The sequence below is a fragment of the Corvus hawaiiensis genome, chromosome 19 (genome assembly GCF_020740725.1).
Source record: "Corvus hawaiiensis isolate bCorHaw1 chromosome 19, bCorHaw1.pri.cur, whole genome shotgun sequence".
NCBI lineage: Eukaryota > Metazoa > Chordata > Aves > Passeriformes > Corvidae > Corvus > Corvus hawaiiensis.
The window spans coordinates 1185472-1309662 of NC_063231.1; the positions used below are offsets into that span (position 1 = coordinate 1185472).

The window sequence follows — 124191 nt, forward strand, 5'->3', positions numbered from 1 at the left end:
GGGGTCCCGGAGGGTCCCGTCACGGCTCGAGGGGTCTCGTGTCCCCGCGCCAGCGCCGTGTCCCGCAGGGCCGTGGTGGGACACGGAGGGCCCCGGGGGGTCTGGCTCGGGGGGCTGCGCAGGTGACACCCGCACCCCGCGGGTCCCGGGGGACATCCCGGCCGCACTCCCCGCCCGGACACAGCCCCGGGGCCGCCCCGCGTGGGCCGCCCCCACCCGTGACTCAGGGCGGGCAGGGCCGGGCAGGGAGGGGCAGGGGCGGGAGGACGAGAAGGAGGAGGAGGAAAAGGAGGAGGAAGAGGAGGAGGAGGAGGAGGAAGAGGAAGGCACCACCCCCGCCCCGCCCCGCCCCGCCGCCCGTCCGTCCATCCGTCCGTCCATCCCCGCTGCCCGTGCGCAGGGGAGGAGTGATGGGGTGGTGATGGGGGCTGGTCCCACCTCGCAGGTCCCCGATATCCCTCCTGATCCCCACCCCGACCCCCCGAGCCCCTGCCCTGACACTCCCAGGCTGCTGGGGCACGGTTGAGGCCCCCCCATCCCTCTGCCAGCCTCCTGCCAGGAATTGGGGCCCCCGGCTAGCCCAAGACTCCAATATTCCTCCCTGGATGGAAACCAGGAGGGGCTTCCACCACCCAGCACCCCGACACCACTCCTGACTCCGAGAACGACCCCCACCCCAAGACACTGCCTGACCCCCCAGGGGTGTGTGGCACAGTTGAGCTCCCCCCTCTTCCCGCCCCCCACCAGAGCTGTGGAATGCGGACCCCCCCGGGAGCCCAGGACCCCCATTTTCCGCCTGGGAAAGGTGTTGGGTGAAAATCGGGACCCACCTGGAGGGGTCACCCACCCCAGCCCCCTGCGATGCCCCGGCCGGAGGAGTTGTCACGAGCTTGTCCGGTCTCAGCAGCCCTCAGTGGGGAGGGGTCTCGCTGTCACCAGGCCGGGGGGACTCAGGGACACGATGTGGCTGTGGGACAGCGCCCAGGGCCCCCCCGAGGGGAACCTGACCCCGCCGGGGGGGCCGGGGGGTGCCGGGATGTATAAATGCCGCTCCCGGCTGCCTTGCCGGGCAGGTGCCGGCGGGCACCCACCGAGAGCCACGCGGCCACCCTGCCACCCGCGGCCCCCCCGGACCCCCCAGGACCCTGACCCACTTATTCGCCCCGCGCCGTGGCCCGAAAGCCGACCCGGCTCCGTTTCGGGGGTCAGTTACAGCGGCCGGGTGGCCGCGGCTCGGGTGTCGCGGCTCGGGGGGCCACGGCACCCCCCGGCGCGGGCAGAGCCAGCCCGGCATGAAAAAGTCATGAGCAACCAAAGCTGGGGCTGTTTGCGGGAACAATAACCGGGCACCGGGCTGACACCGGAGCCGCAGGGCCGGGGAAAGGCGGCGGGAGCCAGCGCGGCATCGCCACGGCACGGCCAGACGGCGGCACGGGGGATCGGGGCACTTTCGGGGGACCCAGGTGGTGGCAGAGCCCATCCCCGCCCGGCCCCAGGTGCCCCCAGCGGAGCGTGGCCGAGGCCGGGGGTCCCTGCGGCTGCGCCTGCTCCGGCCGGGGGGTCCCAGCAGGGCTGGGGGACGGCGCCTGCAGGGTTGGAGTGGGGACTGTCCCCTACTCCGCTGTCCCTCCCGTCCCCCACGCCCCCGTCCTGTCCTGTCCTCGCCGAGGGGCCGGGCCCTCATCTCTGGCATGAGTTTCAGGCGGTCTCAGCCCCGAAGGGACCCCACGCCCCGGGGGTTGGCTCTGGGGGGGGGGGGGGTTGGGGGTGTCCGTGACCCCGATCCACAGCTGCAGGAGGGATTTGGGGCCACAGGACAGATGGAGGCCAAGGGCCCCAAAGCAGGATAAAAGGTTTACACTAATCAAAATGCCTGGCTAATTGGAAAAGGCGCTTAGGGGCTGGCCGGGAGGCGGCGCGGCTGGAGGTGACCCGCTGCTGAATCAGAGGGGCCGGTAACCTTAACCCGCCGGGATCGGAACGGATACGCCGGCCCGGATCGAGTTCCCACCCAAGTTTTCCACCCGCGGCTCCGCCACAGCCGGACGGGGCCGCGGCGAGGGACGGTGGCGTGGCCGGGGGCTGCCGCGGTGCCCCCTCGCCCGGGCGCCCCCGGTGCCCATCGCAACCCGGCCGGTCTCTAATCCCACCTGCGGCTAATCGAACGGGTCGCAGCCCCCCGGGCCCCCGTCCCGCTCCGTGGGTCCGGGGCAGCGCAGCCGCCCCCGCCGCGGGCGCTCCGTCCGGCCCCGCCGCGACGCCCGGGCTCGGCAGCGCCGGGGAGCCCCCGCCGGCCCCCGGGGGCCGCCCCGCCTCGGCGGAAGATGCCAACGAATGGCATCCACCAGGTGCTGAAGATCCAGTTCGGGTTGATCAACTGCGAGAGCCGGTACCTGACGGCGGAGAGCTTCGGCTACAAGGTGAACGCCTCGGCGCCCAGCCTCAAGCGCAAGCAGATCTGGACGCTGGAGCAGGATGAAGCCGACAGCTCCATCGTCTTCCTCAAGAGCCACCTGGGCCGGTACCTGGGCGCCGACAAGGACGGGAAGGTGCGCTGCGAGGCGGAGCAGCCGGGCCGGGACGAAGGCTTCAGCATCATCACTCAGTCGGACGGGCGCTGGGCGCTGCAGTCGGCCCCGCACCGGCGCTTCTTCGGGGGCCGCGAGGACCGGCTGTCCTGCTTCGCCCCCAGCGTGACGGAGGGCGAGCTCTGGACCGTGCACCTGGCCATGCACCCCCAGGCCAACCTGCTGAGCGTCAGCCGCCGCCGCTACGCCCACCTGAGCGCCCACGAGGACGAGATCGCCACCGACAGCAACCTGCCCTGGGGGGTGGACGCGCTCATCACCCTCTGCTTCCAGGACAAGAAGTACAGCCTGCGCACGGCCGACGAGCGCTACCTGCGCTGCGATGGCACCTTGGTGCCCGAGCCCGGCGCCGGCACCGGCTACACCCTCGAGTTCAAGGCCGGCAAGTTGGCGTTCAAGGACTGCGACGGGAAATACCTGGCGCCCACCGGACCCACCGGCACCCTCAAATCCGGCCGCAGCTCCAAGCCGGGCAAAGATGAACTCTTTGACCTGGAGGAGAGTCACCCCCAGGTGGTGTTCACGGCGGCCAACGGCAGATACGTCTCCATCCGGCAGGGTAAGAGCTCCCCACACCCCCCTACCCGCTCCCTGCCCACCCAGGGACCCCCACACCGGGGGAGACCCCACAGTAACAACCCCAGAGCACTGTGCCTGCCTGGGGGGAACCCTACAGCCACATCCTGGGGACATGGGGGACCCCAGCCTGGCTGCTGGAGAGGGACATGGGAGGGTCCTGTCTGCCTGGGGGGGGGCTGGGGTCAGTGAGGATGGAGTGGGAGCAGCTGTGGGGTGGGAAGGGCTGCGGGGGGAATGCGTGGGTGTGTGTACACACGTGTGTGCACGTGCAGGGCTGTGTGTGAACACGTGTGTGCACTGGCAGGCTGTGGGAGTGCACAGGTGTGCACACACACACGCGCACAGGTGTGCAAGGCTTCGTGCAGCGTCCACAGCCTCACACGTTTGCCTGTGCACACTGCACACGATGCCCTGTGCACACGATGCCCTGTGCACACACGTGTGTAGAGCCACTGGACGGTAGGACAGGTGAACAGAGGCCCTCGAGACCTCCATGGGCTCTTTGAGTCCCAAGGGACCCTGCTCGCCCCCAGGTGCCCCCTGGGGACGGTGCCACCCCCGTGCCAAGCAGCTTAGTGCCGGGTGACGGGGGGGACCAGCTATAAATAGGGGGTTTGTGACCAGATGGACACAGTGGTGACAAGCTGATTAAGCAGCCCAATTAGCACAATTGTTCGCAGGAGGATTTGGGGGGGAAGGGGGAGGGTGGCCGTGGGGCAGCAGTGGTGATGGTTGGGGTGGGACAATGGCTGGAATGGGATTGGTCCTGATGGTCAGAGCAGGATCGCTGCCAATGGCCAGAGCGGGATCAGTGACCATGGACGGAGTGGGATTGGTGACAATAGCCAACAGAGTGGAACCGATACCCATGGCTGCAATAGGATGGGTGCCAATGGCTGTACTGGGACAGTGACAATGGCTGGACTGGGATTGGTCCTGATGGCCTGAGTGGGACTGGTGACAGCAGCTGGAATGTGATCAGTGCCCGTGGCTGGATTGGGATTGCTGACAATGGCCAGAGCGGGGTCACTGATGATGACTGGAGTGGGACTAGCGCCAACTAGTGCCAAAGTGGGATCGGTGACCATGGCCAGACTGAGAGTGGTTCCCAGGCCCAGGACAGGACCAGTGCAGGGAGTCAGAGAGGAACCAGTGCCAGTGTCTGGAGCAGGACCAGCACCAACATCCACTCTCCCCCCAGGTGTGAATGTCTCGGCAAACCAGGACGAGGAGCTGAACCACGAGACCTTCCAGATGCAGATCGACCGCGACACCAACAAGTGCAGCCTCCACACCAACACTGGCAACTACTGGACCCTGGTGGCCCATGGGGGCATCCAGGCCGTGGCCACCGAAATGTGAGTGTGGGGTGCAGTGTGGGCTGGAGAGACGGTCTGGGGGGACACACGCACCTCCAACTCACGCTGTCCCTCTGCCACCAGCGCTGCCAACACCATGTTCGACATCGAATGGCGCGGGCGGCGCGTGGCCCTGCGCGCCAGCAACGGCCGCTACGTCTGCACCAAGAGGAACGGGCAGCTGGCGGCCGTCAGTGAGGCCGTGGGTAAGTGCTGGGGGGGCAGGGGGGACGGGGGGTCCCTGGGGTGCTGAGGGCCGCGTGCTGCGCAGGGGAGGACGAGGAGTTCACTCTGAAGCTGATCAACCGCCCGATGCTGGTGCTGCGAGGGGAGCACGGCTTCGTCTGCTACCACCGGGGCTCCAACCTGCTCGACTCCAACCGCTCCGTCTACGACGTCTTCCACATCACCTTCAGCGACGGCGCCTACCAGATCCAAGGTGGGTGGCGGGCTATGGGGGGGTGGCCCTGGGGGTCTGTCCAGCCTGCACTGACAGCCCCCCCCGGGGCTCCCCGCAGGCCAGGGGGGCAAGTACTGGTACGTGGCGAGCAGCGGGTCGGTGTGCAGCGACGGGGACCTCTCCGAGGATTTCTTCTTCGAGTTCCGGGAGCGGGGCCGCGTGGCCATCAAAGGGAAGAACGGGCGGTACCTGCGCGGGGACCCCGCGGGGACACTGCGCGCCGACAGCGAGTCCGTGCTGCGGGCCACGCTGTGGGAGTACTGACCCCCGGAGCCCCCACCACGGCCACTCCTGCCCACGGGCACCAGCCTGTCCCTGGCAAAGGGGGGTGGTGGCAGCGGTGACACCGTTTGTGGCAGCTGTGCCCCCATGACTCATGGCATTAAAGTCACCTGGATCACACCGGGGCAGCGCTGCATCCTCCTTCTCATCGAGATCCAGCACTGTTTCCCTCCCAGGAGCGCCAGACCCCATGGAAAGGGCTGATCCGGGGACAGTGGGATGCAGGGACCCCCAGGGGTGCCACATGGGATGGGGGTGGTCAGCAAAGCAAAGCCACTGCAGGCAGGACCCCGAGGGGGTTGGGGAGCCGGTGGCCCCCCTGCCACGCTGGGGGAGCAGGGGAGTGGCAGTGGAACCCCCCACCCCGGGAGCTGCCAGGACCCGCCGGGAGGATGGAAAGGAACAGAGCCAGGCACGGGGTGAGCAACAGGATCGTTTTCATGGCAGACGACAGAGTTACAGACAGTGGAGAGGTGCGGGAGGGGCCGGGGCCGGACCACGCCGCACCAGCACGGAGATACGAGATCATTTATAGAAACAACGGGGGAGCGGAGACCCCCTCCCCTGCCCAGCAGAAAACGGGGCTCCCCCGGGCACAGCACCCTGTTTGTCCTGATCCTGAAGGCGGCTCGGGGGGCTCAGCCCGCGGCCGGCCCGGCTCGGCACGGCCACTACACTACCACGGATCCACAAGACAGCGCGGCCCCGGGGGGCTGCCCCGGCCTGGCCGGGCTGGGGGGCGGCGGGGCAGGGCTGGGCCAGCCCAGGAGCCCCCGCTCCGCCACCGGAGCCCCGAGACCCCCCGGTGCTGCCGACAACACGACCACGAAACACGCACAGACACACCCCCCGCCCAGACCGCCGCCGGCCCCACGCCTGCTCCGGGGGGTGGGGTGGGGGGCTCTCCCGCGGGCCCCGCCCCGGCCGGCGGGGTTTGGGGCGGGCTGGTCGCCCCCCGCTCACAGCAGGACCAGGCTGGGGTTCCGCAGCTGCCGGTAGATGTCCAGGAGCTTCTCGGCCGTGGCAGAGCCCTCAGCCCCCTCCTCACCCAGGGGCGGCTGGTCCCGGAGGGTCTGCGCCTCCTTCAGCAGCATCTGCGGGAGGGGGCCGGGGGGTGAGGCACGGGGGGGTGGCGGGGGTCCCACGGTGTGCTCCCCACGGGGAGGGATCGGGGGGCTCACCTCGTGGTTGGCTTGGATCTGACGCAGGTACTGCATGCGGAGGTCGGGGGGTCCTGAGCCCTGTGCCGCCTGCTCCAGCACCAGTGCCTGGGGGAGGGGAGGGAGGGTGCTGGGGGAGCTGGCAGCACCCAGCCCCAGCAGCCCCCAAATCCTGGGAGCCCCAACCCTGGGAACCTCCAATCTGAGGGAGTCTGAGCCCTGGGGAGTCCCAGCCACGGCGAACCCCCTGAGCCCTGGGGAGCCCCAATCTCAGGGCAACCCAAGCCCCAAACCTGGGATCCCCAGATCTGGGGACCCCCAGCTCCAGTGGTGCTGGTCTGTCACACCATGGTGCCACAGAAATGCCCCCCACTGCACCCCGGGCTCCATTCCGGGGGGTTTGGGGTCACTTTGGGATTCCCCCTGCCCCCGGGGGGTACCTGTATGCGCCGGATGATGGCGTGGTGTGTCTTGCTCATGTGGGCCAGGGACGGGCTCTCCATCAGGATCTCCACAGCCTGGATGGGACCCGCTGGGCTCACGTCATCCACGGTCACCTGGACAGCGAGAGCAGTGTCACTGCCACCCTCACTGGGCAGCAGGGGGCCAGAACCCCTCCCCACGGGCACCGGGCTCCCCAGAAGGCTCCACACACCCCCAAACCCTCCTGCCCCTCCCAGGAGCAGTTGCTCCCAGCCCGGTGCCACCAGATGAGCCCTGTCAGGATTGAATCCGGCAGAATTAACACTGTCACTCATCATCCCACGGACATCTGAGCTCTCAGGTGCAAATCCACCTGCATCAGGTACCTGGGGGCCCCTCAGGTGGAGAGCTGGGCAGAAATCCCCGTTTTCCCTGTGACTTTAGAGAGGAATTTTGTATGGGGTAGATTTACAACCTAAATCCAAGTACGTTTTCCCCTCGTTTTTTAGAGCCAGAGAAACGGGAATATCTGGAGAGGGAGGGAAATGACCACAGCCTTTGGGAAGCCCAGGGCTGGCAGAATGGACCGGGAATGCCGCCTGTCCAGCCAAGCACTTGAACCCCAGCCCCACAGGAGGGGGTCAGAACAGCACAGCCATGCATCCACTCGTCTCCCTGGCTCCAGGAAGGAGCTGGCTTTGTGGGACACGGAGCTTCCCTGCAGGCTGACCCATTCCTTGGCTCAGGGCTAACCCATTCCTTGCCTCTCGGACGAGCAGCTGGACGTGGCCACCATCGGGCGCCATGCCACGTGCCGATGCCACCTCCGTGCCGCTCAGTGCCTCAGCCCCGGGGTTCTCAGCCAGCAGCCAGCGCAGGGTGGCACAGCAAAGTGGGACATCTGGGGACCAAAGGACAAAGCAGAGATGTGACACTGCTGACAGCGCGTGCCCGAGGCAGCCCCTGAGGGGTGGCACGGGCTGGACCCCTCCCCGCTGGGACACGCTGAGCTCAGTCACGTTGTGCCAATGTTGTGGTGGGGGCAGTGGGGTCACACAGCCCAAGGGAGGGGCTGTGACAGTGCCAATCTGCCAGCGCCCCTGCCCCAGGAGACTCCCCGGTGCTCCTGGGATGCTCCTCTCCAGGGACCCACCTGTTTCCGACGTTTTGAGAGCATTTTTCAGCAGCTCTGAGGACACCCGGATGGACGCTGCCGAGGGGGGCAGGTTCTCCTCTCCTGGGGTTTTCCCCTCCTCGGGTTCAGTCTGTTCCCGGGACACTTTGAGGAAGGTCTCCACAGGGTCTGAGGGGGCAGGGGGGGCATCGGGCCCGGGGGGGCTGCTCCCGAAATGGAGGCACTGGAGCATGTCAATGGTGCATTGGCTGAGGGGCAGGCAGATCCCCTCTCTGTCCGGGGACAGCAGGGGCGAGTCGTCGGGCAGGAAGTCATCCAGGTCCTCGGAGGAGTCGGAGCCGCTGCCCAAAATATCCCGTAAACTGTAGTAGAGGGCACAGGAGATGGTCAGAGGCAGGTCCAGCTTGGTGTCCGCAGTGGGGCCGAGGGGCAGCGTCAGCTCCCGCTTGTTCCCAGGGAGCAGCTGGTCAATGGGGAACGTGAAGGTGGTGGCCGAATCCACAGATTCCTCCTCTAAGGCACAGGGGCTGGCCAGGAGCTGGACACAGAGGGTCCAGCCCTCCTCCAGGCTGTACTCGCTGCAGTTTTCCAGCAAGCAGGAGATGGTGACGGTGTCCTGGAGCAGGAGGCAGCTCCAGTTGGCAGTGACGGTGCAGGCGATGGGCTTGTGGCCCTCGTGGCTGGAGAGCAGCGCCGCGCTCACGTTCATCACCTGGTTCAGGCTGGCCAGGGCTCGGTTCCTCTGGTCCACGGCCTTCTTCAGGAAGGACACTCTGCAAGGACAACGTGACAGGGATGAAACAGCGGGAGGGACGCCGGGATGGCGCTGTGCTGCCCAGCTGAGCTGCTCCTGGCATGATTTCACCACAGGAAACCCCCAGCTTCTCTGCCATGGCAGCCACAGATCCACGTCCCCATCAGAGCTGACCCTGTGGAGCGGCTCCGGACAGCCAGACCTCAGGAATCCCCCTGTGGATGGAGGGGGGGCTCGGCTACAGCCCCTCCCCACACACAGCCAGCCATGGAGGATGGAGGCATGTGCCTGCCCTGCCTGTTACTGCTGGCTTGGCACGCGTGGCAGGCGCCTGGCACCCTGCCTGTGCCACCTTCTGCTGCCATGGCTGCCGCTGCCAGCCCGCCCACAGCGCTGGGGGTGGCTGTGCCATGGGAGGGGGCTGCCCTCAAACACTGCTTTTATATTATCGAGGGTGGGGGGGCTTCCCAGCCACAAAAGGTAAATGCTGGAGCAATTTCCCAAGAGAAAAGCTTGAGGAGAGATGGGGGTGTTCGGCCTGGAGAAAAGAAGGCTCCAGGGAGACATTAGGGCCCCTTCCAGTGCCTAAAGGGGCTCCGAGGGAGCTGGAGAGGTACTTTGGAGAAGGGCCTGGAGTGAAGGATAAAGAGGAATGGCTTCTCACTGACAGAGAAAAGGGCTAGATAGGATATTGGGAAGGAATTCTTCCCTGTGAGGGTGGTGAGGCCTTGGCACAGGGTGCCCAGAGAAGCTGTGGCTGCCCCATCCCTGGAAGTGTCCAAGGCCAGGTTGGACAGGTTTGGAAAGTGGAAGGTGTGGGTGGAATGGGATGAGCTTTAAGGTCTCTCTTACCCAAACCATTCTGGGATTCCATAATTAAGTACTGGCAAGGACCTGCACAACCCCCAGCTCGGTGCCACCTTTACCTCTCTGAGGTGTCCCCTATCCCCGACAGCAGCTCCTTGATCCTCCGGCCGATCTCAGCAGGGGTCAGCTCCACGTCCGGCTCCTCGGGGCTGCACAGGCCACAGGACACGAGGCGGCCCTTGGCCGACAGGGCCAACAGCTCCGACTCCCCTGCGGGCACAGACGAGGCAGGTAAGGGGCCAGGAAGGGAGCAGGGGCTTCCTGGATGGCTGAGGTGGATGAGACAGGGAGCAGGATGGCACTGCCTCCCCAAGGCAGTGGGATATGATGGAGGCAGACATGGATCACCACAGCACCCCCTACTCACACGCAGACCCCCAAGAAGGGACCCCACCCTGTGCCTGCCCAGCCACAGCCAGCAGCACCCAGCTGCCACACAGGGGTCCTGCTGGTGACACACGCAGCGCTGCAGGCAGCCAGTCCAGAGGCACACTGAACACCCCCTTTTCGGAGGGAGCCTTACTGGCTCGGGGCTGTCCCAGGCTGTCCCGTGCGGGGAGCCCACGGCTGTGAGGGCCAGCCCCTTCCTGCAATACCGAGCTGAGGGACTGGGAATGGGCAGGGAAGAGCAGGAACCACAATGGGCAGGAATGACTTATAGAACCAAGAGGAGCCAACAAGGATGAAAGATGGAGCCCCACCCAGCCCACATGGAGCTGCAGAGGGAGGAGAGGCGGGATCCCACCCCACTGCCCCCAGTACCTTCCGAGGCCCGAGAGGACAAGGAAAGAGCCACGACACTACAGATACTCAGGCTGGCAGGGGACAGCACGGGGGGCAGCACGCCGGTGCCATTCTCTGTGTCCTCGGGGTCCGAGGAGTCGCCCGCCCAGTCCAGGTCGACGGCGGAGATGTCCGAGTGGGTGCTGTAGTACATGCGGGAGCCGCTGCCGCAGGCCGCGCACAGGATGGGCCCCCGCAGGTAATATTCCCTGAGCTCCGGCACCGTGGCCTCCTCCTGCTGATCCGCCTTCACGGCCACCATCTTCCCGTAGTGGCCCACGGCCACCACGCAGTCACAGCCGGGCTCGCCTGCGGGCGGCTCGTCCTCGGCGTCGTCGGCCGCGCGCCGCTCCGTGCGCAGCGCCCCGATGAACACGATGGGCTCCTCCAGGTGGTGCAGGATCTTCACGGGCGGGGCCGGGTTGGACACATCGCGGCAGCCGTCGGCGGCGGCGGGCGAGGAGCTGAGGGCTTTGAGGGGCACGGAGCAGAGCTGCCCGTCCGGGAAGCCGCACAGGATCATGGGCGACTCCAGCATGGCCACGTCGATGCCGAAGAGGAGGCTGAACAGGGGCTCCTCCAGCACGAAGCCCCCAGAGCACCACAGCCCCTGGGTGCCGGGCGCGGCCGCGCAGCACAGCACGGGCAGGAAGCAGGAGGGCGGCGCGTCCCCCGCGTCCCCCGGCGCGGTCCCGGGGCAGAACTCCACCTGGCTGACCTGCCGGTACGGGGGCCCGTCCTGCTCCGGGCGCGGCAGCTCGTGCAGCCGCATCCACCACTTGCCCTCGTCCTGGGCCAGCGTGATGACGAAGGTGCTGAGCAGGGTGAACATGCTCAGGCTGGCGTCGGGGAAGATGCAGGCGTCCGCTTCCACCGGGAAGACGCCGGAAGGGCCGTTGCTTTCTTGGCCGTCGCCGTCCGTCTGCTCCATTAACCTTTGGGAAAACAGGGAAGAGCTGTGAGCCAAGCCGTGGGGAGAAGCCAGCGTGTCCCTTGGCCGCCTCTTTGCCTGGCCCTGGGAAATGAACTCCTGCAGGAGAGCTTTTAGCACCGGGAGACATGGATCCAGAGCCTCATGCTTCCCATGGCAGGAAGGGCAGCCCTGGGAGCTCAGGGACAGGGGGCCACCCCTGGCTCACCTGCTCTGCTGCTCCAGGGACACGCAGTAGATCCCGCTGTGGGCGCACAGGATGTAGAGCTGCCGGGGCTGGGGCAGCAGCTCCACGTGCCACACCTGGTCGGGGCAGCGGAACACGGCCTGGGAGTGGGGACAGAACCAAATGTCACCTCCCACGGCACCCGGAGGGGTGGCAGAGACAAGTCGGCTCCCTGCAGAGGGGGATCCAAAGCGATTTCTAGGGATAAATGGATCCCTGGGCAGCACCCAGCTGGGTGTTCCCGGGTGGGGGCTGGGAGAGGGGCTGTGGCAGCCTGTCATTCCCGCTCCCTGAGGGGAAGGAAAACAGGGAGCAGGGTACGTGCTCTACTTTGCCGAGCGGGAGCGCAGTGTGGGAGGCAGATCCCGCTCTTACAGCGGTGGATTTCTTAGAAATGATAATCAGAACAAATTAACAAAGGCAGCAGCGTGTCAGTCAGGGTGCTGTGACAGCGGGGACAGCGACCAGGCCTGGGGGAAGAGAAGCCCCTGTGCTAGGGGGAACGAGCCCGTGGAGTCTGATCCAATGTGTGTCCCACAGGATTGGGAGAGGGGCCAGCTGGCAGCACCCCGAAACCCCAAAGCAAGGGGTGCTGCTTGTAGGGTTTGTCTGTTGGATCCTGATGGAGGAAATCCAGCCACAGGGAGTGGGGACATGACTGGGGCGTGTCCCCACTGTGTCACGGGACACTGTCCCCATGGGATGGGGGACACAGGGTGAACCCCCACCCCGCCAAGCCCCTCACCTTGAGCACTTTGCCCTCCTGGTCGTACACATAGACGAACTCGGTGCCATTGGAGAGGTAGATCTCGTTCTCGTGGCACAGCACCCGCGGCTTGCCTGCCACCAGCCCCCCCACCGGGCAGCAGAATCCGGCCAGGTAATCCACCCTGTGCCCCACCTGTGCCATGGTGCCGGCCTGGGCACGTGGGGAGGGGGCGGGGGGACACCGAGGGTGTGAGGGGGCTGGGCCCGGACCCCCGAGCTGTGGCAGTGTGTGGTGACACAGCCCTGCAGACCCCCGCGCCCCTGTCGGAGCCCCCCAGCCCCCCACAGCACGTGTCCGGACCCCCAGTCCTCCGGGCCCTGAGCCCCACAGCCCCTTCCCCTCCGAGTGGGACACGCAGGCCCAGCCGCACAAACAGCCCCTTCCCAAGCACCAACCTCAGCCCCCCCATTCCCACCTCCACAGCCCCCAGACTCCCCCACATCACAGTCCTTGTACCCCAGACTCTCCAGAGCTATCCCAGAGCCCCCCACATCACAGGCCTTGTACCCCAAGCCCCCAAGGCCCTGCCCCACAGCCCCCCACACGCCTGACTGAGACCCCCACACCCCCCCAAGCCCAGCTCCACTGGCAGCCCACCACCCCAGTCGCCCGCCCTGCCCAGCCCACAGCTCCCGACCCAAGCCCCCGTCCCTCGCCCCCCCATCCCGCCCCCCCAAATCCCTCCCGGAGGGGCCGCGGGTACCGGGCGGGGGGCGCGGGCGGCTCCGCTTTACGGCTGCGCGGCGGCCGCCGCAATGGGCGGGGGGGAGTTTACGACAGGCCGTAAAGCGGCGACGGGCGGGGGGCGGCTCCCGGGGGTCGGTACCGGGGAGGGGAGGAACCCCCGCCCCGTCAGTGACCCCTCCCCTCCGCTCCCCATCCCGGCACGCGGGGAGAAAGGAGCGAGGCGGGGCTGGCGGCAGCGGCTTTATTGAGAGAGAGAAAGGGGCCGGGTGGGACCCCCCGGGGGGGCAGAGACCACCACCCCGCGAGCTGACCCTGACCCACGGAGATGGACCCCCGCCCCCCAAAAATCCCCCAAGTGATGGCCCTGAGCCCCTCCAGCTTGAGACCCCCCCCAAGTGACATCCCTACGCCCCCCAGCCTGTCTGAGCCCCCCTAGGTGGTCTCCCCCCGCTCTTTCTGACACCTCCCCAAGTGATGCCTGCGCCGCCCTCAGTCCGAGCCCCCCAGGCGCTGCCCCTGTCTCTCCCCCCCGCCTGGCTCAGCCCCGGCCGCCGCCCCCGCCCCGGTGCCGGGCGAGGGTCGCTCACTGCGGGGTCCCGGGGACCCTGCGGGGGCTCTGGAGGACCCCTCCCCGGCGCGGCGGGGCTGCAGCACTCCGAGCCCGGCTCAGCTGCTCCACGGAGGCTTCGAGGTGGGCGAAGCGATCCGAGAGCCGGCCCAGCTGCTCCTTCAGGGCGCGGAAATCCCGGTACAGCTCGTCCAGGGCTCCCGACAGCGCCGGGATCCTGCGGGCGCAGCGGCGTGAGGGCAGGGACCCCCAAATCCCATCCCCCCTCCCCCCCCCCAGGGACCCCCACATTCCCCCAAGGGACCCCCGGCCCCTCACCTGCCGTAGTCGGGCAGCACGGTCTGGTGGTCCGACAGCAGCAGGTTCCGCAGCTGGGACGTGATGGCGAACTTCCAGTTGTCCAGGACCAGCGTCAGGTTGGTGCAGCCCCTCGCCGAGGCTCTCTGGGCTGGAGGGGCCGCGGTGGGACGGCGAGCAGTCCCCAGGAGCAGGACCCTCACCCAGGGCAAGACCCTCGCCCAGCCCCTCACCTGGGACCCCTCCAGCCCCGGACAGGACCCACCCCCCACACCGGGGCTCCCTCCGGCCCCACACCCAGGGCAGCTGCCCGGTCAGGCCCTTGCCCGTGCCCACATCCCGGTGGGAAGGGGGTCCCGAGAGCGGGAATTACCGTCTGCTCCATCGCCCCCCGCCGCCGGCCGCCGGCCCGGCTTGGCTGCGCAGCCCAGAGCGGCGAGGAGCAGGAGCGGGAGCAGCCGGGCCATGGCGGGGCCGTGTCCCCGCGTCCCCGGGGCTGTCGCGTCCCCCAGCACCGAGCCGCCTCCCCGCTCCCTCTCCCGCGGCCGCTCGCCGGGCTGCGCTCCCCCGGCTCTGGCTCCTGCGGCTCCCGCTCCCCCTTTTCCAGGCTGGGGCTGGCACCGGGCCCGGCCGCACGCGGCTCCGGGGCTGATTGCAAACAGACCGCGGACAGCAGCCCGGACACAGGGGCCCGGCCGGAATGCGGAGCACCCCGGCCCGTCGCGGTGATGGAGTGCAGGCGGCACGGCCCTGGGGAGCAGCGTCCCCCAGTTCCCGCTGGGAACACGGAGCACTGCCTGGCCGCAGGTGACAAAGCACAGGAGGCACGGTGCTCCGTGCCCCTGTTCCAGTTGGGAACATGGAGCATCCCGGCCCCATCCCGGCACAGACTGGAGCACAAGTGGCACCACGCTGGGGCACGGTGTCTCCCCATTCCCGTCGGGAATGCAGAGCATCCCAGCCCCATCCCAGGTGACAGTGTTGGGACACAGGGTGGGCCAGATTCCACTGGGAACACAGAGCATCCCAGCCCCATCCAGGCCCAGGTGAGGGACCACAAGAGGCACGCACTGGGGTGCAACATTCGCCCATTCCCCTTGGGATCGCGGAGCACGCCGGGCCAGGTGACAGAGTGCAGGAGGCTCTGGTTTGAGGTGCTTTTATTCCACATTACTTGCAGCCCCCACGCCTGGGTCAGCCCAGCCCGGCCCGGGCGCTCCCAGCGCTGCACCCCCAAACCCCAGCACACCCAGGGGAAAAGCAACCGCAGCCCGGAGCCGGGCCTTGGGATGAAGCCTTTGGAAAGCCCCAGCGAGGGGCAGGGGGCTGGGCGTCCCTGCCCCACTAGGGTCTGGGCAGTGCTGTCCTGGAGCAGGACAGGGCCTCTGGACCCCTCCCATGAGGGGACACAGGGCAGCGCTGGAACCGGTGCCCCCGAGATTGAACCAGAGCCCGCAGAGCCAGGGCTGGGGAGCTCCAGGATGGGCCTGGGGGTCAGAGGCCCTGTGAGAGGAGGGCTGAGCCCCTCCAGCATCCTCCTGCCTCTGCCCTGCCCAGCGGTGCCCAGGGCAGCCCCAGCGGGGGGCTGAAGGGAGGCTGGGGGGCAAGACCCCTGAGCCTCAGCTCCGGCCAGGACACGCTCCGGAGGGACGTGGGAAGGCACCAACTGGCTCCCAGGGCACGATGGAGGTGAGGTGGGTGCCCGAGTTACGTGGCTGACCCGCACCCCTTCCCTGGGAGCCTAACCGTGTGCAGCGGGGGGACACAGCACCCGGAGGGGACACCCCTCCCGCAGCCCCCACGGGGTGCCAAAGCTCACCAAGCAGTACCAAGCCACGAACTGGCACGTGCCCACCCCATGCTCGGTGTCCAGGGGTGCCTGTCCTGCTCCGGGAATGTCACAGCCACCTGCTCGTGTCGCCGGGCCGGTCAGTGCCGGAGCTGTCGGGATCCAGGCACTCAGGCAGGCAGGGAATGAGAGCAAAGCTGTGGGCAGGGAGATGCCAAAGCCTCCCTCTCCCCTTGGGTAGAAAGCGGGCACAGGCAGCCCCCTAAGCCCCCCAACTCCCCCAGGGCAGGCTGGCAGCAGCTGAGGGTGGTGGGGGGCCAGCCCAGGCACGGGCTGAGGAAAGCGTTGGTTGTCTGGGCTGGGAGCCCCCAAAAGGGAGCGAGGAGTAAGTGGGGGGCTGGAGCCCCCCGTGCCCAGCTCCGCAGCCCGGGCTGGAAGCTGAAGGGAGGAGAGGGCAGGGACAGGCGCCGCGCCGGCCGCTCCGGGCAGGAGCGGGGCTAGGAACGGGGCAGGCTGCACATCTCGCAGTGGTCCGTGCCCGGCTGGTTCATGAAGGTGCAGTGCTGGCAGGGCCACATGGCCGCGGCCACGGCGTGCGACGAGCCCCCCATGGCGCCGTATTCCTGCAGTCCCGGGAGCGGGACCCCCACCGTGCCTGCGGGAGAGAGCCCGGGGCAGTGCTGGGATCCCGCTGCACATCCCACCCTGCAGCCCCCCCATCAGCCCTGCCCCATCCGTGGAAGTGCTCCAGGCCAGGCTGGATGGGGCTTGGAGCAACCTGGTCCAGTGGGAAGATGGCAGGGGGTGGGATGAGCTTCAAGATCCCTTCTAACCCAAACCATTCCAGGATCCCATGACCAAGGAATAGCTGCCTCCCCACGAGCCTCCAGAAGCCTCTGTGACAGCTTGAGAGCAGCTCCACACAACCCCCAGACAGCTCTGCCAAGGGACAAGGGACCCCTTCCCTGAGGGACGCCCTGCCCCAGGGACCCCCCTCTTACTGCAGAGCTGCTCGATGGTCGCCCACTGCTCCGATTTTTTCCAGGTCTGTGCAAGCTCCTCATTTTTGGTCCTCACGGCTTCCAGCAACAAGCTGATGCTGTCCTGGAAGTCACAGGTGGGAAATGAGCACTGGGGACCCCCTCCAGTGCAAGGCAGGACTCTGAGTCTGAGCTGTTCCCCCATGCCCGACATCCTTGGGGTGCCCCAGTTTATCCCTCTGCTCCCCCAGCATTCAGACAGACCCCAACACCCGAAAGCTTCCCTTCCTCTGCTTCCAGGAGGTATTCCCTACCACTGTGGGCCAATCCCAACTCTCAGAGGTGCAAACCCTCCATGCTGGAGCACTCCAGCCCCCATCCCTGCCCGCATCCCGATCTCCAGCTGCCCACGGTCATCCCGGCTGCCTCACACATGCGCAGCCTCTGGCAAACACGGCCCAGCTGGGGCTCCCTGGGAAGCTCCGGTGGTGCCGGGGCAGCCGCCAGGCCCCGGTGCCCGGCCAAGGGCAGCAGCAGAGCTGCAGAGCCAGGACCTTGCTGGCCTTGAGTTCTGGGGGCTCTGATCTCCTTACTGTTCCCACCAAATTCCTGATTCTGAGATAATTTTTAAAACATTTCCAGCTCTGGGAGCTGCAGCCAAGTTGGCTCTGGGATCATGTGGACAACCACCCCCCTCAGTGCTCCCAGCAGCTCAGGGGCTTTGTGCTTAGAGCTTGAAAAAGGTTTTAAAAGTCTTTAAACCTTCTCCCAAAAGCTTGGCCAGGAAGAGCCAGCACAAGGCCCTGCCCAGGGACATGGGATGGCAGAAATGGTCACCTCCACCCACTTGAAGGACCCCTAAGGGGCTGAGGGCCCTGGGATGGGGGGGATGGTGTGGGACAGGACCCTCCCTGCCCCGTTACGTACCCGCAGAGGCATGACCTCGTTTGTGACCAGGAAGAGGAGCAGATGAAAATCGGAAATGATGTCTAGGAAAATGGAGGAAGTATTTTGGGACAGGTACGTGGCCAAACTGTGGAAGTCCTGGAGAGAGGGGACAGTAATGAAGGGAAGTCAATTCCTATTTGGATCCACCAACAGATATTCCTGCCCCTCTGGCTATTGTCTGCAATGTGCAGGGACATTTCCAAAAACAGACCCCTGCCTGCCTGACTGAATCCCAGCTAACAACTTCCAGGAAAAAACACCTCTGGACCCACAGCAGCTCCCCTTGACCAACCCCAGCACCCACAGAGCCGATTTCAGATCCAAGAGGTGCTGAGGGGGAGCCAGGCAACTCCAGCCTCGTTCGTACAGAAAAGAGGGAGTAGAGGACAGAGCAGCCCCTTCCTCCCTGTCCTCTGCCCTGGCTTCTTGCAGGAACAGCTTTCTGTGCTTAAAGATTCCATCCAGGAAGAGAAGGCAGCACTCTGGGAGCAGGAACAGACCCCAGTCTCAGCAGGTTTGTGCTGTCAGCATGGGGCTGGAGCTGCCTGGCAGGCACAGGGAGCCCTGATCCCATCACGGATCCGGCGGGAGCTCGGCACCGGCCGGCAGTCGGCATTGGCATGCAGACAGTGCTCTGTGCAGGAAGGACCTTAGCAAGCTGAACTGGGAAGGGGTGACTTGAGGGCACAGCTGTCCCTCTGCAGATGTCAGTGAGCACGAGGGAGGCAGAGCCCATCCCTGTGGAACCCGGCTCCATCAGGAATCGCCCCTCACCTGAGTTTCTCCCAGCACATCGCGGTTCTCGATGGGGAATGGATTTTGAGAAATAGAAAAAGTGTAGACTGGATCCTTGGGGAAAGTTGTAGTAATCTAAAAAAAAAAAAAAATCCAAGGAAGGATGATCAGAGACCAGTGGGATATGGGAAGCAAGTCCAGATAGCCAAGAACAGCCACAGCTCTGATGCCAGCTCAGCCAAACAGTGAGGGACTCTGCAGGGATCTGATGGGTTTTAATTTAATTTCAAGTGATATTCCATCACCACACCCTTCGCTCCCTTTCTAAGGAAGCTGGAGGGACACGATGGGTTTGGTCCTGACAGACGCCATGGAGAGCATCCCTCTCTGCACAGGTCACTGGGATACGGCGATCCTGGCAGAGCTCTGCCCTCTGCCAGGCAGCTGCTGCTGGAGGGAGGTCCTGGGAGGGACCTCCTAATGCACATTCCACCCCTCTGTTTTCATCCCAGCGACATCCCAGGTATCCCAGGAACACGTGCCTTCACTCCTGCAGGAATTGCCGTGCTCTGGCACTGCCTGTGCCAGGGGCAGCTGGACCAGAGAGGCTGCTCCAGGTGGATCTAATGGCTGTTGGCACCACCTCCAACTCCAGCAATATCATCTGGCATCCCAATTACTTGCTTTCCTGCCTTCCACGCCGTAACTTTGCTTCCCAGCCCTGGGGCTGAGCCGTGCCGTGCCTGGCAGCAGCTCTGCTACGGCCAAGCCGTGCCAGAGCGCAAATTCCCTCCTCCAAGAAAAGGCATTTCTGGACAACCTGCTGAGTCACTTGAAGGAGATGGATCCCTAATTGCTGCTCTGGAGTTTCCTCATTAGGCAGTGCCCGGGACATGGGTCTGTGGGGCTGCTGCTTCCTGGCCACATGGCTCTGGGCCAGCTCAGAGCTGTGATAAGGCACCAGGCAGTGCTCTCCTGGAAAACAAATGTGTTCCCTGGCAGCACACCGACCCCAGGGAGCAGGGCAGCCACCTCCCTGCTAGGAATGCTTGGCAGCAGCAGGCAGAGGAGGATAATCTGTCTCAGGAATCACCTCCACTGGGAATTTCAGAGATGGGTTAGGAGTTTGCTCCACTCTGACCACATGTGCAGGGAATACTCACGTCTATGATGAGGTACTCGACCGGAAGCGGGCGAGCCAGCTGGGTGATCTCGTTCCCAAACTTGTCTATGTCCTGAAAGAAAAAGAGTTGGATTATTCCTCAGCATGGAAGTGGTGTGAAGCCCAAGGGATCCTGCCCTGGAGATGCTCATGCAGAGTCCTGAGCTCTGGCAGATCACGGAGGGTACGGAAAAGAACCTGGATGGGTGGTTCAGGGCTGCCCAATTCCCTGCTGCTCCCTGGGGCTGGAGATCTCTGTAATTCCAGCATCTCTGAGATCAGGATCTCTGTTTCCTTGTGAGCCAAGAGAGTGTGGGGTCATGAACCACCCTGGGATTGTCTCCCACTAGAGAGAGGCTTGGAATTATCCAGGGACTGTAAAGGTGGGATTCTACTCCATGATCCTTGTGGGTCCCTTCCAACTCCACATATCCTATGATTCCATGATTTTAAATGGCATTTAGGAAGCAGCTCCATCCTAAAGAGAGGGACAGGCCACCTCTGCCTCCTCAGCCGAGGCAAACCCGCCTTTCTGCAAATCCAGGAGACCCTCAGCCAACTCTTCATCTTGGAATTGGGAATCCGGGCACTTTCTCACACCCAGACCCTTGGAACCAGCACATCCCACGGCGTAAACTTGTTTTGCTTTGCCAGACGAAGGGAACATAAAGTTTAATTAGGGAGACAAACGGCCGGCATATGTTCATTAATCATAACCTGACAATTAGACGTGATTGATGTCAAACACGCTGGGTTCAAACACCGATTCGGAAATAAATCCCGGAGAACTGACACTTTTCATTAAGGATTCCGTACGAGGGGGCTGTGTTTTCTCCCTAAATCATCACTTAACGTGGTATAAATCATTCATGGAGCCCCACATAAATCACACGCCCGCAATTCCCGGTCAGGGACGTTGTACTGGACGTTCCATGGGCTCTCGGTGGCGGGAGCTGGACCCGGAGCTGCCACCCCCAAAGGCTGCGAGTCCCACTCTTCCCGCGTGGGATGGGAGCAGCGTTCCATGGGCTGAGCCGGGGAGCACCATGCAGGGACACGCTGCCCACGGCTGACTCCAGGACTCCCTCCCCTTTCTCCCAGCCATGTTTTCTCCCGGAGAACACCACTCCAGCACCACTCCCCCGCTCTCCCTGGTGTTTACACAGCACAGCTATGCGGAGCAGCAGCCAGCACCATCCCTCTGCCAGTCAGACCTCGCCCCAGCAGGCTCCGGCATGCTGCTCCCCTCCAGGCACAGCCCCCTTTCCTGACCCCCTCCACAAGCCCCCCCTGTCCCCAGGAACTGTTCCCTCTGTAAAAAAAATCTCCCTTCCAGTCTTTGAAGCTCCTTTGAAAGGCAATCCTGATTAGGATCTTTGCTCCTCGCACATGACAGGTTGTGGCCTCAGATCTCTCCGGCTCGACAGGAGCAGGAGGAGCCATGGAGCCTTTTTCGGGAGATCACAGGACCCCAGAGCCAACCTGCTTCTAGATCTCAGTGATACCACAAGAGGCAGGAATCAGATCCAATCAGCTTCCCAAACACAATCCTGCCCCTGCATGAAGGGACCTGCAACAACTCATGCATAATTAGCCCATCTGGAATTCATTTTCCAATCTAATTAAGTTCTAATATGCAGAAACATTTTTCCAGCACCTGTTGGCTTTAATCTCCCCCTCTGGGGATTTCCATGTTAAATGCCTGCTTTTTCATGGCATGCTGTTGAGGCCTCCACAGACTGGAACCTCGCTCCCCCGAGCCGAGGACATGCCCTGATCCTGCAAGGACAGCCCCCCCAAACCCCAGCATTCCTCTCCCACCACCATGGATCATTTAATTACTTTTTAAAGGCCTTAATGAACATCAAATTGAGATTGTTGGGATAAAGATCCTTATCCTGAGCTTGGCATCACCAGGACCCTCCCAGCGCCCTGCTATTGCTGCAGCCTGAGACCCCCAAAGCCCAGTAGCGCCTGCTCCAAAGGGAGGTCAGGAAGGGGTTAATGGAGCCACAAGCGTTTGGCTCCAGGACAAAAATCCAGCAGCAAGGCCTGGAGGGTCTGGACAATGCATCATCCCAGTGGAGATTGCATCAAGGCTGGGATTAGAGCCTTTCAGCCACTGTTTGGAGGCAGGAGCTGCACTGGGATGAGGGTGAACAGGGAAAAGGACGGGAACACAGACACCTTGGCAGGATGGAAAGACTCCTGGGTGGCTTCAGGATTATCCATGGAGGGTGAGGGGAGCAGCCAAGTGAGGAGCCCGGGGAGCTGCCAGCCAGGAGGGAGGCTCCGGATCTGTGTCCCAGGACAGCCGTGATCATCCCACGCTGTCACCATCCCACGCTGTCACCATCCCATGCTGTGAGCATCCCGCATCCCACGCCGATATTCCCGACCCGCTCCCTCTGCTGAAGGCACGGCGGAGCTCGGCAGCCATCTGTCCTTGCCATGTGTGAATAAATCCCATCTTTGCTCTTCCCTCTGCTGACTTCCAGGCGCTTTCCCGGGCAGTCCTGCCCCTCGCACGGGGAGTGCGGCTGAGGCACAGAAACGAAGCGACTTCTCCAAGAGCAAGTGACAGGTCAGGGAGAGTTGAAACCCTTCCCAGGAGACTCCTGCTGAGCTAATCCAGCATCCTCCTCCCCAGAGGAGGACATTTAAGGCTAAGGCGGCTCATGAGCTAGTGGGAGGGCAGCCAGGGAAGTCCTTCCCCATCAGTGAACACTCCCTGCAGCCTGGCTCCCCCTGGGAAGAGGATTTCCAGTGCCATGGTAGGACAGCCTGGCTCAGAGGTCCCGCTGGGCTCTAATGAAAGCAGGGCCCTGGCTCAGGGCTGTCCCAGGGAGGGATGGGACACGTGTCACTGGTGCCAGGCCAGGGCTCAGACACGGCTCAGCTGCAGTGAGAGCTCAGAGCTCGTGTGGGACTTGAGGGCAAAGGGCTCTTGCACAACGCTTGTAAAGGGCTTTTGTCTTACACCATCCCAAAGAAACTCTGGAGGGACATTAAACCACCCCAAAGAACCTCTGGGGGGATAAGGCAGCTGTAAAATACAATTCACTTCGAGGATGATGATGACATCGTGTTTGCGCTGAGCTGTCACAAATACCTGTGATAAGAGACAAAGCCAGCCAGCCCCCAAATCCAATTATCCAAGAGTTTTAAAGCATCTGTAAAACGTCAGAAATCTCTTCCCTCAGCCAATGAAGTGAATGGTGGAGCAGTTCAGCACCGAAGAGGTCCTGGGCCAGTGGACTGGGAGGAGGTGACAGCAGGGACAGGGTGCAGCAGCCCCAGGGAGGGATCCCTCAGCTGCACCCCGCCCAGTGTTGAATATCAACCCAAGGTACATTCTCAGTGAAATCCAAATCAATCCAGCTGTTTTCTAAAACCAGATGGACAGAGGAGGCTGCTCAAGGACAGAAGGCAGGATGGAAAATGCTCGTGTGGACTATTCAGCTGGGCTCACCCTCATCCAGCTCAGAAACTGGGTGAAGCGGCCATTGCAACATCATCATCTTCACTCACAGGGTCTTTACCCCGACCTGGGCCGTGTCTCCACGTCATGGACTCCTTCCCGAGCTCCATGTGCTGAGCTGGCCAAGCAGCACATGCCGGTTGTGCCCCGTTCCAGCTGGAACCAGTGCTGAGCCCTGATGCTTCCCAAACACCCCAGGAGGGATCTGTTCTTCCTCCTGGCTAATCTTACCTGGGGAGGCCCCTCAGAGCAAAGGAACTTGTTCTCACAGTCCCCAAACCCCTCAAGTTCCCCACTGGAGCACAGCTCTCCCTTCCCGGGCCAGGAGAGCAACAGCCACGAGTCCAAAGCCTACTCCACGGGGGTGGCTCCTCGGAGCAGCAGGCGAGGGGCCAACATAAAGGGAATGGTAAAGGAATACAGAAATCACACAGCTGCAGGCTCAGGAAAACCGCAGGACAATGCCAGTGCCATCAGTTTTCCCATTTCCATGGAAGAAAAGCAGCCCCTTTTCCCATTCGCAAGCCGGAGGTGAATCCACCGCGCTGCCCTCGGACAGATCCGAGTTCCACGGGTCCTGCCTCACATCTGGCTGTTCTATAAATACATCCACACTCCCCAAACATTGGCCTCCTGGTCCTCATTCAATTAGAATTAATTTGTAGAGCTCCTTTCATCCTAAAGGGCTTTTCAGATGAATACTTGGATATCGCATGGGAATGCACATGGACTTTTCTCTGCGCAGTCCCAGAGAAAACAGCAACTACTCCAAAGTGCAGCTTTCTCCCCAAAAACCGGCTGGGGGGTTGGCACAGAGGGGAACCCCCACATCACAGACTGGGGACAAAGAGAGAGCAAGGTGCTGGACCCCAAAGATTCCATGTCGGAATCCTGCTGGATTCCTGCTCTTCCTGGAGTTCATCGGGGCTCGGACACGGCTGTTGTTACCATCCCAGGATGAGGTAGTGTCTCTGACCTCAAGCCTTGCACATCTAATGGGACCCCAAAGGTTTCCCAAGCCAGGAGTGACTAAGCTTTCCATAGATTTAAGAACATTCAAAAATAATTGAGGGATCCTAGAGCCAAACCCGTTGAAGGCTGAGAGAGAATCCCACCCGGCAGGGCCATCCTCGAGCACTCCCTGAAAAGGGCAATTAGGGAGAGAAGCTCTAAAACATGAAATCAGCTGCAGCCCGATCCAGTGAATCAGTGGTTGATGGAAATTTCCACGGAAGGCTGGAGCCATCCGTTCCCATTTTGTTTATCTCCCTGCTTCAGATTAGGGATGGGAGTGAAGCCCTTCTTGGAACACCCACCAGCTTCCTGCTGCTCCCAGCACCCCGGGTGGGCCACATGTGGGCCACAGACCTGCAGGACCTCCTGCGAGGCTGCCCGAGTGTGGCACAGCCCGGGCTGCTCCGGAGCAGCATCAGGGCATGCCAGGAGATGATCTCATCCTGCTCACGTTCGGGGCCAACCTTTGCACACCCGGCTCTGCTGGATCGTAATCGGCCCTGGCTTATCAGCTCCTAGGAGGAAGCTGCCTGCCCAGAGAGAGCAGGATTCCATCTGCTCTCCCTCCCCAGCACTGGATTCAGCCCAGAGCTGTTCCTTGTTTCCAGGTGGGGTCAAGCCAAGCCAGCAGTCTCGCACTAAGGGGTGGAAACCAGCATGTCCCAGTCCCAGGTTCAGGGCATGCAGGAACACCCTGACCAGCTCCATTCCCGTTGCTGGAGCACAATCCACTCATTACACTCTTCCCAAGCGAAGGCAGCTTTCCTTATCCTGCGCTCCTTAAGGGACAGCTTTACCACAGGCAGCAGGAGCAGACAGGACAGGAAGGAGATAACTAATGGGGTGATGGATGGCTAATTAGCCAGTGAGCAGTGGCATTAATTAACTCCTCCATCCCTGCTCATGGGGCACCAGGAGCCCTGGGCTGGAGCGGCAGAGCTATGAGCATCCGCAGAGAGTCTGATCCTGAGCTCCCAACTCAGCCATGCAGGCATGGGAGGGGCTGAAGGGCTCCAGGAACAACTGGCAAGGGAATAACATTCCATCCATCACCAACAACCCCAAAGTGCAGCAGGCAGGGACAGCAGTGACACCTCATGTCCTTCCAAGACCCCTCCTGCAGAGCTGCCTCCAGCTCTGGGCTCCTCAGCAGTGGAAGGACATGGAGGTGCTGGAGCGAGTCCAGAGGAGGGGATATTCACCCAGAGATATTTACTTGGAGAAGGCTCCAGGGACACCTGAGAGTCCCTTCCAGTGCCTAAAGGGGCTCCAAGAAATCTGGAGAGAGACTTTAGACAAGGGATGGAGGGACAGGACAAGAGGGAATGGCTTCCCACTGCCAGAGGGCAGGGTTAGATGGGATATTGGGAAGGAATTCCTCCCTGTGAGCAGGGTGAGGCCCTGGCACAGTTTACTCAGAGAAGTGGCTGCCCCATCACTGGAAGTGTCCAAGGTCAGGCTGGGCAGGGCTTGGATCAACCTGGGTAGGGGAAGGTGTCCCTGCCCATGGCAGGGGGTGGAATGGGATGAGCTTTAAGGTCCTTCCAACCCAAACCACTCCACGACTCCATGAAATTGAGTATTTTGGACCCACTCTGGATGCACATTTTCCCTGCTGCTCCTCAGGATCAGAGCTTGGATCCAGGGGCACATCCCGGAGCTGCCCAGGCCCTCAGGCCTCACCTTGTAGAAGACATCAGGCACGTACTGCTCGCTGCTGGACTCCTTGGCGTAGCCCAGCTCGGGCGCGTCCCGGCAGGGCAGCAGGCACTCGTCCCGCACCAGGGCCATGCACTGGTTCGACACCTGGTACCCCTCAAAGTGCACCTGGTTGTCAGGACCACCTGCAAGAGGAGAGGATGGTTAAAGATCCCAGGATCACTGAGGCTGGCAAACAGCTCCAAGATCAACAAGTCCAAGCTGTGGCCTATCCCCACGGTGTCATCCTTGGACACCTCCAGGGGTGGGTACTCCATGTCACGACCCTTCCCATGGAGAAATTCTTCCTGAAAATCCTGCACAGGGGTGATTTCCCTGGTGTAACTCCAAGAGAAACGACTGGAAGAGCAGCACTAAGGTTGGACTCGATGATTTTGGAGCTCTTTTCCAACCTTAACAATTCCAAGACTCCATGATTAAACACAAGGCTAACAGTGATGAATGCCGAGGTGAAGCTGCTGGTGCTGCTGCATGGGAAGAATTTTAGGCAAGAATTCCCTCTAAACTCCACATTTTTGTAGTCACACACATTTCCACAACTATCCCAAGAGCACAGAGCCCAGGGAACATCAGGAATGCTCTGCCAGGAGCTCTAAGGAGGAGGAGCAGCTGCCCTTTTGGGGGCTCTGACAGCATCACCCTCCCACTACCCTGCAGGTATCTCCTCCTTTTCCAAACAAAAGCCAGGCCTGCAGCTCCTGTGGGCCTGTTTCACTCCCAAGGATCCCTGAGCTGCAGATCACCTGGTCATGTCAGGCTTGAACAGTGTTTTCTCAGCCTGTACTGGATGGTTTGGTGGAAATCTGACATGGAAAGTGGGAATTAAGAGCCTGGCTCATGGAAGGATCACATGCTTGGCGCTTCCATTTGGATAATGTAAGCAACATCAGGTCATGTGTCACTGGAATACAACTGGAAAGAGAGGAGGGAGGCAGATGGTAGGAAAACGTTACTACTTCCAAAGCTAGGAATTCAGGAGGGGATAGGAATTAATCCATGTGGAGGATTTAAAGGCAAAGTTGAGGCAAACTATCCAAATACATTTCTGCAGCACAAAAAGAGGGACTCAAGTGTTTAAATAGAACCTGCTGGGCTGATTGAACAGAGGAGAATGAAATTAGCTGGAACAGCAAAGAGGAAATATTCCTTTTCTACCCTTTGATCTGTAACCTCAATCACTCACTGCTCCAGAACAAACACTCTGAGAAATTAAACATAGACCAGGACGGGGGAAGGCCTGAACACAGTGTGTTTGCTCAGTAAAACACCTTGTTTAAAAAAAAATTAAATAAATATATATATAGAAAAAGAGAGATACAGATCTATATTTAATGAGAGATGGATGTGTTTAGCAGTCTGGAATGTACAGGCACGGGCCTGTTAACTGAAAAAAGAGCTTTTTCACTGAAAAAAGGCCCTGGGAACCCTTACAAAGCCAGGCTCAGGGCAGGCAATGTCCCATCCCACTTTCACTTTTCACTCTGGATGTTATTTGGAAGTCATGAGGGTTTTTTCATTGTGTTAAACAGAGCCAGAACCAGCGATTCTGCTCCAGGGAAGGTTTAAATGAAGACATGTGTCATCCCATGGAGAAGAACAGAGTGATCTGGGAGCACTCCAGCCCTCCCAGCACATGCCAGTGTCCCCCCTCCCAGCCCAGCCCATCCACGGTGCCTCTGGAGACTGCCTGAAAACGGCTCAGACCAGAGGGTTTAACCATAAGCACTTTGCAGGAGCTTCTGTTTTACTCAGCCAAAAAAATGTTTCCAAACATTTTTCCTTTTTTCCCTGACAGGTTTCCCTGACAGCAACATGAGGGAGGTAAAGATCCCTCCTGAACCTCCTGAAGGAGGAACTAATCAATAACTCTGAGGATCTGGAGTGTTGTGCTTCTGCACTGCTGCTTCCAGGTAACAGAATTTGGAGCTTAAGGATTTGAAACAAAAAGTGAGCAACAGTTGTTGCCCTGGCTGCAGGCAGAGAGTGATTTCTGGGTCTGAGAGGTGGGGCTGAGCCTCAAATAAGTCCCTTTAAACAGCTGTAGAGTGAAAAACAGGCAAATAAATAATGAGTGAATAATTGTAGAGAGGATAAGACAAAGAATGAGAAAGTATTTTAGCGTGACAGAGTAAAACCCTTGTTAAATAGGACAGATGGCAAGCAGGACCTGTGATTTTTGGCGTATTCTTCTACTAACAAGAGGTAATTCAGGTGAAGCCCAGAGGGCTGAGGCCAGTTAGTACCTGTAGCCACAACTGTGACAAACTTGGATCCAAAGTGCCCATCTGGAGAGAGGCGACAGATGTTGGGCTGCTGGTTCTGGAAGTTGCCAGCTGTGATGCACTCCTCTGCACTCAGGAAATACGTGTCCTGAGGGGAGAGCACGGACTCCAGTCAGCGAAAGGACAAGGTGACGTAGCCCAGACCTGTTTCCCTGGGCTGCAGCCAAGGAAAACGACCAACACCCCAGGAAAACACGCTTTCGTGGAAAGCTGCTGCGGAGCCCAGGACAAGAATGTGACCTGTCAGCTCCCCAGCCCTGGGCTGGCTCAGGACTGTCCCACAGAGAGTCCCACCCACCTCTACACACCTTTTTTCTGTTTGAAAAATCAAGTTTCACTTTCCAAATATGGGTATCACTGGGTTTACAAGGACAGGAAGCTGAGGAGGTCGAAGTTTGAGCCACGTATGTGTCACAAAGCCCAGCCCATGGGAACATCCTCTGAGTCACTCTGGCTCACTGGGTTTGTCCCCTCACATCCCCCTCCGCTCCCTGAAGTTTTCTTAACCCTAAAAAGGGCAGGGATAGATGGCATATTGGGGAGAAATTCTTCCCTGTGAGCAGGGTGAGGCCCTGGCACAGGTTCTCAGAGCAGCTGTAGCTGCCTCATGCCTGGCAGTGCCCAAGGCCAGGCTGGACAGGGCTTGGAGCAGCCTGGGACAGTGGAAGCTGTCCCTGCCTGTGGTGGCACTAGACGGGCTTTAAGGTCTCTTTCCACTCAAACTATCCCACAATTCTATGAGCACCATTTCCTCAAAGCAGGGGCGTGAGGGGCTCCAGCAGCTCTGCCTGCTCCCCAAACACTTCAATCCCTAACATTTCCAAGGGTTCCAGCTTGTTTTCCTTCAGAAGTGCCTGGAAAACCCCATCTCCCAGGAATTCCAGTGTCACCTGCAGCCCTGGTTCAGCTCTCTGCCTGGCACAGGAGCTGGAATTCATTGGGAATTCACTGGGTCCCACCTGGATCTCACCTTGTTCCTGCTGTATCGAACGGTCCCTTTCCGCGTGTCTTCCGAGACCAGGTCAGTAAATATCCAGCCGACCTACACAGGGGGATGGAGAACATTGCTTTAAGGAAAAAAAGGACAAAAAAAAAGAAGGAAAGAGGAAACCAGAAGAGCTCAGACATTTTCTGCTCACAGGACACGATGTTCTTGGCTCCTCTCGGCCCTGTGCACACTGCCTGCAGGGAATGGCTCTCCCAGCTGTGCTGGGCTCCTTGGAATCCCATTTCCAGGAGCAGCAGCATGCCAGCTGGCCAGCCAGGGCACCTGCAGCATTAGGTTTCACTATGGAATATTTTTTCATGGAAAGATCTGGAGGCTGCAAGAGGCCTCTGTGCCACCACCCGCTCCCACCCCCAGCATTTCCTACGGAGCATTTGGAGCGGGACCCAGCGCCCGTGGGTGACAGAGCAGCTCATGTGGCCCCAGCCTGAACCTCTCACACAATCCCAGTTTGAACCTCACACGCACTGGTTAAGGGAAAGCTCACACTGGAGTGTGATCCATTCCAAACTGGAGGCTGCAGCGACCCCAGAGAGCACATTCCTGCTTTCTGTGGTACCGACACACCTCGGAGCGAGTCCTGTGTGACATGTGTCCAAACCCCTGGCATCAATCCTTCCACAGAGCTGTGACATGGACACGCACCTTGGGATGATCCCCCTCCGCCCAGGGGCCAATCCCAGCTCCTACAGCATTAACCTTTCCAAGGCAGAACTGATCCCAGCTGCCCCGGAGCCCAGGCAGATCAAACCCTGCACCCAGCACTCGGTGACGTGTTAAGCCCCATGGATTAAAAATATCTGATGGGAGAACATGGAAATAAATAACACACGGAGAAGTTCTGCTCCAGCCTCTGGCGAGCGGTGGGATCTTATCTGGGAGAACAAAGCCCTCCCCAGATGTTTACAGTCTGCACTGAGCCTTCTCCCAGGCAGGTTTTCTCCAGCAAGTCAAATCTTGTTTGTGTACATCCCATTCCTGGCATTCCCACCATACCACCACTGCTCCCAAACCGGAAAACATCAGTGCAAGTTGGAGGGCTGTCAGGAAACCAGGGGATCCTGATGGGATCACTGGAAGGCTGGAACTGAGGGGGACCCGCACCCCTAAGCCCACACACCACTGACTCCCTGCAGCACCAAGGAGGGGACCACAACCCAAGGGGATTCCCTGCTCCTGGAAACAGAGCACAGAGGCAACTCCAGCTCCATCTGGGCACAATTAGCACTTGCCACGGAGATGCTCCCAGGAATGGCTCCTGTTGGAGGGGGAAGAAAGGGAAGATGGAGTTTGTGCTGTTTTGCTCCTGCTACTGCAGTCACACAGCCCTGTGAGGGGCCTGTGCTCAGGAAAACCCTCTGGATTTGGGTTTTAGACCTAAAAATGTAACAGCTGCTGACACTTTAGCAGGATTTAGGTAATCTAAAGGGACTTGGATAACCCCATGGAGCTGGAGAGAATTGCTGACCGCTTCCCTGCCACACAGACACACAAGATCTGACACATCCTGACCTTTCTGAGGCCGAGCTTTGCCGCAATCTCATCCACAACCTCGGCTTTGGGATCCTCCAGGATCTCCAGGCTGTTCTGGGTGCCGATCTGCAGCAAAGAGACACAGGTTAGTGACACAGAACTGGGGAAAAGCCAGTACAGCCACTGTGGGCAGTGAGGCAGGGGATGGGAGCAGAGGTCTGGGCTTCCCCTCAGCCATCACCATGGACTGGTGTCACCCCAGAGACCTCCCTGTGCCACTCTGCTCTCACACCGCACTCCCAAGGATCCATTTGTTCCTTTTCCACTGACAATCCGTTGGATTTCACTTGGCAGCCGTGCAGAAACCATGAGGAGGAAGGAAATACATGAGGAGCACTCGGCTGAGGAGTGGTGCCGTGCCCCACCTAGTGGGGATTCTGGCTGCTCCAGCCAAACCCATCCTCAGCCGCTCCATCATTTTGTCTTCAAATCATTTAGACTTCACTCTATCTAATTAAGCTGCTTAATTTTTCCCAGAGAGCTGGTAAGGAACTGAAGCAAGGGCTGCAACTGCTTTTTCCTAGCACAGAATCTGCTGGAAAGCCAGGAATCGAGGAAAGATTAAAAGCGAAATCCGCCGTTAAGAGTCACCCCGGATTCAAACCATCCGAGGGTAAAACACAACAAAAAAGCAGAACTGAGGTCTAAAATTCTTTCTGGGCAGCAACGGATGGTGACGTTCAGGACATAAATCATATCCTCTTTCACTCAGGACAGTTTTCCTTGTGGAGCTGCAGCTGGAAATACCCTGTGAGGTTTTCCAACCTAAAAAGGTGTTTGTGTGCTCCCCAATACTGAGCGGCCCCTGAGGGCCCGGGGTCTCACCTGGGGGGGTTCATAGATGGCCGCCACCTCCGCCCGGATTCCCAGCGGGATGTCTTTGTGCTCCGTGTACCGGCCGTACAGATATCCCAGATGTTGGTTCCCTGTCTTCCTCCAGAAGTCTAGGAAGCGATCTGCAATTGTGTGGTTCTCAAACATGATGTTGTCAACATGCCTGTATTTCTGTTTGACAAAGTTCAAGCGTCAGGCCGTCCTCTGCTGGCTCCGGTCCCTTCCCAGGACACACACCACCCTCCGGAGCTGGATCCTACACAGCAGGGATGGGGGAGGCTGGGGGCTCCCTCCCTCTTCCCCTGCTCAGCTCCCACCCCTCGGCACTGCTCCCTGCTCAGGCTGGAGCGTGGGATGTGCTCAGCACCCCCAGCACCTCGGGGGCTTTACTGGGACCTTTGCCCCAAGAGCCTCTGCAGGTAAAAGGACACTGAAATTTAGGAGGAAACAAGCAGAACCTGAGTGGCCTTTTAGATTCCGTGAGGAAAACCAGTAGGACTAATCACCAGGATTCACCACCAGGGCTGCCAGCGCAGTCCTCACGCTGGGAGGAAATTCTGACCCAGGACATTTTGGAGCCCATTTTGCAAGGCCTGAAGACCTGGACAGGATTTCCCTGACACCCAGAGGCTTTGTGCTCCTGGCTGGCTTTTTTCACCTTTCCCAAACTAAAAGCCAGGTCCCCTGGCAGGTCGCCGAGCTCCTCTCACCTGTCGGTTGAGGGTGATGGCGCTGGGCTGGCACTTGGTGCAGATCCCCTCGGGCCAGGGAGGGTGTCCCTCACACCCCGACTTGATCTTACAGCTGATGTTCTCCAGGGCTACAAACTTCCCCCTGGGAGAGGGGGGAAGAGGAAGGGGGAAGAGAAAGAGGAAGGTGGGAGAAGAAGAGGAAGAAGGATGAGAAGGGGGAGAAGAGAAGGAAGAGGGGAAGAGAAGGCTGCTGTTACCACAGTAGATGTTTTTGGAGCAATAATTTATGGAGCATGCAGGAAGTAAGAGATTGTAGCACCAAGGCAAATCATCCTTTCATGTGCACAAGACTTCCTGGAAAGGGAAATTCCCTTCAAATGGAAGTCTCATGGACCTGAGTTGCACCTCCCAAAGAGATTTTAAAAGTCTCAATGGTATTTAGGAATAGCAGGGAGAAGATTACACCTCTGTGTAACTTATGTCCACCAAGTCTGAGAACCAGGCTTGGAGCTTGGTGTAGTTAGGGAACCTCTTTCCTTCCATCTGGCTTTCCCCCCCATCAGGAATATTTCCTGGAAGGAATTATATTGCCATTGGAAAAGGAAAAACAGAAACAAAATGGGGACATAAACCAAAAAGACTTAACTTTTCTCCTCCATTTGCCACTCAATCCTCGTGTCCAACCCTGAGATCTGTCTGTACTTTCATTTGTGTTAAAAAAAACCAAAGCTCCAACCAGATTCCCTTAAACCCAGAGATTTCCTTACTTGTCTGCCCCTCCGGTCAGCTTCCTGATGTAGGCATGGAATGACATGTGCTTCACAGGAGGCTCCAGATGGTTCAAATAATCCTCATCGAAGGGCTGCCAAAAACACCACACAGAGCAGAGCCAGGTCACACACCTGTCTGATAACACCCTGATCCCTCGGCAAATGCATGTTCCACACTCAACCCCGCCAATGTGGAAGCAATCAAGGAAATTCAGGCTCATTTTCAAGGCAGCTACTACTGGGATGCAAACAGTGCAGCTTTACAACGGGGAGTTTTACGGTGGCCTCCCGCTCTGGGAACAGATTGGCCCCACAAATCAGAATCTCAACGGCAAAAAGCTTTTTCCTTTCAGTATCTGACAACAAACAACGGGCCCAGCTGTTCCAGCACGGCCAAGGACTCCCAGAGCACTTCCAGCAGCGGGGAACAGCCATCCTGGAGCAGCCAGGATTCCCTCTGGAGGGGGGGCTGCTGCTTCGTGCCGTAAATTACACAGCCCAGCACGTTTGGAGGCGTCACTAAAGCTGCTTCAACCTGGATAATCATGGAATAGTTGGGAGAGGCCTTAAAGCTCATCCCATCCCATCCCCTGCCATGGGCAGGGACACCTTCCACTGTCCCAGGCTGCTCCAAGCCCCGTCCAAGCTGGCCTTGGGCACTGCCAGGCACGGGGCAGCCACAGCTTCTCTGGGTACCCTGTGCCAGGTGGTTAAACTGGAAGTGCTGGGATCCAGGAGAGAGGGAACAAAATGAGAAAATCCAGGAAAAAGTGAAGACACAGGGAAAATGGAGCACTTTTGAAGCACTTTCTGTTCAACTCATTACTGCAGAAAACCAGCCTTAACCAGGATCAACCTGGGGGCCCCAAGGCCTCGAGCTTTAGTGATCCCAGAACCAGCAGCTCTGGCAGTGCACGGCAGGATTCCAGCCTGGAGCTGCCACCTCTTGGCAGGCAGCATTCCTGGGAAAAGTGTTCCTACTGGGAGGAACTGGGGTGTGTCTGTAGCACCTTCCTGGGGCTCTTACCTCCAGTGGGACACAGTGCACGCATTTGCCCAAGGGGCCGTGGCGACACCTGGGCAGAGAGAGAGAACTGGGGTTAAATCTCATTTCACCTGGAAACTGCAGGAGACCTTATCTAATCATGGAGAAATCAGCCTGAAAAAGTTTTTTGAAGTAAGTTTGGTGTGGAAGAGCTACACGAGCTCTGAGCAATCCTCCACCCCCCCCCGGAAATATTAGAGGGGGATCATGGAATCATGGAATGGTTTGGGTTGGAAGGGTCCTTAAAGCCCATCCCATCCCACTGTCTCAGGCTGCTCCAAGCCCCAGTGTCCAGCCTGGCCTTGGGCACTGCCAGGGATCCAGGGGCAGCCACAGCTTCTCTGGGCACCCTGTGCCAGGGCCTGCCCACCCTCACAGGGAAGGATTTCTTCCATAAATCCAACCTGAACTCCCCCTCTTTCAGTTTGAACCCATTCCCCCTTGTCCTATCACTTCAGCTCCTGTTGAATTGGACTTCAATTACTTTGGTCACCCCAAGATAATTTCACATAAAGAAATGGCAACAGCTTGAGGTTCAATCTGAGAGTCCCAGCCAGGATCAAACCCTCCCAGTGTCCCCGGGAAAGGGCTCAGCTGTCCCAAAAGCCACTGGAATCCAAGTCAGATCAGGTTTTACAGCCCTCCAAGATCGAAGAATTCAATCCCTTCAAATTCAAAGAATTTTCAGCCCACGTGGCGGGGTGATTTTAACAAAAAGCCACCCAAAATGTTCATCCTTTATCAGGCACTGGCAGGAACAGCCAGAGAAGTGTGTGTTTATCGAGCAGATAAAGTCCTGCTGGGTAGAATTACAGAGGGGAAAGCATCTCCTCTTGTGGTGATTGCTTTAAAAAAACCCCTAAACCAACAATAAAACATCCCCCAGCACCAGGTCAGTGCTGGTTTCCAAAGGAAGGGCCCAGGAGAGGCGCAGGGAGGTTGGGCTGTGGAAACAATGGATGGGATCCAGTTGCAGGAGTGCTTTTAAGGACGTTTTGTGGCAGATAATGTACAGAAAGGAGAGTTAAATGCTGCTAAAGCACTCAGCATCCTTCACTGGAGATTGATCCACAATCCCAAAGCCAGGAACCAGCCCAGACAGCTCCTTTTATCCTCAACACCCTCCCCTGGGCCTCGGCTTCCTGCTAGAACAGCTTCATTGATCCCTCTGAAAAATGTGGGCAAGTTCAAGGCAATGTCTGTGCCACAGAGTGGTGGGTTTGCCTTTATTGCTCCAGTGATGTGACATCCCATCATTTACGGTCAGCTGGGAAGGTCAGGGAGGATTTTCCACAAACTTCCTCATTGCTGCAGCACTGAAGATAAACCACATGGAGGACAACCCCACGGGGAAGGGCAAATCATTCTGTTTTAGCAGGAATTCCTACCTTTAAAATTTTCCCTCCAACCTTTTTGGGAGTCTTATTCCAGAGGGTTCCAGCCCCAAGGCTACAACCAATGCAGACATCAGGCCAGGGCCCAGCTGGGCCATTAACACTGAGCAATAAAAGCCCCTCCCAGCAGAGGATGTTTTAGCAGCACCAGGGTAGATTTTGGGTGGATTTCACTCATTGTTGTGTTATTTTTACACAAAGAGGAGCTGCTTTGTTTCCCTAAGCCTCTTGCATGGAAGAGCTTTGGGAAGTTGGACTTTGGTGCATTTTTGTGAGCAAAAGGGACTCCCTGGTTTCATGGAGAGGTCAGACGTGATGAAGGGAAGCCAGAAAGTGAGCAGGCAGAAACCCAAGTCCCACTTCCAAACCTCTGCCATTGGATACTTTCACTCCTTCCCTTCACTTCTGTGTTTTCCTTTAGGAGGAGTGGCTGGATCTGAAGGCACAGCGTGCTCCTGCTTGGGACAACAAATCCTGGAATGGTTTGGGTTGGGAGGGACCTTAAAGCTCATCCCATCCCACCCCTGCCATGGGCAGGGACACCTTCCACTGTCCCAGGCTGCTCCAAGCCCCCTCCAGCCTGGCCTTGGGCACTGCCAGGGATCCAGGGGCAGCCACAGCTGCTCTGGGCACCCTGTGCCAGGGCCTCCCCCCCCCTCACAGGGAAGAATTCCTTCCCAATATCCCATCTAACCCTGCCCAGGAAGAATGCACAGTGTTTATTGTAATCTAGAGAATTCCATGTGTTTTAGGAGCACAAAACCCAGGAGCACGAGCGCCAGGGCCTCCTCCATCAGCACAATGGCTGCCCTGAGTGAGTCCTTCCTGCCAAAAACCCTGGGATTTGGGCATCTGCTTCCTCCCTGGGCTCACCAGGGCCCCACTGAACCTCCCAGGACAATGGCAGGGGCTGCTTTCCCCTGTGGATGTCCCCAGGGCACTCAGGATGGAGCCAAGGGCAGTTCCCACAGTAATTTCCTGACTGCTGGGCTGAGCCATGGCATTCCAGGCTCCGGTGAGCCCCGGATCCGCGGGCAGGAACACAACCCACCCCCACTTACAGCTGCTGGTCTCGGTTCCGGTAAATCTTCCCATCCTGCTTGATCAGGTACTGGTCAATCTCATCTTCCACCACCTGGGGGGCACCCCCAGGCCGGGAATTTTGGGACACAGACGTGTCCATGGTCTCTGAGGAGGAGCCAGCTGGGCTGGAGGGATACAGGAACAGCATATCCCCATGCCTGCAGGGTGGGAAACAGCACACGGGTAGTGGGAAGTGTGGGAGACAACACCCAGGAAGCTGGAGGTGCTTCCCAGCAGGCAGCCAACCTCCTGGACCATGGAAGAGTGTGGAATGTGGCACAAATTCTAACCCAGACCAACACAGGTGGCAGCTGGAAGCTGCTCTGTGAGCCACCTCTTCCTGCTTTCATTTGCAATAAATGCAAATCCTTCCACCAGGAGACAAAACTGAGGGAAAAATATGGAGGAGGGAGTTGGGATGAAGGAGTGAAAACAAGGATGTGGGAGAAAAGAGGTAGGGAAAGGCGGGTGAGGGAGGGAGGGAAAGAAGGGATGTGGGAGGGAAGGCAGGGATGAAAGGGTGGAAACAGGGATCCAGGAGGGGAAGTGGGGGGATAAGGCAGGGAAAGCTGGGACAAAGAGGTGGAAAGCAGGAATTAGGGAGGGAAATCCAGGATGAAGCCTCCCCACAGCAGACACGCCCCAAGGAGTGACCCAAGGAACAGCCACCAGCTCTCACGTGTCACTGTGACCCCCCATTGCAGCACAGCCACCGAGGCCCCCCCTCCCCAGTCCCAGGAGGGACACTGCAAGCTGGGGACTCCTGGGATGTGATTCTTCCCATTCTGGAAGCTGGGAGCAGAGCCCCCCTCCCGGTGAGGACTCACTTGATCTTGAGCAGGTTGAGGGACTTGTTCTGCGCCGCCGTGATCTCGCCGGTCCTGTTGCGGTTGGTGTAGACGGAGAAGCCATTATTCCTGAACCCAAACTCCTTCGCCACCTGAAACACAGGGAGCAGCAACAAGCTGTGAGGTGCCTCACGAAAGGGGCTCTGAGCCAATTCCGGGGAACTTCTCCTGCAGCAATCCAGCTCAATTCACCCCCGTTCCTGAGCTCAGGATACCGGAGATGGAAACACCTGGAAAAACAAGCAATGGATTAAAACAGGAGCTCAAACAACTTAACCAGAACTGTCTCTGCCTCACACAACACAAATGCAGAGTTTCAGCTACAGCCAGGCAAGCACTGTGTGACCGGAGGGGGAAACTTCTCCATTATCCCAGTTTTCTTGCTCCCGCTGCACCAGCACACACCACCAGGAGCACCAAGCAGATCCTCACTCCATCCTCCTGTGTGGACCAGAATTCCACAATCCACACCTTCACCTGTGCAGATCTTTTGCCCTCAGCTCCACCTCCACCTCCCAGCTGCTTCACTCAACCCCTTCCTGCTGTTCTGTCTGGTTTTCCCCTGTTTTCTCCTCTGTCCCATGGAATTCACCCCTCAGTCCCCAGGCAGGTTTTCCCAGCTCAGATCTAGTCTGATTTACTTGGAATCACTCCAACACCTCTTCCCAGCAAAAATAATTTGCACATTTGGCCACTCGAGAACTTCATCAGTTTAAAAGTGGTGCTTAAAGTTTGTCTATTTGACAGGTTCTGCCCTAAATTCTGAAGTGAAAGGCCTTTATTAATAAAAGCAATCCCCATGGCTTTGGTTGGAGTCAGGGACAAGATCCTGTCCACAGGACAAATCTGATGAGCCACCAAGAGCTGTCACATGAGCAAAGCCATGAAAAGCAGTTTTTTCCCGTCAGCTCAGCTGTGATTTGCAGCACTGAGCGATCCCCGTGAATGGGACCCTTTCACAGGGATCAGCTCCTGCTCCTCAGGCCACAGAATTCCATTTTTGGGGGCAGACAAATCTCACAACACATTAACAGCAGCTTTGAGCTAATTCCTGACTCGACTCTACCCTGAGCACACCTAGAGTGACTTTTTCTGCTGCTTTTCCCCGGGATGTGCCACAGGAGACGGGGAAGATTCTCCAGCCCCTTATTCCTTGAACACTTCTGGAGCAGATCCAGGTTAATTCCTAGGATGGAAGCAGCAATCTGGTACCTCTCTAATTACAGCTGTCCCCCTAAACACCAAACCCAGCCCCTGGGTGAGCATTCCAGCGTTAAAATCCACAGCACAGGTAGGAGAGACCTGGATTTAGATAAAACACAGACTTCAGGTGGGAAAATTTGCCACTTTTCTCTTCCAAGCAAACCCTGCAGCAGGAAATAAACCCAAACACATCTTTGCTCCAGCTCAGCCAGAGGACAGAGCCTTCCCCAGATCAACAGGCAATTCCAGGTGCTTCTGTCCTGGCAGGAAGTGTTTTCCAGCCCAATTGTTCCCTGGGGTAACCTGAGCCCTGGAAAGCAGCAGCTCGTTCTGCACAGGCTCCAGAGATCCTGGAAGCTCCTCTTCCCTTGGCTGAGGCTGCTCAGAGGCTGCAGGGAGTGTCCCTGAGCCAGCCCTGAAAAACAACAGGATTTTTCCCGGCCAGGTGGGAATGCTGTCAGGGAATGCTGTGCCACAGCTCCAGCCAAAGCCAGTGACTCACAAAGGGAAGCTTTGCACCTGCTGCCATTCCCTCCCCTCTCACAGGGCCAGGGAACCTGCCTGGCCCTTCGGGAACACACGTCATGGAGCACAGAACCCCCAGGCCGAGGCTTCCAGAGGAACTCCAGGAGGGGAACAAATGGAGAACTGCTCACTCCTAATGAACACAGAGCAGCTGCACCACGGCAGCTGAGAGCTCCCACCCGGCGTGTTCCCCTCATCCCAGGGGCTCCTGAGATCTCACTCAGTCCCTCCCCCGCTCTCTCCAAACCCATCCTGGAAAACCAGGGGCACACACAGCACATCCAAACAATAATTCAAGCCCAAATCCAACAGCTGAGCCAGGCCTGGATCCCGCCTGGAGCAGGAGGTTTGACCATCCCATAGCTCCTTCTGCTTCCCTGCTGCCACTTCTTTGGGAGAAACCCAGAAAGGGCCCTTCCCAGGGAAGTTCCCACCCCAGGAAGCCCCAACAGAGAAGCTGAGGGAGTTTCTTCTTTAAATTTGTTATTTTCCCTTTGGAACAACACAAGCTACACCAATCAAAGCGTGTTTTTCCACACGGAATGCTGTCCCTTGCTGCTGCCAGGGAGGTTAAACACGGATCTCCCCCGGGACAGAGCCACGAGAGCCCTGCCCCATCCCATGGGAAGGCACTGTGGGTCCTGGGGTACCTTTTTGAGGAACGTTGCCACAGTTTCTCTCTTCGTGGCCGTGATTCTCTTCACTCCCTCCGGCGACTGCACGCGGATAATCTGGGAATGAGGGAACACCGAGTCGGGGAGGGGGGACAGAGCCTACCCTGAGCCCTCAGCCTCACATTCCCCCACTCCTCCCTCCTGTCTCCATCTTCCACAGGGCCTGGAAACACCCAGGAGAGCAGTTCTGGGGTGGCACTGGGTGATGTCTGCCAGCATGGGGGGAATCGTTCCAACGCTCCTGGCTCTTGGCAGGAGTTGGCTCCAAGGAAAACACCTTTGGCCAAAGCTCTGACCTCTGAGATGGAATTAGACCTTCAGGAGGGTGGATCAGAGCTTCCAAGGGGGAGTTATTCACACAGGCACCGGCCCAACTGGTGTTACTGGGCACTGCACTGGTCGTGGCTGAGCCCCAGCAGTGAGGGAGCAGGGACAGACACGGGGCTCCAGCTGCTCCCGGGAAACCTGAGCTCCTGGATGGCAACAACTGGCAGCTCTGGGGGGAAAGGCCAGGGGAATCCTCCGGGGACAGGCAGGGAAGGCAGAAATGTAAATATCGGTGTCCCCGGAGTGTTGAGGGGCAGCGGAGGGACTCGAGTTGTTCTAAAGGGGCCGCTCCCGTGTGACACGGGGACACGGGCAGGGGGCGGCGTGCGTGGGAAGGGGGACACGGGAGGGGACACGGGGAGCTGCCCGTGTGCCGCCGCCACCCCGCAGGAGCCCCTTTCCACTCTCCCAACTTCCCTCCCGGGCACAGGCCCGCCGGGACGGGGCCGGGAGCCGCTCACCGGAGCGAGCGGCCCCTTCTCCTCCCTGCCCCGAGCCCCCCGCCCGGGGCTCAGCGGCACCGCGGGGTCACGGCCCCGACCTCCGGGGCCAAAACCACGGGGGACCCGCCCGCGGCGCCGCTCGGGAGCCTGCCCGGCCCGGACACCGCCGGCCCCGGCTCCGGCCCCCCGGCCCGGTGCCCCGTCCCGGCCCCACAGGAATCTGCTGCCTCATCGCCCCTCCCCCGGCCGCACTCACAATCGTCTCGGCCATGGCGCTGCCCGCGGGCCCGGGGCTCGCCGCGCGGCACAGACACGGCCCGGTGCGGCCCGTCCCGCTCCGCTTCTCCCGGCCCTTCCCGGCCCTTCCCGGCCTTTCCCGGCTCCTCCCGGCCCGGCCCGCCGCCTCCCGGGACCGGCCCGCCCTCGCGCCCACCCCCCGGCCCCGCGCCTCGCGCCCGCGTTCCGCCGCACCAAGGTTCCTACCCCGGCGCCACCAACAGTCGTCCCCCCGCGCTGCCTCGGTGTTACCGCCTCAGTGGTCCCCCAAGCTGCCTCGGTGCTACAGATACAAGTGTCCCTCCCGGCCGCCGCGCTCGCTCTTTAGTTCCGCACGCAACCAGTCGTCGTCCCCCCCCCCCCCCCCCGGTGCTCTCGGAGGAGCTCCGCGGTGTTGGGGAGGGGGGGGATCGGGGCCAGCTGTGGAGCAGGGGGGGATCGGGGCCAGCTGTGGGGGTGGGTGGGTAGGGAGATCGTGCCCAGCTGTGGGGCGGCACACACAGCCCCATTTAAGCCCGCCCGCAGCCCCTCACATGATGGGAGTGTGACTGGGGTTCGGGCACGAGGTAGCGGTGATGGCCCTGAGCAGAGTCCGCCTGTTCCAGCCCCACGGGGAGGGCACCCGGCTGCTGCCCCAGGTAACGCCGGGACCCCCACTCCTCTCCCACGGGACCCCTTACCCGTGCACCCCACAGCCCCCGACCCCTGGGTACCAGCATGTATCTGTGCTGCATCCCGCATCCCTGGGGGTCTCCATAGGGTCAGGGTCTTTGGGGTGCTCCCCTGCAGACCTCCGTGATGAGCAGGGGTGGGGTTGGGGTTCCCTGTGCAGAGGGGCTCAGCAAAAGGCTGTAGGGTGGCTCCAGGAGCCCGTGACAGTGTCTGGCTGTGGGACGAGGTACGTGTGCTGGTGGAACATTTCTGGGGGGCTGTGATGGCTTCTCTGTCCGTACAGGCATCCAGGCTGGTGGAGCTGCCCTACTCCTCCTTTGATGACGATGATGCTGATGACGATGGCCACTCACTGCCCAGGCTCACGGCTGAGCAGGACTCTGGGGCGTGGTACCCCGGCCCCCCCAAAGTGAGCCCCTTCAGCCACTGCGTGCGCTACCTGGCCTTCCTCTGGAACCTCCTCTTCCTCCTGCTGGGGCTGCTGATCCTTGCTGTGGGGGTCTGGGGGCTGCTGGCCAAGAACCCCCTGCCCGGGGGGGAGCGTGGGGTGCCCCTGGGCTCGGACCCCATGCTGCTGTTTGTGCTGGCGGGGCTGGCGGCCAGCGCCGTGTCCCTGGCCGGCTGCCTGGGCACCTTCCGTGCCAGCCCCTGCCTGCTGCGCTTCTTCCTGGGTGCTGTGCTGGCTTTCGGGGGGCTGGAGCTGCTGGGGGGGCTCCTGCTGCTGCTGGCGCGGCGGCGGCTGCGGGACGCGCTGCGGGACCTCCTGCTCCTGTGCCTCCTGCGCTACCAGGAGGATCCCGACCTGCAGTTCCTGGTGGATGAGGTGCAGCGGAGCCTCCAGTGCTGCGGCCTCGAGTCCTACCGCGACTGGGAGAGCAACCTGTGAGTCGGGGTTGGGGGGTGTACTGGGGGACCCCATCCCCACCACGGGGCTGGAAACTCTGCTAGGTGGGGGACCTCACGCCCGCCATAGGGCTGTTCCTTGTGGGGTCTGTGCTGGGGATGCACATTTGGGGTGGTGTGAGCCCTGGGATGGTCCAGAAAAGAGAGAAATGAGCTGGAACCCATGGTTGGTGTCCAGCTCTGTGGCTGGGGGGAGTGGGAGCCCCCATCCCCGCACCCCAAATGTGCGTGACCCCACATCTGTGTCCATCCCGCAGGTACTTCAACTGCAGCGCCCCAGGGGCGCAGGCGTGCGGCGTCCCGGCCTCCTGCTGCCAGGACCCGCTGGAGAACGGCTCCGTGCCCAACGCCCAGTGCGGGTTCGGGGTGCTGGGGCTGGCGGCAGCGGCGGCCGGGGCCGTGGTGCACCTGGGGGGCTGCGGGGGCCGCGCTGGGCTCGTGGCTGCGGGGCCAGGCCGGGGCCATTGCCGCCGGTGCCACCGCCCTGGTGCTGGTGGAGGCCGTGGGAGCGCTCATGGCACTCAGGGTGCTCAGGGATATCACGGCTGTGAGGGTGTGGGAGTGAGGGCACCGGGAAATTGGGATATGCAGGAGGCTGGTCTGGTCCCAAATAAACCTTGTCAAAATCCTGAACCTGCCTGTGTCTTGCCCGTGTCACCATCGCCACCGGTGCAGCTGCTGAGGGTGTGCAGGGACATTGTGGGAGTGAGGGGTGGGGATTTGGGGACATCTGGGGTGCTGGTCCAGCCCCAAATAAACCTTGTCACAATCCTGAACCCATCCGCCTCCTGCCCACCCCAGTGCAGGCCATGGGGAGCCGCTTTCCCTCCCCCCTCAACCCGCAACACCGACTCCTGCCCTCGTTTGGGTTTAATGAATATTTTTCTAAGCTGAGCCCCCCAGCATGGGCAGGGGGGCCTCGACCTACACAGCACTACACAGTAAGCCTGCCCAAATCCTAAATGATTCCGTACTGAGCCAGCTCGTGCAGCTCCAGGTGGCTGAAGGCTTCCCAGGGACAGATGACGGTGATGTCTGAGGAGAGAGAGGACAGAGATTGTAGCAGCGTGACCCCCCAGCCCCTTACCCCACACTGCCAAGGTGGGTGGGATTCCCATACCTGTTCCCAACCCCTCCATGCCTGGGATGTCATCACCGAACCTGCAAGGAAAGAGGGGATGTCTGGCCTGACCCCCAGGAAGACCGCCCCCCCCCCCCCCCCCCATCCCAGGGCCCTTCCCCACTCACCCCTGCACCCCCTTTTTGGGGGGTTTGCTCTTGAACTGCCTCGTCTGCCTCTGCTTGAACTTGGGGGGTCCCTTGCGAGGGGTGGCGGGACCCCCGGTCACCCTCGTGGCTGATTTGACCTCCAGCTTGGGGGGCTCCAGGCTCATGGTGGTGGGGGGCCGGCAGCCCCGGCTCACGGCGTTCCCTGCGGCTCACGGCGTTCCCTGCGGCTCCTCACACCCGCTGGAGGGAAATGGGGGACACCAGCTTCGCCTCCCCCCTGTGGCCCCGTTCCCACCCAGTCCCTGATCGGCTTTGTGCAGCCCCCTCCCCACAACGCTGACTCAGGCCAGCTCAGCCATTAATCCCCAAAGGCAGGGAAGGACATCCTGGGCGGCCCCAGAGCTGCTGCTGCTCCTTCATCCCCTGTCCCCCATCATCCCACGTCCCAGTGTGGATGTGACACCTGGGGACCCCTCAGGGCACTGCCAGGACCCCCCATGGCTTGCCCTGGGGGCTGTACTGGGATGGGCAGGTGTGGGGTGGTGGGCACCCCGGGCTGGGCTGGAGGAGCAGAGGACAGCCCGTGGCACCGGGAGCGGGAATTCTGCAGCACAAGCCCAGCTCTGGCAGTGGTGTGAGGGATTTGGCCCTGCTGCAGAGCTGGGCATGGGCCTGGGAAGAAGGATCCAACCCAGGGAGCTGCTCCTGGATGCAGGAAAGAGCAACAAAGCAACCCCGTGTCCCATCCCAGCCTGGAGAGCCCTGACTCACACAGTCCCGCGGTTCCAGAGCTGCTCCCTCCGTCCGCTTCCCTCCGTCCCGCAGCTCTGGGGCGCTTTTCGGGGAGGGAGTTTTATCCTGCCCGGGGGTAATAGGATTATTGACCTCCCTTCTTCCCCAGGGGGTAATCTGGTGTCCTTCCCCTGCTCTGGGTGGGGAGGAGGCGTCAGGATTAGTCCTGACTGTGCCAGGTGGACAATGGATCCCACGTGAGGGGAATCCTCCCTCCTCTCCTGGGGGATCCCCATTCCCAAAGAGATTCCCCCAGTGTCCCCTGATCCCAGAGGGAGCGATGGGACCCCAATTCCAGTCTCCATTCTGGGTGGGGGTCCTGGCTGTGGCTGGAGAGGGCCTGGCAGCCCCTGCCCATGGCCGGAGTCGCTCCAAAGCTTCCCTAATCCAGCAGTAAAGCAATTAAAAACGGAATAATCTCGGCACACTTTAATTGAACTTCAGCCCCTGCCACTAATTGCAATTAGTTGGGCTCCAACAAATAGGATTAAAGGGATCCAGGAGCGTTGTCCATGGAGAACCACCTACTTCCCTGGCAGAGAGCAGAGCCTGGCTGTTAATTGGGGTTCATTAGTGAGTGACACTCAAGGGCTTGGTGGCTTCTTGGGGACCTTGTCCCGGGATGATGGGGGGGGGGTCTGTGTGGGTCTCACTGGCTGTGAGTCCCCCAGGATGGAGGGGGGGTTTTGGGACAAGTTTAAGGTGGAGGCAGAAGGAAGTGAGGAAGAAAAGGTGCCTTGGAGAGCAGCCAGGCAGGATGTGACACCAGGGACAGGGACAGTGTCCTGGACAGGAGGCTGCTGCTTCCCACGTGCTCGGGACCACACGCTGTCCCCCCGAGCCCTCCTCACCACCAGGGCACGGCCAAGGTGCTGAAAATCCCCTCAAGGTGCTTAAATTCCAGCTGGGAGCACAGGAGGAGGAGGGCTGGGCATGGGGGGCCACCCCAGCCTGCCCTTGGCAGGGATTTGCCACGCTGGGGAGAGCACAGCATCCAGCTCCCGGGAAATCCGGGGCTCAGGACGGGCCTGAGCCACTGCCTGTCCCCAAGGGCAGCTCCCTCCGAGCAGGAGGTGACCCGACCTCGCATGACACCCCCGGGATCCCGTGCTCAGCACACAATAAACACTATAAATAACCCAAGTCCGGATCCTGCCACCCCAGGGGTGTCCCCCACCAGTCTGGGGGGCCCGGGGGAGGCTCAGTCCTTCCTGGAGCGCAGCCTGATCTCCATCCTGAGGATCATTTTGATGTTCTCGTCCTCCACGTGCTGCTCCACGGCTGCCAAGGCCTGGGCTCCGCCGTCCCGGTGCCGCTCCAGCAGCTCCTCCACGTATCCCACCCAGACGCAGTTGGGGCAGCCGGTCCCGCAGCAGTGGGTGGGCGGGGGGGGCACCGGGGGGGCTGCAGGAGGGTCCCCCCTGTCGCCATCGGGGGTGTCTGGCCCACGGTCACTCCCCGGAGTGTCCGAGCGCTCCCGGAGGCCGCAGCTGGTGGCGGGGTGGGGGCGCGGGGTCGCCCCTCTGGGGCTGTTTGGGGGCTGCAGGGAACCAAGACCCCCGCGCTGATGCCAGTCTGGGGGGCCCGGGGGGACTGCTGCACCCCCAGCTCAGCCACAGGAACCCCCTGCTCCCAGTGTACCCCCACTCCCGCCACTGTCACCCCCTCTCCAGCACCCCCACGTCCCCCTTCCAGCACCCCCAACTCCTGCCCCCCACTCCATGCCCTACACCCCCTTGTACCCCCCTCAGCCCCCCATCCCCAACGCACCCTTGTCTCCCCCAACTCCCCTCAATCCCCGTCCCCTCCCTGTACCCTCCTCTCCCCCACATCCCCCAAGCCCCACCATGACCCCCCGGTACTCCCTTGTCCCCCCGGCCTCGCTCACATCTCACGCCCAGCACCTCTCCGCCCCTCCCGCGGGCTCCCCCGTGTCCCCGCCGTCCCCAGCACCCCGTGTCCCCGCCGGTGTCCCCCCGTGTCCCCCCGTGTCCCCGCGGACCCCGCTCACCCCCCGGCGCGCCCCCGCCAGCCCCCGCGCCCCCCCGCAGCAGCATCCGGCCGCAGCGCCCCGGCCCCGCCCCGAGTGACAGCTCTCTCGGCCAATAGCAGCTCGGCAGAGTGAGGAAAGCGGGATTTGCGGGGCAGGAGGGACCAATAAGGAGCAGGGGGCGGGGCCTGCAATCCGGGGCCTGCAATCCAAATCCTGGCTGCGGAACGGCCACGTGAGGAGTGGCGGAACCATGGCCCGGGGACCGGGACCGGGACGGGGGCAGGGACAGGGACAGAAACAGGCCCGGGGACCGCGACAGAAACCGGGATCGGGACCGAAACAGGGGCAGAGATCGGGACAGGGACAGAAACAGGGCCGAGGACCGGGACCGAGACCAGGACAGGGACAGAAAGCGGGGCCGGGACAGAAAGCGGGACCGAGATCGGAGCGCGGACCGGCCGTCCCTCTGCGCAGCAGGTCAGTGCCCGCGGGATCCAATCGGGATCGCTCCCGGTTTGGCACCTGGACCCACGCGGGGTCTCGGGGCGCGGGTGGGCTCTGGCGGGGGTCCCGTTCTCGGCGGCTGCGTCCTGATCTCCACCCGTGCCCGGGTCCCGGTGTCTCCCCGTGCTGACCCTGATGGCTCCCCATGCCTCGGTCCCGGTGCCCAGCCATGTCTGGGTTTCAGTTTCCCCCCCGTGCCCAAATCCCAGCATCCTTCAATCCCGGATCCCGGTGTCCCGTCGTGTCTGAGTCCCGGTGTCCCAGTGCCTGGCTCCAGGCATCCCTGGCTCCAGGTCCTGGCGCTTCCCTGGAGTGCTCTCGCTGTGCTCATTTCCCCAGGAAGGAGAAGAAGGACAACATGAAACCCAAACACCCCGACGAGCAGGAGATCCCGTTCCGCCTGCGGGAGCTCATGCGGAGCCGCGAGGCCATGAAGCGCCCAGATCCCGGGAAGAGGCAGGCGGCAGGTGGGACACAGAGGTGGCCTGAGCAGGTGGCCAAGGGCCTGGCCCAGGAGCCCATGGCATGGCTGGATCCTGCCACGCGACATCGTCCTCTCTCCAGTGATGTCCCACCCGTGCTCTGCCAGCCGGAGGGACGCCCAGGGTGTCACCGCTGCAGAAATGTCACCCGTCTCTCCTAGAGAAGAAGCAGCAGCAGAAGTCCAAGGGCCCCAAGGCCCCGGGGGACATCCCCACGCCCAGGTTCCGGAGGGGCAAGGGGGAGTCGGAGCGTTCCTACATCTGCCGCATGGAGCAGGAGGTGCAGCGCATCCTCTTCCTCGCGGAGAACCAGCTCCAGCGGGAGCCTGAGAAGGAGGCGACGGCTCCAGAGAAGTCCAGGAGGAAAAAACAGTGAGAGCAAAGCTTTGTGAGCTCGATGGGGCCAGCCCACACCTGTGGCCTGTCCCCTTGCCCAGTTCTGCAGGGCAGGTTTGGCGTTGGCAGCGGCTGGAGGTGCAGGTGGGGGGGCTGTGGGACCCTTTCCCGTGGGGCCATCCCCATGGATCCCATCCATGGATGTCTGGGAACAGAGCCACAGGCCTGCTTCACCCTCCTGGAGGAAAAGCTGTGGGATCTGGGGGCTCCCGTGGGGTAGGGACTCACTCCTTGTTCCCCATCCGCCCCTGAGCCCCAGCCATAACGTGGCTCTTCAGGTTTCAGAAAAAGAAGCTGGAAAAAGCTCGGAAGAAGAAGGAGGAGAAGAAGGAGGCCATGCTGGAGAAGAGCCTGTTCCAAGGTGGGCATGGAGCAGCGCTGAAGTGACCCCCAGCCCCGGGGGGCAGCACATGGAGGGGTGGGGGAGCTGGAGTGGTGCCTCCCAAGGGGCTCCCGCTGACCCTGGCTCTGGCTTCACCCGCAGACAAGGTGCCATTTGGAGAAGTGGTGACACAGCCACCCACCATCACCTCACAGCCCAGGGGACAGGGTCCTGCCAAGCAGGTGAGCTCTGGGGACAATGCTACCCACCCCTTGGGTACCTGGGAGGGCAGCGGTGGCCTCAGTGAGCCGGTGACAGCTCCTCAGAGCGCAGTCCTGGTGTCTCATCCTTCACCTCTCAGCTACCCCGTCTCTGCCCACAGGCTGGACGGAAGCAGCTCCTCCTGACGGCTCGCCTGGGCCAGAGCCAGGCGTCCCTCGCATCCCCCGCGTCCCCCGTGTCCCCGGTGATGTCGATGGCTCGCCGGCGCATCCTGGAGGAGGAGCGGGCGCGCGTCATCCGGGCCTACAGGGACATCCAGAGGCGCAAACAGCTGGAGCGGAAGCACACCCAGGGGGGGCACGGCGTCCCACGCTGAGGGCCCTGGGACTCGAGGGGGACATTGCCCTGATGCTCTTGTGTCACTGCTGAGCCCTGGGGCTTCCCACAGCCCCGCACTCCACGGCTCAGCGCTGCAGTGGGGTCCCTGCGGTGCCACGGACCTGCTTGGAGTAAAAAGTGCCAGTGGGAGCCAGTGGTGTGAGCGTGTTTGGGCTCCCGGTTCCTTAGGGATTACTTAGGGATGCTGCTGTGCTGGCAGGTGGCAGTCCCAGGCACATCGCTGTCCCCACGGGCTCTGGTGGGGGCAGGACCCTCATTCCTCAGCCGTGAGGAGACCCCGGTGCCTGGCCAGCTCAGTGCCCGGTGGGAGGAAAGTGAGGCAGTGCTGGGGACACGGAGCGTCCCACAGGACCCACCTGCACGGTGTCACTTGCCTTTGTTGTCACTATTGGTGACGCTGCTTGAGCCCCAGGGCTGCAGCCACACGCAGCCCTGCCCTTGGCATCACTGCCCGTGTCCCCGCCTGGCCCCGGTCACGGTGACCGCGGTGCCGGGTGTGCTGCCACGTCCCCCCGGTGCCACCGCCCTGCGCCCCCCCCCGGGCAGCCCCCGGCTCCGGGGAGGCTCCGGGGCTGCTCCCGGCGCGGCGCAGCCGTGTCCGCCTCACCTGGCCGGACAAAGGCCCCGCTGTTGGCGGCCCCGCGCCGGCACAAAGCGTTCCCTGTTGGAGCGGGGCCGCCCCGCGCTGCGGCCGGCGCTGGCGGGGCCGGGGGGATCCGCGTTTCCGGAGGGGCCGGGCACGGCGGCTGAGCCGCTCCGCTGTCCCCCGCCAGGCCTGAGCGGGACAGGCTTTGCGCCTTGTTTTCCGTCCCCAGGGTGCGACCGCCGTGTCCCCGGGAAGGTGGAGGTGCCTGGGGGGGGTCACGCTCTGTGCCATGCGCTGCCAGCAGCCGGTGGGAGGGCGCGCTGCGGTGACAGCGGCCCTGGGGACACCGAGTGCCTGGTGCTGCTGGGCGATGCCCTCGCTGCCACCCGGCACCAGGTGAACACAGGTGAGAGGTAAACACGGGTGACGCAGCATGGCCCGGGGGGCACGGCCACATCCTGCTGCAAACACCCGGCTCCCGCGGCCGTGTCCCCGGAGCCGGGAGTGCGGGCTTGTGCCAGCCAAGGGCATGGCAGGGACATGGCGAGTGCCACGCTCCCGCAGTGGGTCCCTTGTGCGGACACCGCGCAGGGCACGCGTGCCCACCGGCAGCCCCAGCGCCGCCATCCCGGCTCCGGCTCAAGGAGACCAGGTCACCCGCTGCCCCCACGGAGCCATTCCAGCCCTGAATAATTCATGGCACTGCTGGCCGCAGGCTTCCTGCCCGGAGGAGGAGGAATGGCTGCGGAGGGGAAGGCAATCCGGGCGGGAAAACCACCACGACCTTGGCACGTCCTCCGTGCTGTGCCACCTCCTGCCCGGCAGCCCATCTGCCCACGGGATCCCGGCCCAGCGGCCCCAGCTGGGGGGGAGGGGGTGCCGAGGACCCTGCTCGGAGCGCCCCCCCCCCATGCTCCCTGTCACTCCCCTAAAGGAGGGAATGGGGCTGAGCCGGTGGGAGCAGCCGGTGGCATTGGGAGCACCTGGGACTCCCACCACAGACCAGCTGTGACAGCACCATAGGAAAAACCACCTTTATTGGGGTGACCTGAAAAAAAGTGGGAAAAAGAATTTGACAGAGAAAGCAGCGAGGAGGGCGAGGGACCCAGCTCCCTCCCCACTCCCTGCAGGGGTCCCCGAGCCCCGAGGGGGAAGGCACCGGGAAGGCGGCCGGAGCTGTGGGGGGCCGGTCTCCAGCCCCAGCAAGGCACTGATCCCCTGGACCCCCAGCAGCCCCCCTTCCCCAGCAGTGGGGAAACAGAGGCACAGAAGGAGGCAGAGCTGGGGACAGCCTCGTGTCCCCTTGTGCCCTGCGGTGGGATGGGGCCAGCTCGGCTTGGGGTCCCCAGGGCTGGTGGGGGTCAGTGCAGAGCCAGGGGCTCGGTGCTGAGGGTGCCCTGGGCCGGGTCCCACTGGTTCCCCAGCTTCGGAGGGTCCATGGCCTGGGGGAGACGGGGTCTGTGCGTCACAAAGGCAGTGAGGTGACAGCTGGGGGTGTCCTCACGGGAGCCTGTCCTTGAGGCAGGGATGCGGGGTCCGGGCACAGCTGGTGGCTTGCGGGTGCCACGGCCAGGTGGGACGGGCAGGTGGGAGCGCTGGCTCTGGGACCGTGTCCAGGCATCCCACGGGTGGGATTCACATGTCAGGGTGGGATGAGGCCCGGTGAGCCCTCGGGAGCGGGACGGAGGGGCCGCGGCCGTGCCGGCGCTGTGGGAGCTGCGTCACGGGGGCTTCACCACCGGTTCCTGCTGTACGGGGACTGCACCTGCGGGCAGAGCGAGGTGGCACTGGGGTGGCAGCAGGACCACGGCACCCACACCAGGTGAGACGTGTACCCTGACCCACCGGGGGGAGCTCTGGGTGCTGGGCAGAGCCGTCGCCATGGCAGGGCCGGACTTTGCCCCCGCCGCAGGCACCGTTCACCCACCTGGCAGCTCCGGGTGTCCCTGGGGATGCTGGAGTGCCGGGCCTGTGCCGTGAAGGCGTCCTCGGCTCGGAGCGTGGAGCTGGCGCTGCCGGGCAAGGGGCTGGTGGAGGCGCGGGGCAGGATCACGTCATAGGGACCTTCGCTCTGAGGGACAGACACGGGGGTGTCACAGCACCGGGAGCACCCCGGCCCCACGGGGTCCCGGGGGTAGAAGGTTCGGAGGGTCCCCACCCCGTTAAAGCAGCCATTGGGACACAGGGGTCACAGGAGCCCCCCACCCACACCCTGTCCCCCACCCCAGTTGCTCCAGTCGGAAGCCTGGCAGGATGTGGCCACCCCTGGTGTCACACTCACCGTCCCCTTGTGCATCAGAGCCATCTCGGTGGGCTGGTACACGCTGGTCAGCAGCTGCCCGTTGTAGCCACTGTACGGGGACACCGGCTTCTTGGCTGCCAAGACATGGGGACAGTCACCACGGAGCCACTGCCACCCCACTGGGGCTCCCCGTACCTCGTTAGCAGCTTTAACGAGCTGACTCAGCAGCTCCGTGCCTTTCCCGCGGGACACTCCTGTCCCCAGCGTTGGCATCGCAGCTGCCTGGCCATGGTTTGTTATTGTAGGGTCTCTCGGGTGCAGGTGCTGCTCAGAGGGGACCCTCCCGCCCCCATGGGGCGCAGACACCTGGCGTGGCCGCCCACGATGCCCATTGGGACCGTCACCACCCCGTGTTATTGCAGGGGCTTGTGGGCCCGGGGCGGAGGGGCAGGAGCCGCGGGCACCCCACGCTGGGGAGGGAGCTCCCTGCGGCTGCGGGGCTCAGCCCAAACTGGTACGCCCAGCCCGGCCAGTTCTCGGGAGCCACAACAGCAGCAGGCGCCAGTGCCGGGCAGGTCACTGCCAGACATCTCGTCACCCACCCACCCCTGCCATACCCGGTAGAGACATCCCTCAGGGTCCCCAAGAGGGTCCTTAGAGCCCACTGGCAGCCCTGCCATGGGGTGAGAGGGTCCCTGGTGGGCCCTGGCGCCTACCGAAGGACGGCTCATCCATGGAGAAGGCCTTGTTCTCCACGAACATGCTCTGCGACTTCTGCTCCTTGAGGATGGTCTCGTAGCCCACCCCACGCGTGGGGTAGCCATCGTCCTCAAAGGCCTGCTCGGGGCTGCGCCGTGTCACGTGTGTCACCTCGGGGATGACGTAGAGCAGGAGGAAGGCGCTGGCGTTGCAGACCAGCGCGATGGCCAGCGTGGGGTCATCCCAGCCGGGCTTGTGGCCAGCACGCTGGTTCCCATACAGGTACATGATGGTCCACACCAGCCAGATGGCCATGGAGAGGCTGGTGGTGGCCAGGATGAAGGCGCTGTGCTTGCGCCAGCGGCCGTAGTGGCCGCAGAGGGCCGGCCAGGCCGTGCTGAAGGCGGCCACCAGCAGGGCCATGACATAGATGAGGGCCATGACGAAGTCAGCGTCCGCCAGCTGGCAGGGGTCCGGGGGGCCACCCTCGCGCCGCACCACCGTGATGATGAGCCACTCGGCGTTGATGATGACCTCAACCGAGGCGAGGGACAGGGCCACCGCCAGCGTCACCCAGCCCCGCGGGGCCCGGTTGCGCCGCGCCAGGAAGTTGAGGGCCACGGCGTGTGCCAGCAGGCAGGAGAAGCAGATGCCAAAGAGGACGCCGAAGAGGAAGCGGCGGGAGGTGCAGGTGGAGAAATCCGGCCCCACGATGAAGTCGAAGGTCAGGCAGAAGAGCCCGAAGGTGCCCAGAAGGAAGAAGACCTGAGTGGCCACCAGGCTCTTCTTCTGCTGGTCCTGCACGAAGGGCAGGCTGGCCACCAGGACGATGGTGAGCACGAAGGTGGTCACCACACCGAGGCTGGCCACTGCCTCCACCCCAATGCCCCAGCCCGCCGAGAGGTCACAGAGGTTGTAGTAGAGGGAGGAGAGGTCGTGGCCACAGCCCGAGGGCGGCGTGGGCTGCGCGGCGGCCGTGGGGAGCAGGGCCAGCAGCACGGCCGTGGAGCCCATCCTGCACCGTGGCATCCAGGGACCCTGCGGGACACAGCGGGGTCAGGGCACAGGGACTGGGGATGTGGATCAGCTCTCAGCTCAGAGCATCCCTGCCCGTGGTCCCCACTGTGCATCCCAGGGTGAGCAGTGGGGTCCTGGGGAGCTCTGCCCTGCTGGCACAGCTGAGCTCACCCAGCATGGCCAGGGAGCCCCCGGTGGGACCAGGCAGCCACGTGAACCCATCGGATGCTTGGCTGGAGGTTGGTGGCAGCTGAGGAGGGGCTCAGCCCCTCTGTGCCCCAAATGATCCCTCCCAACATGGGAATTCTCTGGGGCTGTCTCGATCCCTTCCTCCAGTGTCAGGAGCAGCACCGTGCCCGCCGGCTTCCCAGGAACATCAAATGTGGGCTCAGACCAGATGGCAGAGGTGATGCTGGGGGACAGGGCTGTCCCCTTGCCTTGTCCCTGTGTGCTACCACGTTCCTCTTTCCACTTCTCCCATCCCACTTCCCTCCGCTGGTTCTGGGCACCGGCCCAGTGCAGGTCGCGTGTCCAGCTCGCTGGCACGTAGGCAGCCGCAGCCTGGCACGGCACAGCACGGCACAGCATGGCATGGCACGGGGGTCCTAGTCCCTGTCCCCACCGCTGCCACCCCATTCCTGCCACCCATGGTGGGCACGGGGAAGAGGAGGCAGCGAGGAAGCTGCAGCCTCACTGCTGGGGGAGGAAGAGGAGATGCCGGGGCCGGGAACCCCGGTCCCCCGAGGGGCACCCCGAACCGGGCACCCCCCGGCCCCGGGATGGGGACCCGGACCCCCAGCACCACGCTGGGACGGAGTCCCCGTGCCCGCGGGTTCCAGCAGCTCCACCGCCTCCGGTTCCCACCGCGTCCCCCAGCCCGGTTTCCCCCCCACCTCCAGCCCGGTACCCCCGCACACTCCGCCCGGTTTCCCCCGCGCCCCCGGCCGCTGCACCCGCGTCCCCAGCCCTGCTCCTCCTGCACCCCCCGCCCGCTCCCTCGCACCGCCCGTTGGCTTATCCGCTCCCCCGGCCCGGTCCCGCCGCACTCCTGTCCCGCTCCCCCTGCCCCTCCCGCCGGTTCCCCCCGCCCGCTCCTCCCGCACCCCCATCCCGCACCGTTCCGGTGCTTCCCGGCGCTCCCGCCAGGTCCTGGCCCCGAAACTCCGCCGGAGCCGCCCCCAACCCTCCGGCCGGAGGAGCTGCGGAGGCGGACGGCTCTCGGTCCCGGTCCCGGTCTCTTCCTGTCGGCGTTGCTGGTGTCCCCCAGTCCCGCAGGGTTCGCCCCTCCGCCACCCAGCCCCGCTCACCGGCCGCAGCCCCGCTCACCGGCCGCAGCCCCCGGTGCCCGGCGCTCCGCTCCCCCCGTGCCGAGCCGAGCCAGCCCCGGTGCCGCCGCACCGTGCGCCTGCCCGTCCCGGCCCCTCCCCGAGGTGCGGCTCAGCCCCGAGAGCGCGATCGGGGCCGGCCGGGACCTGCCCCGCCGCACCGGGCGGGGACACCGCGGTCCCGCACCGGCGGGGGTCCCGCACCGGGGCACGGAGGGGGCTGGTGGGGGGCGGAGCAGGGGCCAGCCCACCTGGCCATCAGTGTGATGAGTCTGGGGGGTCTCAGCCACCAATGTGATGAGTCTGGGGGGACTTCAGCCTGGCTCTGCCGAGCGCTGCTCCCCGGGAAAGACTCTCCGGGGACAAGGGACGGAGCGGGGGGGCTGCCCCGGGGCATGGACGGGGCTGAGGGGAGCAGACCCTGCACTAGGGGGTTAAGCAGGGGGGGCCCACCTGGCCATCACTGTGATGAGTCTGGGGGTCTCAGCCTGGCCCTGCTGAGTGCTGCACATCAGGAAAGACCCTCAGGGGACAAGGGATGGAGCAGTGGGAGCTGCGTCGCGGGATCTTCCACCTCTGGTGGGCTCGGGGGGCCGGGAGTGGGGCTCCACAGGCGGCCCCACCGTGTAAGGATACACCGGCCTGGAGGGGCCTCCCGGAGGAATGTCAGCTGATGGATAAAGCCGGAGCCCTTGGCAGGGCAGCAGGACCCAGAAAACCCCAGAAAAGCCCCAGAAAAGCCCTTTCGGCAGAGGGCTGAAGGCCAGGGCAGCCCCAGCACAGGGCACTGACACGGCTCAGTGGTCCCTGTCCCAACGGGGGTGGCTGCGACCCTGGCGTTGGGATGGGCACCCCACAATCACCCCATTCATCCCTGGGGATGGGGAAAAGCCCTGGGAGAGTTGGGGCAGCCCGGGGGCCCCGCCAGCCCTGGGAGAGGTTTCCAGGCAGGCACTGCTATTTCGGGAGGGTGAAGCAAGAGGGTGAAGGATGCAGAGGAAAGTTCAACGTGCCTCCGGCGGGGCCTGCCCCAATCCAGGCCGGGATGAAAACAATCCGGGGAGAAAGGGCAGCAGAGCCGCCGGTGGAAGGACCGGCTCCCACCGGAACCGGCGGCACCCGTGGCACAAGGACCGGCACCCGCCAGAGCCCACGGGGACGGGACGGTGTGTCCAGCTCAGAGCTGCGCCACTGCCACCCTCCCGCCCTCTTCCTAAAGATCATTTGGCTTTGGGATGGTGTTCGGGATTGGATCATCCCTGCCCTCGCACGGGGCAGGGCAGTGCAGGCGAGGGGCTCTGCAGCGGCTCTCGTGCCTCAGTTTCCCCAGGGGTTTGGAGCGCAGGCTCCGGGAAAGGCTCAGCCTTGGATAAGCGGTGCCGGGAGCGGAGGCCGCTTGTCCTGCCGCCCCCACACCGCAGCCCGGCCTCTCCGCCGGCTGCTTCCTTCCGCCGGAGGGTTTCCCGGCTGCTGACTCAGCACGAGACCCCCGTGACCCCCCGTGGGGCCACCGGCAGGCGTCCGTCCCGCCGAGGCTGCCCCGTGGCCGCGCAGCGTTTGCCTTTGCGTCCCCCTCCTTGGCGGGTGAGCTCCTCATCCCCTTCCCCTGGGAACCCCCACATTCCCCACGGCCGGCGGTTTCAGCCCCCTTCCCATGGAGACCCTCACGTTCCACCCATTGTGGGCGTCTTCTGCTCCCCCCTCCCGCAGGGACCCTGCCCAGGTTTCCAGCCCCCACTGCTTGCTCCGGGGGTTTTTATAGGTCCTACAGAAAGACCCCAAGAGGCTGTGGGGTCACTGGGGGGTGATGCCCACCATGTGCTGCCCTCGGTTTCCTCTCGGGGCGGTGGATCCCCGACCCTGACCGTCCTGCACGGGCAGAGCCCGATCGCAGTTCCCGGTGCTCTGGGTGGGCTTGGAACCGCGATCCCAGTGGTGGAACTGGGCAGAACTGGTCCTTCCAGCATAGAGGCCACACTGAGGGGCTGGGATGAGGCTCAGCACCGGGACCTGGACCCTGGCCAGGCTCTATCCGAAAACATCAGCACGCCGGGCGCATTTTTTCCAGGCTTACCTTTCCTGGGGAGCCGCAGGGACGGGCGGCTGGCACGGCTGGCACGGTGGCAAGGCTGGCTGAACCCCGTCTCCGCGGCGGCTCCCCTCGGCAAGGCGAGAGCCGGGGGTCCCTGCTGCCCTCCCAGAGCCTTCCGCCGCCCCGGCCGGGGCTCGGAGCCGTTCCCAGCGGAGCCCCTCGCGCCGGCGGACGCCGTCAGCACATTTCCACCTCCTTTGCCAAGTAAATACGCACCGGTTGGCACAGGGGGGCCGGTGGCAATCGGGGGGGCCGGTGGCAATCCCGGAGCTCCCGCCGAGGATTCCCGAGGCAGCCGAGCCCCCCGGCCCGCGGCCCCTCAGCCCCTGCCCGCGGTCGGGTTAATAACTAATCCCTTCCCGGTCCTGCTCTCCTCACGTGCCAGAATTAATGGAGCGAGAACCTCCCAGGTACCCCCCGCGCCACCGGCTCGGGCTTTAACCCTGTCCCCCGGCAGGGATCCGGCCTGGGATGAGGTGACATCCCCGGCGGGGTCTGTCCACCCGAGTGCGGGGGCAGGGTGGGTCCGTGAGTGGGTCAGCCCCACACCCTGGGGGCAAAGGCTGCGCCCCATCCCCGCCCGGTGTGGGCACAGCCAGGGCTCGGGAGTGGGCAGGGGGTCTGGTGCGGTTTGGGGGTGTCTCTGTGCCCTGCCAGGAGCCAGCTGAGGCCCTGATCCCCCCCGGGCACCCCCTGGCTCTGTCCTGCCCCTTCTCGGGAATCCGAGCGGAAAGGCTGGGCGGTTTTGGGGGATTATGCTAAGGACCTTACGGGGAATTAGGGTGGCGGCAGGGCTGGTTTGGGGGGCTGGGGGTGCCCGCTCCCTGCCCCCGGCAGTGCCAGCTCCGCAGTGTCCCATCCCTGCCCTCTGCTGGCAGCTGGGGACAGGCTGGCACGGCTCGGCCGCCCCTCCAGTGTCACAGCGGTTTGGCACTGGTGTAACTGGGAGGGCAGCACTGGGTGCACCCGCAGCAGGGGGGGCACCTCCCCTGCCGCAGGTGCCCGGGGGGCTGCACCCTTGTGCTGGGGCGGGGGGGCTGCAGCCTGGCTGCTGCTGCCTGTGGGATTAATGGGTGGGGCCAGGAGCTGGGATCTTACCAAGCGTCCAAACCCCACTACCGGGGACACCAGATCCTGTGGATGCTCCCTCTGGCACTCTCGGGCAGCCGTGCAGAGGCACGGGGGTGGGCAGGACAGAGACACCTTGTGCCAGAGCTGCTGCTGCAGGGTGCCCCCGTTCCAGCCGCCCGCAGGGAACCGGACCCAGGCAGAGTTTTGGTCTCAGCATGGCAGTTTATGGAGTGGCACCCAGCGGGCACCACGTCCGTGTCAGGGCTCACAGGAGCTCACTTGTGCCCTCCACCCCTCACCATGGGCAGCCCCTCGGTGCCACTGAGCTGGGGCACGTCCTGGATGAGTCCCCTGGCTGAGTTCCAGTGCTGCGTGAGGGGCTGAGCATGGGCGGGGCTGAGCTGCCCATCCCGGGCTGCTGCTGCCAGGCAGGCACCACGAAATCCCCAAATGAGTGTCCGGGCACAACCACCTCCTCCTGCCACCACCACCAGCATTAACTCTGCCTCCGTGGAGGGGGCCTGTCCCCACGTTAAGGTCTCCCCAGGCCCCGGTGCGATGCGTGGGGCTGGGTGGGTACCGGGACTGCCAGCCGGGCACTGCCCTAGCTCAGAGCGCGGTGCTGCCCAGCAGCTTCAGTGGTTTCAGGGCCGGGGGTGGGAAGTGGCCACTGCCACGGCAGGGGCCGTGCCGGGGGTGCCCCCGCAGCACCTCGCCCACCGTGCGGCGGAAGGTCTGGCTGACGAAGCAGTAGAGGAAGAAGTTGAGGGAGGTGTTGAGCATGGCCACCATGTTGGCGATGTCCAAGGCCAGGTGCACACGCCAGTCCCTCCTGACCGAGGCCACGTAGAGGTGGCACATCATGACGACGGTCCGGGGAGCCCAGAGCACGATGAAGACAGTGGTGACAGCCAGCAGCAGGGCCGTGGTCTTGCCGCCCCCCGCGCGCCTCCGCTGCTTCAGCTTGCGGATGATGATGGAGTTGGTGGCCAGGAAGATGCTGCAGGGCAGGAAGTAGATGGTGACGCAGTGCAGCCACTTGAGCACCGTGTCCAGCGCCGTGGGGGGGTCGGCGTCACGCCACATGTCCAGCCACCAGTAGAAGGGGATGCCGGTGGCCAGCGCTGCGGCGAAGACGGCCGCGATGATCTTGCGGGTGCGCCGCGGGTAGGACACGGTGCGGTAGCGCAGCGGGTGGCACAGGGCCACGTAGCGGTCCACGGTCAGCAGGACGGTGACCCAGGTGGAGGCGTGGTTGGCCGTGAACTCCAGCACGTTGACGGTGTGGATGAATGCGCTGGGCACCGCCCGCGCCAGGATGGCCGTCTGCAGGATGAAGCCCACAAAGATGATGAAGACCTGGGTGAGGATGTCGGAGGTGGTCAGGGCCAGCAGGTACCAGTACGATGACTTCTTGGTCCTGGTGGCCAGGCGGGACAGGGCCACGGCGGTCAGGATGTTCACTGGAGGGAGGGGAGCGATGGGTGGAGGTGAGAGCTGGGGGCTCACAGCCCCCCCACGCAGCACGCAGGACCCCGAGGGTGCCCAGGCTCTGGCTGGGGGGAGCTATAAATATCCCGGTGCTGTGGGGATTTGCTGGGCTGATTAATCTCTTCCGTGTGTCAGCCCAAGCAATGCAAATACCATCTGTCCCCGTGGCGGTGGCACCTGCCCTGGGACCGGGCAGCACAGCCCAGCACTGGGGCCAGACCCGAGGTTGGGGGGAAGCAGGTGGGGACCCTCCATCCCAAGGACTTTTCTCCTCAGCCCCCCCTGCCCCCTCAGCCCCCTCACCTGGCAGCCCCAGCCCCAGCAGGACGCTGTAATACACGATGGGGACGATGCCGACCAGGCAGGGTGACCGCTCCAGCTCTGGCTCCGGCTCCAGCTCCGGCTGTGCCCACGACATTGCTGTGCTGTTGGGCACTGGGACTGTCATCTTCCCCCACGGATCGGCTGCAAGGAGAGACAGGGAGCATCAGGGGGATGAGGGTCCTGATGACACCTGGGTGGGAGGCCAGCCATGACATGCCACTGAGGGCCTGGGGACAGGGTCCGTCACCCGGGCATCCCCCCTTTGGCTGGATCCCAGGTCCCTTGTCCTGTAGCATCCATGTACAATGGGCAGCTCCAAAATGTGCTGTCGCAGGCAGACCTGGGGCTGCTGCACCCATGGGAGACAATGCACCCCAAGCCCCCTGTGCCATGTCCCAGCAGGGTCCCCGCTGCTAGAGCTGCTCCTTCTTTATCCCTCAGCCCCGTTTGTGTAGAAAACCGGATTAAAACACCATGTTCTTGGACAGCCGCCAGCAGAGAGAGGCTCTAGCCCCCAGCCCAGGCTGGGTGCCACCAGACGGCTCCCAGTAGTGGCAGAGAGGACCCAGAGGTGCCGATGGGGGGTCCCAGTGGTGACAAATGTGGGGTGGCCATCTCCAGGCTGCCATCTGGGTCCTTTTCCAGCTCCTCAGGCTGAGGCAGCGGAGCTGGAGGAGCCTGGCAGCGGCGCTGCCCGCATCCCCACCCGCGTCCCCGCCCGCATCCGCATCCTTATCCTTATCCTTATCCGTATCCGCATCCCTGCCCCATCCCTGCCCATCCCTGCCCGTCCCTGCCCGATCCCTGCCCATCCTTCCCCACGCCCGGATCGTGCCCGCGCTGCCCTCGCCCATTCATAAACCAGGGAGGCTCCACCCCCCTCCCGACTCTGCGCTCCGATTGGCTCAGGGGGGCCAGGCCCCACCCAATCGGAGAGGGGTTTCCCGGGGACGGTGAGGCCGGAGCTGAGCGCTGCGTTCTGATTGGTCAGAATCCCCCGCAAATTTGCATCCCCTGGGGGAGCGCCACCCCGGGGCCGGGGGTCGTGGGGTACAGGAGGGTCCCGGAGCCGGGGGGGGATGTGCGGGGTGATGGGGGGTCTTGGGGTCGAGGGTTGTGGGGTGCAGGGGGGCCATGGGGTCGAGGGTTGTGGGGTGGAGGGGAGCCATGGGATCGGGGTTGTGGGGTGCAGGGGGGTCATGGAGTCGGGGGTTGTGGGGTGGAGGGGAGCCATGGGATCGGGGTTGTGGGGTGCAGGGGGGTCATGGGATCGGGGGTTGTGGGGTGGAGGGGGGCCATGGGGTCGGGGGTTGTGGGGTGGAGGGGGGTCATGGGATCGGGGGTTGTGGGGTGGAGGGGGTCATGGAGTCGGGGGTTGTGGGGTGGAGGGGAGCCATGGGATCGGGGTTGTGGGGTGCAGGGGGGTCATGGGGTCGGGGTTGTGGGGTGCAGGGGGGTCATGGGGTCGGGGGTTGTGGGGTGCAGGGGGCTCCTGGGGTCGGGGGTTGTGGGGTGCAGGGGGCTCCTGGGCCCGGGAGGTGCGGAGTGCTCTTTGTGGGGGGGTGTCTTGGGATCAGGGGCTGCGGGGTGCGGTCCTGAGCTCAGGGAGGGGGTACGGGGCGCCACTCCGCTCCCAGGCTGACCCTGGCCCCAGGGGCACCCCAAATTCCCCTTGTCCCAGACATCACAGACACCTGATGGCTTCGGAATAGGGGTTGGAGGGGCGGTCAGATCTCTCTCCCGTTCCGGGACCCCCAGTGATGGATCTGCTCCCCCAGAAATGCCCGAGGTGGGTGTGGGATCCTGGGGGTCCCACCTCCCCGACCCTGGAACTCCCGGCCGGGACCCAAGCGAGATCCTGAGCAGAGCCCGAGGGAAATGCAGGGGGGGATGGAGGAGGAGAGGGGTGCCAATTAACTGCAAATTAACTCCGGTTCATCAGCAGGAGGTCCCTCCCGTCCATCTACGTCCCCATCGGAACTGGGACATCGATCGGCTGCAGCTGCCGCGGGAGCGCCTTAACCCTTTCCCAGCCCGATCCCCTTTGTGCTGGGGGGGTGGGTTCGCTGTGGGCCTCCCTTTGCTCCCCCTGGCCGGGGTCCCGCTCCCCAAGCCTGCGGGACAGGGACTCTCACCTGGGTGGCCCCGGTGCCACCCGCCGGGCGTGCGGTGCCACTTTCCCAGGGCACACCGCTGTCCGTGTCCCTGTCAGTGTCCGTGCTGCCGCTGGTGTCCGTGTCCTCTCCGGTGTCCGTGTCCCCACTGGTGTCCCTGTCCTCGCCGGTGCCCGTGTCCCTCCCAGTGTCCCTGTCCCCGCCGGCACCCGCAGCATGGCACAGCCTCCCGGGGCGCGGGACACGGGGCGGAGGGAGAGCGCCGTGGGCAGAGCCACGGGCTGGGCTGGCTGGGCACAGGGGCGTCACCGGCCCGGCGGCTCCCGCGGGGGGCCGGGAAGGGGTCACCGTGACAGAGCCCCTCCCCACCCCGGAGCAGGAGGGATGGTGGTCCGCGGGCAAGTGGGCAGCTGGGTCCGCGGCCACCTCTGGGGACACAGAGGAGCGGGTGCGCGCAGGGTGTGACGTGCGACCGCGCGCACGAGTGTGAATCCCTGTGCGCTGCCTGCGTGCCCCTGCTGGGCTCTGCCCTGGCTGTTCCCAAGTGCCCACTGCCGGGACACCGTGCCCGCGCTTCAGTTTCCCCAGCGGCACACAGGGACAGGGCTGATGTCCCCTGCCGGTCCCTGGGCCCAGCTCCGTCCCTCCAGTGCCCCCCCGGCCCGCGGGGGCGATGCCCTGGCCCCGCTGCCTGGTGCACGTCGCTATGATGAGCCGGCCCCGCGCCGCCTCAGCCGCAATCTCCGGGCCAGCACAGCTGCTCCCTCACCTCACCTGGGCTGGGGGACGTCCCTTGCTGACCTCCAGAGCCAGCCCCATGGTCCCCCGTGTCCTCCCATGGTCACCTCGCCCCCGCGAGGAGCCGATGCCCCCGCGGGGGACGCGGGGGTCTCCGGGCTGTGGCTGCCGCCCGGGCTGGCACGGCGCCGGTGGCACGCCGGGCACACGCTCCCACAAGCTGTTGTTTATCAGGCGGGCGGTGAAATGAGGCGTCGGAGGACGCGGTGAGCCATGAACCGGCTGTGCCGTGGCGGGGGCCCTGTCCCCCAGGCCCAGCCCCCACGGTGCAAGGACAACTGCCCGGGCTGGGCGCTCTGCTGGCACCGTGATTTTGGGGGTCCCCTGCCCAGCAGGGGCACAGGGCTGGAGCATCGCCCACCTGCCCATCCCTGCAAAGGGGCCAGGGAGCCCCAGCAGCGTGGCAGGGAGGTGACTGGTGTCTTGTCCTCAGTCTCTGTGCCCACGGGTCAGGGACAGATGGTGATCCCACCCCCTTGGCAGCTGCAGCAACATCTGCCCACGCTCAACATCTGGAAACCGCGTCTAAGCGGGGGATGCATCTCCTCGGCCCCGCGACCCCTATGAGCCCAAACCTGTCCCCAGAAGGCCTCGCCACCACCACAGGACCCCTGGCCACGCGGCAGCACTGGCGGCTTTGCACCAGGGCCGGGCAGGCTGATGCCAAGGGACAGATGGGATGACCAGCCCCCCCCAGCTGGAGCCCCTGGTTCAGCACGGAAGCCCCCAACACCACGTTCCCCATCCCAAGGCCACGCCACGGTGTCCCCCAGGGTCCTGGAGTGTAAAAAAGGGCACAGCCACCCTGCAGTGTCACCTTTCGGTACTGTGGGCAGGGGACCAAGCGCTGAGCCCAGCAGCCTGGACTCGACACTGGATAACTGGGAATGGTTCATATCCCCCTCCACAGCTCCGGCACTATCAAAGGTCGCAGCATCCCCGTGTTGGCGTTCCCGGGAGTGGGGAGCCCAGGGGGTCCCCCGAGGTGACCTTCCACAGGGGTCCCTGGGTTGAGCATGGTACTGGGGGAACCCCAGCAGTGGGTAAGGGGCTGCTGTGCCCCTGAGAGCCGTGCTGCCCCATCTGTGGGATGTGTCCCCCCGCCTGGGGTGCTGGTCCTGGCTCCCCACCCCACAGTGCCGTTGGGGCCACAACCAAAGCGAGGTTGGCACCACTTGGCTGACACCCCGCTGCCCCTACCCTGCTCCCCCAGCACCACCCCAGCCGGTGTGGCACTGCAGCTTTGGGGGGACCCCAACCCCATGGTGAAGCCCCCCAAGAGGTGTCGGGGCGGGCGGGGGGCCAGGGAGGCCGCACAGGGCGTCCGGGCGGCCTCTTGGCTGCAAAGGCTGGGAAAAGGGCAGGCAGTTCCTGCCGGCAGCGCGGATGCCATGGTGATGGGCTGCTGCCGGCATGAATACCCATGAGCCGGGGGGAGCGGGAGGCCACCGAGCTGTGCCCTGAATGCAAAGACCCCGGCACAAAGGGCCGCGGCCACGCGTGGGGCTCCGCGGCGGCGGTGCCAGCAGCCGGTGCCGCACGGCGACGTCCCCGCGCCGCAGCGCCGCGGGCACCCCGCCACAGCACCCCGGGGTGCGGGGCCGGGCTGGGGGTCACGGTGGGATGCAGGGTGGGATGCAGGGAGGCTGGGAGCCGTTCCCTTGGCAACGGCCGGCCCCAGTTTCCACCAATCGATGCGGCGGCGCGGGCGTGCGGGCCGGGAGGGCGCGTGGCCTACATAAGCCCCGGACGAGCAGCGTGTGCCGCACCCGGCAGATGCGCCTGCGACGCCATGGCCAGGCTGACGGGCACCCGGCCCGTGGCCACCCGCCGCTGGGGCTGTGCCGCCGCCTTCCTCCTCCTCCTCCTCACCGTGCAAGCCGGTAAGGGTGGCCGTGGCGGGGGGAGGCGCCGAGGGTCCCCGAGCCCTGGGGACCGCTGCCCTCGCCGGGTGCCGGGGTGCGGCTCGGCGGCTGACGGAGAGCTCAGCGCGTCTCTCCGGCTGCCGTCGGGGTGCCGGGAGGGGATGGAAGTGGCTCCTGGATGTGCTGCACTCTCGGAGCTGGATTGCGCTCGCTGGTGCCCAGGGAAGGGCTCGGTGCTGTGGGCAGACAAGTCCAGCACCGCGGGGTACGGGGTGTCTGCTCCCCTTCCCCATCCCCGCTCAGCCGGCCTTAAGCCGGCACTGGGAAGGGTAATCCGTCGGCAAGACGGGATTTGAGAGGCAAGATGGATTGAGACAGACGGAGCCAAATTCCTCCTGGGGGACAGATGCTCCGAGGAGCGGGTGGGAGTGGTGTCAGGAGGGAGAAGGGGAGAGGAAGGAAGGATCCCTGCGCCCACAGGAGCATGGAGACCCCTGTTCCACATTCCCAGATGCCTCTACAGACACTGTTGGGATCCCAGCACGGACCTGCAGTGACACCAGGGCAGCCGGTGTCCCCAGGCTGCTCAGAACTCCATCCCTGGGTGCGGGGCAGAGCGTGCCTGGCTCCCCACACCCAGGGGCTCTGTCCCCCCATGTATCCATCCGGGATGCGAGGGATCAGGGCAATGCCCGGGGCTCGCTCTGCCCACAGCGGGGACGGGATCAGGACGGGCAGACCGGGCTGAGAGCCAGTACCGTCGGCACCCGGCCATTTCCCAGCACACCCCAGCCTGGGACATGGTGGTCTCAGCCCTTCTGCTGTGGAAAGGCAGTTTTTTGGCTCTCAGGGACACGAATGTCCCCATGTCCTTTGTTCCCCGACACCCCCTTGGCACCAGCAGCGCTTTGGCACTGGGGGAGCGGAGGGAGGAGGTGCACAGCCCCCCAGTAACCCCACTCCACCTCAGTGCCTGGGACTGGGGTGCAACTCTGGGACGGTCCCATCTCCCTGCAGCCCAAAAAGCCGACTTTAGCGGGGACTCCACAGCGGCCACCATCAACCACTCACTGACGCTGCTGCAGCGGCTGCAGGAGCTGCTGCAGAACGGCAACGGCAGCGACTCGGTGCTGCGGGTCCGCTCGGCCGCCTCCGACGAGCCCAAGGTGTTCCACACGCACCAGCTGCTGCTGAGCCTCCAGAGCGAGGTCTTCGAGAGCCTCCTGCGCAACCAGAGCGTCGTGACCCTGCATGAGCCGCCCGAGACCGCCGCGCTCTTCGAGAAGTTCATCAGGTGTGTGGGGACCCCATGGGATGGGGAGGTCAGGAGGATGCAGCTCTCCTGGGGACCATGGGATGGGGATGCCCAGAGGGATGTAGCCAAGGAAGGGGGATGTTCCCTTGGCAACCACAGGGACCTTGTGGGATGTACATTTTGGGAGGGATGCAGCCCAGGAGGGAGGATTCTCTCCTGGGGTCCATGGAGATTCCTGTGGGATGGGCATACCCGGGGGGATACAGCCAAGGAAGGAGGATGCTCCCCTGGGAACCATGGGGCCAGAGTGAGAGGGGGATTCCCGGAGGGATGCAGCCAAGAAGGGATGATCCTCCCCTGGGGACCATGGAGATCACACGGGACGGGGACACCCAGAGGGAAGCATCCAAGGAGGGGGGATGCTTCCCTGGGAACCTTGGGGACCCCTTGGTGTGGGAATACTGAGAGGGAGGCAGCCCAGGGCAGAGGCTGCTCCCCGGGGAACTGAGCTGCTGGGGATGGGTGTCTCCAGTGTCACCACTCGCACTCTGCCCCAGGTACCTGTACTGCGGGGGGGTCTCCATCCTGCTGCACCAGGCCATCCCCATGCACCAGCTGGCCAGCAAGTACCGGGTCTGGGGGCTGCAGCGCGGCGTGGCTGAATACATGAGGACCCACCTGGCCAGCGAGTCGAGCCAGGGCCACGTGGTGGGCTGGTACCACTACGCCGTGCGCGTCGGGGACGCGGCGCTGCAGGAGAGCTGCCTCCAGTTCCTGGCCTGGAACCTGTCGGCGGTGCTGGGCAGCGCCGAGTGGGGCTCGGTGAGCGTGGAGCTGCTGCTGCTGCTGCTGGAGCGCTCTGACCTGGTGCTGCACAGCGAGCTGGAGCTCTACACCGCCGTGGAGGGCTGGCTGAGCCGCCGGCAGCCCGAGGTGCCTGTGGCCGAGCGGGTGCTGCGCGCCATCCGCTACCCCATGATCGCGCCCAGCCAGCTGTTCCGGCTGCAGGCGCAGTCGGCGGTGCTGGCGCGGCACCGCGGCGCGGTGCAGGACCTGCTCTTCCAGGCTTTCCAGTTCCACGCCGCCTCCCCGCTCCACTTCGCCAAGTACTTCGACGTCAACTGCAGCATGTTCTTGCCCCGCAACTACCTCGCGCCCAGCTGGGGCTCCCAGTGGGTCATCACCAACCCCGCGCGGGACGACCGCAGCACCAGCTTCCAGACCCAGCTGGGGCCCAGCAGCCACGATGCTGGCAAGAGGGTGACCTGGAACGTGCTGTTCTCGCCGCGCTGGCTGCCCGTCAGCCTGCGCCCCGTGTACTCGGACTCGGTGGCGGGCGCCATCCAGCCCGTGCGCATCGAGGACGGGCGCCCGCGCCTCATCATCACCCCGGCCATGAGCAGCCCCGACTTCGCCGGCGTCAGCTTCCAGAAGACCGTGCTGGTGGGCGTGCGGCAGCAGGGCCGCGTGCTGGTCAAACACGCCTACAGCTTCCACCAGAGCTCGGACGAGGCGGCAGATTTCCTGGCGCACGCCGACCTGCAGAAACGCACCTCCGAGTACCTCATCGACAACTCCCTGCACCTCCACATCATCATCAAGCCCGTCTACCACTCCCTCATCAAGGTGAAGAAGTAACGAGGCACAGCTGGGTCATGCTGGCCCCAGCCCTGTGAGGGGAATGCTTGGTCCCGTAGGTAGATGGGGGTCCCCTCACTGGGGGGCTTCAGGACTGTGCTCTGCACTGCCCACCCCTCCCTGAGTGCTCCCCTGCCACGTCCTGTCCCCATCACTGTCCCTGGGGATGGAGGATGCTGGGAGTGCCCCAGACCCGTGTAGGGGGTGCAGGAGGTGAAACGTGCAGCCCACGGGCACATCACAGACCCCAGCGGGTGTGGGGATGGGGACAGGGACAGCCCATCCCTCCCATGAGGCAGCCCTGGCGTCCCTCTGTGTGGGCAGCTGGGTCCAGCTCAAGGGCAAATGGAGCTGCCCAGGCTGGGGCTGAGGGGTCCATCAGCCTCCCCAGTGGAGGAGGGGTGGGGGACACCGTCCCCACTGGTGGTGGCAGCTGCCCCATCCCTATCCAAGTACCCCCACCCCCTTCCTAATAAAGCAGGAAACGAGTGTGGGACTTGTGGGGCATCTTTGGGGTGACGCCGCTCCCCAGCTCAGCTCCTTTTAATGGAACTCCTGGGAAGGAAAACACTCATCCAGGCACAGATGCACTTCCCTGGGGGGATGTGGGTCCCTGCTTGTGATGTGGGCCCCTGCCTGGCAGGGCTGGCACGGGGTGCTGCACAGGCACCCAGGAGAGGCACAGACGGGACCCCAGGGCCTGGGGAAGGGGCACAGCAGCACCCCCAGGGCTGGGCTGGGGTGTGGGGGGGCGATGGCCCCTGAACCCCATCCTGGCATCGCACACCCATGGGTGGTTCAGCCCCTGAGCACAGCCTGGGGAAGGGTCCTGCTGGGGGGCTCCCCCTCAGCCCACAGGGAGCCACCTGTGTGGTGTCCCCATCGCCGTGACAGTGCTGCTGGCAGCTCGTTAATGATTAATTAAGGGGGGTGAGGAGTCGGGGTGGCTGCTGGTACTACCAGCAGGGCTGTGTTTACCCAGCACTGATAACCCGGCCCGGGGGCTGCTCCTGTGGGGACACCGGGCTCTCCAGCTGCGAGCGGGCCCAGAGGGGAGAAGGCCCCCCCTGCTGCCAGCAGCCACCCTGCTGTGCCCTGCTCATGGGCTGGGGACACTGAGGGACACCCTGTGCTGCTGTGGGTGCTTGGCTGTGCTCAGCCTCTGGCTTTGAGTGTCCCAGCTCAAGGAAGGGACGGGAGGAGCAGGAGGACGTGACTTTCCCACCCTCTGCTCGACCCTGCTGTGATAAAAGAGGAAACGTGACATGGAAAGCACCGGTTTATTCACACCGAAGAAAATCAGGATGCAAAGGCCAGGGAGCAGCTGTGGGGTCAGGGAGAGCCCAGGAGAGCTGCCTGGCTTGGGGACAGTGGCCTCGTCTCTGCAGCAGCTCTGGCACAGAGGGGAAAGGAAGGTGCAGCTGGAGCACACTGACCTTGGCATCCTCCCACTCTTCCTCCTGGTTTTCCTACTGTGCAGCTTCCTCGCCCTCTTCACTCTGAAAGACAGAGGTTGTCTCTGTCTCCTGCCCTTGGTGGGGTCCCTGCCATGGTGGCCAGACGGTCCTGTCCCCGTTACCTCTTCAGGATCTTCCTGGCCCCTCCTCCGCTTCTCCGCCTTGATGATGGAGAAGAAATCTTCTCTGGCCTTCTCGAACACCTCCTGGGGATCCTCCTGCTCCTCTGGCTGGGCCCGGGCCCGGTCCTGCTCCTGCAGCAGCCGCTCCCGATGTTTGTCCTGCAGGACCTTCTCCCGCCTCGTCTCCCGCTCGAACATCTGGGGCAGATGTGGGGCTGAGGGGCGTGGGGGGCACAGGGGACCCTGTGCTGTGTCTGGGGACACAGCAGAGCTGTGGGCAGAGTGTGGGGCTCGGGTGGGACCTGGCACATACTGTGGAGGTCAGAGTCTTCTCGTTCTTCCGCATGGTGCAGAGCCCTGGGGAGATCTCCAGGAGGGACACAATGCCCAGCCTGGTGCCACAGCCAAGGATGCGCCCGTTGTCCTGCGAGCACAGGCTGAGCAGGGGATCGTTGGACACCTGGGGACAGGGCACAGGTGGGTGGTGACACTCGGCCCTGGGGTGATGCGAGGCTCCCAGAGATGCTGGGGACCCACCTTGAGGCTGAGGGAAGGCTCCTTCTGGTGGAAGAGGAAGTCCCAGATGTCCAGGGTGCCGTCCGACTTGGCGGTGAAGAACACAGCCGGCTTCACGGGGCTCCAGCACCCGTCCAGCAGGTAGGGGGTGTGGTACCTTCCAGCAGAGCCACCCCTCAGCCACACTGGCACTGCCCTGCCTCGGTCACCGGCCCGTCCCAGCACTCAGAGCTGACCAGACCCCACTGTCACCTGCCCTGAACATGCTCTGCCACCCCGGGGCTGATTTCTGGCCGAGTAAATGCCCCCTGACACCTACTTGGTCTCCATAATTGATGATGAATCCATGAGCTCCTCCGTCCAGATGCGAGCAGTCCAGTCCCCGACTGACAGGAAGACTTTGGGGAAGAAGGGGTTTCTGGTCACTCTGTAGACAGCCCCGAGGTGGCCGCTGAAGATGTGGGCGATTTTCTCGGGGGGGGTCTTGGCGTCGCGGTTGCAGGAGATGATGGTGCCCTGCTCTGTGCCCACCAAGAATTTGGTGGGCTGGGGGTGGGAAGCAGGAGGGAGCAGCTGTCAGCAGGATGGGGACCACATGGTGTGGGGGGCAGCAGGCGTTCTGTTGCCGCCAGAGCCCGGGGACCCCCCACCATTGGGGGGGTTCAGGGACTGAAATGCCAGCAGGACCCGGTGTTTTTGGAGCACATCAACTCCCAGTTCTTCTGAGGGCATCTGGCCCTGGGCTGTGCCCACAGGGGTGACCAGGGACTGCCCTGCGCCCTGCTGGGCTCTCCCTCCTGCCTGTGGCAGGGACACAGGGGCACCTGTGGGCACAGGGACACTCACCATGGTGGGCGCAAAGTCCAGGGCGCTGGCACCCAGAGCCTTCTTCAGCTGATCTTCCTTGGTGATGTCCAAGATCAGCTTCTCGCTGGGCTGGGACATCTTGCGGATGTCCCACCACAGCACCTGCGGGGACAAGACGGGGCAGGGGCTGTGGGGGCTGCTCCCGGCACAGTCAGAGGTGGTGGTGATCCTGGAGCCTGGCAGCTGCCCCGTGCCTGGATCTTGTGCTGCTGAGGGGGCAGGGTGGGCACAGGAAGCCCTTTCAGGACCCCTCAGGAGCCCCTGGCCCCCTCCCCTGTTCCAGCCCCTCACCTGGCCGTCAGTGGAGCCTGAGAAGCACTCAGTGCCCGTTCGGGAGGGCAGCCAGCACGCTCCGTACACGGGGTCCCTGTGGCTGAGCTCCACGGGGGTCATCTCCACAGGCAGCCCCCCTTTCCTGGTGTCCCAGTACACTGGGAAGGAAAAGAAAAGCCCTTGCCCAACTCCTTTCCTTGTCACATTTCCCCCGCTGTCCAAGCTGGAACAGGGAGCAAACCTCACCCAGTGCTTCCCAGAGATCATCCAGGGAGGTGGGAGAGGCAGGAGCACAGCACCCATCCTGCTCATCCCCTCCATCCCTCCCTCCATCCCTTCATCCATCCATCCCTCCATCCATCCCTCCATCCATCCCTCCATCCATCCATCCATCCCTGTGTCCATCCATCCCTCCATCCATCCCTCCATCCCTCCCTCCCTCCATCCATCCCTCCATCCATCCCTCCATCCCTCCATCCCTCCATCCCTCCATCCCTCCCTCCATCCTCCCTGGCATGGTGTCCTCCCCTCCCTGGGTGCCTGCTCAGGTGAGCACACACCTGTCCCCAGGCAAATCCCAGGGCTTCTCCTGTGCTCCCGGTGGCAGCACTGGTGCCACGGCCTCCTGGGAGTGCAGCAGTGCTGGTGCCAGGCTGGAGCAGAATGAAGGCCCCCTCACCTATCTGCCCGTTGTAGCAGCCTCCCAGCACGTGATGCCAGTCCTTGGAATTGTATTCCAGGGTCACCAAAGGGGACGAGGGCTTGAGGGTGAGCTCTGGGCTGTAGGGTTTTTCTGCCAAGGAGGGATGAGTGAAGAGCAAAGGGTCAAGGCAGGCCCCCAAAAGCAGCCCCCAGCCCACCCCACTGCCCCCACCCCGTTCCCTGACACAGCTGTGCCGGATGAGGTGCCCATGTCACCGGGAGCTGGCCTGGGCACAGACACCCGGTACACAAATCTCCTGCATTCCCACCCCTTTTTCTTTGTCCTTTTCACTCCAAAACACATCAGGTGTGAGCCAGGACTGGACAGATCAGGGCAAGTCTCAGCCCGGGCTCCTGCTGCCTCTTTCTACCTTCACTGAACCACATCAAGAACCTCATGCGAGGCTCCAGGCTCTGCTGCCTGTCATGGCTCTGGAGCCATGCAATGGGATTTTAGTGGTTATTTCCCACCTCCCAGCTCCCATTTCTCCCCGTTTCTGCACCGCTGTGTGGGCAAAGCAGGAGCCTCCCCCACCGACCCTCCCTGGGGTGCTGTGGGGCCTCGTCCTGCTCCCTGAGACACAAAGTGCTTCCCTTATCCACTGCTGGGTTTGCCCTTCCCCTTACCCAGATCCCAGATGTAGGAATCAAAGCTCATGTCTTTCCTGCTGTCCTGGAAGTCCAGGCTGCAATAAGCCACGGCCACGGCCCTGTTGGCGTCGGGGTGCCAGGAGATGTGCGTGGCCATCCTCTTGGTCGTGTTGGGGTCCCTTTGGGGTGACACATCAGCCAAGACAGGTCAGTTTGCAAATCCTTGGGATGAACGGCTCCCAGAGGGAATTGTGGGAATCACAATGAAACCAATCTGCAGCCCTTGAGCCTTGAGTGCAGGAAATGATTCTCCTGGAGGTCGGGCAGGGGGAGAAGAGTTGATGATTTCATCGTCTTTCCAGTCATACCTTTTTAAAAATCCAATTATCTTACTGGATCTGACTCCTAATCACCCCTGATGTGGAAATTAACCTTTGAGGCACCAAAAATAAGAAGGAAAATCCAAAAGCACCGTCAGGAGATGCTCAGAGCTGAGTCTGACCCTGGTCTCCATCCCCAAATCACCTGGGTAGGGCGAGGGGCAGGGATGGAGTGATGGAGCAGGGAGGGTTCTGCAGGTCTCTCCACCCCCAAACTGCACCAGGACCATCCCAAACCCACTGGAATTTAACTCCTAAAGCTTTTCCACCTCCCCTGAAGGTGGTTTGACCCTGCTGTGGCTCTGGTGAGCCCCCCCAGCTGTGCCACCTGATGACACTGATGGTTTTGGCTGAGGGATGCTCCTCTTCCTCCTCTTCCTCCTCTTCCTCCTCAAAATATTCCTCGTAGATGTCGATGGCGTTGTTCTGCCTGATGCAGTGCTCCACCAGCTGCAGGGACAGCACGGCCGTGTCTCTGGGGGGCTCTGGGGGGCTCAGGGGGTTTGGGGGGGCATCAGGGCAGGGTCTTACAGAGCCGAGGCGCTGGACACTCCTGGTGTAGGCATCTTCCCTCTCCACCTCCTCCCGGTAGCGGGAGGTCAGCTCCGAGTTCTTGGGGTCGATGTGCTGGGGCCACCCCCCCTCCACATGGTTCACACCCTTGACGGACACCTGCACCCGCTCCGTGTTCACCTGGGCAGGGGGACACGGAGGGGTCCGAGGCTCTGAGCCCAAAAGGTGCCTGCCACACCTTGTCCCCTCGGGCCAGCTGCCCTCAATGTGGCTGACACCCCGGGGTGTCCCCTCCACCTGCTCCGTGCTCGCCCGGCGAGGGGGGGTCCCCGTACCTCGTGCACGGCCATGATGGGACCCTCCTGAAAAGCAAAGTCCACGGGGTCCTGGGGGATGAAGTCGCCGGCCAGGCTGGGGTCCGGCGGGATGTCCACGGTCACTTCGGCCAGAGAGTCCGAGAAGCTGCAGGGCCGCCCGAACTCGCTGCGCTTCCGCACGTACTCCAGCTTGATCTCCATGGTGGGAGGGGATGGAAAGGAGTGCGGGGCCTGGGGATGGAGGGTCCTCAAAGGGAGCCCCAAAAAGAAGTGGGGGCCACAGGGATGGAGAGCTCCAATGGGGATGGAGGGCCCTGGGGAACCCTAAAAGGAAACGGGGGCCTCAGGGAGGAAGAGAGAGTTCCAAAAGAGAGTGGGAGCCTCTGAGAGGATCCCAAAAGGTAGTGGGGCTCTCAGAGATGGAGAGATGGTCCTGGAAGGGAGCAGGGATCTCAGGGAGCTCCAAGAAGGAGCAAGGCTTTCAGGAATGAAGGGCCCCAAAAAGGAATAGGAGCCTCAGGGAAACCCAAATGTGAACAGAGACCCTGAGGAGGGAGAACGCTGAAAAAGACTGAGAGCCTCGGGGAACCCCAAAAGGGAGTGGGGTCTCGCATGTAGGGCCCCAAAAGGGAATGGGGGCCTCTGGGAGCCCCAGAAGACAGTGTGGGCCTTGGGAATGTCCCAAAAGGGAACAAGAACGTCAGGGAGCCCCAGAAGGTCCCAAAGGGAATGGGAACCTCGGCAAAGCCCAAATGCGAGCAGGGATCCTGTGGAGGGAGGACCCTGAGAGGGCCTCAAAAGGCAGCGGGAGCCTCAGGGAGTCCCAAAACGGAGCTGAGCCGCAGGGACGGAGTGACGAAACACCCAGGGTGACAAAGGACCCCGCGGAGGCCCCGGGACTCCGGTGAGGCCCGGTCCCGTCCCGCTCCCGGTGGGGCCTGACCGGGGACGCGTCGTCGTTGCCAGGCAACGGCGTAATCCCCCACGTGACACCGGCGCCGCCGTCACGTGACGCAGAGCACCGCCGACCTCCCCGCAATGGCGGCGCGCGCGGCGTCACGTGACGGCCGCCATGTTGGGAAGGTCAACTCAAAGGTGCCCCAACCACCGATTATTCCTCCCCAAAAAACCCGCACCGGGGAGATTAATTTAGTCCAAGTGTTTATTATCTTTTCCCCCCAAAAGGGCACATACAAATCCAGCCGGACTCCAGCTCCCAGCCAGAGTCCTTCGGTTAGTTCACATGCGGTTACAACAGCTCTTCTACCAGTACCATTATATGGAAACGTTAAAAGCCAAAAATTAAAAAAAACATCCCTCGGGATTTTCCCAAAGGGAGGGAGGCTAGTTACAGGGAATGTGGAGAGGGGGAGTCAGGGGATATCCTGGCCCTGGGTGGGGGGACACCCACTGCCCTGTCCGCACCCTTTGGGGTCTGGATGTGATGGGGCGGGGGGTCCGTCCCTGCTCCAGGGTGAAGGGGCCTTTCCTGGGGATCCCTGTGCCAAAGGGCAGCCCCAAAGGGCCACATTCAGTTCATACTGGTCTCCCAAGTCCTCAGCCTGGAGCCCTGGAAATGCTGGATGAGCCTCCCAGGGTGGCAGGTCCATGCTGTCCCTTCCCTGGCACCTCACCCACCCCAGGGATGCCCCGGGAGTTCCTGTCCCTCTCCCAGGGGATTTGTGACCACTCCAGGGCTGCAGGAGGAGGGGAGCCTGCCCCAGCCCACACCTGCCCTGGGGAGCCAAAAAGAGCCTAAAGCCACCCAAAAACCCGCTACCAACCCCAGTGCAGCGGCCCCTCTCTGGAACAGAGCCAGCGCCTCCCACAGCTCCCAAATCCCGGGGGCAAAGCAAAGGAAAACCAGCAAGGCCAAAACATCCCTAATTCCTCAGCCTGGGAACGCTCCGGCCAGGGGGCGGCGAGGGGGGCAGGGGAGCTGGGACAGCCGGGAAGGGGCGTCGGGAAGGGGGTGGGATCACTAGTGGTTGGTGCTGCATTGCTACGGGAGCCCCTGCCCGGACCCGGCGGCGGCGTGTCCCGGGATTTGTGCTCCAGAACATTCCCGAGCCGGCGCAGGGACAGGAGAAGACACCGGAGACCCCTCTGCGCTCCCCAGACCCCGTAAGGCAGCAGGATTTGGGTCCGGGGGGCTGCCGAGGGGTGGGGGGTGCTGGGAGGCTCCAGTCCTGCGGCCCCCGCCGCGTCTCCTACCGCGTGCTCTCCAGGGCTCTTTGGTTTCCCGAGCGGAATCTCCTCCTAGGCCGGGAAGTCGCCGCGGTGCCGGACGTGCTCATCGGTGACCGCCAGGTACGTGGCTCTCATGCTCGGGGAGTACTGGGGGGACACACGGGGGTCAGCACCCCAAAACTCCCCACCCAGCCCCTGCACCGCCCCACAGGTGCCCAGGATTGTTCCCGTGCGGATTAATCCCAAAATAATCGGCCAGGAGGGCATGGAAAGGGTCAGACCGTGCCCTCAGCTGCTCTGAGAGCTGGGGGAGGCAACACCCCCCAAGCCAAGACCCCCCAAGCCTGTCCAGCTCTGCTTCATCCCTTCCCATGTTCATCCTCCACCTTCCCAGCTTCAGCCCAGCAGCAAACTCATCCCAAATCTGCCTGTGGGGATGTGTCTGTGGGATACCAGCGAGCCCAAGCCTCCAGCCCCCCAGGATCACACTCCTCCAGGGTTTCACAGCAGGGAGGATCACCCCAGCCAGGCATTAAGGAAGATTATTCCGAGTTTGTTATTCTGGACTCAGAAAGTCTTTCCTCAGGGATCTGAATCCTGGGTAAATTAGACTATTCAGGGCTGGGAGAAGTGCTCCAATTAATCCCCCCACTCGTGTGCCCCCCGCCTTGCCAGCTGCCAGGTCTGTGAGATGGGGTCCAAGCTTCCACCTGATGGAAAAAATCATCCCTGCAGGAGGGGGGGCACAGTATTCCTGCCATGGCAGCATTCCCAGAGCCGTATCCTGACTGAGGGGGTTTCACTGCTCCAGGGATGGAGATGGGGACCAGCATCCCAACGTGTGGGAGCTGTGGGAGCTGAACAGCCTCCTGGAATGTGGCTGGGCACAAAATGTGGCCCTTTGTCCCCCTTCCCTGAGCTCTCTGCACCCCAAAAGCCGAGCAGGAAAAGGGGATGGAGGGAGGCATGGAAGGGTGGGGAGGAGGGGAGAACCCAGCTGCTGCCCTGAGGTAAGCAAGGAGAAGGAAGTGGCTGAACTTACTCTTGATGGGCAACTTAGCTCCAAAATAATGGATGCAAAAAATTAAAAGAAATCACAAAAAAGAAAAAAAAAGAAAAAAAAAAGAAAAAAAAAAAAGACAAGGAATAAAAAATAAAGCAGCAATACCAGACAGGGCAGGATTAACAAGCAGGGAAATGGGAACGTGAAGTGAGAGACTGCGAGGAGCGTCCTCTGAGAGCCAGGATGGAGAGGAAACACAGGGAAGGGAGGGAGGGGACGGTTATTTCAGCCTCCCCCAGCAGATGGCTGTGCCCCCTCCCCGTGAGTGGCCAGGAATTGGGTTAGAGCCAGGCAAGAGGAGCCACATCCTCTGCAAGGGCAGCAGGGACCAGGATCTCCCATCCCTGTCCCACCCCGGTGAGCGGCTCTCGGTGACCCAGAGCGGCCCCCCAAGGTGACCCCCCCAGGGTGTCACAAGGATTTGGCCTCGGTCGCCCATCGTACCGTGGGGGGAGGAGACCCCCTGCCAATGAGGGGCACGTTCTCGTAGCGGGGGTTCCCTCCGAAGAGCACGGCCTGGTTCCTGGGGGCACAGCGAGACCCCGTCAGCCGCCGTCCCCAGCGCAGCTCCCTCCCCGCGGCGGGGCTCGGGGGCCTCACATGTACTCGGAGACGGGGGCGTTGGACACGGTCTGGGCCGGGGGCTGGAGGCTGCTCTGGCTGCCCAGGCTGCTGCTGTAGCTGCAGAAGCTGCGCAGCTGCCCCCGGGGCGGGCGGTGCGTGGCGATGCGCCGGGCCTGCGGGTTGAAGGGGTCCTCCTCGTCCATGTCATCGTAGTCCCGGTCCCTGCGGGGACAAGGGGCCGGCATTCACACCCCAGGACCCAAAGCGGGGGTCTCAATGCCCAGACTGGGTCTGCCCATGGCTCTGTGCCCACGGTGAGGGCAGGGGGCTGGGGCGGGGGTCTTTGGGCACACCCACCGCCCAGCCAGCTGCTTCCAGGCGCGCGGGGCCGCGCAGATCACGGTGGAGAAGGCGGCAGCCGCCAGCAGGGAGAAGAGCCCGAGGTAGAGCAGCCCCTCCACGCCGTCATAGCAGATCCCGATGAGGCCATCCAGGTAATCCTGGCAGGACACAGGCAGGGCAGTGCTGGTGGCGCTGCAGGGGGACCCCAGAGCTGGTCCCCACTCGGCCCCCCCTCACCTTGTGCAGCCCCCGGCAGTCCAGCAGGGCCGTCAGCTGGTGCAGGCTGGTCTCTGAGGAGTTGAGGAGCTGCTGGACCCCCAGCAGGTCTTTCTGTGGGAAAAGGGGGGTCAGGCAGCTCTGCGGAGCAGAAGGAGGGATGGGGACCCCCGGTGCCCTCCTCCTGTACCTTGGCTGTGGGGAAGAGGGGCAGTGCATACTGGATGAGCCCCTGGATCTGGATCTGCATGGTGGTCAGCGAGCGCTGGAACACGGTGAGAGCCTGCAGGAGGGAGTGGGGGACAGTCACAGACCCCCCCCCAGCCCCAGGCAGCACCAAGGTGGGTGCCCACCCGCCCTGTACCTGCTGGAAGGGGCTGCTCAGGCTCTGGTCACAGTACAGGTAATAATGAACCACCTCTGCAGAGAGAACAGGAACATCAGCACGAGCGTCCTGGGGCACAGGGAGCCGTGGGGGGGACAGTGGCAGCGGGGGGCACCGACCCCCGGGTGGGTTTGGGGGTCCTGCCTGAGCTCGCCTCCACCTCACAGCCAGCTCCCACCTGCGCTGATCTCATCGTCTGTCTGGTTCATGATGAACTTGTTCGGGGCCACGCAGAAGTCGCTGGTGCCCTGTGGGGACAGAGGGATGGCATCGGCGCCCACAGTGCTCGGCACAGCCCCAGGCAGCCCCTCCCTCCCCTCCTGCCCCACTCACCACCGCGGCCGCCGTGTCCACAGCCATGGAGGCCCAGCTGAGGATGAGCATGAGGAGCCCGCAGCACAGCATCCTGTGGGGAGAGCGGGGAGCACGGGTGGGGAGCATGGCCAGGGGTCCCCAAGAACCACCCCAGGCCGCCCCCAGGGTACTCACGTGACCAGGAGGCAGCGGGAGTGCTTGGCCAGCCCCAGGCAGGCCAGCAGGCAGACGGTGAGGACGAGGATGAAGAAGAGCAGGTAAGCCAGCCACCTGAGCGCAGAGGAAGGCTCTGTCACACACGGCCACCTCCCCAGCCCGCCGGGCCCCGCGGCCCCGCTCACCGGGAATGCTCGAGCTCACCGGTAATACTCGACGTAGGCGACCTGTCCCGACAGCTCGGTGAGGTCAGCACTGACGCCCCGCCAGGCTGGCAGCCCCTGCAGCTGCAGGACGATGCTGCCGGCCAGCTGCTGAGTGAACTTGAGGGTCTGCACGTAATCCCCCCGCGAGGCCAGGAGCTCGTTCAGCCGCGCCAGGTGCTGCTCCAGCCCTCCCTGCATCTGCAGCGTGGTGCTGGCAACCTGTGGCCCCCAGCATGGTCAGTCCCCGGCATCTAGCAGAGCCACGTGCCCCATCTCTGAAACGCTCTTTCTCCAGAACAGCCCCACCCCAACCCGCTGTGCCCAAGCTGGATCCATCCTTCAGAACAGCCCTGCCACGGCCCTCCCGGCCCTGCTGGGCCACAAAGGTCCCATTCTGTGGGGTGACGTCACCCTCCCGCGCTCGGCACGGCGCAGCCACCCCGGGGGCTTGGCCGGAGCAGCCAGACGTCCCTCCCTGGTGCTTTAACCAAACCCAGGACAGGGGACTGATGCACCGTGGGGGGACACGGAGGCGCTGTGGCCCTACCAGGGAGTCGATGCCAGTGAGGGTCTGGTTGGCGTGGTCCAGGGCGTAGAGCAGCTGGAAAACCCCGTCGTTGGTCTCGCTGTTCCCGTAGAAGCCGACGCCAACGGCCGCACTGTGGGCAGAGAAGGGACCCTGGTGAGAAGGGAGGGACACACTCACCCTGCCACACCGGCTGGACAGGGGACACTCCCCAGGGCATCCTGGTTTGGGGGGACAGCCCACCAATGGCAGGGCAGAGACAAAGAGTGGGACAGCAGCAGCACCGTGATGGGAACCTGCTCCTGCTGGTGACAGGGGCCTGGGGACAGCTGCAGCTGCTCCATGGGCATGGTGGCTCGGAAGCTCCTCCTGCCAAACCCTGAGAGATTGAGGGCGGAGGGGCCGGGCCAAGCAGATTAGGGGAATCCGCTGGAAGCGCTGTGGCTCCCGATTAAACCTTTGGCTGGGAGCTGAAGCGGCTCCAGGCCCTGTGGCGAGCTCCCTGCAGCCGCTGCTCCCCATGGAGCCAGGATGGAGCTCCCGAGAAGGGAGGTGCTTGTGGCCATGTCTTGGCCGGGCATGTGCCCACACGTGGCCGGTGCACACGGTGCTTGCCAAACCCCAGTACACCGACAGACAACAGCTCACTAATGGCCACCATCAGCCCTTGAATGGCCACTAATGGGCTCTTGGGGGGGTTCAAAGCCCCTGGGAGCTGCACAGTGACCCCCTGCCGTGGTGGGGGGGCTGGGGGGAGCACGCTGAGCTCATTAGTGCTGTTTCCCTGTCTCGCTCCGTGCGAGGCTCGCAGGCAGCCATCTCGCTCCGCCCCGGCAAAGCAGCCCCTTTGTCTGGAGCGAGGGTCGTGGCCAGGCAGCCAGAGGGGCCCGTGGCCCACCCCGTTCCCCCCCAGGCCAGCAATGCCGGGGGACACACGGGATAGCTGCCTGGGTGTCCTCCCAGCCATGGCTGTCCCGGACCGAGGTGGGCTTGTAAAGCCCCCAGAGCGGTGCCGGATGAAGCAGCGTCCCCTTGTCTAATTGCTGTGGTTGCAATTAAGGTCGGGCACAAGGGACCTGCCAGCTGGGTCACGCTGCTGCCTGCCATCTGCTCTGGGCTGGGATTAGCGACCGGCCCTGCTCCCGCCCGGGATTAGCCGGGAAGGCGGCACAGCCGTGACGGGGACAGGGCTGGCCCGCAGCTGGTCCCTGGGGCTCCCCCAGCAGCTGCACGGGAGGAGGCAGGGATGGAGCACATTTAATTGCACAGATCTAATTAAAGCGACTCGTGGCTGGAGCACAGAGTCCCCTCGGTGACAGGGGGACAGCACCAGGTCCCTGTCCCCGTCCTCACCAGCAGATGAGCCCGGCGGTGACGGCCATCCAGGTGACACAGCACGAGTGGGGCCGCTTGGTCTCGGGGTCCTGGTCCCTCTTGCAGCAGCACAGGCAGATCAGGTACACGGTGAGGAAGAGGAGGTTGAGGCCGAGGCACATGGCGGCCACCAAGCCCAGGAAAAGCAGCGACTGGGAGGGAGAGAGGGGACAGTCAGCAGCCGTGCCCGTGACCCACTCGCGTGTCCGGGATGCGGCCGCGTTCAGCGCCCCACGGGACTGTCACATGGGAAAGAGGAAGTGTCCCTGTCCCCATCCCCATTCCCCCGCAGGGTGCCCAGGCCGCGGTCGCCGAGCCGGGGCTGCAGCCGCCCCTTGCCGGGATGTTGGGGCACAGGGACACCGGCGCTGCCCTCCCTCCCCATTTAGGGGTCACGGCGGGCCGTGCCCCGGGACGCCGGGGGGCCGCGGCGGGTCCGGGAGCGCGGGGCAGGGGCTCAGGAGGGCCAAAGGAGAGCGGTGAGCCCGGGAGGGGAGAGCGGCGGGGCCGGGGGTGCCGGTGCCGGCCGGCCCGGGGGGGGGGGCCGGGCGATGAAAGGCGCTTTGTGCGCCGCGAGATCAGAGCTGGCGCCGGGAGCCGCCGGGGAGCGGCGCGGGGGGCGCGGGGCGAGCGGGACCAGCCCGGGGAGGGGCCGGGGGGGCGCGGGGGTCCCGGGCCGGTACCTGCTGGTAGTCGGGGTCCTGCGGGCGGAAGGTGCTGGGCACGGGCTGCAGGCGCGGGCCGCGGTGCGGGAGCCCGTGCAGCCAGGCCGCCCACCAGGGCGCCAGGTAATCGGCGCGGCCGGGCCCCATGGCGGGCCGGGGTCGCCGCGCTGCCGGGCGGGGGGCGGCGGTGCCGCCACGCCGCGGGCTCTGCCCGCCCGCCCCGGGCCCCACCCACCGACACCGCCCCTCGGGGCCGCCCCCCGCCCCGCCCCCGGCAGCCGCGGCCGGCCCGTGCCCGCGGAGCCGCTCGCAGCGCAGCGCTCCCCGCAGGGACAGCGCACAGCGTCACCCCCGCCACCCGGGCACCGCAGCCGTCGGGCACCGCATCCATCGGGCCCTGTACCCATTGGACACCGCACCCATCGGGCACCGCAGCCGTGGGGCACCGCAGCCATCGGGCCCTGTACCCATTGGACACCGCACCCATCGGGCACCGCATCCATCGGGCCCTGCACCCATCGGGCACCGCAGCCGTGGGGCACTGCTGTGGGGGCACCGCTGTGGGGGCACCGCACCCCGAACCTCCTGCTGTGGGGCCACGGCACCCCATACTCCTCCTGCTATAGGGACCAGGTGCTGTAAAGGACACCGCCCAGGGGACACGCTGGTGGCCCTGTGTGCCAGCCCCAGGTGCCACAGGTCCCGTGCCCAGCTGTCAGCCCAGGGCCACCCACGAGTGAGGGGCTGGCTCCAGATCTGGGGACTCCCCCGTGCCCACACGGTACCAGAAGTGGACCCATGGCCTCCCTGCTGGGAGCACTGACCCACACCAGCCCTGGGACCCCCAGTGCAGCTCTGAGAGCCCTGGAGTGGCTCCAGGGCCAGGAAGAGCAGGTTGTGAAACACCAAACGTGACACCGGGAACAGTTTTTTATTTATTTTAACAAACAGAGAATCCAACAGGTACCCAGCTCACCCCAGCTCATTTCAGCTCCTTCACGGCCAGACCTGTGGAGGAAAGACAGGACATGGATCAGGGGGCTCAGGCATGGAAGGGCTCCCTGGGAATACCGAACACCGACCATGGCAAGGCACTGGTGGTGACACCAGCTCCAGGGACACTGGGAACTCTGCAAGGGGGTTCTCACAGCCCCCCTCAATCCCAGCCACCCAACACAAGATTCCCGGGATACCTGGGGGCAGGGACTGCTTCAGCTTCTCGGCCTTCTCCTTGTCGGTGATGACCAGGGTGTAGAGGTACCGGCTGCAGCGCACCTTGAACTTCACATTGTCCTTGTTCTTCTTGATCTTGACAGCTGTGGGATGGAGGGCACAGCAGGGACAGCCCGCTGTCATCCCTGGGAAACCCACCCCACTCCCTTCCCCGTGCAGAGCCCTCCAGCTCCATCCAGAGTGAGGAAAAAGCTCCGTGAGGGCTCTCTCAGTGCTGAGCTCTCCCTTCTCGCCCATGCCAAAACATTCCCGCGGGATCCTGCGACAGCCGGATCCAAACAAGCAGGAGAAGAGGGAAAACTCTTCCCGTGTTGTTGAACAGTGAGACAAGGCAGTGCTTTGTCTCAATTATCCTCATCTTGTGGCGGCAACAAAAATCTCCCGCTGAGGATGATGAATCAGCCGTTGTGACAGAGCTCCAACACCCGACACGGCGCCCACAGAGCAGGCTGACATCTGGGAATCGCTTCCAGCGAGCTGCACTTGGAGTTCGGCTCAACATCCCGGGGCGAGCAGCAGTGCGAATGCACAGCTGGGAGCACCATCCCCTGGGAGAGCCCAGCCTGGAGCCCCAAGAGTCCCTCTGCCCACAGGAGTGGCCTCGGTCACCGAGCCAAAGCCACGCCAGGGCAGCCCCGGTCCCTCGGCATTCCCAGGGTGCGGAGCTCCTCAGGGACACGTGCTGGAGCCCCGCAGCCCGTCCTGCCCACAGACCCCACTCACACTTGGCGTCCTTCCGCCGCGCCGTCAGCAGGAAGTCCTTGATCTCCTCAATCTTGCGAGGCTGCAAAGTCAAACAGAAACTCACGGGATGCTTCGGGCTGGAAGGCACCATAAGCGATTACCTGGTCCCACCCCTGCCACGGGCAGGGACACGGGATGTGCTCCCAGCCCAGAGCTCATCCCCAGCTCGTGCTCCGGCCGCAGAATCCCCCCGGACCCCCCCGTGAGCCCCTTGCTCACCGACTCCCCCATTCCGCACCATGCCCAGAACCTGGCAAAGCGGGGACCCCAAAGCCAACCCCCCCTCCCCTCCTGGGAAGGAGCTAAGGAGCTCGCCCTCACCCCCGTTCTGCACCCTGTCCAGCACCAGACACGCCAGGGACTCCCTCCCTCCCCCCCGGGACCCCTCGCAGCCCCCCGGCCCCTCACCATGGTTTCAGCCCAGCGTCGGTTGCTCCAACCTGCGGCAGAAACGAGACAAGATGGTGTCAGCGCCTCCCCCCGCCCATCGCCTCCCCCGCCTCCGCCCCCCGCCCGCCATCGGCTCCCCCCACGCCCCCTCCTCCCCCCGTTTTCCCCCGGGGCCGCCCGGTGTCGCGAGGCCGCGGATGGCGGCGGATCTCCCCTGCCTCCCCCCGCCCCCCGGCCGCCATCGCTCACCCGCAGCCGCCGCGTACAGACCGGAAGTGAGCGCGGCTCTTCCGCATCCGGGCCTTTATGGCCTACGGTGCGGGCGGCGGGCAAAAAGCTCCCGATCGCGACCGCGGCGGCGGCATCTGTGATGAGTTGGCGGGGGCTCAGCCGCCAGTGCGGGCGGGGGGGCTGCGGCGGGGATTTTGGGCACCTCCGGCCTCCCGGAGCCAGCCGGGCACGGCCGGGAACGGGGAGCAGCGCTGCCCGGGCGGGCTGCTTGCTGTTTCCCGAGTCTCAGAATCTCTCGGGGGGATTAGCCATCTAAGATTCCATCTCAGCCCTGCCCCAGGGAACCCCGGGAGATGCTGCGGCTCGATAGCCCGAGTAGGGCTGTAATGGACAGGTTTTGCCACAAGAGAGAGCTTCAATCCCGCTGAAAACCCCAAAGCCGTACAAACCACCCCAAAACTCAGAATCCTTGGGGATGAGTGGCGAGGGGCAGGAACCCCATCCTGTCACTGTCCTGCGCTTCCTCTGTCCCCATCCCCATCCTGCCAAGCCCTAATTGTGGCTGGACAGGTCTTTGGGGGTGCTGGGATGCTCCTAAGGGATGCTGGATGGGGTCACAATCCCCCCAGCAGCTCCCAGTACCACCACCCCAGCTACTGGGGTGAAACCCACAGCTCCCAGCCCAGGGCTCCCACCCAGGAGACGATTTTGGGGTGGGACCCTTCTCCCTGGCCACCGAACGAGCTTTTTAATTGTTTGATTTACTTATCTCCTCTCTGATGGGCTGATCTACTCCGCTGCCTTTTAATTGCTCCCAAACTTGAGCGGTTTTTCATGTTTTAAGGAATGCTGAATGGTGTAATTAAACCCCTGGCAGCGTAAATCAGCGGCGCGGGAGGACGACAGCCCCGAATTAAAGCTTTTGGCATAACAATAAAACTAAACCGGCATGAAAAGTGCCCGTTCTGGCACCAGTGCTGAATGCTGATGCCGAGGGGAGCTGAGGCACCGTCCGGGCACCCCAAAATCCCCGGGTTTTTTGTGGGATCGTGGAACGATTCGGGTTGGGAGGGACCTTAAGGCTCACCCTGCTCCACCCCTGCCACATCCCTGGCAGTGTCCCAGGCCGGGTTGGACGGGGTTTGGAGCAGCCTGGGCCGGTGGAAGAGGGTGGAATGGGATGAGTTTGGGGTCTCTTCCCACCCAATGATTCCGTGACGCTGTGATCCCATCATTTACATCATTAACGAAGACACGAAATAAAACTGCTCCCAGTAAGGACCCTGAGGGTCACCACCGCTCCCTGATGTCCATCAGGCCCCTGAGCCATTGGCCACGACCCTCTGGATGCGACATTCCAGCCAATTCCTTATCCACCCGCTGCCCACGGAATCCGTCTGTCTCCCAAAGCGCAGCTTGGCCTCACATGGGAGCAGGGGAAGGGGCTGGGGTGGGTCAGAGGGTGCCTGTCCCCCCTCCCCTGCACCCCCGGAGCAGCGTCATTCCCGCCCCTCCCAGGGACTGCAATCACTTTTCCTTTATTAATAATATTTAAAGCCGAGTGGGTGCCTAAATCAACAAAAATAATTCATGAGAGTCATTAGCTCCTCAAAGCCGGGCTCTTTTTACGACCGACTTTAAATTAAAAAAAGAAATTAAAAAAAAAATAATAAAAAAAATCCCAACCCCAAACCCCACCACGCTCGGAATCCGCAGCTTTTCCAAGACATCAAATGCGTTTCCTGCCGCCTCCCCCCGGCCCGGCTCCGCCGCCGGAGGAAATTCAATTAACGGCCTTAATTCACCCTCCGACTGCCAGTTTTAGATTAAAAAACCCTTCGGATTCTGCTCGGGAGGCGCCGTGAAGGGATCGGGGGGGGTTTAACCTCCTGCTTTGGGGGTGCTGTGAAGCCCCTTGGTGCGGACCGGTCAGTGAGGACCCTCCCCCTTCCTCCCCCTTCCTCCTCCTCCTCCTCCTTCTCCAGCAGCTCCAAAGGCTCCGGGAGCCCATGGAGTCACATGGAGGAAAAACGAGCTTACAAATCCACCCCAACGCATCCCAGCGCCCCCTCCCAGGGCGCTGCCTGTCCCCTTGGGCACCGCGGGGACCCGCTGGTGCGGGGCAGTGCCCAGCGCCCTTGGGGACCCTGGGGACACGGTGCCACAGGCCCGGATCTGTCCCTTAGCGCCCTTGGGGACGCGGTGGGACCCCGGCAGCCCCCGCGGGGGGAGGGAGGTGCTGCAGGGCGTCCCCCGGCGCGGTGGCAGCCGGTGACAAGATGATATCCCCTTATCAGCCGGGGGCTGCGGGGCGAGGGGAGGGGGGCCGGGAATGATCATTAAAAAATAGAACAAAAAGCCAACGGGATTTTTTTTGGTCACGGTTCTGCTCCATCCCTGGGTCCCGGGGTGGAGAGAGCCGGAGGTTGGAGGGGGAGGAAGCTCCGGCACCCGAGGGCTGCCGTGGGTCAATTATCCTTAATTGGCCTGTCCTTAATGGGGCTGCAAACGAAGAGGAAACTCGACAGGGCTTTGGGGCTGGGGTGGCACCGGTGGGACAGGGAGGGGGGGTCCCCGTGGCAGCTGCCGGTGTCCCCCCCCACCCAGTGAGGTCACACGGAGCAGGGAAAGGAGGGAAAGGCCAGGTTGGATGTGGCTGGGAGCAGCCTGGGATAGTGGAAGGTGCCCCTGCCCACGGCAAGGGTTGGAACTGGGTGAGCTTTAAGGTCCTTCCAACCCAAACCGTTCCATGATTCTACGGCCACTCTCAGTTTCGGGGTCCCACAGCAGGCTGAATATGGGAGGTGTCCCTGTCCTCGGGAACGGGGACATCCCACGGGTGCTGAGCCCCAGTTCAGGCCGAGGTGCCAGGTGGGGACACGAGTGGCTGAGACGCACGGCTGGCATGTGGCAGATGGAGCCGTGCATCCCAGTGCCCGACAGAATCCCAGGACCATTCAGGTTGGAAAAGACCTCCAAGATCGAGTCCAAGCTGTGCCCAACCCCCACCTTGTGCCCAGCCCAGAGCTCTGAGTGCCACGTCCAGGCCTTCCTTGGACACCTCCAGGGATGGGCACTCCAAACCTCCTTAGGCAGCCCCTGTCAATGCCTGACCACCCTTTCCAGGAAGGAATTCCTCCTGAATTCTTCCCAACACGGGCTCCAGCTGTGCACAGGGAGCAGCGTGTCCCCACACCAGTCCCAGTGTCACCATGCAGCCGCTGGTTTGTTCTTCCAGCCCCTTCGGAACAGCGATTGTGCCGGGACATGGAGGTGGGAGCTGGCAGAGGGAGCAGGAGACACGACAGGACACGTTCACTGGAGATTCCCTGTTCAGGGCACAGACTGCAGCAGGAATTGGTTTCTCCCCCACTTTACCGGAATTTCTCTCCCCAGTGCAGAGGAGAAGGGGGGTTGCCTGCTCTGCCGTGTGCTGGGAGCATTTATCATTACCAGCGACAGGAATCTCTCCCCAGCCTCTCCAATTCCCTTCTTTTCTCCCCTTTCATTTTCCTCCTTGCTCAGATCTCCACGCGGGGCCCTGGCAGTGCTGCCGGGAGCCGATCAATCCGCCCCTACCGCAGCTCCCCCGGCCTCATCCATCAGCCCGGCTCGCATGGAGCATCCCGAGCCTCATGGGCAATTTGGGGCCCAAACCAGCCCATTCGGAGGCTCCATCATATTTTCTCCGTCTCTTCCCCTTTTGTTTTGTGTTTGTGGAGGACAAAGGCAGGCCCAGGCTGAGGAGGGAACAGGGAGCCGAAGCAGAGCTGATTCCCAAGAAACAAAGTGCCTGTTTTCATGGAAATGCCCTGGAAAGGAGGCAGCAAATTTGGGGAAGGGGGGGCACAGGGCTGGGGAAAGATCTTGGGGGGGAGTTGAGATCAGTGTTGGCATCACCGTGCGGTCAGAGCAGGGAAAAGAAGGAAAACTGGGCTGGAAGTTTTCCCGCAGGCATTGGGCACTGTTTGAAGCTCTGGAATACAGATATATTTTTTAATTAGGGATGGGTTGGGCCAGATCCTGCCCGGGCAGAACATCCAGATGGGAGCCAGGAGCAGAATCCAGATGGGGAGCGGCTCCTCCTTTGCCTCCGGGTGCTTTGGGGGGCCGGGAGAGGCTGGAGCTGGGGGGTGACGCCCCAATGTCACCCCCTCTCCCTCTCAAAGGGGTTGTGCCCTGCCTGGGGGCACAGGCTGGCACGTGAGGTGCTGTGTCCTGTCCCTGTGTGTCCCCCATATGGCCTCCCGATGTCCCCAAACCCACAGGGGGTCACCAACAATGACCCAGCGATGACACCTGACACATCCAGGACCTGATGGGATGCAGGGAGATCCCCACCCATGGGTGTTGAAGGAGGGGGTGCCATGGGTGGACAATCCCAAAGGGCCCAGACCAGGGCCCCAGTGGGTGCTGGCACCACGGGACGCAGAGCGGGCAGTGTGTGGCACCAATAGGTGACATCCGCGGTGGCACCTCTGGGTGAGGACGGAGCAGCTCCCTGTCACCCCTCCCGGCTCCAGCCGAATTTGGTGTCATCCTGCAGAGGAAGATTATGGTAATTTTCCTCCCCCCTTACGCATAATTTTCCGACCGGGCTGCAGCAGCGGCTGTGGGAGAGGCTGGGTGATGGGAATGTCATCTGCGATTCCATTATCTCCTCCTGCCTCCCTGCTTTCTTTTTCCTTGTGAAACCTTCATCAAAATCTGTCGATCTAATTAGGACAATTACAACGCGAGGACAGCTGAAACCCGCCCAGAGCCGCAGCGGCGAGACGGGGGACCAGGGTTTGGGGGGGTTTTGAGGGATTTTTTGGGATTACTTTGGCTCTGGGATGGATAGGATCGGGAGTGTCCCAGTCCCGTGTGCTGCTTCCCGGCGCTGGTTTTGGGGTGCACGGCCCCAAGAGGATGGAAGTGACCTCAGAGGTGTCCTCTTGGCTGTGTCGCTATGGGTCCTGCCGGGGGACATGGGGGCCGCACGTGCTGGTGACACCTCTGTGTCCCACCTCGCCGGCTCTCACGAGCTGGAGGGGTCTCAGCACCTCGCTGGGGGCAGCTGCCGCCCCTGCCCGTGGCACACGTTGTCCCCCATCCCCGGGGGTCCCGGCGGTGCCGCTCGGCGAGGGGGCCCCGTGCGCTGCAGCTCCCGGATCCTCATTGGTATTCCAGGGCCGCGCCGCGGCAGCTGGCTGGATGGGAGCGGAGTGACAGCGGTGACAGGGAACGCCAGCCACGGCCACGGCGGCAGCCGCCGGGTTGGCAGCCACGCCGCAGCTCCGCCGGGGGCCGCGTCCGTGTCTCCAGGCCGGGATGCGCCGCGGGAGGATTGGGAGTGCTCCAGGCTGCTCCAGGGTGGGTGGGAGCTGCTCCAGGGGGGGCAGCGGTGCCCGCCCCGGGGTGCTGGGGATGCTCCGTCTGCCGCGGGGACAGCAGCGGCCAGGGCGCAGCTGCACCGGGATCCAGATCCACGTCCCCGCGCTGGAATAAGCCGTGGGAGGATGGGGAGAGCCCCGGGGGTGGATGTCCCAAGATCCAGGCCCCTGAGCTCTGCCGTGGGCGCAGCAATGTCACCCCGGGGGTGCTCCAGCAGCCACGGGGACGGCGGCAGCGAGGGCGCAGGTCCGCCGGGATCCAGATCCGTGTCCCCGCGCTGGGATGTGCCATTGGAGGACAGGGAGAGCCTCCGGGGATGCTCCAGGCCCCTGAGCTCTGCTGTGGGTGCAGCGAGCAGGGCTGGGGCGCTGGGGATGCTCCGAGCAGGGAATTGGGGAGCAGCCCCCTGTGCCACACCAACACGGGGACAGAAAGCCAGGCGGGGACATTCTGTGACCCTGCACCCATCCCGGGGGGGCGGAGGGGGAGGGACACGGCGGGCAGAGCCGGCTGCACGGGCAATTAAGGAAAGTGCCAATTGTCAGCGCCGGTGATTAACGCTGCTCCAAATCCGCATGAATATTAACGTCCGACACGGCCCAGGCTCCCGCGCCATGAATTCTGGATGAATCTTAAGATAAATCGTTTGGATAACTTAGCGGCAGCTGTACTCCCTCGCCACCCACTGCCTCCCAAAATCAGCTCACGTCAGGCGAGAGGAGCCAGCACGGACCAGGAATCGCCGCCGGGAATCGCTGCTCGGGGCTGGAGCGTTGGGATACGAGCGGGGGCGAGCGGGGTGCTCAGGGCTCCCCAGAGGCGAAGGCAAAGGCTCCGCGGCTCTGGCGCGTTCCCAGGAACTGGTGACAAATCCTGTCACTCGCCACACTCGTGTTGTCTTCGCAGGGAGATATTTGCTTTGCCTCGGGGGCTCCTTTCCCCGAGGGTGGCATTTGTCACCAGCGTTATGGATGCAGCGCGTCCCCTCTCCTGACACCACTTTCCCATTAGCAGGAGCGCATCCCGCTCCTCCAGCCCTGCCTGGAGCATCCTCCGGCACAGGTGCAGAGATCCATCTTCCCGGCGGGGACCTGCCACGGCCCCGGCCCCGCCGGCCCCGGTTCCCATTGGCATTCAGCCGCCGCGCCCGCCGCGTGCTCCCGGTCCAAATGCAGCGGAGCCGCCGCCGCGTCCTCGGGGGCCGGGGCCTTGATTGCATCCTTGTGCTTCCATAAATCAGCCCGGGGAGCCTGGCAGCGCGAGGGGGGAATGGCAATGTCACAGGCAGGGGACGAGCACCGCCGTGTCACTGCGACGGGACGCGGGGAGCAGCATCACTGTGTCACTGGGATGGGACACAGGGAGCAGCATCACTGTGTCACTGGGATGGGATACAGGGACCAGCATCACTCTGTCACTGGGATGGTATGCAGGGACCAGCATCACTCTGTCACTGGGATGGGACACGGGGACCAGCATCACTGTGTCACTGGGATGGGATACAGGGAGCAGCATCACTCTGTCACTGGGGTGGGATACAGGAACCAGCATCACTCTGTCACTGGGGTGGGATACAGGAACCAGCATCACTCTGTCACTGGGATGGGACACAGGGACCAGCATCACTCTGTCACTGGGGTGGGATACAGGAACCAGCATCACTGTGTCACTGGGATGGGACACAGGGAGCAACATCACTGTGTCACTGGGATGGGATACAGGGACCAGCATCACTCTGTCACTGGGATGGTATGCAGGGACCAGCATCACTCTGTCACTGGGATGGGACACGGGGACCAGCATCACTGTGTCACTGGGATGGGATACAGGGAGCAGCATCACTCTGTCACTGGGATGGGACACGGGGACCAGCATCACTGTGTCACTGGGATGGGACACAGGGAGCAACATCACTCTGTCACTGGGATGGGACACAGGGACCAGCATCACTCTGTCACTGGGATGGGACACGGGGACCAGCATCACTCTGTCACTGGGGTGGGATGCATGCCAGCATGCCAGGAGCTTTCCCAGGAAGAGAAGAGCTGCTCCCATCCAGCACCTGCACCCTGGGGCACCTTTGTGTCCCATGGTGCCCGGGGATGGTGCTGGAGCTGGGACCTGCCCCGATGACCTCTGGATCCCCAGGTTTGGGCAGCCACAAGAGGTTTCCCTTGGGAGGGATCTGCTGCCTCCTCCTCTTCCTCCTCCTCACCCCTCCCAGAATCTTGTCACAGCCCCTGGGTGACCTGCCGTGGCACTGTGCCCGTGGAAAGCTGCAAACCCGACCCTCAGCTGCCAAAACACCGTCAGAAAATTCAGGAAATCAGGTGCAAATGGCAAGAGGAGATTAACGGGAGAGGAGCGATTGAATCAGGGGCCATTAACAGATTAAATCATTACACGGAATCAGATCAGTGCACAAATAATATGAATAATAAACGTGGCTCAGGGGCAGCAGCTCCTGCTTCCAATTTATCTCAACCAGAAGGCGAGGGCTGGTGACTGCACCACCCACGTGGTCCAGGGACAGAGGACACATGGAAGAGCTCCGGGGTTGGGGACAAGAGCACCAGATGTGCCAGTGTGACCCTGCCCCTTTCTGCGGGTCCCTTTTGGGGTCCAGGCTCACCCCACCAGCATCCTGCTCACCCCAATGAGGCCTTGCAGCCTCCACAGCCCCAGCAGCCCTGCAGGGACTGCCCTGAGCCACTCTCCTCATCCAGCCTTTCCTTCTCCTCCCAATCTCCTTCCCGGTTGTATTTCCTTCCCTGTCCAGGTTCCCCTCTGGAGAAGGGGAGCAGCCACCTCCCTGCTCTGCTCCAAAAGGTTCAAAAGCAGTGGAGACATGTCAATAAAAGACTCCAAACAAAGGGAAAATGTCTTTTCTCCCCAAGTTCATTTCATTCCCGTCACCAAAAATCCCAAGGAATGGGAAACAAAGCCTGAGCAGCCTCTTCATGGGCACGGGGAGGGGGTTGAGTCCTCCCTCGGCTGCCACAGGGTTAACTCACATCTCAGCGCCATCACGTTTATTCTGCTGGTGAATCCTTTCTTCCCTAAATTCCTGCTTGCCCAGGAAGGCTGGAGAAAGTCTGAGCTGCTGCGACAACACCTGGGAACAAGTATTATTATGTGGTGTGACAAGGTTTGATGAATTCCTGTGTGCCTGGGGGAAGGGACTAAGTAGGCGAATGAAGTGCGAATATTCTCCGTGACAATCAATACCCTCGATTGAGCCGTCTCCGCAGATGTGACATTTGGAGTTCACTTCCTTGGATGGACTAACAGGATTTATGTCCTCGGGAAGAGGAGGCAGCAGGGAGTGAAGGGCTGGAAGTGGCTGGCACGGCGTGGGCACAGGGTTGGGGTGGGGTGATGGGTTTGGCGTGATGGGTTGGGATCATTGGTTGGGGTTATGGAATGGGGGTGATGGGACTGGAATGACAGGTTTGGGATGAAGAGCTGGGGTTGTGGGTTGGGAATATGGAGCTGGGGTGGTGGATTTGGGGTAATGAGTTTGGGATGATTGGCTGGGAATATGGAACTGGAATGATGGGTTGGGCTGAAGAACTGGGGGGATTGGCTTGGGCTGTAGAACTGGGGTTTGGATCATGGGTTGGGGTGACGGAGATGGAGAGACGGATCTGCGGTGCCCTGTTGGGGTGATGGGGGTTTGGATGATGGGTTGGGATAATGGTTTGGGGTGATGGTTTGGGGGGGGTGGAGCTGGCGCCGCAGACTTTGCAGGGAGGTCTTTTCCAGGGTGAGGGGGCGCCTGGCCCTCATTCTGGAATTGCAGCCGGTAAAAGGGAAAGAGGAAACTGGAGCAGGGGCACCGCCACATGCAGAGCCTGCGGTGGTGGGAGCCATTTCCCACGGGATCCCGCCCCGCCATCCCAGGAGCCCTGGCTGTCGTTCCCTCAGCCTCACCCTGCCGGGACTCACGGCCCCTCGCCCCAGGTGCCCCCACGCCCCGCCGCCTGCCGCGGCTCCGGGATTCCCGTCACATCCCGCAGCCCCGGAGCTGCTGCCTCATGCCCAGCACGGCCATTTGTTTGTGCTGGTTTCAGGCAGACTGATGGTTTTAATGGCACATAATCATTTTTCAGGAGTCATTTGATGCCACTAATCATGGCTGTGATCCGGCACGCCGGGATGTGTAATGACAACGCTGAACAGGAAAAATGGCACTCGGATCCTCCGCTCTTCCCGCTCTAATCTATATTTTACCACATCTTTCTACCTAATGATACTTATAACTGTTAATAAATGACTACTTAGGCACTTCCTTTTTGGTTTTTTTTTGTGGCAGTGGGTGATAAAATAATTCTGGATTAAAATATCAGGATGGGAAAGGGAAGTGGGGGGTCAAGCGTTTGCCTGGGCTTTGGAAGGAGCTCACGTGGTGGGAAGTTCGGAGAGGCTTTCGCTGCTCAGAACTTTATGGCCTCTGGGTTAAAATAACAACTGCTAAAAAAGAAGAAAAAAAGGTAAAAGAAACCGTTTTTTGATGAAAAAATCCTTGCTGCAGGAAGAGGATCTTCCTGGCCAGGTGCCCAATGTCTTCAGGATGAATTATCGTGCCGTTCCTCACACTCCAACTCAGTTCACGGCAAAATTAAAGAGAATCAGGCAATTAAAAAAAATATATAATTTTCTTAATATGTTGTCTTCCCTGAGCTACTAAAAGCCAGGGATGTCAGACAGGGAATGAACTCGGATGGAGCACTGAGAGTTCCCTTCCCTTCCCTTCCCTTCCCTTCCCTTCCCTTCCCTTCCCTTCCCTTCCCTTCCCTTCCCTTCCCTTCCCTTCCCTTCCCTTCCCTTCCCTTCCCTTCCCTTCCCTTCCCTTCCCTTCCCTTCCCTTCCCTTCCCTTCCCTTCCCTTCCCTTCCCTTCCCTTCCCTTCCCTTCCCTTCCCTTCCCTTCCCTTCCCTTCCCTTCCCTTCCCTTCCCTTCCCTTCCCTTCCCTTCCCTTCCCTTCCCTTCCCTTCCCTTCCCTTCCCTTCCCTTCCCTTCCCTTCCCTTCCCTTCCCTTCCCTTCCCTTCCCTTCCCTTCCCTTCCCTTCCCTTCCCTTCCCTTCCCTTCCCTTCCCTTCCCTTCCCTTCCCTTCCCTTCCCTTCCCTTCCCTTCCCTTCCCTTCCCTTCCCTTCCCATCCTGGGATTCCTCTGAAGATGTAAATCTTAGAGTTTTCTCTTTTTTTTATTCCCCTTATTTTTTTTCCTCCTTTCCCTCTTTTTTCCCCTGTCTTTTTCCTCTTTTTCCCCCTCTTCTTCCTCTTTTTTCCCTCCCTCCCCCCTCAGAAGCAGCAAATCACTTTGATGGCAGGAGCGAGGTCCTTCACCACTACATGGAGCCACCCAGTCCCCTCTATCCATCATCCTTAACTGATTAGAATGCAATTACTCATGGATTCCTCCTCATTATTCACAGGCCCAGTACTCAGGATAAGGATTCCCTGGGATAAGGTTTCCCCAGGATGAGGATTCCTCCTGGATGCTCAGGGAGATCCCAGGCAAAGCCCATCCTTGGGGCGCATCCATCCTGGTGATCCCGGATCTCTGCTGGCACAGGTTGGACGGGGCTTGGAGCAACCCGGGACAGCGGGAGATGTCCCTGCCCATGGCAGGGGGTGGCATGGGATGAGCTTTAAGGTCTCTTCCAACCCCAAACCGTTCCATGATTCCACGATCACTCATCTTGCTCCATCAGCAGAGGCAGCGTCTGGGTGAGGGGACCTGAATGGAGCTCATTCCCAGCCCTTCTCCCCCTGCTCCCGCCCTGTCTCTGCCCTCAGAGCTCCCTGAGAGGTTTTCCTTCTGCAAAGGAACAGAGCAAAGTGCTGCTGCTTCTCTGTCCCGGTCACTGGCGCTTGGATTATCCCATCAATCACGGAGCAGTGCCGGCGGTGGCAGCAGCCAGGCAGGCTCGGAGGGGGATGGATCCTTGGTGGTGCAGGAGAGATGGATCCAGCCTCAGCATCCCACCTGGACTGGGAAAACCTCCCCAAAACCTCCCAGGGGACTGGGCATCCCAGCCTGGATCCCTGCTGGCCTCAGGGCAGGGCTCCGGTGGCACATCCCAGTGGCACTGCCAGGTCCCCTCCCAAAACACATGGCTCTCACCCAGGATGGCCGTCCCGTAGCTGGGAAATCCCCTTTGGTTTTCCCTCCTTTTCCTCCCTTAGAGGCAATTTGGCCATGCAAAGTTGTCCCAGGTACCTGCACATCCCACAACCCCCCGGCCGAAGCCCTGGAGCATCCCAGGATTGCCCCAGGACTGTTCCCGGAGCCAGGTGCTGGCAGCTGGCCCAGCCCCGCCGCCTCCCGGCTGTCAGCTCAGGAATATCCCGATGGATCCAGGGGCACGGGGCTGTTTGGCCACCTCAGAGCCCGGCTGGGCTCTCGGCCACGGAGCGGCATCCGTCGGCCTCGCCATCTGCTCTGCGCTGCAAACGTGTGGGGACGAAGCGAGTGTCACCTGTGCTCATCCTCCAGGATGGTGGCAACTGGATTCATGTCCCTGGAAGAGCTGGCACGTGGTTCTGTGTGCCCCTGCCCACCCCAAAACTTGGCACTGCTGCCCCGGTGCTGGGTGCTCCCCATCTTTCCCCTGTGCCCTTTCAGGACGTGTCACTGTCCCCACCGCTGGCAGCATCGTGGCTCTGCTGGGAAACATCTTCTCTATTACTTAAAGTGTAGGCACAGAATATTTTCAGCTCTTTTGTGTTTTTTTTTTTTTTGGTGTGTTATTTTTTTAAAAACTCTGTTTTTAGCATGTTTCCCTCCCCTGGGAAAGTGGCAAGAGGTGTTCCCACGAGGGGGACAGGGACAGGGACATGTAGGACCCATCAGCAACCGGTGACCAGGAGGTTGGAGGGTGACAGTAACTCCAACCCTAATAAATCATGGTGACACCTTTACACGGGGCCACATCACATCTCAGGAGCCACCTAATTAAAAACTGGAACAAAACAGGACAAGAAAATAACTTAATTTGGGTGTCTCTGCCTTGCTCACCTGGGGACAGCTCTCTGTGGGGGGAGGGTATGTTTGATCCTAATTAGGCTCCAGTTTGGAACAGGGATGGAGACAGGTTGCTGTCCTGGTGATCTGGGACACTGTGACCCCGCAGAGGGGGCTGCTGGCCCCAGGGGTATTTTTTCCACTCATTCTTTTCTTTTTAATCCAACCTTCCAACTGGACCCAAAGGGGCTGTTTATAGCCCTGCCAGGACCTTGGAGTGTCACCAACAGGTTTTTGGGGAGTGGGATGCTCCGGATGAATGGGTGGAGCTGGCACAGGGCTTGGGGACATCATGGCACAGGGACTGGCACTGTGGCACAGGGCTTGGGGCATCTTGAAGCTGAGCTTGGGGACATTGTGGCACAGGGCTTGGGGACTTCATGGGACAGGACTTGGATTAAAGCACAAATTCCTGCCTGGCTTTGCTGGTTCTCATCCCAACTTGTTCTACAATTTCCCAGTGGGAGGAAAAATTTCCATAATGGGCCCCTGGGGAATGGCTGGAGAAGGATCCCAAACATCCCTGATCAGCCCCTTCTGCCACAGTTATCTCCTGCTTTTCTTCTCCCAAGGAAAATTAAACCATCAATGGGATCGGGGAGCTCCAGCGTCGCCCCGGTAATTTTTCCTAATTGCCCAGGAAGTGGAGGGTAAAGGCACCCGGCCCCCTCAAAGGGAATGTGGGATCTGTCTCTGGAGGAGCAGGGAAGGGAGACGGGAAGCACCAGCCTCTCTCCAGTGAGGAGAACACAAACCCTTTCATGTGGCGCCGTGGAAAGGGAACGAAAGTCTCCTGGAATATCCCTGGGAGACCATCCAGCCCTGCCCCTGTGATCCCCGTTTTGTGATAAAGCTTTGGGGCAGCTTTGGAGAGGAGAATTCCAGGGATGTGGGCACAGCTGCCTGCTGCTGGCTACTGCTTCTGCCGATGGATGGGGAATTCCTGGCATGTGCCCGGTTGTCCCAGCATCTCCCGGCATGACACAGCATTTCCCAGCATCTCCTGGCACATCCCGGCACGTCCCAGCACGTCCCAGGGGTCCCAGGGTGATTCCCACATCCCAGTGCTGCCTGGGCAGGCCCCAGGGCTCGCCCAGACTTCCCTTTCCAGTGATTTAGTTTCGGGGTGCAGGGAATGTGGCTCCTTTCGGGATGGCGCTGAGAGCATTCCGAGCACTTGGTGCCATCCTCAGCCCCACATGGCCACGGCTGCTGATCCCAGCCAGCAGCTCCGGAAAATCTCCAGGAATTGTCCTCAGGGTTAGGTGATTTTCTGCTGGTTTGGAGCGGAGCCACGAGCGTGGGATCGGAGGTGCTCGAACGAGTGATTTTCCGTGTAGATCATTCCCTAATTAAACCACATCCTGAGTGGCTGCGTGTGAGCAGGGAGCGCCGGGAAGGCGACAGCTCCCGGGGATGTGGGATGTGCCCCCGCCAGTCCCACACTGGTCCCTGCCAAGCCTGGAGCTGGTCCAGTCTCCCTGATGGAAAACTGGAGTCTGGCTGCCATGGCCATATGAAGAAGAAGCAGGGATGGAGCAGAGCCAGCCCCGACCCTTGCACAGCTGGAAAATCCCCTCGAGTTTCCATCCTTCCCATTAAAACCAGTCGCTTCCTGCAGGAGCATCGCTGGCTGCTCCGGGCAAACCCTGGAAATGGGTGGATGTGCAGGAAGAGGGATGAGTCCATGCAAACCCCCGGAGGGTGGAGGAGCTTTATCAGCCCTGCTCCTTCCTGGGAGGTGAAGCTGTGGCTGCCAGCCCCAGGCGTCCCCATCCCTGTCCCCTGTCCCACCCCAAAGTCCTTGGAACTTCAGGCCCCCACAGGTGTCTCCCACTCCCACCCACCCCTTGCTGGGGGGCCAGGGCACGACCTCAGCGGTGCAGGGACACGTCCCTGCTGGAGATGCCACCGAGGCACTGCGTGTCTCCATTGCGATGTCCCCAAGGGGTGGGGACAGGGGTCAGGTGAGGGACACGACGTTCCTGGGCTCACGGAGCATCCTCCGCAGCCGCCGGCGCGGAGCCAGGCGCACGGAGGAAGGGGCTGCACGGGAGGAATATTTTTAGCTTTCTCATTAACCGAGTCCTTTCAAATTAGCCTTCCATTAACCTCAAAGCGCAATGAAAGCGCTGCAAAGCGAGCGTGGGATTTTTTCCCCTTCCCTTTCAGGGCTTAAGGCTCCTGCGGAATATCAAGGTTTTCCTGATTAGCGTCACATCTGCCTTGAAGCTCTAATGAAGGGAAGTTGTGTCAGGGGCAACTTTTGGGAAGAGCTGGGCCTGTGGCAGTGGGGTTGAGGCAGCTCCTGCAGTGTGGGACCCCCTGCCCAGCCCTTCTGCAAGGACCCATCGGGATCCTCCAGGAATTGGCACCTCCATGCCCATTCTGGAGGTGCCCGAGGTCAGGGTGATCCACTAAACAACGGAGAATCATCACAGCAGGGCTCGAAGCTGCCCAGGTGCTTCCTTGTTGGCACCGGCTCTTCCCATCCCCACACTGGGATTTTCCCTGGGTTTTGGGGGTGCTGGTTTGGGGCTGAACATTCATCTGGGTACTGGAAGGCTGGGAGAGCTGGTTTGACACCCCTCTGGCTCCGGTGTCCTCCAGTGTGGTCTTGGGTGGGATGGGATGGAGATGAGGGGAGGGAGATGGAGGAAGGAGGGAGGTGGAGGGATAGAGATGGAATGAGGATGAAGAAGGGATAGAAATAGAAGGAGGGTGAAGATGAAGAAAGAGAGATGATGGAGATGGAGATGGTGGAGACGTGGATGGAGGAAGGAAGGAGGCAGAGGAGGGATGGAGCAGAGCCTGGGACAGGATTGCTTCCAGTGCAGCAGCTCCTGGTCCTGTTCCCTGCCATGCGTGGGGCTGCTCCGGGCTCAGGGGACCCTCCCCAGCTCCGAACCCACCTACGGAGCCAGACCGGGAACCCAGGGCACTGGGATGCTCCGGGCCAGCCCCTTGGGATCCCCCAAATCCTGCCTGTCCCCCGCACACCGGGATCCAGCACATCCTGAGCCGCCTCTGACGAGAGGCCGCGTGTGCAGCACTCACACACCCAGGGCTGATTTCCATTAAAGTGGAAAGCAGAAATAACGGGAACATCAAAGGGAAATTGGAAAGACAGAGGGAAAAAAAAACCAAACCGGGGCGGAGGAACGGGAGACGGAGGAGAAGAAAGGGAAGGAGCTGCTCCGCGCCGGCGCCTGTCCTGCAAATTGGAAGAGCTGCTCGGAGGTGTCCACAGGCGACCCTGCCAAATCAATTGATTTCATCTCTGGGCACAGAGGCATTTTTTTATTTCACACCAATTTTCACGGGCAGCGTCGGATGAAAATGGCAGAGACGCCGAGAAGGGGGAGTGGCGGGGGAGCGGAGGGGGACAGGAGGGACCGGCTGATGACAAAAAGAGGACGAGGGGAGGGAAATTCTGCTGCCAGGAGGTGCCTGGGAATGATCCCCTGCTGTCCCCCACTGTCCCCCGCTGCCCACCACGTCTCCAGTCCTTCTCCACCTCCCCCTGGGGACCCAGCGCGGGGCATTCGCATCCCCCTCCCCACCTGGGACACGGGAATGAGGGCGAAGCCCCGAATCCCGGCAGTTTTCCCGAGGTGTGGTGGGAGCATCCCGGTTCCTCTCTCTCCCGCACGCAGCCGGAGACTCAGGCAGAGAAAAATACCCGCTGACATCAAGGTTATGTAGTCCTGGGCTGACAAGATGGATTATCTCCCGCAATCCATCATTTCCCTGGCTCCTATTGCAGTTTTCCTTTTGCTCTTTCTCTTCCCCCTTTTTTCTTCCCTCTCCTTTTTTTTCCTTTTTTTTTTTTTTTTTTTTTTTTCTTTTTATGAGCAGAAAACGTTTTTAGCAACCGTAATAGCCACGGCTGGAGGCAGGAATGGGAATCCATCATTTATTTGGCGGGGTTGGATAATAAGTAAGCCCAGGCCTAAATCCCATGACCTTGAGAATTAAATAATAACAATAATAACACTAATGAAATCCCATGGAACTTCCCACTCACAGCAGCCCCTCTCCCGCCTTGGCAGGTGGAAAAGGGCTGGGATTATTTTTCCAGTAATGAGGGTTGTGAGAGCTCCCATGGAAACGCTGCAGATGAAGGGATGGGGGCTTTGTCCTCCCTCCCTCCCCCTGCCCTTCCCGGGCCCCCTCGGGTGGCACTGCCAGCAGCGGGAAGGCCCCGGGCTGTGGGGATGGGGGCACTGAGACATTTCCCTCTGTGCTTCATTTTGACATTTCCCAAGGAAAATTTCCCGGCCCCTTGTCGCACACCGGCATCTTGCTTTGAAATCCAGGATCTCCAACCTGTGACAAAAACCCAGAGATAGGGAGTCAAAACATTTCCCCTGCCTTGACTCCCCAATTCCCCTTTTCCTCCCCTCTCCCCAGGGATTGGGGTCCCAGGGCAATGCTGGCATCCCTGGACAGGTGCAGACCCCCGACATTTGGACTCTCTGATCCTCACGGATCCCTTCCCGCTGGAGCTGCTCCATGGTGCTCTTTGCAGCCTTATGGCGCCTTCAGGGAACAGCGAGGCCCGAGCCAGACCGGCAGCGTGGAAAATGGAGAGGGAAAGTCAACCCATCGCTTAAAGATGGGAATAACTCCCTCGGCGTGACGCTGTGCAGCTCTGGTGGAGCGCAGGAGTGGCAGGGACTGGTGGCACGGGACGCCCTCGGGGTGGCAGGGCTGGTGCGGCCGCCCAGACCATGTCGGTGCCTCAGGGGTGAGAGGATGGAAAGGTGAGGAGAATTCCCGTCTTTCCCGCACTGCCCAGACCCCAGCCCGGTGTAGGAACGCTCCGGAGGGGCTGGGATGGGGGCAGGAGGGTGAGTGGCACAAGGGTGGCGTGGTGGCAGCGCATGGGTGGCAGCGGCTCTGTGGTGTGAGCTCTGGGACCGTGCCCTGGCGAGACCCAAAGGAGCTCCAGGGAACTTTTGCAAAGGAAAATGTGAATTTCGGGAATGCGGGAGTTTTCCTTCCTGCAGCAGGAGCAGTGATGGAGCGCAGCCACTGCCAGGGGGTTTATTCCGTCTGGTCTCCAGGGGCGGAATCCTCAGGGTGTTCAGGGTGTCACATCAGGGTGTTCAGGGTGTCACATCAGTCCCGTGTCCCCCCAGGCTGGTCGGGGACCCTCGGCATTCCAGGGACAGCAGCTGCTGCCGGGGGTGGCCAGACCCGCTCGGTCCCCGCGGCTCCTCCCGCTGATGAAGCCATTAAAAATCTACCAAACGTGCGAAATTAAACAGGGCTTTTGCACGCCTTGAACGGGGCTCTGCCGGAGCCCCGGGGCGCGTGTGCGGCCACCGAGGCTTTGGGGGCTGTGGGGAGGACGTGCACCCCCACTTCGGGGCTGAATATCCCCAATTTGGGCCTCAGCATTCCGTCTTGGCTTGGAGAGGGACTCAGAGCCCTGGAGCGGTGCTGGGGTGCCCCAGGAGAACCTCCAGGGGATTCCTCCAGATCCAGAGGCTCCTCTTCCTGGAGCAGGGGGCCTGGGAATAATGGCAGCGTGGGGAGCGGAGTGATTTGCTGCAGGTTTTGGGGTGCTGGGGTGGCAGCTGGCCCCCACTGGGACGATGGCTCTGTCAGTGCCCGGAGCCACCGCAGCCGCGGGGTGCCCGGCAGAGCCTCGAACGCTCCCCATTAATAACTCCCGGCTCCGGAGCGTTGTCGCTCGGTCGGGGGTTGCAATTACAGCGAGCCCCGGGGCTGGAGGCATCACCTCGCTCGGCTGCGCCGGCGGAGCCCTGGTGTCACCCGGGCTCACGGAGCGGGGACAGGAGCACACGCACCCGTCCTCTGCGGGGACCTGGGCTTAATTAATCTTCTGTCGAGCGGAGAAGTGGGAATGGTCCCGGAGGAAGCCGGGGAGATGATTGTGCTGGAGTGAGACAAAAGAGAACAGTTAGACTGTGACAGCTGATATTAAAATGACTACAACTCACTTCATCCCCCAGTCAATGCATTATATTCCTTATAAATAATGGGATACTCCAGGTTAACTGTCTGTTGCTGCATTCCAATTGTTGATATTTAATTAGCTCTAAAATTAAAGTGTTCTTTTATTGCCCTATCGTTAAGGCTGCCTTACTTCTAATTGATTGAGATTGAAGTGCCTCCTCTCCCTCCCTCCGGGGGCGCGGCGCCGGGGCAGGTTTGGTGACAGCGTGTGACACCGGCAGGTGCGACAGGAGCAGAGCTCTGGGACACGTCCCCAGGGCGTGGGGGGGGTCTGGGCTGGGAGGGAGGGGGACACTGTTTCCCCCAGCCCCTTCCCCAGTGCACCCGTGGGGGACATGGAGACATTCCCCGTGCTGGATCCGGCCCCTGCAGGTCCCAGTTCTCACTGGGATCACCCCAAATTAATGAGGGCCCCTTTTCCCTGGCTCTTGGTATAAATCCATCCCGACAGCGGGCTCAGGACCCTCCACACCTCACCCTCGTTGCCTTCATTGAAAACCACCCCAAAAACTAATCCTGGAGCAATCCAAGGAGGAATGAGGCACCAGAACTGAGCCTGCTCTGCCGGGCACCGCAGTGCCCAGGCGCCAGGGCAGGACCTGCTTCCTACATCTCAAAAATGGGAGGAATTAGGAGCCCTCTGATCACCCTGGGATGAAATTTCAGAGCCGGAGCTGGGCACCAGGAGCTCCTACAAAACCCCACCAGCTCCCTGCGAGCTCTTTAAAATCCCGATGCATAATTTAACTGGAGTGACTGAAAGCAGGAATGTGGGAAACCCTCACCCTCAGGCTGCGGGAGAACGCTCCCTGCTCCCCAGCATCCCAAATTCCTCTAGTTGCTCCATCCACATCTATCACGGCTGCGGAAGGTGAGGGGTTTTTTTTGGCAGGGCCGTGCTCCAAACCCAGAGAAAAACCAGTGGAGTTTGTTGACTGCGGGTGCTCCTGGTCCCGCTCCCGCCTCATCCCGGTGCGGGGACCGCGGGATGCGGAATTTCGCGGTGCCTCTTTCATGTCAGAGCAGCGCCGAAGCGCTTGGGAGAGTTAATAATAGAATAGCAGCGGATTAAACAATGAATAATGGAGGAGGGTAATAGAGAGAATAAATAATATATTTACAGACTTGCAGTCCTGCTCCCCGGCGTGGGGCTGGCAGGGATGTCCCCGTGGCACAGCCGGTGCCAGGTCAGGGCTCGGGGCAACCTGGCAAAGCCAAACTTTGCCGGAGGGTGCCAGTCCCCGCGCTGGGTGACACGGGGACGTAATCGGGCAGCAGCTCCCAAAGTGGTGTTCCCGACCGGGGCTTGCAGGCAGAAATCCTCTCGCTGAGCCGTCTTTTCATGCTCCCTGGCTCCTGACGAACTCGATCTTGCTTGGCTCTAATCCCCAAACGCTCTAATGAGGGGTTGTTTTCCAAGCAATGCGCCGAGTGACAAGGACGGCTGCTCCTCGCCCCGCGCGGCTGGCACGGGCCCGGCGCCGGGGGACAGCAGGGTGGCACGGGGGTCCCTCGGCTGGCAGCGGGCTGGCGGCAGCGCGGGGCAGGTGTGGGGTGCCGGAGGATGGTGATTCCCGGGATCTGCTCCCGGGCACGCTCTGCTCGCTCCCCAGCTGCTCCCGTGTGCCGGCCACCAGCTGCTGCCGGGATGCTGGGGATGGTTGTGGCTCTCGCTGTGGCACAGGGCTGGCGTGGGGGGCCCTAATGAGCATCCCGGGCTGGGGTCCCCCCAGACCGTCCCTGGTGAGGGTCACGGTCCCCGCGCGAGGCGCAGGTGGCAGGCGGCAGCGGGACGGTGATGATGGATGGGGCTCGGCCGGTGGCAGCGCCGATGACACCGAGGGCTCCGGCTGATTTATCACTCACCGCGATGGGCCTGGAGGTTGGGAAGCTGGATGGGAGCCAGAGGCAGGGAGAGATTTCCTTGCGAGAGGGTGCGACCCCGGGGAACCACCCACGCTGCACTGGGCGCCCCAAAATATCGGGGGAGGGACACTCAGGGAGGGACTCCTGGTGCCCAGGGCTGGAACCACTCTGAGTCCTGGGTCTGGCAAAGGGCTTTGCCCCCTCAAATAGCCCCGGGGTGGGCTCTGCCTGCCCCGGGCAGACCCCTGCCTGTGCGTCCCCGCGTGTCCCTCCCGGCTCCGTGTCATTAATTCACCTGTCACAGGCTAACGCGGAGTCGGGATAATATTGATGTGGCCATTAGAGCGCGGGGACAAGAAGGCACAGCGCCTGTGCCACCTGCAACGGGATCATCCCCACCTCTCCTCCGGGTGCCACACGCGGGTCCTCCCCTCCGTCACCTCCCGGGACCAGTGTTCCCACCCCCCCCGTGCCGCGGGTCCCGGTACCCGGGAGAGGAGGGAAAAACGCTGGGAGCCCTTAAAATAACACCCAACTGTTTAAGGATGTGAGATCCGTACTAAATCTCGGGGGAAAGGAGCAATTATCCTGTCAGAGAAGGTGATATAATTTTGGAGAGCTGGCTCCGCAGCTGTAATTTTTTTCCCAATCGTTTCTCCCCCGGAGGGATTTAGTGGCCAATTATCCATCAGGGAGCGGGAAGGTGCTGGCTGCCAGCTCGGGGTGCCGTGTGTCCTTTGCCATGTGCCGTGTCCTGTGTGCCGTGTGCCGTGTCCTGTGTGCCATGTGCCATGTCCTGTGTGCCGTGTGCCGTGTCCTGTGTGCCGTGTGCTGTGTCCTGTGCGCCATGTGCTGTGTCCTGTGTGCCATGTGCCCTGTCCTGTGTGCCATGTGCCGTGTCCTGTGTGCCGTGTGCCGTGTCCTGTGTGCCGTGTGCCGTGTCCTGTGTGCCTTGTGCTGTCCTGTGTGCCATGTGCCGTGTCCTGTGTGCCATGTGCTGTGTCCTGTGTGCCATGTGCCCTGTCCTGTGCGCCATGTGCTGTGTCCTGTGCGCCGTGTGCTGTGTCCTGTGTGCCTTGTGCCGTGTCCTGTGTGCCTTGTGCCGTGTCCTGTGTGCCGTGTGCCGTGTCCTGTGTGCCGTGTGCCGTGTCCTGTGTGCCATGTCCTGTGTGCCATGGGCTGCTCTGGAGAGGCTGCCCAGTGCCAGGACAAAGCGTGCTGGGGCTGCTGGTCCTGTTTGGGTGCTGGCTCTGTTTTGGGGACTGGTCCTGGTGTGGGTGTTGGCACCGTTTTGGGTGCTGACACTGGGGTGGGTGCTTGCACTGGTTTGGACATTGGCAATGCTGTGGGTACTGGTTTGGGCACTGCCCCTGGTTCTGGCACTGCTGTGGGTACTGGTTTGGGCACTGGCACTGGTTTGGGCACTGCCCCTGGTTCTGACACTGCTCTGGGTACTGGTTTGGGCACTGGCACTGGTTCTGGCGCTGCTGTGAGTACTGGTTTGGGCACTGTCCCTGGTTCTGGCACTGCTGTGAGTACTGGTTTGGGCACTGGCACTGGTTCTGGCACTGCTGTGGGTACTGGTTTGGGCACTGGCACTGGTTCTGGCACTGCTCTGGGTACTGGTTTGGGCACTGCCCCTGGTTCTGGCACTGCTGTGGGTACTGGTTTGGGCGCTGTTACTGTTTTTGGCTGTGGGTACTGATGCTGGCGCTGGCACGGGCGGGGGTCAGGAGGGCGGGCGCTCCCACCCGTTGGGCTGCTGGGGAACGTAATTAAGTGCGAACTTGTCATTTTTTTAATGAAGTGCCAGCGCTGGAGTTTATAATTGCTAATGAGCCCGAATAATAATTAGCTGGGTTTTAATGAGGGCGATGATCACTGGGAGGGAGAGAGCGGCCGTGCTTTGGCCTCGTTCCCTGCCGCGCTTCTGTGCTGTGTCCAGCAGCCGGGGTCACCCGTCCCCAGCGCGGGCAGCGGCCCCGTCACCTCTGTGCCATCCCTCAGAGCAGGGCCACCATGTCATGATGCCACGCTGGGGCTCAGAATCCCAGGAAGTGCAGTAGGAACCCTTGGATGCCGAGAATGTCTCTGGTGTCACTTGGGAGCACGGCGGCACCAGGGACCTCCAGGATGAGTCCTGCACTCCGGGATGGCCCCACAGCCCTGGCACATGTCCCCACACCCCATCAGAGGGTGCCATGGGGAGATGCCACCACTGTGGCACACGTGGCTCTCTGGGCAGCTGGAGGGGTCCGGGACACTCCCGTCCCCCTGAGGGCCACGCTGGGATGAGGTCTGTGAGCACCCAGGTGCAAAGGGGATGTGGAGGGTTGGCCACCCAAGCCGTCCCTTCCTGGGGACACCTGGGTGCTGTGTGACCCCACCGTGTGGGTGTGGGTGCTCCAAGCTCATCCAGTCCCGGGGGAACGCGAGGACTACGGGATCAGAGGGCAAAAATTAGCCAGCTAATTAGGCAATTGCAGGTGATTATCTTTAATTAGAGAAAGAGAGAGGTGTGAAAGGATGGGGATGTGGAGGCTGCCAGGGAGATGCTGAGCTGGCTATCCGAAATGTGGAGTCTGGGACTGCTGAGCCTCCGACCACCTCGGCTCCTCCTGCTGAGCACCTGATCCTCGCTCTGGAAAATCTCTCTAATTGCAGCAGAAACCTTGAGAGCCGCCGGTGATTGCATCCAAAGGTTCATAAAGCAGGAAGCAAATTCGGGAGACAGCTGTGATGTTGCTTCAAAGAAAATTAAAAAAAAACAGGAAAAAAGAGCGGGGATGGAAACAGGTAAAGCCGGCTGGGCAGCTCCACGCTCAGTGTTTTTTATGGAGATAAATAACTGAGCCATGCTGGGGGACCTCCAGCACCCCCAGCATGGAGCTGCACGGTGCCAGTGGTGTTGTTTCCTCTGGATGCTGCTGGATTCCCAGGAAAAGTGTCCAGGATGTGCCCTGGGATGGGTTTGCTGCTGGTGATGGAGCACATCCCCATGCCGAGGCCAGCTCTGGTGTTGGGGTCCCCAGAGCCACTGCTCAGCCCCGCAGCTGCCACTTCACCCTGGCAAATGGTGTCACCACGTCGTGGATGTCACCCCTGCTCCACCTCACGGAGTGGGAGGAACCCACCCTGCTCCAGACAGGCCCATTAACCCAGCGCACGCTGTTATTTCTCGGAGGTGTAATTAAATTTAATTGTCAATTACAGAGTGACAATGTGGGATCGGCACCACCCCGCCCATCCCCCGCAGCGGGGAGCGGATCCAGCGCCGGGACCCCCCCGTGCCCCCAATCCCTGATCCCCCCAGAACCAGGAGGCTGCGGCTCTTCACGCTGCTCTGGTTTCTGCTTCCTCACAAGAGCTGAAATCTGACCTTTTTTATTATACAGGGCTGAGATTCCAGAGCCGGGAGCAGCTCTGGGAGGGAAAGGTGGGAGACTGAGATGGGAGCGGGGGAACCATCGGAGTCTCCAAACAGATGGGTGGTGGTGTGGCACCTGCCAAGGGCCGGGCTGAGCTGGTGGCAGGGATGCTCAGGGAGCACTGGGGGGATTCAGGAGCTTGTCCCGGTGTCCGTGGATTGAAGGACAGGAGGCAGAGACGGAAAAGTGCCCGTTTAAAAATCAATGGAAGTGTCATGCGCTGGGAGCGGGGCTGTGCCTGGAAATTGCAGCCGTGTGCGGCGCCGCCGAGGCCCCGATAATTGTGCTTTTCTTCTCTTCCTTTCTTTCCCTTTCTCCCGCTGCGCTGCAATAATTGGGAGCTGTCGCCCGGCTCATCCGCTCGGCTCCGGGCGGCAGCGCTGCAATTATCCAGCGGCTCGGGAACGACGCCTTCAATAGCCACACACACGGCACATGCTGCCCCGGCCCCATCCCTGTCCCTGTGTCCCTGTGCCCATCCCCAGGACAGCCACATCCTCATCCTCATCCTCATCACCATCCCATCCCCATCGCATCCCATTCCAAACCCATTCCCGTCTAATCCTATCCACATCCCATCCCCATCCCCATCCCCATCCCCATCCCCATCCCCATCCCCATCCCCATCCCCATCCTCACACTATCTTCATCCCAGCCCCATGCCCTTTCCCATTCCCATCTCCATCCTATCCCTGTTTCCATCCCCATCCCAACCCCGTCCCACCCCTTTGCCATTCCCATCTCATCCCATCCCCATCTCATCTTCATGCCATTCCCATCACCATCTCATCCCATCCTTATCCCATCTCCATTTCCATTCTCATCCCCATCCCCATCCCCATCCCCATCCCAGGACACGGTGCAGCAACTGGAGTGAATCCCAACCCCAGGCCGTGCCACTGAGGCCACAGGTCCCATCCTGACCTACTTTTCCAAGCAAATCCCTCTCCGTCAGCGTTCCGGCGGCGGCTCCTGCCTGGGAGCCCCGTGTGGGGCCGTGACTCCCAGGGAGCTTCCTGACAAACGCTCACAATAACGCAATTATGGGAGAAATAATAAATGTGTCAGTCCTGCAGGCGGGAATTTCCCGGGAGCAGGGAGCTGTGCCGCTGTGGCCACGGGCACTCCCCGTGCTTGGAATTAACCAGGAAAAGCTCTCCCCAGCCCTGAGTTTGTGCATTATTGATGAACCTCTCAGGGCAGCCATGACTTAGGGGCTCTCCTGCCTTGCTTATCCCTCAGATTTCTTCCTTGGATTGGTGGGATCCATGGCTGGCCATGGCACCATGGAGGAGAGATGCCTTTTCCATGATGCAATGCCAAGGAACAGCCAGGTCTCCCACCCGCAGGGAGGGCTGGGGGCTGCAGGGCCGTGCCTGCATCGCTGGTGGGGCTGGGATGGGTGTGAGGATGGGGACAGGGGTGGCTTCCCCATGAAACCCCCGTCCCCAAGGTCCTCGGCTCGGCTGTGCTCCCACACAGCCCCGGCAGCCGAGGGATCTGCATTACCCAAAGGATTTTCTTAATTAGGAGACTTGACAACCGCGCTGGCTGCCGCACCCAGCCGGCCCCGCGCTCCAAAGCTCTGCCCACCCCCTGCCACAGCACTGCGGGGACACCGCGGTGGCACCGGCACCGCACGGAGGAGGGGACAGGGACCCTGTCCCCCGTCCCGGGGTGGGGCTGAGCCGGGAGGAGAGGCTGGAGCTGCTCCTGCCTCCGGGATTCCTTTCCCTGCTGAGGTTGGTGCTGAGGAGATTCAGAACTTTGGGGTGGCTTTGGGATCCTCCTGAGAGGGGGATGCACTGCCACCTTCCACCCCCTGCTCTGTCCCTGCTGTCCCCAGCAGGGATATTCCTGCTTGGTGGCCTCATCTCCATGGCACCTCCAGATGGCTTTGGTTTGATCCTGGGGCTGCCCATGGGATCAGGGCTGGGCATAATGGCCACATCTGTGCCATAGCTGTACCGAAGCCGCCGTACCCATGCTGTACCTGCCGTACCCACACCCCCGAGGCAGCAGCACGCAGGCACAGGCGCATTCCCACAGCGAGGAATTGATCCCCGCTGTTGCGTTTGTGAGGCGGCGTAATCCCACGGAATCGTCTCCGTAATATCCCAAACGAAAGCATTTATTCTTGCCAAAAATCCAATAAAGAGCTCAGGCCTCCTCCATAGGCAGATAAAGCCCAGATTAACAGGGGTGCCGAGATCAAAAAAAAAAAGTAAAAAGAAAGAAAGAAGGAGGAAACTCTGGGAAAATGAGCGCGGGATGGAGAGGAGACTCCTGCCACCTTCTCCTTTCCCAAGGCTGCTGCAGCTCAGGGTTTTATTACAAAAAGCCACCTAAGTATTACAGACTAATCCCTAAATCCCAGCCTAGTAAAATATGGAATGGATTTTGTAAATTGTGCCCTTTACAAAGCTGATTGAACTTTTTTTTTTCCTTTCTCTTCTCCTTCCCCCTCCTCTCCCAGGGGATCTTTTATTCTCCTTGGGGACCATGATGGTTTTTGGTGTCCATGTCCTGGCTCTGTTCCTTCTCCAGCCCGACTCACCTGCTCCCAGTTTGGAGCTGCTGGATGGTGGGAGGAATGTGGTAGTGAGCCTGGATTATGGTGAGGACGATCCATTGGGATGGGATGGGATGGGATGGGATGGGGATGGAGATGAGGATGGGGTGGGATAGGATGGGAAAAGAGGTGTGATAAGGGATGGGGGAGGGAAAAGGGAAGGGGAAGGGGAATGGGCATGAGGGAGAGAATGGGGGGGGGGGAAGGGAAATGGGATGGAGATGGGGATGGGAATGGAGATAAGGATGGGGAAGAGGAAAGGAATGGGGATTCAGGGTGTGCCAGTGGCCCTGTGGCCAGAGCTGGTCACCTGTGCTGTGACTTGCTCTGTTCCCCATTCCATCCCCGCTTCCCCCTGGCACCCGGCTGCACGGAGGCAGGGATGTGGCTGGGAACACCAAACCCTGTGGGAAAACCCCTCCTCCTCCCCTTGGCCTGATTTTAGGGCTTTCTGCCTTCCCTGGGGTTCCCTGAGGTGATGTGGGGCTGACACAGAGGTCCCTGTGGGGATTGGTGTCCCCTGGGGCTGCCAGGGCACCCACATTCCCTGCCGAGCCAGCAGGGCCGGAGCCAGGATCCGGGGGAGGCTGCTGGGGTCACGCAGGGACCGTGCTGTCCTTGGCTCCTCCTCGGACGCTGCGCAGGGCCTTGGCTGCCTGTGCAGGCAATAAATCCGAGTGTCAGCCGTGCTGGGTCAGTCTGTCACCTCTGCACGGCGGTGACTGCGAGGCGCCACCAGCCCACACAGCGCCTGGCCAAGCACCCTCGGGCTCCTCGGGATGCTGGGATGCTCCTTGGGGCTGTGGAACCTGGAACTGGGATTCCACACAACCATCCCTCCGGGATGAGCCCAGCGTCACAGAGCCTGTTTGTGCACGGGAGGGGGATAAATTTGGGCACTGCTTTCCTTCCTCCAACGTTATTTCCTGTTTTTTTAATATTAAAGCAAGATGTTGCTGGAAAAATATTCTTCCTTCCCTGTTTTTCCATCAAATTATTTTGCAGAAGAACATCTGGCAGCAGCTCACAAATGGGCTACTCCTGCCTGTCGTGGCAGCGCTGCCCGTTCCCCGCAGCTGCTGGGGCAGCTGGCAAATGCCACCTGCCACCACGGTGCCATCATCCCGTGCCACTGGCTGACACGGCGGGCACCGGGGAGGGGAACCGGGCAGCATCGTGTCCCACGTAGCAAACGGGGAGCTGGGGAGAGGAGAAACATCTGCCACGTCTTTCATTTGACTCCGTTCCACCCTGAGCTGCTGTTTCCTTTGGTTTGAGGGAAGTGCGGAGGCTGACGGACACCCGGGATCAGATCCCAGCTCTGAGCCGGGCTCCAGCCCGCGGCAGCTGGAGCCAAGGCTGCATCCCTGCGTGGGCTCGGATGCTGAGCAGGATTTGGGGGTGTTTGGGGGGTGATTGTGCATTGAAGCCCCCCCCAGCCGGGCCTGGGCTGAGCTCTCGCTGCTTCTTGCTGAGGGGCAGCCTCAGTTTTCCCCAAAACCAAACGGCACAACCGGGAGCCATCCATCCCTTCCTTCCCTGCCACAACCCATCCCGGCGATGCAACACCGGCGTTACTGCTTGGAGCCCGTGCTGGAGGATGTTAGGTGGTAACCATGGCAACGGCCAGGTTTCTCTTTCCTTGCCCTTGCCAATCACCTTGAGATGCCACCACGTCCTGGGCACCAGCCGGGCACCTCGTGCCCCCCCACGCAGCTGTCCCCGAGCTGTCTTGGTGAATGTGGCACCGGACACAGTGCTGGGGATCCCCACCGTGGTCCAAGGACTGCATCCAGGCATCCAGCACCACCCAGGGATCCCCTCGCCGCGGGGTTGGATGGAGAAGGGACCCCCACCCCATCCCACCGCCGCGTCCCCACGCTGGCAGTGTCCCTTCCCTGCAGTCCCGGCGGAAGGAGCCCTGCGAGGCGCTCCCAGCAACATCTGCAAGTGCTTATCCCCGCAGCCGGCCTGGCCCTTCCCGAAATAGCTCTCCGGGATGGCCGCCCATGCCAGCACTGATGTAATTTGCTTTTATTTCCCTCCCGTCTGCTCCTTCCCCGCCGAGCCACGATTCCTGTCAGGCGCGCTCCGCGTCGGGGGCTCTGCTGCCGCAAGCCCGGCACAGCCGGGGCTCTCCTGGATGATGCTCCCGGTGCCGCGGAGGGGCTGGGGGGGTCCTGGTGCTCTGGTGGATGTGATGCCATCGGAGGCTCCTCATGTCCCTCATCAGAGCTGGCACGATCCTTATTTCTCCAGCGTGGGGGTGAAATTAGGGGAATACGGACTGTCGGCTGCTCTGGTGGGGTTGGTGCGAGCAGGGTACAGCAGGCCCCGAGGAGAATCCCGATGTTCCAGCTGTGCCTCCCCCGGCCTAGGAGCTCTGCAGAGGGGTGATTCCCTAGCTCATGTCTCTGGGTGTGCAGGGTTCGCCCGCAGGGTGCCACTGGGATGGGCACCATGGCCGTGGGCAGCATCCCAGGGCTGGAGGTGCCTTTGCTCCGCAGCTCCCGGCCCCTCTCCGTGTTCGGGGGGTTAACTTGGCCACTTCCATGCAAGCAGAGACAGCCGGGCGCTGATCCAGTGCGGAGCCGGCCAGCTGGCGGCCTCCCCTCGCCTGGCTCCGGCACTCCCTGGCTCCGGCTCCGGCACAGGCCTCAGGAGCAACGTGTCCACACAGCTCCCGCCAGCACAGCTCCATCCACCCCAGTGCCTCCCACCACCACCATGGGGTCCCACCCTGGGGTCCGGCCTCTCCCTTTCACCAGAGGTGTGGAGGAACAGGAATCCCGGGCAAAAATCCATGGAGAAAATACCGTGCCCCCAATATCCCCTCAGTCCCCTCCGGGGATGTGCCGTGTCCTTGTCCCCTTGCCTGTGCCCACTGCCACCGAGCCGCTCTGAGACTGCGTCCCACATCCCTCCCCACCCCGCAGGAACACATGGCACCACGTCCTCAAATAATTGCTTCATTACGGGCTAATTACTGCAATTAGCTGAGCAGAGCTCCTGCAAGGCGGGGCACGTCCCTCCAGCCTCCAGCCCATGGAGGTGGCACTGTGCATGGCATGGACGGACCTGCGGATGCTCCACCTGGATCAAGGGGTTCCAGCTTGGCACCCTCGGGGTGCTCCGCCCCTTGGGGGTTCTGACAGGAGCCCAGGGCCAGGAGTATGGATCTGTGGCCACCCCAGAGCTGCATTGGCCGTGCCAATCCTGGCAGCAGCACCCGCAGTTTGCCGTGGGATGGGCGCGTGCCAGTGGCCTGTGGCAATCCATGGTGCCGGTCCCTGGCTGCACGTGAGGTTGGTGACATCCAACACCAAGGGATCGCTGTTCCCTGATGACCTTTAATGGCTTTTCCCATCTGCCTGGCTCGTGGCACTGGTGCAGGAGCTCATGGTGGCTCTGTGGCTCTGCCGAACAGGAGCAAGGCGGGATTTACCTTTAATCCCTCCCCTGGACCTTCTCCTGGACACACTAGAGATGGGAAGCAGAGGCAGCTCCAGCTCTGGACACTCCGGAGGTCCTGGGGTGGTTCTTGCACCACTCAGCACTGCCACCACCTGAAGCCTCTGCAGGAGATGGGGTGCAGCGGGCACAGAGCCGATTATCCGCATCTGCCCCCCAAAATGGGGAAGCTGTGACAAGCAGAATGCACAGAGCCCTCATCCTCCACTGTGATCCTGGTGCTGTCACCGTCCTGGTGCCACTGTGAGATCTGGGAGTGCCAGGACCGCCGTGTCCCGTGCCAGCGGTTGTGCTCAGCTCCGCTGTCATTGTCACGGCCGCGCTTATGAATAAATGAAGTGCGAGCAAAGCGTCTGCCTAATGGCACGGTGACAAATGTGTACGAAAACCGGAGGGAAAAGGGAACGATTTGAGGAATTCAATTATTTAACAGAAGCTTGTTACTGCCATTGCACTGGGGAGCCTCTGCCGGCACAGCCCTGGCTCCGGCAGGGGGTGGCAGGAGGTGTCCTGGGGTGCTGAGGGGGGTGTTGGGGGCCACAGCTCCCAGGGGTTGGGGAGACACGGGGTGGGGGTTCTGCAGGAGCTGGTGGCAGTGGGAGGGATTCATTGGCACCTCGGGAGGTGCAGATGGACTCAAACCCCCTTGTGCTCAGCCTGATTCCTGAGGCTGGACATGGCACAGAGTCTCATCCTGCTCGGTCAGCACCTCGTGGATCCAGCCCTGGTGATGCCACAGTCTAATGTCACACGAGACAGAGAGGGACTGACACTTCAAGTGGATTTAAATCAGTCCCACTGTCCCCAATGCGCAGGGGCCGTGCATGGCGGGGCCGTGGTCACACCAGCGTGGCACAGGGGACGAGGGGCACCAGCTGCCTGTCCCCGCTGCCTCGAGCTGGGCGCTCGGAGGGTCCATTCCTCCCTTTTGAGGTCACGGAGGCCTCCAGCTCCTCCTGCACTGCAGCCAGTGCTCCCTCCCCGGGGCTGTGGGGCCGTGCCATGTCCTTGTCTGCGGGTGCCAGGAGCCGAGGTCAGCACGGATCAGTGCCCATGTCCCTCCCCAGGCAGCCGGCGGTGACGGATCCTGGCAGGGGACAGGAGCATGTGGATGTGGGCAGGCTCTGGCAGGGCCGTGCGCTCCTGGGGCTGCTCCCCGTGCACGCCCCGCCGCTGCCTGGGGACAGCTGGCTCTGAGCTCCATATGCTGGAGGAGATGAGCTTTATCCACCTCCAGCCTCCTCTGGCTGCAGCCCAGGCTCAGGCTGGAGTAGGGATACTGGGGTCTGGCACAGGATCCCTCCACCTCTCCTTTCCCTCCCTGCAGCTCCGTGGGGCGGGAGCAGACCTGGCTGAGCCTCGGTGGGACACCGGCGTCCTCTGCTTGATCACTTAACCACAAAATCCAACAGGAGCGCGGCACGTGCTGAGCGTCATCCAGCGCCAGATCTGCACAGGGCCGTGCATCCATCCCCGGCCGCTCCGCGGTGACAGCCGCCGCCCGTCCCAGCGCCCAGGGGACACCGATGCGAGCATTTAGAGCCCTTTTGCCAAAGGAGCTCCCGGCGCCGCTGCCCGAGCCCTGCCAGCAGCCTGGATACTCTCTGGAATTCTCAGCCCTGGCAGCAGCCAGAAGGAAGCTGCTGTTTGCCAGGGAGGCAGAGCCTGGCAGGGGCTGCCGGGCTGCAGCCGGTGCCAAGCCCGAGAGCCGCGCCGGGGAACGAGCCCGGGCTCATCCGCAGGGCCGGGGAGAGCCGCGGGTTTGGATGCCGACTCCTGCTGAGCAGGACCCCGGTGCTTCCTGCCGCGGAGGAGCAGGATTGGTGCTGGATGTGCGTGCCCGGGCACCCCTTTTTCTAGTACGAGGCTCCCCAAGGATTAGGGGCCAGCTCGGAGCCCCGCTGTCCCAGCCCCCCCTCCGCGGGGTCCCTGCGGAGCCGCAGCCAGCGGGTGGCTGCTGGGAGAGGAGAAAAACCTCGGCATCAATCCCAGCGGGGAGCAGGGGCGGTGATTTAGGGGACCGGTCACCGCCGGAGCTGATGATGAGCTGCGAATGGAGGGGAGAGAAATCAGGCGGTGACACAAAGTGGCATCTGCTCGCACGGAGCCGCCAGCCCCGAGGAGGGGATAAATCCCTGTCGGCACGTTCCTGCTCTCTGGAGAGATGGATTTGGAAGGGAGGCAGAGGCTTGGGTGTGAATTATCGGCTGAGGAGCACTTGTGCCAGCTGGCAGGGGAGCCCAAGGATGATGGGACTCCAGTCTGGGGCATCAGGGATGACGGGACTCTGGTGTGGGACCCCAGGGATGACAGGATTCCACCACGGGACCCCAGGGGTGCCGCGTCTCCAGTGTGGAACCCCAGAGATTCCAGGTCTCCGGTGAGGGATGCCAGGCCCCCTTTGCTCCACACGGTCCCTCCTCTTCCTCCCAGCCCTTCCACCTTCTTTAACTCTCAATTCCAAACAGCCCAAGACGAGGAAGGAGGAGGAAAAGGAGACTCCGGAGCCTGTGGTTTCATTCCTGCGCATTTCTTCCCTGCGTGCCAGATGGGCAGAAGGAAATGATCCATAATTCTTTATCTGGAAGTGCTGCAGCAGGGCAGAGTCACCTTCTCCTGGTGACTCCAGCTCCACGGTGGGGGGTTGGGGATGGGGGGGGTACCCCACTCCCAGGCTCCCCATCTCCAGCCCCCTGCCTCAAAAATGGGGTCACTACCAGGGATCCTGCTCCATCCCCTCTTTCCCAAGCCACCCCCCATCCCCGTGCCCTGTCACTCACCTCCCCGAGCCCAACAAATGATTTACGGGGAGATGATGTACGACTTGCTTGCTCTTCCAAGTTTTCCTTTAAATGAGGTTTTTTTTGGAACAGCCTCACAAATCGATCCCCTGTCACCCATCCTCTGCTCCTGCCGTGGGTAATGGCAGGGAAATGGATCCCTGGGTCCTTGGGAGGAGCGGGGCCTCTTCCGTGCATGTGTCCACAGCCTCCCTGTGCACGTGTGCTGGGGGTTGTGGCACACGTGGCTGCACATCAGGATTTCGGAGTGTGCACCCTGGCTCGGGCTGTATATCTGGGTGTGCAGAGCTTTATGACAACTGAAATGGAAAAGACAATTGGATGTCAAAACCTATCCCAGGAACCCATTTATACCCACTGACTTTTATGGGATTCCCACTGATTGATTCGAGCACCATAAAACTTTCCACAGCAGCTCCCAGCCCTCCCAGCCTCGGTTCTGTAGGGATGGGATTGACTCCTCTGCCTGTGTCTGGCATTCCTGCTGGTGCAGCTTCTTCCCAGCTCCTTCTGGGAGAAACTCCAGATCAGGGATGCAGCACCTTGCCATCCATCCCTCTGCTGGAGCATCAGGCAGGATGGGGCTGGAGGCCATGGCTGGATCCCGCACGTTTTCCTTGGGAAAATCCCTCCTCAGCCTCGGTTTTCCATTCCCAGTCGCTTTTTCTCCTCGCAGAGGTGAACTTCACACTCCTCTGACGGTCTCCAAGTGACAGCCCTCAGTGCCACCAAGGCAGGAGCTGGGATGCTCCACGCTGTCCCCAGCGGGACAATCCATCACCCTGCACCAGTGGCACCGGCACTGCGCTCGTGTGCCATGGGCAGTTGGTGGCTCCAGGAAGCCAAAACTCCAGGTGTGCACACAATTCATCACCCCCAAAACCCAGCGAGGCTCTGGAATCCTCCAGACAGTGGCACAGGGACACGGGGCTCTGCTCGCCCAAATCCTAATCAGAATTCCCCAAGCCCCCGTTTTCCCCTTGATTCCCCCAAACCCTAAGCAGGCTGAAGAAATGAAGCACTTCTGGATAGAAAGGAGTGGAATATTTCCAGTTGGAAGGGACCTGCATGGATCACCTCCCCACAGCCCCCCAAACCGGCCTAAGCAGCGGATGTCCAGGGAACCTGTGCCAAGCAAGGCCTCCCCTGAGCTCCCAAAAATAAAATAGTTCCATGTCAGAAAGCTTTAAAAAGAGGAAATGGGAACCATAATGGAAAAGATGAGGAATAAGGAGAAGAAACTGGAATGTTAAATAGAGGACAAGCAGTGAAAAGAAGATTCTGGTGGGGGAAGGAGCGGGAAGGATGGGGGGATGTCCCCAGGGAGGGCACGGCGGGGGGGCTGCAGGAGGTCCCCAGTGTCACCAGGAGCCATCGGTGGGCACGGAGCTCGGCTCAGCCCACGGGGCTCCAGCGGCCCCCGCGTGTCCGCGCTGGGGGGGTCTGTCCCAGAGGAAGGTGATGGGGAACCCTTCCCCAGCACCCCCGGAGCCTTTGGCACGGGTGGGAGCGGCTCAGCCGCCCTCCAGCGCTCTCCTTCCCATGGCTGAGCGCGCTGACCTTTCCCGGCGCTTCCCGGCTTTCCTGCAGGCTGCTGGATGTGCTGGGAGCTGCGGGGAGGCGGCAGCCGAGCAGCCCCGGCCCCTTCCCCCTTCCCAGCACCTCCTCACATGGATACCTCCGGGTGTGCGCGGAGAGCTTGGACACAATCAGGACACGGGAAGTACAGCACGGGGACAGGCAGTGGGCGGCTGGCAGAGTGTCCCCAGTGACAGCGCGGAGTGATGGTGGCAGATGAGGGTGACAGGCAGAGTCTGGTCCTCCCAGAGTCTGGAGAGGACGGGGGGCACTGCCAGGACTTCCCAGATTTGGGCTGGGAAGGTCCAGTGCAGGTTCCTGCCGCAGCTCCAGGGAGGCGGTGACGCAGTGCCCGGCGTGGGGTGCAGCTCTCGCATTGCCATGGCACTGCCATGGTGTCACTGCTGCATTCTGTGTCACCGCTGCACTGCCATTGTGTCACCGTTGTGTCATCATGGCCTTGTCGTGACACTGTCGTTGTGTCACCATTTCATTGCCGTGGTGTCGCCGTTGTGTCACCACGGCACTGCTACCCCATCCCTGCAGCACCATCACCACACGACCCTCCCCCTCCCGACCCTCTCCCATCCCGCTCCCATCCCGCCCTTCCCAGAGCACCCTGGTTTGTCCCAGTGTCCCTCACCTCGAGGTCTCCTCCTGATGGCTTTTCCCGGTTGCCCCAAATCCTGGTCCCTGTGGGGCTCCTCCATCCCGATCCCGAGCTCGGGAAGCCGAGGGCAGCCCAGTGCACGGCTGAGCTCCCGGTACAGCGCGTCCTGGGAAGGGCAGGCACACACGGCTCTGTGCTCCCGCGTGTTCCCACCCCTCGGATAAAAGTGCTACTCCTGGAATAAAGGATTTCAGAACCTGCTGTGCCTGTGTGGATAGAAACTCATTTGTTTAATAGGCAGCAGTTTGGCTTTGTCATGTTCATTTAGTTTTTAATGACGCACAGTTGTGCCAATATTGATTTTAGCTTACAGGGACTCAAAAAATTTACTATCTGGAATTATCTGAAATGTAGCTGTTTCATCCAGCGGGCAGCAAGATGGATCTTTCCCGGCCTTGCTCCCAGCAAGGCGGTGGCACCAACCAGTTGGGAAGGGCTCCGTGCCATCCCTGTCCCCATCTCACCCATGGTGTAGCAGGGCTGGACCTCATCCAGGGAAACTGAGGCACCAGTTCAGGGGTGGTTCCCCCAAGTCTTGCCTGCGGGGTTGTGCTGGGAATTTGCTCCAGCTGTGGGGTCTTTCCCCCTCTATCCCACAGGGATGTTTGTTGTGCGAAGGAATGTGCTCCGAGAGCAGTGCCAGGGCTCAGACCAAGAGCCTCGTCCTTCGCCAATGCTTAACGAGTCAACAGCTCTCAGGGGTGACAAGAGACAGCAAATCCCATCCATGGCCCCTTGGAAGCAGAATTCCTCGGCGGGAGCCAGCCAGAATCCATTTCCTGAGCGTCTCCGCGCTCCCTGGGGTGACAGGGGGGTGATGCTCGGGGTGTGGTGACCCCAGGAACACCCGGAGCCCCTGGGGGAGCAGAGCTGAGCTGGCTGGAGCAGCGAATCCAGCAGGATGGGTGGGCTCTGCGTGGGGAGGGGACTGGGCAGGGACCCTCCCCTCCTGCCTGGGTACCCCCACAGCCCGATCCCAACCCAATTATGAGATAATTCACTTTGAGGTTTGGCTGCTGCTGACGGGATTGATTGAGGAGCTGGTAATTACATCTCCCTGAAAGGCCCCTGGGGCTTTGTAGGAACACAAGTGGGGAAGGGAAAGGCTGATTTTTATGGGGGGACAAGCTTGGGGAGCTGGCCAGAGCCACGTGTCCCCCTCGCCGTGTCCTCACTTGTGCCCACTCCCCTGCCAGGCAGGGATCTCTTGCCGCAGCCTGAGCTTGGTGTCATCCATTATGCAGGTCTATAAATATATTATTTACTATTTCACCGATTTTCACTCATTATTTATCACCTGCAGGCAAGGCTGGAGCCCCCAGCCAGGATCCTGCCCCACTGTCAGGGACGGGGCTCCCCCCTTCCTTCGGCAGCAGAGGAGGGAGTTGGGAAGCTGCAGGCTGGGGGCCCCAGGTACCCCCTGAGCACGCCTGGCGGGGTTTCAGCTGCAGGTGGGTTAAATCTCCTGCCTCAGTGCAGAGCAGAGTTGGGATGAGGTTTCTGTGCAGCTGCTCTGGGATGCCCACCCTGTGCCAGGGCAAGGAAATGCTGGAGCCGGCCCTTTCCATGAGGGATGAGCCACGAGTCCCACCCGTTGGGGACTGGTAAGGTGGGCTTTGGGCTCTGATGCTTTCGTGGGGTTCTGCTGGCAGGAAGCCCAAATTATGGGGTGTGAAGAGTGCCCAGGGCTGCTGAGGGCATCCACAGATCTGTGGGAGCTTCAGGTGGTGATGGCAAGGTCAGGGGTGCTGGGAGAGTGAGAGCACATGTGACATCTCCTAAAAACTGATCTGGTGTCCCCCCCAAGTCTCTTTTGGTCTGGATTGTCCAACAAAACCCCCACTTCTCTGAGCTTTGGATGTGGGAATCAGGGATGGGGTTACTGCAGACGCTCTGGCTGAGGGGAGAGGGTTTGGGGGGGCTTTGGCACCCCCAGCCTGGCCCTGGCTGCTGGGGGGGGGTCAGCAGTGAGCGCCTCGAAAACCTCAGCTCCCGGAAGCGTGTGATTAAGTGAGAGACTTGGATGCAGCCCCCAGCAAACCTGGCTGGTCCCCAGCTGCTCTTCCCGAGGAACGCTCAAAGGTGGCCTTTAAATGTTAAGAAATCATGTTAAAATGAGCCAGAGCCTTAGTTTAAATTTTTAATCTCCTGATTTAAAAACTCAGCCTTGAGGTCTGGGCTGTTGGTGGGGGCTGGTGCTGCTGAACGGGCGTTTCTGTGCTGGTGGTCTTGGGCTGTGGGGTCAGCTCTGAAACTGGGGGTTGCACCTTTGCCCTCCTGCTGCAGAGTGGAGCCAGCTTTCGCCATGGCTCATCCTGGGGCTTCTCTTGGCTCTTTCCAGCCTGTAGGAAAAGGAAAACTTGGCTTTGCAGGGTGGTGGAGGAGCAGCTTGTGTGTCTGGGGGGGTCCTGGTTCCATGGTTCCAGAGAAATGTTTCTCCCCCCAGTACCTGCAGCCTGAAAGGCGTTCTGGAGGAGGATTCACCAATGTGAGCCCTCAGTTGAGGATGGAAGGGTCTGGAGCAGCAGGAATGGTGTTTCCCCCATCCTCAGCCCCTCTCACATGGAGCAGCACACGAGGATCCAGGTGGGAACCCCCACATCCTGCTTGTTATGTGGGAGAGAGGCCCCCCCGCCGGTGGGAGCAGCTCTTGCCTCGCTGCCCTGAGCTCCTTGGGAGCCGCCGGCGCTGCGGGGAGGAGGATAAAAGCTTTGGACGGAGCAAAGGCTCCTGCTCTGCCTGCCTCCCCGGCTGCTGGGATCAGTGCCTTCCACCTGCGCTCTGCACAGGCAGAGGGGAAGGTGAGGAGCTGTCCCGGGGTGCTCAATTAGAGGGGCTTCAGAGCAGGAGAAGGAGCTTTAATGCCAACACCAGCGGGGGTTTGGGAGTCCGTGGTGGTGCTCCGTGTGCCAAACCCTCGTGTTTGGATGGGAACCAGGGGTGGTTTGGCTTGGTGGGGGTCCCATGGTCCCCACATCCACCCTTAACCCCCTGCTCCAGCGGTTTGTGGATTACTTGTGCCCATCTGATGGGTGCAGAGGTGGAGCAGAGCGAAGGCAGCCACGGGCGGGTCTCCCTGCAAAATCTCTGGCCCTTCGTGGCTTGTTCCCAAAGCTCTCCAAGGAGAGAGCCAGATTCCAGCTCGGACATGGGAGTCCTGTCCCCAGTGCTGGGGAGGTGACGCTGCGCTGCTCTCCGCCAGCTCAGAGCCCCCGGCATCGAGCACGGGCTTGCTGGGGGCTTGAAGGAAGATCTTAATTGGGCTGAGATACCCCGAACAGCTGATGCTGGGAGAGAGCTGCAGGGCCGGGAAGAGGAGCAGCCCCGGCAGGAAGGAGAGGGCGCGCTCCTGGTGCTGTTCCTTTCCTTGGTATTTTTTTAACTTATAAAAGATTTAAGATGTTTCTGTTCTGAGCCTCTTTAGAGGCTCCTTGCACAGCTCCCGAGGGCGGTGTGGAGCCCTGTTTGATGCCCTTCAAGGAGAGGCAGCTTCAGCCCTGCCAAAAATGGGGCCTTTGCCTGTGTGTGGCCTTCCAGGGCTGGGGAGGGCCCTCAGGGCCCAGGGAATGAGGTGGCTGTGACTCATCCCAAGCTGCAGCCCTGGGGAGAGGGGACCTGTGCTAAGCCCAGGTTTGAAGGGAGCAGTTAAATGATTGCAGAGGCTGCTCTGGCCTGCAGTGCTACCCCACATTGACTCTTCCAGCAGAGCTGATGCTTCTGGAGAAAAATGCCTCTTTCAATCTTAATTACAAAAAAATAGGTGTTAGGGAGCCTTGCTGCAGCCAGAGTTATCCTCCCTGTTAGAAATGTGCATGTTGTTGCTGGTCTGGATTGTTCTGGCTTCTCTTGCTGCCTGTGGGAGCTTGTTACCCTGCTGTCCGTGAGGCTGCCGAGCCTCCCGGATCCAATTTCTCTTCCCTGCGTCGGTGCTGACAGCCTGTGCTTACATCCATCTCCTCTCCCCTTTGATAGCGCAGAAGGACTGAGCTCCTGGAGTCTCTCACTCACGGGCAGCGCTTCCGACCTCTCCTTGCGCTTCCCAGCCCTTTCCCAGAGCAGGGATTGTGGATGCTGCTCTCCTGCTCAAGGAACAGGGATGCTGCTGGGAGTCGGTGCCTCTTCTGAGGAAGGTGAGGGATGCTGAGGACGGCTGAAGCTCTTGGCTGTTTGTCCTGCAGCCTTTGGATAATGCTGGTCCCCAAAGCTCCTGACAAGCCAGCAAAGACTTTTACATTTCAAACAAAGCCTTGATCTTTTTTTGGAACTTGCCTTGGTTTCAGACAAGAGTTTTTAATTCAAGCCCAGCGCCGTATTTTGGGTTTGACTTTGATGCGCCCTCTTCAAGCAGGAGGCAAAATAACAGCGTTCACATCCGCAAATAGCCCCGGGGCGGGTTCCTGCTGCCCGCGGCCGGCGGCTTCGCGGGGCCGGCCCCTCCTTGGCCGGGGCTCCGGCCGCAGCTCGGAGATGTGCAGCTGCCGGTGGGGACTGGAGACCCCCGTGCCGGCGTCAGCGATTGAGAGAGGAGCTCAAAAACCCCTTTTAGAGGAGTCTTGGAGAGGCAGGAGCCGTGTGATGTGGTTCACGGCGGTCTGTAGGGATGTGCTGTCACGATTCCTGCTGTAATTGTAAGTGGTGCTGCCCCAAATTGTAGGCCAAGTTGGGATTCCCAGTAATGTTGCTGGAGGAGGGGGCCAAAACTCATGGGAGATGGAGAAATGCTCTGTGTGGGGCCGGGGTGACCCAGCAGCACGGGGAGGACACAGCCTCCTACCCGGGCGTCACCTGGAATGTCCTCAGGGACACGGGGTGGGTGGCAATGTGGGGCCACCGGAGCCCGCTGCCCTCTCTGATCCCTGGCATGCGCCAGCGCTGTACAGAGCAGCTCCGGGCTCTTCCACACGTGTCTGGAGACAGGTGTGGTGTTACCTGCTGGAACTTGCTCCTGCTTGGAGGGATTTGGGCAGAGGAGAGCTGGCACAGAGCTGGCAGCACTGGGAGGGGGGGGATGCGCTCTGGTGGGAACATCGATGTGAGATCCAGACTCAATCAGTCTGGGTGACCGTGGAGAACCAGGTACCTGTGCAAGTGGGTAATAAACTACTCACAGCTCTGCAAGATTAATGGTAATAACCATAAATCAGTGCTGGCACCAGGGTCAGACCCGGATTTATGGCCCTGGAGACAGGAATTCCTGTTCTTCATGGAACAAAGCCCTGATCCTGCATGGGCCTGGGAGCGTGCTGAGTGTTATTGTGGCTGCAGCTCGTGTAGAGGTGCCTGGGGAATGGATCTGAACCCCCGACGGGGGCTGAGCTCACCCCTGGCAGGGCAGCCTCTCCCTCTGCTTGTTCCAGCCGGCAGCGGGAAACACCTCCCTGAGGGGTGAGCCAGGATTGCTGCTTCCCACAGCACATTGATCCCATCATCTCGGTTGAGAATGCCAGCCACGGAGCTGATTAATGCCGGGGTGGGCAAGTGCTGGGTTATTGTTCAGTCTCTCTTCAAGAGGTCGATGGGAAATTTGGCAGTAGCTCTCCAAATATGCAACGTGCACACAGGCATTGTCCCTGCAAGGACTGTGCAGGATTTACACGTGAGTGTTACATTGTAGTGGAAATGCACACCGGTGCCCGGGCACTGTCACACGCAGCTCTATCAATGCCTGTGGGAGAGTGTTCCCTCCGTCCCTGCCCTGGTGTGACCTGGCAGTGCCGGGGCTGGCTCCAGGCTAATCTGCTCATGCTTTCATTTCACCCTGATCCTTGCAGGTCCCTTGGCTCAGAGGTGCCGTGTGTGCTCAGGAGGCTGATCCAGAATTCCGGATGGGTATTTCCTCCTGTGCAGATGGTGCAGGTCCTTGGGTGTTAATGCTCGGTAGCAGCCGTGACTGAGCTGCTTTCCCCTACCTAATGCAAGGCACTGTGCTATGTGCTAGCAGAAAGCCATAGACATCTTTTAAGGATGTGTGATCCTGTTGGGAGCTCTGGGCTTGAGGAATTGCAGGATCAG

The 124191-nt window shown here is 62.0% G+C and overlaps 13 protein-coding genes and 1 long non-coding RNA gene across 21 annotated transcripts; 5 read left to right on the forward strand and 9 right to left on the reverse strand.

The window, feature by feature from the left end:
* The first annotated feature begins 1892 nt into the window (after positions 1-1892).
* Positions 1893-5387, forward strand: FSCN2 (fascin actin-bundling protein 2, retinal). Its single transcript, XM_048323880.1, has 5 exons — positions 1893-3147; positions 4369-4525; positions 4610-4731; positions 4797-4964; positions 5044-5387. The coding sequence occupies exons 1-5, from the start codon at positions 2325-2327 to the stop codon at positions 5247-5249; spliced, it is 1476 nt and encodes a 491-aa protein (XP_048179837.1). The 5' UTR covers positions 1893-2324; the 3' UTR covers positions 5250-5387.
* Positions 5388-5687: 300 nt separating this feature from the next.
* Positions 5688-13122, reverse strand: FAAP100 (FA core complex associated protein 100). 2 transcript variants are annotated; one of them, XM_048323879.1, is made up of 10 exons: positions 13019-13122; positions 12292-12465; positions 11529-11647; positions 10369-11324; positions 9666-9816; positions 8004-8758; positions 7615-7751; positions 6868-6984; positions 6449-6535; positions 5688-6361 (listed from the first exon to the last, which is right to left on the reverse strand). In XM_048323879.1, the coding sequence occupies exons 2-10, from the start codon at positions 12454-12456 to the stop codon at positions 6227-6229; spliced, it is 2622 nt and encodes an 873-aa protein (XP_048179836.1). In that variant the 5' UTR covers positions 12457-12465; positions 13019-13122; the 3' UTR covers positions 5688-6226. The 2 variants fall into 2 exon arrangements, with proteins under 2 accessions (XP_048179836.1, XP_048179835.1); XM_048323878.1 differs by lacking the exon at positions 13019-13122 and having other exon boundaries at positions 12292-12589.
* A 1888-nt stretch (positions 13123-15010) lies between these two features.
* NPLOC4 (NPL4 homolog, ubiquitin recognition factor) lies at positions 15011-40750 on the reverse strand. Its single transcript, XM_048323777.1, has 17 exons — positions 40611-40750; positions 39561-39641; positions 37162-37274; positions 36313-36492; positions 33840-33888; positions 32810-32904; positions 32061-32184; positions 31342-31521; positions 30496-30582; positions 28948-29019; positions 27939-28065; positions 25660-25820; positions 19483-19554; positions 18359-18454; positions 17564-17680; positions 16658-16760; positions 15011-16311 (listed from the first exon to the last, which is right to left on the reverse strand). Exons 1-17 carry the CDS (start codon positions 40623-40625, stop codon positions 16154-16156), a joined length of 1830 nt encoding a protein of 609 aa, XP_048179734.1. The 5' UTR covers positions 40626-40750; the 3' UTR covers positions 15011-16153.
* A 407-nt stretch (positions 40751-41157) lies between these two features.
* Positions 41158-42838, forward strand: TSPAN10 (tetraspanin 10). Its single transcript, XM_048323435.1, is given in 4 exon segments — positions 41158-41268; positions 41586-42184; positions 42463-42625; positions 42627-42838. Coding segments are annotated over 4 exon segments (969 nt in total). The 5' UTR covers positions 41158-41205; the 3' UTR covers positions 42771-42838.
* A 222-nt stretch (positions 42839-43060) lies between these two features.
* PDE6G (phosphodiesterase 6G) lies at positions 43061-44312 on the reverse strand. The gene is made up of 4 exons (XM_048323438.1): positions 44207-44312; positions 43454-43675; positions 43326-43366; positions 43061-43240 (listed from the first exon to the last, which is right to left on the reverse strand). Exons 2-4 carry the CDS (start codon positions 43597-43599, stop codon positions 43164-43166), a joined length of 264 nt encoding a protein of 87 aa, XP_048179395.1. The 5' UTR covers positions 43600-43675; positions 44207-44312; the 3' UTR covers positions 43061-43163.
* A 329-nt stretch (positions 44313-44641) lies between these two features.
* Positions 44642-46472, reverse strand: OXLD1 (oxidoreductase like domain containing 1). Its single transcript, XM_048324146.1, has 2 exons — positions 46239-46472; positions 44642-45767 (listed from the first exon to the last, which is right to left on the reverse strand). The coding sequence occupies exons 1-2, from the start codon at positions 46470-46472 to the stop codon at positions 45429-45431; spliced, it is 573 nt and encodes a 190-aa protein (XP_048180103.1). The 3' UTR covers positions 44642-45428.
* Positions 46427-48674, forward strand: CCDC137 (coiled-coil domain containing 137). 2 transcript variants are annotated; one of them, XM_048323436.1, is made up of 6 exons: positions 46427-46697; positions 47064-47191; positions 47368-47578; positions 47881-47963; positions 48087-48166; positions 48286-48674. In XM_048323436.1, the coding sequence occupies exons 1-6, from the start codon at positions 46471-46473 to the stop codon at positions 48520-48522; spliced, it is 966 nt and encodes a 321-aa protein (XP_048179393.1). In that variant the 5' UTR covers positions 46427-46470; the 3' UTR covers positions 48523-48674. The 2 variants fall into 2 exon arrangements, with proteins under 2 accessions (XP_048179393.1, XP_048179394.1); XM_048323437.1 differs by having other exon boundaries at positions 46428-46697; positions 48307-48674.
* Positions 48675-50151: 1477 nt separating this feature from the next.
* GPRC5C (G protein-coupled receptor class C group 5 member C) lies at positions 50152-54494 on the reverse strand. 3 transcript variants are annotated; one of them, XM_048323427.1, is made up of 5 exons: positions 54416-54494; positions 52090-53110; positions 51413-51507; positions 51059-51202; positions 50152-50896 (listed from the first exon to the last, which is right to left on the reverse strand). In XM_048323427.1, exons 2-5 carry the CDS (start codon positions 53099-53101, stop codon positions 50864-50866), a joined length of 1284 nt encoding a protein of 427 aa, XP_048179384.1. In that variant the 5' UTR covers positions 53102-53110; positions 54416-54494; the 3' UTR covers positions 50152-50863. The 3 variants fall into 3 exon arrangements, with proteins under 3 accessions (XP_048179384.1, XP_048179385.1, XP_048179383.1); XM_048323428.1 differs by having other exon boundaries at positions 54397-54464; XM_048323426.1 differs by lacking the exon at positions 54416-54494 and adding an exon at positions 53261-53933.
* A 2096-nt stretch (positions 54495-56590) lies between these two features.
* GPR142 (G protein-coupled receptor 142) lies at positions 56591-61610 on the reverse strand. The gene is made up of 4 exons (XM_048323434.1): positions 61528-61610; positions 59372-59533; positions 57605-59040; positions 56591-56701 (listed from the first exon to the last, which is right to left on the reverse strand). The coding sequence occupies exons 2-3, from the start codon at positions 59514-59516 to the stop codon at positions 58187-58189; spliced, it is 999 nt and encodes a 332-aa protein (XP_048179391.1). The 5' UTR covers positions 59517-59533; positions 61528-61610; the 3' UTR covers positions 56591-56701; positions 57605-58186.
* A 1055-nt stretch (positions 61611-62665) lies between these two features.
* Positions 62666-67551, forward strand: BTBD17 (BTB domain containing 17). Its single transcript, XM_048323425.1, has 3 exons — positions 62666-64187; positions 65187-65463; positions 65982-67551. Exons 1-3 carry the CDS (start codon positions 63728-63730, stop codon positions 67060-67062), a joined length of 1818 nt encoding a protein of 605 aa, XP_048179382.1. The 5' UTR covers positions 62666-63727; the 3' UTR covers positions 67063-67551.
* Positions 67552-68323: 772 nt separating this feature from the next.
* On the reverse strand, positions 68324-73124 carry DNAI2 (dynein axonemal intermediate chain 2). Its single transcript, XM_048323429.1, has 12 exons — positions 72819-73124; positions 72502-72663; positions 72299-72420; positions 71627-71769; positions 70977-71090; positions 70316-70455; positions 70004-70126; positions 69477-69703; positions 69179-69314; positions 68955-69101; positions 68642-68839; positions 68324-68561 (listed from the first exon to the last, which is right to left on the reverse strand). Exons 1-12 carry the CDS (start codon positions 72999-73001, stop codon positions 68532-68534), a joined length of 1725 nt encoding a protein of 574 aa, XP_048179386.1. The 5' UTR covers positions 73002-73124; the 3' UTR covers positions 68324-68531.
* An 824-nt stretch (positions 73125-73948) lies between these two features.
* Positions 73949-80976, reverse strand: TTYH2 (tweety family member 2). 4 transcript variants are annotated; one of them, XM_048323431.1, is made up of 16 exons: positions 80821-80976; positions 80117-80289; positions 78785-78896; positions 78236-78456; positions 78050-78145; positions 77894-77966; positions 77739-77808; positions 77540-77595; positions 77366-77458; positions 77197-77289; positions 76975-77117; positions 76654-76839; positions 76498-76576; positions 76033-76050; positions 75015-75137; positions 73949-74922 (listed from the first exon to the last, which is right to left on the reverse strand). In XM_048323431.1, exons 1-15 carry the CDS (start codon positions 80947-80949, stop codon positions 75060-75062), a joined length of 1620 nt encoding a protein of 539 aa, XP_048179388.1. In that variant the 5' UTR covers positions 80950-80976; the 3' UTR covers positions 73949-74922; positions 75015-75059. The 4 variants fall into 4 exon arrangements, with proteins under 4 accessions (XP_048179388.1, XP_048179390.1, XP_048179387.1 ...); XM_048323433.1 differs by having other exon boundaries at positions 73949-75137; positions 76033-76045; positions 80821-80975; XM_048323430.1 differs by having other exon boundaries at positions 73949-75137; positions 80821-80975.
* Positions 80977-81724: 748 nt separating this feature from the next.
* RPL38 (ribosomal protein L38) lies at positions 81725-83490 on the reverse strand. Its single transcript, XM_048324040.1, has 5 exons — positions 83419-83490; positions 83188-83219; positions 82759-82819; positions 81996-82118; positions 81725-81810 (listed from the first exon to the last, which is right to left on the reverse strand). Exons 2-5 carry the CDS (start codon positions 83188-83190, stop codon positions 81785-81787), a joined length of 213 nt encoding a protein of 70 aa, XP_048179997.1. The 5' UTR covers positions 83191-83219; positions 83419-83490; the 3' UTR covers positions 81725-81784.
* Positions 83491-92601: 9111 nt separating this feature from the next.
* LOC125335689 lies at positions 92602-93067 on the forward strand. Its single transcript, XR_007207520.1, has 2 exons — positions 92602-92739; positions 92889-93067. It is a non-coding gene; the product is annotated as an uncharacterized LOC125335689 (long non-coding RNA).
* Positions 93068-124191: the final 31124 nt, after the last annotated feature.

Excerpts from the sequence above, each read along its gene's own strand:
- FSCN2 (XM_048323880.1), top strand. The coding sequence starts at position 2,325 with ATGCCAACGAATGGCATCCACCAGGTGCTGAAGATCCAGTTCGGGTTG. Across the intron at positions 4,526-4,609 it reads CAGGCCGTGGCCACCGAAAT|CGCTGCCAACACCATGTTCG; the intron begins GTGAGTGTGGGG and ends CTCTGCCACCAG. Across the intron at positions 4,965-5,043 it reads CGGCGCCTACCAGATCCAAG|GCCAGGGGGGCAAGTACTGG; the intron begins GTGGGTGGCGGG and ends GGCTCCCCGCAG.
- FAAP100 (XM_048323879.1), bottom strand. The coding sequence starts at position 12,456 with ATGGCACAGGTGGGGCACAGGGTGGATTACCTGGCCGGATTCTGCTGC. Across the intron at positions 11,325-11,528 it reads TCCCTGGAGCAGCAGAGCAG|GTTAATGGAGCAGACGGACG; the intron begins GTGAGCCAGGGG and ends GTTTTCCCAAAG. Across the intron at positions 6,362-6,448 it reads AGATCCAAGCCAACCACGAG|ATGCTGCTGAAGGAGGCGCA; the intron begins GTGAGCCCCCCG and ends CCCCTCCCGCAG.
- NPLOC4 (XM_048323777.1), bottom strand. Across the intron at positions 37,275-39,560 it reads TGGCAACGTTCCTCAAAAAG|GTGGCGAAGGAGTTTGGGTT; the intron begins GTACCCCAGGAC and ends CCTGTGTTTCAG. Across the intron at positions 19,555-25,659 it reads TGCCTGATGTCTTCTACAAG|GACATAGACAAGTTTGGGAA; the intron begins GTGAGGCCTGAG and ends TTTTTCTTTCAG.
- PDE6G (XM_048323438.1), bottom strand. The coding sequence starts at position 43,599 with ATGAGCCTGGAGCCCCCCAAGCTGGAGGTCAAATCAGCCACGAGGGTG. Across the intron at positions 43,367-43,453 it reads CCCAAAAAGGGGGTGCAGGG|GTTCGGTGATGACATCCCAG; the intron begins GTGAGTGGGGAA and ends CTTTCCTTGCAG. Across the intron at positions 43,241-43,325 it reads CATGGAGGGGTTGGGAACAG|ACATCACCGTCATCTGTCCC; the intron begins GTATGGGAATCC and ends CTCTCTCCTCAG.
- CCDC137 (XM_048323436.1), top strand. The coding sequence starts at position 46,471 with ATGGCCCGGGGACCGGGACCGGGACGGGGGCAGGGACAGGGACAGAAA. Across the intron at positions 47,964-48,086 it reads GGAGAAGAGCCTGTTCCAAG|ACAAGGTGCCATTTGGAGAA; the intron begins GTGGGCATGGAG and ends CTTCACCCGCAG. Across the intron at positions 48,167-48,285 it reads GACAGGGTCCTGCCAAGCAG|CTACCCCGTCTCTGCCCACA; the intron begins GTGAGCTCTGGG and ends TTCACCTCTCAG.
- OXLD1 (XM_048324146.1), bottom strand. The coding sequence starts at position 46,472 with ATGGTTCCGCCACTCCTCACGTGGCCGTTCCGCAGCCAGGATTTGGAT. Across the intron at positions 45,768-46,238 it reads TGGCGGGGGCGCGCCGGGGG|CCCCCAAACAGCCCCAGAGG; the intron begins GTGAGCGGGGTC and ends GGTTCCCTGCAG.
- GPRC5C (XM_048323426.1), bottom strand. The coding sequence starts at position 53,725 with ATGGGGTGGCAGCGGTGGGGACAGGGACTAGGACCCCCGTGCCATGCC. Across the intron at positions 51,508-52,089 it reads CATGGATGAGCCGTCCTTCG|CCAAGAAGCCGGTGTCCCCG; the intron begins GTAGGCGCCAGG and ends ATGTCTTGGCAG. Across the intron at positions 51,203-51,412 it reads CTCTGATGCACAAGGGGACG|AGCGAAGGTCCCTATGACGT; the intron begins GTGAGTGTGACA and ends TCTGTCCCTCAG.
- GPR142 (XM_048323434.1), bottom strand. The coding sequence starts at position 59,516 with ATGACAGTCCCAGTGCCCAACAGCACAGCAATGTCGTGGGCACAGCCG. Across the intron at positions 59,041-59,371 it reads GCTGGGGCTGGGGCTGCCAG|TGAACATCCTGACCGCCGTG; the intron begins GTGAGGGGGCTG and ends CCCTCCCTCCAG.
- BTBD17 (XM_048323425.1), top strand. The coding sequence starts at position 63,728 with ATGAGCCGGGGGGAGCGGGAGGCCACCGAGCTGTGCCCTGAATGCAAA. Across the intron at positions 64,188-65,186 it reads CCTCCTCACCGTGCAAGCCG|CCCAAAAAGCCGACTTTAGC; the intron begins GTAAGGGTGGCC and ends ATCTCCCTGCAG. Across the intron at positions 65,464-65,981 it reads CTCTTCGAGAAGTTCATCAG|GTACCTGTACTGCGGGGGGG; the intron begins GTGTGTGGGGAC and ends ACTCTGCCCCAG.
- DNAI2 (XM_048323429.1), bottom strand. The coding sequence starts at position 73,001 with ATGGAGATCAAGCTGGAGTACGTGCGGAAGCGCAGCGAGTTCGGGCGG. Across the intron at positions 71,770-72,298 it reads AAAACCATCAGTGTCATCAG|GGACCCCAACACGACCAAGA; the intron begins GTGGCACAGCTG and ends GTCACCCCAAAG. Across the intron at positions 71,091-71,626 it reads TTCCTACATCTGGGATCTGG|AAAAACCCTACAGCCCAGAG; the intron begins GTAAGGGGAAGG and ends CCTCCTTGGCAG.
- TTYH2 (XM_048323431.1), bottom strand. The coding sequence starts at position 80,949 with ATGGGGCCCGGCCGCGCCGATTACCTGGCGCCCTGGTGGGCGGCCTGG. Across the intron at positions 77,967-78,049 it reads TCCCGCTGCCTCCTGGTCAC|GATGCTGTGCTGCGGGCTCC; the intron begins GTGAGTACCCTG and ends CTCTCCCCACAG. Across the intron at positions 77,459-77,539 it reads TGAGCAGCCCCTTCCAGCAG|GCTCTCACCGTGTTCCAGCG; the intron begins GTACAGGGCGGG and ends TCCCTCCTGCAG.
- RPL38 (XM_048324040.1), bottom strand. Across the intron at positions 82,119-82,758 it reads GCGGCGGAAGGACGCCAAGT|CTGTCAAGATCAAGAAGAAC; the intron begins GTGAGTGGGGTC and ends TCCATCCCACAG. Across the intron at positions 81,811-81,995 it reads GAAGCAGTCCCTGCCCCCAG|GTCTGGCCGTGAAGGAGCTG; the intron begins GTATCCCGGGAA and ends TTTCCTCCACAG.